Source organism: Ambystoma mexicanum, chromosome 6q, assembly GCF_040938575.1.
Source record: "Ambystoma mexicanum isolate Mex_15411 chromosome 6q, UKY_AmexF1_1, whole genome shotgun sequence".
NCBI classification, from domain to species: domain Eukaryota; kingdom Metazoa; phylum Chordata; class Amphibia; order Caudata; family Ambystomatidae; genus Ambystoma; species Ambystoma mexicanum.
Genome location: NC_090937.1, coordinates 266,633,294 through 266,777,472, shown reverse-complemented (window position 1 = coordinate 266,777,472; position 144,179 = coordinate 266,633,294).

Sequence of the window (144,179 nt, the reverse complement as noted above, 5' to 3'; positions counted from 1 at the left end):
TCCCACCTTAAAGCTGGGTCCCCAATCAGGTCTGTTGGGCCGGTTAGTCATACCCATATTCCATAATAAACATGCCCCTGTCCTGTTGGAATTTTCCTATAGTGTCATTAACTATCACCGTCAACCTTTCCATCACAAATATGTCCCACATATTTTTTCATACAATTAGCTTTAGTAGGTGTTACCACACTTTTCCATTTCTGAGCCACAGCCAACCTGCCTGCCCTCATCATTGCCTCCCACATTCGGGGGAGTCTACAAGTTCCCTCCTCCTCCCTAGGGACTCCTAACAATAACAGCTGCGGGTCCAATGCCAGCGAGGCCCCCACCACCTCCTTTATCCAGCTGAGAAGCTCTGACCAATATATCTGAATTTTAGGACATGACTACCACGTGTGATATAGGGAGGCATCCTTGCCACACCACCAAGGGCAAAGTGGGGAAGTTCTATTATACATTTTTGATAGTCTAAGCGGTGCACATCCCACCCATGCAGCATCATAAAGGTGAGCTCCATTGCTGCTGTAAAAGGACTACCATGGAACATGATGTCATATACTTTCTCCCACGTGTCCTCTGAAATGATCACTCCCGTTTACTTAGCCCAGTGCATCTTTGTCTCCCCTCCATGTCGGCTGTTACCAGCACCTTGTACAATTTTGAAAGAATCCCTTGTCTAGAAGCTGCATTATTTAGCACTTCTTCAAATGGTGTCAGGGGGCATGTCAACTTTCCCTCCCATCTAGGGTCCATCCACATACCTCTCAAGGTTAGGTATTCAAATATGCTCAGTGTCATTCTCCCCAGCATTGTGCTAACATCCCGGTAGCCTTTGAAAGTTCCCTCCTCAAATAACTGACTGCGCTCTCAAACCCTTCTTCTGACCACTGCTGAGAATACTTGAGTCCCTCCTACTAAGATCGAGTGGCAGCCTGTCCTTTGGTCCCCCTTTCTTCCACAAGTACGACAGCACTCCCAGGGTCAGTGTGCCTGTACCTTTTTGGGGACCTCTTTGGGAGGGGACCACAGATAGTCCCTAACCTTTTTTGGGTACGTGAACACATCCTCTATATAAGACCAATAAGTACCCAGGCCCTCCCTCATGTGTTCCAAGAGTACCCGCAGTTGGGCTGCTTCATAGTAGAGATCAATATCTGGGAACCCAAATCCCCCCTGGTCTCTAGGTAATGTCAGAGTAGCTTTTCGCACCGGTGGTTTCTTTCCTTGCCAGACAAATTAAGATACCGTAATATCAAGATCTTTAAAGAATGCCTCTGGAGCATTACCGGAATCGCTGCAAACATGTACAGTAAGCGCAGTAGCACATTTAATTTCACTGCAGTCATCGGCCGTACAAGGAGAGTGTCAGCTGGGTCCAACGGGTCAAGTCTGCTTTAATCATTGCCACCAATGGGGTGAAATTAACACAGGCTAGTGCCTTCAAATCACTACGCATCTGGATTCCCAGATACGTAATTCGTTCATTCTCCACTCTCATGCCACTGATGATCTTCCCTACCCACCCCCTGGTTGTATTGTGGTTCACCTCCATAAGCACTGGATTTATCCACTTTACCTTTAGCCCAGAGAAGGAGCCGAAGACCTCTATCTGCTTCAACAGTGCCGGGAGAGACTGTTGGACTTCAACCAGATATCCCAGAATATTGTCCACAAATACGGACAGTTTGAAGGACACCTCCTCACAACGGATTCCCCTAATCTTTGGGTTCTCCCTTATCGCTATCGCCAATGGTTCCATAGACAGCGCATATACAAGGGTTTAAAGGGGGCATCCCTGTCTCATGCCCCTGGTAAATTGAAGTGGTACAGTGAGTAATCCATTGACCTGTTCTCTAGTTGTCAGGGCACTGTACATTAATGAGACCCACCGACAAATGATTTGGCCAAACCTCATCTTTTGCAGTACTTTTCCAATATAACCCCACTCAACATGTTGAAAGGCCTTTTCCAAGTCAATCGACACCAGCCACGCATCCATACCTTGCTCTTGCACGTGATGAATCAAACTGATTTTTTTTCCATAGGCTGTTGAACCCCTGCCGGCCCTTGATAAATCCAACCTGATCTCCATGCATCAGAGACAGCAATACCCGTTCCAATCTATTCCATCGTCGTTTTGCCAATATTTTCACATCAGTATTAAGTAAGGAAAATCAGATTATAGGACTGGCATTGTGCCGGATCCTTTTCAGCTTTGGGAATCACTGCAATACTTGCTACCAACATGACTCTGGTAAATTCCCCCTTCAAGGACTGAATTAAACATTTTTGCAATGAACTGCGCCAGTGTTGATCTAAATGATTTATAGAAACGGACGGTAAAACTGCCATCATGTGGGAAGTGCATGCCGTCATTTGTTCAATCGTCTGGACCACTTCCAGCTCTGATACTGGGGCCTCCAGAATGTTGGACGAGTCTTGTGTGATAATCAGGAGGGGCAGGGATTCCAGAAATGAATCCACATGTGATCTGTCACCCTGATATTCTGCTGTATATAGTTTTGAAACTCCTTCCCTATCTGTTCCTCATTATAAGTATTATGCCCCTGTTCAAACCTTATGGCCTCAACCCTTCTCGCTTTTCCCTGTTCCCTCAGTCTCCAGGCCAGAATCCTATTTGCTTTTTCAACTTTTTCATGGTACTTCTGTTTAAGAAATATCAATTTCCTTTACGTCTGGTGGAGCAGGAGATCTTTCAGTTGGTCTTTATAGCCTCTAAGGGGTCCAAGGTCGTCAGATGATAAGGACGCACCAACTATCCTCCCTGTTTGCAGGGCCCCAATTTCCCCCTCAGCTCCACCTTCCGCTTATCTCGTTCCCTTTTCTTCTGTGCACCTATTCTCATGAGCTCACCACTAATAGTCACATTGAATGGTTCCCATACTTCCAGAATCCCCACTTCCCCATTGTCGCTGATTTGAAAATATTCCTGAATGTTGTTTAACAGTCCTTGGGCTACCTCCTTATCTTTTAGGAGGAGGTCGTTACATATCCATCTATCTCGGTGAGCCCGCCCTTGCCAATTCCTTATCACTGTTCTGTCCAAATCATGGTCAGACCATGGTATAGGCTCTGTCTTGGTTTCAGTGATGAGCCTCTTTATCCCCCTATCTACAAAAATGTTATCAAGTCTCAAATAGGAATCGTGGACTTGGAACTAATACGGGTACGGTGGTTCCTCCCCCTGTACCAGGCCAAATGTATCAGTTACCCACAGTTCTTCATTAATCTGTTGAAAGCGACAGGCTTGGACCACCTATGATCGGCAGGGGACAGAGTCCATCATTTTCCTACAGTCAGTTTCCGGGTCCAAAACCATGTTGAAGTCCCCTCCCAGTATCAAGGGACCTTCCACAAAGAGCTGGAGCCTGTGCTTCACTGAGTCCCAAAATAGGGTTTGGCCCTTATTCAGGCAGTAAATGGAACCCACTGTCAAACCACATCCCCTCACTTTCCCCCTTAAGAAAAGAAATTGCACCTATGGGTCTTGGACTTCCCCTTCTACCTTCAATCCCTGCTTACTAGCTTTTATAATAGCCACCCCCTTCTTTGTACTTGTGTCCGAGGCTTTATATAGCGCATCTACAGATCTCGCTTTCAACGCTGGCTCTCTCCCTTTGATCCAGTGGGTTTCTTCAATAAAAATCAGTTCTAACTTGAGTTAATTAAACTCACGTACTGTATGTGATCATTTAAAGGAGGAGTTTAAGCCCCGCATATTTAGGGATACCATCCCGATGACAACTGGTGACTCATTTTTCCCCTCCATAAATTCTGTGGATGTTCGATTCCCCCTGTTCACTTGGCTTCCTCATGTTTCTTGTAGTCCCACAACCTCTAGACACAATAAACTTCCATAGATTTTCATTGTGCCCCCACACCTAATAACAACCATATCCCCCTACCCCTTTTGTTAGCATTTGGCCTTTTGCCAGTGTACATAGCATCTCCGTACCGGACCACCAGTCTTCCTCCATCATCTATATATAGTCTTGCACTTCTATTTGTCCCGAGCCCCCCCTTCGCCCAAAAATAGAACCCTTACTAAAATCACAAACCAATGGTCAATATTCAAGTACCCAGGACCACACCGGATTCCCTTTGTGAGGTGGCCATACAGGGCTTGCTCGAGCTACCACGCCTGCTACGCACCCGCCACCTATAAGCCCCAACCAAAATAAGATCCACCTGGTGAACAGTCCATCGTTAAACCAGAGAACTTCCTACACCCCAAAATCAACTGACTTGCCTGTCCAATATATTGATGCTCCTGGTATTACTCCTGCTGAGGCGGGAGCACCCGCTCTTTGTGGTTGTGATTGCAGACTTGTTCTGGTGGAAGTTAGGGATGTAAAGAGGCTACTTACGTTTTTCATTGATGCCCAGGAAAGTGGGGGAGCACTAAGGGGTGTTCAAGTGGGAATGGTGGATGGTATGGAGGTTAAACCCAGACTTGAAAAGCCATCCTGCAATAATGTGGATTTTATCCCAATTAAGATGAACCTGATGATGAGGGGGACAGAGTACCCTCGTGTGAGTCGATATCCAAATAGATCTGAAAAGGAAAGCACTGCTGAGGTGTACCCAGCCCCAATCAGCCAGTCAGAGCTGACTCAAAACCAACAAAGGGAAGCTGCTCAGTTACCCAAGACGGCCCCATTTAGAGGCGCAGACCAGGCCCACGGAGCTAACATGCCTAATGAAATGCAAACATCTGGGGGCAGTCATGCAGCACAGAACTATGCAGAAAAAAACAGTGCCTGCCCAAAGGCCCACAGAGCATACTCTGGGCGGGGCCCACAGGGCTGTTATGTTTACCTGCACCAGGTTCTGAAACTATCCATGAACCAATACAAATCTAGGGAGGCTTTGATCAACAAAACACTATATTGACTTTGCACCGCACATGGTTGCTCATTTGTATCCCGGGAGACTATATTGAAATGTACAAGGATGTATCATGCGGGGGGAGGTGATGATGACTCTATTCGGGTAGAACTTCGGGGCAAGGATAGTGAATTGTATCATGGCTCTTACTATGAAAAGCCCCCCGTTAGCAAACAGTACAATTTTATTTCCCTCATCATTTTGACCCCAACGTTGCTGTTCCTGCTGTATGTAATATGGGCCCCATAGTATTGTTTTATCAGAGGCAGATGCAATACCTCTGTGGAAACGCACGATGTGGAACTGCTGCAGGTGCCCTGGGACTTTCTCAAATTTGGCCCCCAATGGAGGCTGGACATAAGGATCGCATTTTATTGCCCCTACTGTGTATTGATTTGTTTGTGTTGTATGTACTTTGATGGCACTATGGCTGTATAAAGTTATTGACTGATTTCTTTTCATCATTGCAGTTGGATTTAATGGAAGTGGAACATCTTTATCTTTAAATTGATTCCATTATTTCTATGTGATTAATACATTTACCTTCTTTGTAATCCTATTTGTTTCTTGTCGCAAAAGGGGCGGGAAGCTGTAAGGAATCAATGTTATTAAATTGGGGATACCAGATTCATAAAAAGAACATGATTACATAAAGGAAAATTGTGCATGCCTGGTTTGGGGTTGGTGGAATATTCCCGTGCATTAGATGTTGCCCAATTAAAACATCCTACAAAATGAAACAAACACTCTCTTGAAGTTGGGGCGGGGGGACAGTTCAAGAAAAATATTGTATCTACACTTTTTGGGTGCAAGTAAAATTATGTGGAAATACCTTTTGGTTTTCAGGTCTTTCTTAATCATAAAGTTTAGCACATGCTGTATTTACATAGTGATGCATGAGGTCAATTCCTCACTTTTCATAATGTCTGAACTGAGTAAAAGGCCCTTCACTGCTATTCCCACTGTCCCACTTTGTATTGGGTGAACATACTCCTGTGACGAAAAAAGGCTTCAAAGCCTGACCACTCCTGAGCCTAAGGTTTGCGCTGAAGGAATACTCAGATCACTAGAGCATTTCACACAAAACTACATGCTGGTCTTATAATGGAGATGCCCTCCTAGAATGTTGTTACCAAATGAATATTTCCAATGATTTAGCTAGCCTGCAATGCATCATTTTGCAAACTTAGCTTGAAGTAATTCACTCACAATGAAATCGCAAATTCCACTGCTCCATGTCTTATCACATGCAGGCCCCATCATGCTGCCATGCAAGTATGACACTCACCATGGTGACATGGCGATTCTTTTCCTACCAAGCGCCTCCACTAGTTAAAGACAGCATGAGTCTCTGGCATGGGATAGGTCCACCTGTAACACTACCCTCGACCCTAAGGTGTCCATCCTCTGACACCAAGAAGAGAGCCCACATCCAATCCCGTGTTTCTGCGGCATCTAATAACTCGGCCGAACTCTTTAAAATCTGCAAGGTGCTGGCCAATCCTGCTGCAGTCTCTACCTCTCCCGTCCCCTCCCAGGCTCTCTGCACGGCCCTGGCTTCTCATTTGGGATAAGAATTTGAATCATCTGATGTTCCGCCAAATGAAAGTGAATCGCACAAATATTATTTTTCAGTTAGTTGATTGTTTTTCATAAACTAATAAGGTTCTGTGATTGTGAATAAAGTTCCAAAGTTGACAATTGTCCTTTTGTAGTCTCTCTAAAGTTCTCTCTAAAGTTCTAATGGCTCAATAGTGTCCTTTAGTTATTTCACTTGTTGAGATGTTACTTCACATCATTGCTAGTGGATGCTGATCTTGAATTCCTTGTTTTTTAGTAGAGATTGCTCTAAATTATTGATGTTGATTCACATCAATTTGTTATCATTCTTTGTTGCTTTGGTTCCAAAATGGTGTCTTTTGCTGGTCCCTCGTGGGTGTTGTAGTACCTTTTTTAAAAATAATTTAATGTTACTTCACATCTATTATTTATCATTCTTTGTTGCAATATTCCAAAAAGATGTCTTTTACTGATTCCTCGACACGTGTTTCCCCAATTGTGTAATTGGTCCCTCAGGAAGGTATATCATACATGTAAATAAATGTTTTGGATGTTGGGCCCTTTAGGGTAAATGCAAAGAGAGACAGACATTAGCTCTACAATTAACAATTGTTAGGAGTTGTTTGCAGCAGTATTTCTAGGTGCTTCAATTTTTATGGTATTCATTAAGGGTTTCAATAGGCTGAACATTAGGATGTGACTAATTGCAATGAGTAACGATTTATGACAATATGTCTGGTTCTAATGGTGCCTTACTGGACACCCAAACAGTTCATTAGGCTTAAGGAAGACTAATTGCAATGAGTAACGATCTGTGATGCTAAGTCTAGTTTAATGAGTGCTTTAATGGACACCCGAACAAATCATTTGGATCTTTGTGACTTTTTTAAAGATACTGTATTGTAAGTATGCCTTGCACTCACTTTGGCCTTTGTTCTACAAGGTTGACTGTAGGTTGCAATGTCTCTTGGTTGTTCATGCAGGTTTCTCGAAATAATGAAAGCCGCTTAGTATGCTACATCGCCGCAATTTATCATTTTATTTTTTTTGTGACCTTTTAAAACAAACATGGCATTCTATTAGTGCTGTGGTAGTCTGTTGCGTACTAATCTGTAGGCTAAGAGTGAATATAATCCTAGATGCTTGTTTTACCTGAGAGATTTTAGATGAGTTTTTGAGTAATAATTCCTTAGTTTTCGTGTCACAAGGTTTTGGCGTGATAACTGCGTTGTTCTTTGATACAAATAACATCTAAGATGGCCATCTATTTATGTGTACCTGATGACGCGTAACATGCGTGTACTACGTTATGGCATCATCACATACAGTGCCATTATGGATCGGGATCCACTTTGCTGACAGAAGGAGACGTTATCTAGACTGTCAGAAGGGAAACATTATCTAGACTAATTTTATTAATTTGAAGTCAACTTGTTTTATTGGGTTTTAGCCAAAATGGTACTTGATTGATCAAGGTGATATAATGCACTATGTGACCAAAAGTAGCGGTAGGTTGCTACTAGGTGTGATTTCTTTTTGGCAGATTATGCCTAACAATTGCTAGGCATTCATGCAACAGCGCCACAATGCCTCTGGGCTGCATGTGCGCTATACAAATGCAAATAAATAAATTGCTAATTGTTGCTGTAAAGAGGTTAGCATAGGGGACAGCCGTTTCTGGTTATAATGCTGTAGAAATTATTTTAAAAAAAAATAATTTCTGTGTTTAATCCAGTATGGCAGCAATCCATTAAACAGATCCATTTAGCTTTGCATTGTCTGAGTTTTTGCTCCAAGTTGCCTCCTCTAGTGGGTTTGTAGACTTTTTGTATGCTGAAAAATCTCACCTGTTCAACTGTGTCTTGTTCATGTTGTGTAAAGAAATGGTATGCCAGAGGGTACCTGATGTCTCTATTTTTGAGAGTTCTCAGGTGTTTCGCTATTCTGGGTTTTAATTGTCTGATTGTACTTCCTACGTACAGTTTATGACAGGAACATATGATTCCATACACTATACATTTTTACTTGCAATTTATAAAATCTCAAATTTTATAATCTTTGCCATTTGGTAGTTTAAATGATGTTTTGCCATTTTCTCAGTAGGGGCACGTTGTGCATGATCCACATTTATGATGTCCATGCAGTCTTTCTGTGTTCCATAATTTGGTTTGTCCTCTTCATTTTTTCTGTATTTGAAAATGTGATGGACAAAGAATGTTTTTTCAGGTTATTGGCCTTCCTGTATGTCAAACTTGGTGTATCACTTAAAAATTCTTGAAGGTCATAATCTGCTTTGAAGATGGACCAGTGTTGTGTTAGAATTTTTCTCATCTTTTGTGTTTCTGAATTATAGGTGGTGAGGAATCTGGTTTCCTTTGATTCCTCCATTTTGGTTTTGATATTGTTTTGTAATAATTCTTGTCTTGTTCTAAATTTGTCTTTTGGTATGCTTTTTGAGCATTCCTTCATTGTAGCCTCCGATTTTGAATTTTTCTTGGGCTTGTAGTAAATGTTTTAGAAAAATTCCTTGGTTTGGGCACAATTTCTCTGAATCGTGAGGAATTCTCCAAATGGAATATTGTTGGTTATGTGCTGCGGATGATTACTGGATGCATGAAGGATGCTGTTGCCGGCTGTGGGTTTGACATAGAGGGTGAATTGTATTGTGTTGTTGTCGATAAATAGTTCTTTTCTGTACTTTCTTGCATTGTAAATTTCAAATTATAGGAGTTGTTGTTCAGGTGTATATGAAATGTTTTGAGTTGATTTTTGGTGCCATTCCAGATCACTAAAATATCATCAATGAACCTGCCCCAGTAAACGATACAGTTGTGTTCCGTGAATATGTTGCCAAGCATGGTATAACTCGAAATGGCCCATGTAGATGTTGGCCTAGGTGGGGCAAATTTGACGCCCATGGTAGTTCCTTGTTTTTGTCTGAAAAATGTCATCATTGAATGTAAAGATATTATTGAGCGTAAAATTAAGCATTTCTAATATCATGAAGTTCTGTTGATGGTTGGATATTGATCTTGTTTTTTAAAAAAAATGGTGAATGGTGTCAATTCCTTTAGTATGTTGAATACTGGTATAGAGTGTTGAAACGTCAAATGTGACTAATCTGAAGTCTGGTTCCAAATTTACTGCGGTTAATTGTTGAATCGCACATTTAGTGTCTTGTATAAAGGAGGACATTCCATTTGCTAACGGTTAAAGGGGTTGTGAGGAGGTCAAAGAGGCAATGGAGATAAAAGACAGCCCCATTCTAACTTTGAGACCCAGCACCCAAAATGTTACATCAGCAGGACAGAACAAAACTACATGTCCCATAAAGCACCACGGGAAATGGAGACCATTTGGGGGAAAAGATAAAATGAACAAAGGGAAGCGGCATAGATAAAGCCCTGTCATGCGGTACAGTGACAGATGCCCTCATAGCAGTACAGGTTGGGATGGACAAACAGTGTATGGAGCAGGGTAGAGCAGCAGTCCTGGCCGGAGACCACCGAGAAGTGGGAGGAATCCCCAGGTGATGTACACTGGGCGTACTAGGAGGCGTAAGGCTCGGCACCACTGAGATCCTTATCAAGAGGCAGACCCTCCGCCAGGAGAGGCTCGAAGAGCGGCAGCGCCGGGAACACTACCTAAGTGGATTCACTGACAAGGAAAGTCTGGCCGTAAACCATTTTCAAAGGACAGTGTTTCCGTGGGTTTACCCTCTCTGTTTGGTTTTTCGTTTTTTTAAAAACCCAATTTGGACAGCTGGCGAAGGAATGGAAAGCTAGTGTCCGGGGAAAGGAATTTATGTGACCTGATAATTTTGTTTTCAAAGAGGAGCCAAGCTTAAGAGGACATTAATGCGAACTCTGAATTGATTTACCCATGTTCCGAAAAAGCCAAGGCAGACAAAATGGAAGCTGTGATAAGGCACTCACAGAGGGGCGGCAGCAATTGCAACAACTTATACAAGTGCAAGGCCATCAGGAGCAGGCAGACAGACAAGCCGTCCAACAAGCCATACAAGCCATACAAGTATAAAGTGCGGCACAAGAGCAAGGACGGGAAGCTTTAAGAATATTGGGAGAAGCAGTGGCCACCACACAGACGCATCCTGCGATACCGTCCACGATATTACAGAAATACCAAGTAGGAGAAGACCCCAGTTTTTTATTTGTGAATTTTGAGAGAATAGCTAGAGCAGCTCAATGGCCACAGGACAGATTGGCCTTCTACCTCACACCCCTGCTCACAGGGCCAATGCAGGGGGCATACCAAGCTGCCAACCCCACGGGGGACACTCCTTATACCGAGATTAAAAAAACAGTGTTGGAAAGGCTCGGAATGGATGAAGAATCCTACAGACTCAAGTTTAGAGAAACCAGATTGAAACCTGGCGAAAGCCCAAGACAATTGTTCTACAGAGTGCAAGATTTGCCGGAAAAATGGCTACAAACGGGCACTGCCACAATAGGACAGATTAAGGATAAAGTAATGATGGAACAATTCATTGATGCCTTACCCGGACCCATACAGAGTTGGGTTAGGCAACATCACCATCTGTCCTTAACCGAGGCCATAGATGTGGCAACAGCATATCAGAAGGCAGGTAACATTCGGCCCATCCCAGCGACCCACTTGAGACCAAGTATGGAGACTCCCGCTTTACGCAGTGGGCCTTACAAGGGGCCAAACACCGAACCCAGGAACCGGCCAGAACCCCGACCTAATGGGATTGTTACAAACGAAGGAACGGCACCCCAATGTTTCGAATGTGGGGAATGAGGTCATATTGCTCGATTTTGCTCCCGAAAACCTAAACCTGAACCAATGGAAATCGGGACCTTACAAACTCAGGAATACAGAAGGAAATGGTTACCTTATGTGATAGAAGTCACAGTGGACGGACATTCCCGTCAAGCAATGATGGATAGCGGAAGTCGACAGACGGCCATACAGCCCCATGTTAGCGAGCAAGATCACAAACAGGTGATAACCATTGGCATCAAATGTGTGCATGGGGATGTGAAAGGGTATCCTACCAAAGACATTGTGTTGGGATTGCAGGGACAGGAGATACCAATCAAAGCAGCTATTATTCCTACCCTACCTGCCCCGGTACTGATAGGAACAGATCTACCGGAATTTGATAGATGGTTAAGAGAGGCTCCCTTTGCCCAAACTGATCTAGTGGGGCCCTGCAGTTGAGAAAAATTATCCAAAACCCAGAAAAGGATGAACCGAGGGAATCGGGGAAAAGTACAGAGACATTTCCATTATAGACTGGAAAGTAGGGGATCATATGCCGTCATTTCGAACAGAAACCGGGTTAGATGAAATGATGAAAAGAGCCAGAGAACAAGCCCTAGACGCTAGCAGGACAAACCCTACTACGCCTTACTTTAAAGAAAAACACGGATTAATATATCGAGTAACTCAAGGACCTGATACCATAGAAAAAGAGCAATTGTTGGTTCCCCAGTCCTACAGGAAAGGGCTGATACAGCTGGCACATGACCATACCGCAGGGGGACATTTAGCGGAGAACATGACGATAAAAAGGGTGTTGCAAAATTTCTGCAGGCCCGGAGTATACGCAGAGGTGTCAAAGTATTGCCAAGAATGTGGGATATGTCAGAAAACAAGCCCACATATACCGGCCCGAGCCCCGCTACAAAGGATGCCCTTGATCAAAGAACCCTTTCAGAGAATAGGGCTAGACATTGTGGGGCCTATGGAACCTACCAGCAGAGGATACCGGTTCATACTAGTGGAAGTGGACTATGCCACTAGGTACTCCGAAGCCTTTCCACTAAGAGGAATGTCTCCAAGACAAGTATGTGATGCCCTCTTGCCCTACTTTGCCAGAGTAGGGATTCCTTTGGAGATTGTGACCGACCAAGGACGTAATTTTATGTCAGTTGTCATGAAGGAGGTATGCAAGACCCTTGGAATCAACCATTTGAGAACCTCTGTGTACCATCCACAAACGGATGGGCTGGTGGAAAGATATAATAAAACCATCAAACAAATGATAAAAAGAGCCATCAGTCCCACTGGTCTGGGGTGGGAGCTAGTGTTGCCATGGGTGTTGATGGTTTTACGTGACACTCTGCAATCTTCAATGGGGTATTCCCCATTTGAATTATTATTTGGAAGACAACCAAAATCTATCTTGGGATTACTGAAAGATACCTGGGAAAACCAGGAGGAAACAAACCTCACTGAATATGTTAATGACTTAAGAGAGCACCTAGGAAAACTCTGAGATTATGCACAGGAAAACCTGGGTCGGGCTCAAGAAAGACAACAGGAATATTATGACAAAGGAAGCAACCGAGAACGCTTAAAGTAGGAGACAAGGTGTTGGTACTATTACCCACTCACACCAACAAAATACTCGCCCAATGGAAAGGCCCGTACAGCATCACAAAAATATTGGGCCCAGTTAACTATGAGGTAGAACAACCTGATGGGCAAAACAAACATCAGAACTATCACATTAATCTCCTCAAGTTATGGGAAGAAGGGGACTCAGCTGTACTGTGTACAACCCTGGCAGAGCTGTCGGTCCCAGAACAAATGGTCACAACCTCGGCTAGCGGCATACAAGATGTGGGATTGGGGGAACAATTGAGCAACGCCCAAAGAACTGAGTTATTTTCCATCTTAGAACCTGTGGCAAAAGTATTCTCGAGTACACCAGGAAGAACCCATATGGCTACCCACTGCATCCCCACAGAGGCAGGCAAGATTGTACGTCTCCGACCCTACAGAATACCTGAAGCAAAAAGGGGAGAGATAGCACAAGAAATAGATATTATGCTGAAACTAGATACCATTATTCCCTCCAAGAGCGCATGGTGTTCACCTGTGGTGCTAGTGCCCAAACCAGATGGTACCACACGGTTTTGTATGGATTTTAGACAATTAAACACCATTTCCCGATACAAAGCCTACCCGATGCCCAGAATTGATGAACTGGTAGAGAAGCTGGGAACAGCATCCTTCTTGAGCACTGATGCTTTGGATGCAAGGTACGTGAGATTGTGTTTAAGTTTGGATGATTGTGAGCCTTTAAAGTAAAGTTTCCTGAGATCATTAGTGACCATCTGTTGAAAAATGTCTATTGCATTTTCTGATGTGAAATAGGGGTTAAACTTGGATTTTGGTTTTAACTTCTGTGGTTTCCTGAATATTCATTAGGACTATTGTGTCTTCCACAATTTGAGTTGATTGTCCTGATGGTATAGATGAGGCCTCTGTTGTTGGTTTCCTGATTTTACTGATGAAATATTTTCAGTTTGAGACTTCCACAGAATTTGAAAAGGTCCAGGTCTTTTTTAGAAGAATACCAAAGATACAGATTGGCAAGGACATACCCAGTATTCAAAGTACTGCTTCCGAAACCAAAAACTATGCAACCTACATCAACAAATGGAACCCCACACAAAGAGGAAAGAGGGGTAAAGGGGGTGTTCAGAGACACAGCAAATACTCTAGGCATCTTCTTTAGGTCAAAAAGCAACAAACCCAGAAAGACTTAGTAGTCAATTTACCAAATACACAACTCCCCACAGCTCTAACCACAGCGCTTAACAAGGGCCTTTCATTCTGCTCCTCAAACCACATGGACCACTTCTGTGTCAACCTGGATCTTTTCAAATTCCCTAGAAGACTTCAACTGAAAAAAAATATTTCATCAGTAAAATCAAGAAACCAACAACAGAGGCCTCATCTATACCATCAGGACTATCAACTCAAATTGTGGAAGACACAATGGTCCTAATGAGCGTTCAGGAAACCACATACATCCACACCATACAAACATTTGCATCTGATCGAAACGTGGACTTAGGTTTAGCAGCAGAAACTACGTTAAAACCAAAATCCAAGCTTAACCCCCATTTCACATCAGAAAATTTAAACGACATTTTTCAACAGCTGGTCACTAATGATCTCAGGAAACTTTACTTTAAAGGCTCACAATCATCCAAAATTAAACACAATCTCGCGTACCTTGCATCCAAAGCATTATAAGACCTCAGAGACAATCAGGACAGAACAATTAAACAAGCCGACAAAGGAGGTAAAATTGTACTCCTTAATACCAAAGACTACATCACAATGGCAAATCTTCATCTTCAAGACACCAATTGCTATGAAACATTAGCCAAAAACCGACTGCCTCAGTTAACAGAAGAATGGCACAGTCTCAATATCCACTGGCTCAACCAAGGACTACTTACTGAAGATGAAAATAACTTCATGAAAACTCCATATCCAGTTCTTGCAACAGCTTACTTCATACCCAAGATTCATAAATCTTTTTGTCAACTTCCTCCAACAAGACTGATTATAAATGGGATTTGATCTCTCACCAAGCCCATTTCAGAATGTATAAATAGACACCTTCAACCGTTGGCAAATGGAATGTCCTCCTTCATACATGACACTAAACATGTGATTTAACAATTAACTGCAGTAAATTGGGAACCAGACTTCAGATTAGTCATATTTGACGTTATATCACTCTATACCAGTATTCTACATACTAAAGGAATTGACACCATACACCATTTTTTTAAACCAAGATCAATACCCTACCATCAACAGAAACTCATGATATTAGAAATGCTTAATTTTACGCTCAATAATATCTTTACATTCAATGATGAAATTTTCAGACAAAAACAAGGAACTGCCATGGGCGGCAAATTTGCCCCAAACTATGCCAACATATACATGGGCCATTTTGAGTTATACAATGCTTGGCAATATACTCTATTCACAGAGCACAACTGTATTGTTTACTGGGGCAGGTTCATTGAGGATATTTTAGTAATCTGGAATGGCACCAAAAATCAACTCAAAACATTTCATGAACACTTGAACAACAACTCCTATAATTTGAAACTTACAATGCAAGAAAGTACAGAAAAAACATCTTTACCACCTCCTCTTCAGATCTTATAGAATGTCTATGTTCTTTCACCTCATGAATCTTGACTGGGTGTGTCGGCTCTGCTCCGCATGATGTCACCAGGCTTCTTTTTCACTTTTCACTAATTTTCACACTTCCTCTGGAACTTTGTCCAAAAAGCCATTATTTCTTTGTGAATACATATAGGGTTTCGTCAATGGATACCTTGTTCCCAGGATTCTCTGTGGTACAGGCATTCTCACTGGCACTGCAACTGTCTCCATTTCTGGTACCCAACATATAGGCAACATGGGGGTGGAGATTTTGGTGGGGGCACTTGACTCCTCTACAGCAGTATGATGTTCTCAGCTGCAGACCTTGCACGTTGTGATAAGCCAGCCGACTTTGTGAGTTTATTTCCAGGCATATTGATGATGACAACCTCAAACATTAAGAAGAATTTGAGTCCCCTTAGAACCTCTGGTTCAGGAATTCAGAGGTGTTGGATGGTCTTACAGCGAATTTAAAGTTATAATGATGGAATTGCCCCATATAGATAGTGTCTCCATTTGAGAAATACTGATTTCCTAATAAATCATTACTTTTTTCAGAATAATGTAGGTTACATAGGAAGTAATGGGTAGCACACGCCTTTTCAGGGTTTTCTGTTGATCGGGCAATACCTACTGTTTAATCAATGGCATCAACATTTAACTCATATTAACAGCAAACACTGCCTTTAGAACCCTAGCACATATATATATCAATAATTGGGAAGAGGCTTTAGAGGTGATCCTCACCATATAAGACAAGGTTGATCTAAGGACACTCAGAGGTATTTAAGTATAACATGGATGCAGCCATTATTGACTCTTGGTGTGTGCTTCCAATAAAAACATATAGGTGCCTCCACCAATAGGGTAAGGCCAGTAGAGAATCTGCTAACACATCATGCATTATTTAAATGCCAGACCTTTCATTTCAGCAGTAAAACCGGCCTTGGGGCACATAGTTGGCTGTCAACTGCTTTGTCATGATAAAAATACAATACCATTTATAAAATATATTATCTGGGCAATTCTCTGGTGCACATGCATGCTAATTCCTCATGATAAACTTAAGAGCGAAGCAGGTTCTTGAATGGCATGAGTTCAAAATCTTGCACTTAGGATCAGCAGCATTGATATGGGACAATAACCTAAAACCTGGCATGACTGGGAGTCTGGAGCAACATGGAGACCTTGGTTCTAGCTACAACCGCACTTACTATCACATATTGCTTGAGTGGTACCGTAGCAACCAGCATACTCTATCAACCTCGTCTTGAAAAAGTGCCTCTCGGGCACGAAACATGCGTTGCCTTGCGGAGCATCAATTGCAAATTGCTAACCAGATAACTATCTGTGAAAAGTGATCTGTTTGAATAAGCAGCAACCCAGTCATCTTCTTTCCCGGCCTCCATGGGGGAAAGGGCTAGGGAGTTCGCCGCGGGTTGCCAGCACAAGCAGCAAAGCTCCAGTGAGGCTATGCCCCACAGCCTTCTTCTTTCCCGGCTTCCTCCTGCAGGGTGAAGCCTGTGGAGGAAAGGGTGCAGGAGTTTGGCATCCCGCAGGGAGTTTGGCAGGCACAGGAGGAGGCTGTTCTACCAGCCTAGAGTTAAATAATGGAAACGGAGCCAGGAGACGTGAGGCCCCAATAACCGCAGTATGATTACCAATTTAAATGACTATTCTTCATTATGTAACAACACCGATAAGGGGGAAGAGCAAGCAATCCACAAACACAAGATACTGACAGTCAAGCGTAATAGGTGGTGGCTCTAGACTCGGCTGCTACTCCCAGAGAGAAACACCCGCTGAGCCCTACAACAATTACAGGGGAGGCGTATTCCCCGATTAAAGAAATCAACCAATTTCTGAGTATGAATCACAAGACCCCCGGAGATCAAATTACGACCAGTTTAGCACATATGCCTGTATCAGATTTTGTCATACAGCTGAGGACCTTGAACCAGAACTATATCACTACCTGCACCACCACCTGCAACCCAAATTACATTTTTGAGAAGGGTGAGGGGCTGTCGCCCAGGAAAACCTGGATGAATGATCCAAAAGATCTAATGACCCTAAATGACAAAGACACCATGTCACCATCTATAAGGGGACTTAATCCAAGCTCAAATTTGTTGGACCTCCTGGATTTGGACCTGCACCTTATCCAGTCAAAACTGAGCAGGCTTCTTGTCCCGGAAGCTGTGGAGGTTAAACAGTGCCACATCAATGACATAGAGTCCACAACTAGTCACCCCTCGCCCCCTTAGACATGGTGAAAGTAGGAATCACCCTGAGAACACTTTGCCACAGGGTCTCAGTTACGCATGTATCACAATATATTCAGATTCACCCATCCAGCCCATTGATGTCCCAGTTGATGAGGGATCAAGTAAATCCTGCAGCTGCCATTGCCGAGCCGTCTTGTCAGATCTTTGAGAAGTAAAGAGATTACTCCTGATCCTTATTCAGGCACAGGAGAGAGGGGGAGCCTTGGGGGGGACTCTAATGGGAAAGGACAGAAGTATGGGGGCAGTCCACCAAATGGGGACACCACCTCACCCCAACCCAGACCTTCCTAAAAGTGTCATGAACCTGTGCAGAACGGGGATTGGAGCAGTCTGTACAAGTGGAGAACTTGCAGTGTTTAATGGGGCTATGACCACCCAGGCACCTTTGACCCCACATAAGGTGTAGGGCTCTGTGTTGGCCTTATCAACATCGATCTACAAGGCACAAAGTCCTAAAGAGTCTATACCCAGGGGAACAGCCCGGGTGTTCAGATCAAAATCATTGACTAATAGGCAACTTGCCAGCAGCGATCTTGTGTCACAAAGAGACTTTACCCATGTGACCTACCCCATGGCACAAAGACCTCATTTTGGGCAGAGACCAAGGAGAGGTAGGATGTATCTGCACCAAGTCCCCAAATTGGCCAGTAACCAACAAGAATCTAGTGAGGCACTGACTAACAAAAGCCTGCATTGGCTCTGCACTGTACGTGGCTAGTTTTTGTATCCCAACAAGACCAGTCTGTTCTCCATACACATTTAACCCATGAACACACTCCCACAGAGAGTAGACTCCAGAAAGGACAGCACAGGCAGCATCAACAGAGTGAATAGGGTTCTTTTTCTCTGTTTCTACTTAAACAGCAGTGATCTAAAACAATTCATGGATCACCAAGTGGGTGTGGAAGAAAAAATAATTATGAGTAGCTATGACAGACAAACCTTTGAGGACATTCTACTGTCGCAGTCTGGTCAACTTCACTGCTAGGATCAGGGTTCCGCAGTGAGAGATCCCAAGAGAGACACAAGTTTGCAGGCTTGTAAGAGGTCTTACATACACACACTGCACACTCTGTGTACTTGTAGAATAGGCCTCCTCAACTAACAAGCCACACAGGCCACAGCGGCGCCCATTAGCCATACCCAGAGGTTCATCTCCAGCTCAGAGCCAATGGGCAATTCATTGTGTGTAAGGACATTACTCTATGTACTTGTACATTGTTCCTGCCAGTGGATGGAGGAAGGTCTGATTCTGCAGGAGCTTCTGCACCGAAAGGGCATACCCACTGCTTCGAGCTATGGGATATTAATTTGAGGATGAGCACACAATGAATCTAGCGTGCATGCACCTGTATACCTAAGGGCATGAATAGGGTACTTCGAGGTGAACGGGGCATGGACAGAGCAAGCAATATGAGGTCATGGCAAACCTAAAGAACGCTGCAGAAATGGTGAAACGTGAGGTGAGCTAGTCCCTGCTCTCCTTTCATTGCAACTTTGTTTTTTTAATAGTGGGAAACTGTTGCCAAAATGCTGGTGCTTGATTATTTACATTTAAGCATATTTTTAGGGCAAGTCAAACACCAGCATAAAAAAGTAGACTGCTGACGCCCTGTCACTTTATATGGGGTGCAGTTTCAAGCCTGTGCGACAAATAATTGCTAGAACGTATCTCTGGGGCAGAAACAATCATAGACATGATGGTAAGGACACTGTTGTGCATAGGACCTGCCATAAAGACATTGGGAAAACACAATCAGACAAGGGAATAAGTCTAAAGACATTTTTCAGCATTCACCACAACTGGGGATGGGAGTAAAATGTAAAGAAACTTCTCCAACAGACAGAGAAATATACAAACTGAAATAACCCAAAAGATGCATAGCTTCATCAGTTCTACTCTTCTCCAATAGCGGACTTGCTGACCTGGCATCTGCTCTTTTCTAAAGAAGTAATTCTCTGGTCACGAGGGGACAGTATTAGTCACTATTATTAATATTACTTTAGATTATATTTATATTCAATAATTAGTTATCCTCCCCATCTCCTTGATGTTCACCTCCTCTAACCTCTTTTGTTCTCTTCCATCGTCCTGTTCACTCGCCTCCACCTGCTCCTTCAAGTCCTGCACATCCACCTCTTCCTGCACTTTTAACTCTTAACATCTTCCCTCCCACCTCTGCACAACTCGCGGCTCCGCAGCTACATCTCACACACACCCTTTCCTTTCCCTGGTTTAAAGACCTGCCTATCCCAACTCTATGGGCCTGCTTTAATCTAACGAGCATTACCAGTTCTTTCTGGGAACTGGTAGGTGGAAGAACAGCTAAACAATTCAGGTGTGTGAAATTGACATCCACTGCTTTGCTGGGCTCTGTGGACCAAGACTATAGATGGCATGTCCGCCATCTTGATGTATGGATTCCAAGAATGCACACATCCATGCGCAGGGCAGGAAAGCAGAGCTTTTGGTCAGTTTATCATATCGAGATTTGTCAGAGCGATTCCAGGAGGCGAGAATCGATCTTGAAGACGAGCCTCCCACTGAGACTAAAGAAAGATCATAGCTGTGGCAGTGGAGAGGTTTCCTCTCATTGACTTGGTATCCTATGCAGCAATATAGATAAGGTAGTGCAGCAGAATATGCTAAGTTGTTTAAAGTCATTGAAATGTTAACATTACAGTGCTAACCACACAAACTGGAAACTGCAGTGAGGCAATGATTGTTGAATTGTTTAAGGATGCAGATGCCAGCCTTGAACCATGAAGCTTAGTGGTCCTTTCCTAAGGTTAGAGACTTGCCTAAAATGGGCACAGCCTCCCCTGCGTGCAAAATGCAACTTCCATGCAGCCCTAGTCTAGCAACCTGTGCTTGCTAGGGCCTCGCTGTACAGCGTACACACGTTGATCACCAACACCCTCACTGACAGCTACACTCTGATAGCACATGTCCCCAGGGGTGGTAGGTCTGGAAAAGATCTGAGGCTACACTAATGTTGGGACTCCAGGATAGCTAGCCTTTTGATTGTAGCCCGTGAGCTTCTATCTGGGGCTACAACCAAAAGCCCCCACCACCCCCGCAAGCAACGCCTCTGCATGTGCCCATGATGAACCCACAATCCTACCCTTCATAAGATCGGGACAGGCGCTCAAGGCGGAAAAGCCGTGTTTGAGGCCATATCTCCGCTCCTCAGGGCTTTCGAGATCTGGGAGTTTAGGAATATAGATGAGACATCCTCCCCTTTTAAATCCGGCTTCTATTGGCCAATTGCTGAAGTGGCGAACGCAGGTGCTTTCCAATCAGCCAATCATTCTTCCATTATGCTCCAGCAGCATCAAAGTCACCCAATAGCCCTTGATTACCCAATCGCCCCACATCACTCAGTAGCCACGCACCATCAGCCAATGGACCCTCCAGGTCCCCATCAATCCAGTATAGTCTCCCTTGAGCTAGTCGCTGCACCATCAACCCACGCCTTATGCTAATTAGTCCTGTGTGGGGGTTGGGGGCACTAGTTGATAGTGGAGTAACTTCTGGCTAATTGGGTAGAATCCCCCTGAGCTAGTAGATGCCTATCCTGTTCAGCCATAAGCCCAAATGGCATGAACGTACAACCCAACATATAACAGCACAGCACAACACAATAAATAGGTCTCATTCCCATGTATGATGGAAGTTCATTGCTGCGCCATGTCCTTGATAACTAGCACATACTAAACACTTAAGCATTCAAGAGTGTGTTCCTGCTGCTTTATAGAAGGTTGCACAATATCCTTCTCGTCTCGGGAGGATAGCTCACGGGCAACGTGCTCGCCTTGGTCGCAAAACGACACAGAGCACCACAGGTTTGATCCCTGTTGAGTAAATTAGCTAATGCAGCATGCAGTGCCAAATAAAACAAAGACCAACCAACAAATATAATTGCGTTCAAAGGCATTTCATAAAAATTGTGGATTTTAAATGTTGCGTTAGTCTACTTTCTTAAAATTGCAAGCTCACCTGGAGCACATTACTGTGGGTGCAATGGAATAGCCTGAATGGCCAGAGCTTCCTTTCACCACTCCTCGGTTCGAGTGTAAGGGCCTGGTTCATGGAATTTTTTGCACGGTCCAAAGTGACTTTGCACTGCGGACAAAGTGTGCTGCCCGCAGGAGGCCGCAGAGCACAACGCCCGAGCTTGCTCGAGGCTTCGACGCTCAAAGCAGACTCATGCAGGCATTAGCGGCTACTCAATTCCTCTGACGATAGCTGCTTGTTTCTTTAACAAGGCAACGGATCATCCTACATGGAGTTGAAGCTGCTCAGCTTAACATGTTTGTATTGGCTTTTCAATTTTATTTACAAAAGCACAAAGGCGTTTCATTTAGAACCCTGTCGAGTCAGGATTTTAGCAGGGAACTCCATATGTCGGAACAACTTCAGCAATAAACAACATTTGACCGATGACAAATATTTGTGCAATATTGTATCTCTGTAAACGGTTTTATTTGTGCCTACGGTCCTGTGACCTGCCCTTAACAGGAACATATACTGACCATGAGTTTATCCACATTAAGACCGATCATTTTTTTATCCACCAAAAGGCTCTTCTTGATACTCATTTGAACTGATAGCCAAGGGGCTGTGAAAAACCTGCTCATCTTAACACGCATGGAACCCAGGATTTAAGCATAGAAAAGCAGAAATGTGCCCTGGCGCACAGAGCTGGCTTCAGGCATGGGCGACCAGGGCGGTTGCGCGGGGCGCCACATCATCCACCCTGCCACGCCAGCTAGGCGGAGTCTTTCCTTTCAAATTCCCCCCCTATCCCCAGAGCTGGTATGGTGAAAAAGCCATCTTAAAACAAAAAAATGCCCCGCTCTCGTGCTGGCGCCAGGCACTTTCCCTTTCAATAGAGAGCCGCTGCTACACCAGCAGTGTGCCAGCAGGGATCTGTGTGAAAAGACCAAATAAAAAAGCCCCAAAAGTCCGATTTCTTTTTTTTCTTCTCCAATTCATCCGCATATATATATATGGGGGGAGATCCCCCACAACCCCCACCTTACCCCTATACATTTTTTATTAACTTAACCCCCCCACACATATATATGTATGTGCGGACAAATGGGCCGGGCTTTTGCCCTCAGTCTTTTTGGAAGTTTCTGCTTTGAAACACTCATCTAATAAAGGAAGTCTCTGGCTGTTTCCGGCGCTCCTCAATATGTCCATATGAAATAGATGCAGGTCAGCGAAACTAAAGTCTATTACCCCTAGACTGTAAGGGACGTATTTGAATGTTTAGGCCTTAAAGGGTTTTTCGCGCTCTGCAGAGAAAAAGACTATGTTTCCAGTTAACAGGAAAAAATGTATGTATTTCAAATGGTAGCAACAGTACCTATAAAGTAAACGAATTTGCACTTTTTATGCATCGTTATATCCTGTGATGCAACAGTGTTTGCTTTGCTTGCAATTTATAATTTAAACCATTTCCTGTTTGGAATAAAATCAAGGCTAAGACTATAGAACTAACATTTGGCTTATCTTTATTTCTGCAAAAGATTTTGAAATTACCATTTGAAATACATACCTTTTTTCCTGTTAACTGGAAACATGTGCTTTGAAACACTATTCTAGCTGCTTAAGGGCCTTACAAATGGCCAATAAATAAATAATTCGATAAATAGTATGACTAAGACTGTATATTTAGAGGTTTTGACATTGTTGTTCTTATTTCCCCTGTTCCCATCCCGTTTGTCCTAGTGGCACTTTCAAACACAATTCTGTTGTTAAAGCACTTTACAAATGATAAATAAAATATTAATCCAAATATCGATGGTGGTGCAAACTGTCTTTTCAGATACAGAGGCTAATTTCGCTGGCAAGTAGGAATCTCGCTAAGACGCTGCTGATGGAAACAGGACAAATGTTTGTGTCAACTGATGTCCTAATTCTGTAATCCTTTCCAGTGATGTTCTGATGACACACAGCTTTCCTTCCAGCTTCTCTCTACTACCTCCTCTTCCACCTCTATCTTTCCTGGTTGTATTACCGCTATTTATGCTTGGTCCGCAGCCAATGATCTGTGTCTTGATGCCAGTAAAACAGAGATCCTTCTGATTGGGGACCCTGCACCATGTTTGCCTCCAGCACTCTGTCCGCCCTACTTGGATACTCTACCATCAAAATCTAGTGAGGCCACGTCCACTGTCTCTGTTTCCCTAAATAATTTGGCTAGTGACGGTGCTAGAGTGTAATCTAGTCTGGATGGGGGAAGGGTTTTATCTAATAGTGGGTCAGGGACCATATTAAAATAGCTGCCTATGAGCAGGTGTCCCTCTGTGAATGTCAAGATGGTTGGGGTTAGGTTCGCTAAGAATTTGTCTTGAGCGCTGTTTGGGCAATAAACCACTGCCAGAGTGATAGGCTACTCCACCAGTAGACCCTTCACTAAAAGATATCCACCCCCACCCGCTGTGTCCCGTCTAACTGTGATTCCTGCTAAGGGTACATTCTCGCTCAGTAGGATGGTCACCCCTCTCTTTTTCTGCCCGCATGTGGCAAAGAATGATTTCTTAAACCTTTTGAATCTGATGTGTTTTTCATCGGCCTGTAACAGGTGGGTCTCCTGGAGCAGTACCATGTCTCCCGCTAGTAAGTTGAGCTTATGCTCCACCGACCTACGTTTCCCCGGGAAGTTGAGGCGCTGGACATTCCATGTAATGATATTGAGTTTCCTCTCACTATCCAACCCCATGAGGTTCATTAGTGGGTTCAGTATTGCGTCTCTTCTTGCCTGTCCCAACGCGCGTTATCTGTATGTTGTTTCTCTGGTTGTATGGTATTGTGATGTCAATAGACGTCAGGTGTATTATTGCTTTTGTTTCCCTGTAGGAGAGTGACCCACAGTGTTCTCTCCCCCCTTGTTGATGTCTTCCCCTCTCCCTCCCCTCCCCCAACCCCTGACCCTGAAAAAAAGAGTCTACCCAACGGGGCAACTGATAGTGCTCCAACCTCGAGCGATATGGCCAACTGGGCACAACTTGTCAACGGCAGGACACGATGTCCACTTGTGTTTATAACCTGTTATGGAATGTGACAGCAGCTTCCCTTGGTCAGTTCCGAACCTGATATTGGGAGATTCCATGGATTCCCCTACAGCCTCTTGCCCCTCCCACCCCCCTGTATTGTGTCCCATTTGCTTGTGCTTTGCCCCCAGCAGTTGAGTGTTTTCAATCACCTATGTTGTTGGTCATTAGGGGGCTCCAGGGGGTGGTGGGGGGGGTGGAACACTGACCGTAGACATACATTTTGTTTTGTGGCAGTTCAATCAGGTTTGGGCTTTCTTCGCGGTGGTCCTCGGATTCTACGCCGTCTGCTGACTCTGGTCCATGATGCTAGCACTTGTTTATCGGGGGGCCCTCGAACGCTGCTTCCGACTCGGATTCCTCGCTTCTTCCTTCGATGCCCATGAATTTCTCTGCTTCCTTTAGGGAGTTGATCTGTTGTCGTGATCCTTCCCAAGAGAATTTCACTGATGTTGGGGAAACGCCAATGGTATGGTAGCTTTCTTTCCCTAAGCTAGTCCGTCAGTGGCTTGAGATTTTTCCTTTTTTGGAGGGTGGAGTTCGCCAGGTCTTGGTATAGGAGGATGTTAGAGTCTCTAAAGGAGATTTGCTGCATTGCTCTGGCCTCTTTCATGATTTCCTCTTTTACCCTAAAGAAGTGAACCCTGGCAAGGACGTCCGGGGGCGATGTAGTGGACTGCCTCGGGATTGTTCTATGCACCCGGTCTAGCTCCAACGGGGATTCATCTGGGAGTGTTATTATGTATCTGAATAAGTATCCTACGTATCCTCTCAGGTCCGCGTTGGGAATCGTGATAGGTATTCCACGGAGTCGCATATTATTCCTTCTTGATCTGTTTTCAGCGTCCTCCTGCTTCGTCTCTAGTGCCTCACATCGGGCTCCCAGGGCTGCCATTCTGTCGAGGCCTTTCTCCAGCTCGAATGTCTGTTCATATAGGGTATTCTCGATGTCTGTCGTCCGGTTCTCGACTGATTCGACCCGCTTGTCTAGGAGTTAATTTTTTTGTGTTACCTCTTCTGTTCCTTTTTGGATTTCTTTCATTATCACTGTGAGTAAGTCTCTCAGGTCCAATTTAGTGACTGATTGGGCTGGGTTGGTGTCTCTGAACCAGAACCAGGGATGGAGATTTTCTCCCCTGCTGGGTCGCCTTTCTTCAGTTTCTCAGGGATGTGCTGCCCATTAAGGTTTTTCGCCATCTTTTTCTGTGTTTCAGCGTTCCCCTTTCTGAATAAGTTATATATTTCTCCTGGCTTTAATAGAGAGTGGAGTTCGAGGACACTGCGTCTTTCACTGCTGTTGGTCCATCTAGCGTGTCATTGTGGGTGAGCTGTGGCTTATCTCTCTCTTTTCGAGACCCTAAAGGCAGACTCCAGGCCCTCCTGGGCTGCCGGGTCCTGCTTCCCCAGGTGAGTGGGGGGGGGTGGGATGTAGCTTGGCGGTTCCCCTGCATTCCGAATCTGTTATTGCTGGGGTCCTGTGCAGATGCCTTACTCCCACCAAGTCAGTTCTGATGCCAGTCGGGATAGACCCAGAATCAACTCCAAGCTCCCTCTTCTTCAGCCACTGACCCCCCCCCCCCTAGCCGTTAGGAAGAGCGGGGCCAAAGCACCAGGGTTGGCAAGGTGCAGCTGAGTCGCCGGAGCTCACCTCCCCCCTTAGAAGTTCTGCCTCCCCGGATTAGGCCGTTGGCGTGGGAAGACCCGTGGATTCTGTGGCATATGTGGTTCTGTGCACCGGAGATACGCAGTCACTGCGTGCAAGGCTCTGGGGTTCAACATGAGATCCTTGGGTTAGGCCCGTTACTTCCCATATGCTGCTGTTTTAGCGGTAGGGAAATGCAGAGGGATGTAGTTGGGGCCACACACTCACCGGAGCTTCAGTTGGGCATGTCCAGCATCCCCGAGTTGGGTGGTGGGTGCAGCCCTCGCAGAGCACTATTGTGGGCTTAGTTCTCCGGTCCAGGTCCTGTCATCCGTAGTGGGGTCCACCACGCGTCGGCATGTGGGCCCGTGTGACTGGTGGTAGTCTTTGCCCCGTTCCAGCAGCAGGGGGGGTGGGGGAGCGCAGCCATCCCACCGGAGACCGAGCCTCCGCTTCTCCGCTTTGCAGGGCCACCCGCTCTGGGGCTTAACACGCGTTTATGTGCGGCTCCAATTAGCTCTGACTAAGGACACCCCACCGGGGAACAAGCGGCTCCAGCTCTGCTTCTCCATACTGCAGGGAATCCTTGTGATTCGGTGTTTCCCCTCAGGTTGCTGTGTCGCTGTTATTCCAGATTGCTGTGTGCCGTGACAGTGTTGGGGACCAGTGGTTGATTCAATGCATTGGTGCTGCCCTCTCATGAGCGTTTCAGAACTCCAGCCCGGAGCGGCTGCAATTTTCTTCGAGGTTCTTCATCCACCTCAGAGCTTCCAAAGGTAAATCTACCTTCCCCACGTAGACTTGGATGGTGATTTTCCAGGCGAAGCACACTCCTTCCCTTCCTCATTCGATTCTCCGACTCTTGATGTTTAACGGGCCAGCAATCCGGCGTAAAGATGCTCATTGTCTGGACGCACCAGGAGCTTCTAGAGAGCCATGCCACTCGCGGCAGCTCCAAGCCACGCCCCCTATCCTTACTTATCTTATGTGTAGGTCTATGTCTAATCAACCCTATTCATTTACACAGTGGTGTATATGTTCATATTCTATGTGAATAAAGGGCATGTAAAGAGCAGATTATTTTCTAACTATTGGTTAAGTGTGGGTAATTGCCTCCCTGAGTCCAAGAACTTTTGGTTTGTGTGGTCTGGTAAGTGATTTTTAGGGTACCTACAGACAACAAAAGCAAAACAAGTGTTTGCGTATCCTACGTGGTAGGTTGGGGAAAACATGTCATAAGGAGAGGGATACCAAGTCTCACCCGTCGGTGCCCCACATCCACTCCCAGGGGACCCTCCATCCAGGTGATCCTCCCTCACTGGTCCACCCCAGGAACTGGATCCAATAACAATGGCTGTGTCCTGGCCACCTGGATGACAAACCCCCGGGGCTAGTCAGGGAGACACCTTCAGGTTTCTCACAGTAATCATATATGTACTCATGTACTTCACTAATGTACTATGCACTTTCTGTAACTAGCGCCGAGATGCCTCAGGGCTTTGTGCGCTGAAATAAATGCAAAAAAAAATGTAATTAAATAAATAAATAAAAACAAATGATCACTTGAAATCATAGTTAACATATTTATTTATTGTGTATATTTTAATAAAACATGTGTACTGAGATTTTCTTTTTTATTATCGATTTTACAGTTACATTGTCCCAATGTGCACATGTCATGGAATGATGCTTCCTGTGGACGGCTTTTTCAATCAGAATTGAAAACTACTAGTGAAAAACGCATCGTTAATTACAATTATCTGGGACGATTGCCTGACAACAATCTGTCCTTTTACTGTTGTAGTAACAAGGAGCAATATGGCAGCCTATTGGTTATGAAAACGTGCTGACGTGAAAGTGTTGAATTTCGAACTGAAACCACTCTGTCCTTCTCACTAAGGTATTGAAATGTACGTCGAATTAAAAAAAGTTATACAAACTTTACGAATACTGTGATTAATTGGTCTCCTCTTTTCAGAGTTTTACCAAAAATAAAAGTACTTGATTCCATTCCGATTTTCAGTTTTATTCTAAATGTACGTTTTTCAACCTTTTAGTGACAAGAACGAAAAGTCTTGCCTACTAGGGTGATGTGTCTGTTTATATTCTGGGTTCTGTGTTAAATAACGTTATAACGTTGGTGATGACAGGGTACGTTTGGTGATGCTGGCCACCAACGTAATTAAAATATGTGGAGCATTTCGTTATAACAAGTGATATCAGCCTGAGGGGCGGGTGATATGATTTAGTGCTGTGAGGGCACTTGAACTTAGGGCGATGGATCAACGATAAGATTTTCACTAGATGGCGGTGCCCAGGCAGCCGTTTTCGCCTGTATAAAAGTGAGGAAAACTAACGTAAGGGGCATAGGACCTTTTTGTTCAAATGTATCAATATACGATCGAAAAGACATGCCCGATTGATTGGGAGAATGCAATTTCTAAGTGAACTATCCCTTTAACCTCATTTGGTTGAAGAGAGCCAAATGACTTTGATGGGAGTACCAGTCAAAAATTGTAACCTGAATGGATAAAAAACAGCATTCCTTAAATTGTATGCAGTGTGGATATGCAATGCTTGAGTACAGTACTGTAATGATGTGTTTATGTTCTGTTCTAAACTGTCACCTATGATCCGTGATATGCTGGTCCCACATGTGAAATAATTTTATGTTTTGGACACCCAAAATCTCAGGATGAGTCAGGACAACAACCAAAATAATCCTCGTGGCAGGATTCGTTGAGCGGCAGGGCCTACATTGCGTCCAGACTCTTCCAATGTCTCTGGACCAACCAATGAACAAGGCCTATATGATTAAAGGCATCAATAGGTTTTGGTTGGCAGTTCTTTCAAAATACCTTTGCTGTACGACAAATACGCAAGATTAAAAAAAGACCTGCCACTGGTAATTGAAGGGAATGGAACAGTGGCAAATATGTGCTGTGAGTATTTTAATTCATGTTTTATGAAGCTGATTGTGTTATTTAGGCATGCAGCTTTGACTAAAAGAAACAAATATGTGATACCATCTTAGAATTCTGTGCATCATTCTCACCGTGGGGCTATTTTAAAGGTCGGGTTGGTGCGGCGGGATGATTCAGGGGGACCAGGGAATACTTTCGTCCAGGAAAGGTTTTCTTTGACCATCATGGTGGCATGCAGTGGTGTAAATGTAGGACAGGGAAAGATTGCTCTTCAAGTGGCAGGAGTTCAGTTCACTCTAAAATAGGTCTTTGTAGAAAAACATAGAGAGACAGACACAGTTGAAAGTAATGACACTTCTGGTTGCACAGTTATAGTGCATGGGACAGGGGCGGAGTCTTATGTTGTGTATAGATAAGTCCTTGGAAGTGAAGTCTTGGCACTAGAACAAACCAATGCACAGAATGTTAATTACATTGACTCTCTCAATGGGAGTGCAAAGGTGCATGATACAACAAACAGTACTGTTACACCTGTGAAGGCATCATGAAGTAGACACAGACATCTGAAATAGTTTGGGTTATAAACCTTTATTAAATCAAATGGAGGATTGTAAAACAGGCCTAACTTCCCCCATGCTAAGGTGGGATTTCCCAACCGAAAGGAAACTAAGGATAGTCTGTGTCAGGAAGTCCAAAGCGTCTGTCTTCTCCAAAAGCTATACTTGCCCTTACATCTAATTGTGTACAATGTTTAGAGATGTCAGCATCAAAATATCTAGCGTTCAAATAAAAGTTCAGCGCTTCTTCGAGCTCATGGTTTTCACTGGGTTCCCCTTCCCAAGGTTCAAGATTCTTCAAAATGCAAAAATGCCTTCCCCAAGCTTTCAAGTCTTTCAAACCAACACGATTCCTTGGGATAGTTCCCAGCTCTTCTGGTCCGGTTACCTTTCACCAATTTCATAAAGGTCAGTTCCTTACTTTCAAATAACACAAGATTGCCTTAGATTCAATTACAAGCTCTGGAAAGCTCAAGACTAATGCTATAAACGTTAAATAATAGAAACAAAAAATAACTTTTTAAATACTCAAATTGAAAAAGCATCAAATTAATCTGGAAAACTCTTTCAAATCGCTGGAAAAATGTAACGCACTCTCCACGCACCCTCAGCATCATATTGTGTCAAGGTGCAGGCAGCGTTCAAAGCCAAAATTGATAAGGCCAGGGTCAAGGTCTCAGTTGCTCAAACATCACTGAAACTAAGTGGATGCCCGCTCACATCCGCACAGGATCTTTGTGCCTCTGCGCAATTCTCCCCATTACCGATCTCTGTTGAGGAAATTACTTTCCTCTATGAAACCAACATCATGTGCAGAAAACCTCCCCCCTAAAGTCATCCTTGAACACAGAGCTGATTTTGCATCCCTTTTTACCCATATAGTAAACTCCTCATTCTGTGATAAGCATATCCCAACTTCCATCAAGGCAGTTACTGTGACCCCTTTCCCTAAAAAAACAGGCTGTCACCCCAGCGACCCCACAAACTTGAGGCCAATCACAAATTGCAACTTCCTCTTGAAGGTTCTGGATAACGTTGCAAATCTACAATCTTTTGTGGAAGCCAATAACATACTGCATTATGGTCAATCTGGCTTCAGGCCTGCCCACAGTACTAAAACCACACTGGTGGACTTGCAATCTCACATGCTGGGGATTATGGAGAAAGGCAAGACAGGCCTCTTGGTCCTTCTTGACCTTTCGGAAGCTTTTCATCTGCTAGATCATGAACGTTTTCTGAACACTTAACTTGATTGAAACCATGCAACTGCTTCTTGTGAGCAGTTTCCTGTCATTTCTTACACACCAAATATCCAGAATACATTGGGGGAATGCTTTCTCACCTCCAGCTCCCATTCAAAGTGGCATACCAAAGGGAGCCTGCTTATCGCTGGTGTTAATTAACATCTATATCCAACCCCTCTCCTCCATCCTGGAGAACTCAGGCTTATTATTTTACTGTAAGGAAAGCATGGTATCAAAATAAGACAGACACAAGTGATCACAGTTCAAGGGTGTTTATCAAACTGTAAAAATCTGTAAGATAAACTCCTAATCCAAACCTAAATCTAAGATGGGCTCAAGCTACGACCATCAAATAATAATACAGGCAAAGTGTAGTCTAGTCAAATAAAAAGGGCCTATACTAAAAAAAACCTATTGCCAATCCTTACCACTATGCTACAAAAATAGTGTGGGATAATGTTTACAAGAAAAGAAAGAAGTGTTCACAAAATGATAAGTCAGGATGTAATGGCTGTGGTCTCCCTTCACCACATTTTTAGCACAGGACAAGGCAGGACTCTTGAGCACTGCACACTCCTGGACTTTTCCAGCACAAGCTTACAGTTCCTTTTCTCTATGTCAAGGCTTTCTGTGACCAAGACTCTTCTAATGCAAAGTTTCTTGCTTCAGAGGGCCTGATATGCCAAAACCAACAAAACAAAAAGTTCCTTCTGGTAACCTTCACGTCGGGTGATTACTCTTCATCCTAGGATCCCCCTCAGCCGGGCTCTGATTCTTCTTTCAGCGTTAGCCTCTCTAAGCACCTGCCAATTTAAACAGAGGCTTCCGAAGAGCGATCACATCTTGCTGGATCACACTGTTATTCTATGGCAAGTGCGTGGTTCACAATATCGCAGTTCGCACGACGTTCCCCTCAGCTGGGCGCAAACGCCAGTTTCACAATTCCCTCAGTCGGGTTTCCACTTTCCACAGTTCACAATTTATAAACCTCATCAGAAAGCAGGGATTCCCTTCCCCTAGCTTTCTCTTGGCATCCCTCTGCCGGGTTCATATTTGCCATAGTTCACATTTCAACAAAAAGACATTCTAGACCCTTTAGGTTCTTCCCTTTACTTAAGTCTGGGTCTCAGCCCCGAGTCAGGCTTCCTCTAAAGCCCCCAGACTGGCTTTGCACAGTTCATTCATCACAATGTCCTAGGGTGTGTTTAGGGTTCACCCCAATTCGCAGGCATCCCTCAGTCGGGTTCAGGTCTGCTTCCAAAACGTGCCAAAGACTTTTGACTGTACAAGTGGCTTGGTTTGACCCTTGCATGACCACCTTGATGCCCCACGCCGGCCTCCCCTAAGGCATCTTGGTACTTGTTGTTTCTCCTGGTTCGGGAGAGGGGGCACCAGCCAGAGACCTTCGAATGAGCGCCCAAGTGGTGCTGGACCACTCTCTCTGGTGCCAGTTCCTCTCACAAAAGTTCACAAGGTCTCCCTCTACCGGGCTTGGACCCCTTCCACAAAGTTCACAGGGGTCTCCCTCTGCCGGGCTCAGACCCTTCTCACAACGTTCACAGGGGTCTCCCTCTTTTGGGCTCAGATCCTTCCCACAAAGTTCACAAGGGTCTCCCTCTGCTGGGGTCGGACCACTCTCACAAAGTATACAATCTTTAAAAGTATGTTTTTTGGACTCCCAGTCCCAGAATGCATATGTGATAATTTTGCTCCCACTTCACAGCTCCCCAAAATGGCATTCCATGTTTTGGGAGCTGTAGGAGCCACAAGGGGAATGTTCCAATGAGGTCAGGGTCTTACCTCCTGTCCCTCATGTACCTGAGTTCACCTGTCTGGCCCCAGGGGAGGTGTTCTGCTGCGGGTACCACCAGACAACCCAGACAACGCCCAGCTGCCCCTGGTCTTGCCTTCTTGAAGTACAGCACCCTCCTCCACACTGCAATCTCCTCTCAAATAACAAGACCAGTGTGTGGGCAGTTTTCTCCTACCCCAGGTTCTCCAGGGCTTCTGCAGCTCACTAGGGCTTACTCCTTCTCTCCGACACCTTCCAGTATCCCCGACTATCTCCAAGTGTGCTTTCCTGCTCTGCCTTTTATGCTGCCTCAGAGAGACAAGTGGAGTCGGGAGCGAGTAATTAAAGAGGAAGGCCTGATTTAGCCTTGCCTCATTAATGGGACAGTCTGCTGTAGAAAGGGGAGGGTCTGTTTTCTATGTCTGTGGTTCCCTGTTGGTAAAAAAGAACAGAGTGGAGGAACTATGGGGATTGTAGTTTTCACTAGTAAATTTAGGAAAATCTGGAAAAATACTGTTGAGAAAGGGAGGGTAGTCCTGTTGTTGTTCATGGTGAGTTATCTGTGAAAAAATGTCAGTTTCGGGAAGGGAGAGGTGTGGTTGAGTTTCTAGTCGCACTACTGGGTAGGATGGGGAAAAGGTGTCTTCTGGAAGGGTCTACCACATCTCACCATCGGGTGCCCCTATCCTAATCCCTGTGGACCCCTTACTCAGGTGATCCTCTCACACTCGTCCACCCCCAGGGTCTGGCTCCAAGGGAGATGGCTGTGCCCTGTCCACCTGAAAAAGGGATTCCCAGGGTTCAGAAAGTGAGACACCCTCAGGTTTCTCACATTACCAATTATGAGGATGATACACAACTGATTCTGGAACTCACTGGTGGTTTCTCCCAAGACTATTCAAAGCTCCTCCACCTATATAATCTGATTAAGTCTTGGATGTCCCAAAATTGAATGTGCCTTAATGGAGGAAAAATCGAGCTTCTAATTTTTGGCTCACCCCAGGCTAGATCCAACCTTAATGTAGAATGACATCTTTCTTATTAACAACAACATAATTCCAGTCAAGAGTAAGGCAAATGCATTGTGTCATCCTTGAATCCTCCCATAATGCCGATGAATACACCAATATGATTAGTAGAAATTACAATCATTGCCTTCGATTACTACGAAACATCAGGTCCCTCCTAAGAGAGGAAAATTGTGCCATCATCACCTGAGCTACTATCCTATCATGGCTGGATTATTGAAACTCCCTGTTACTAGGGTCCAACACCTCCTGTCTAAAAAAAAAATGCCAATGCATCCAGAATGATGCCATACAGATTATCAAGAACATTCCATGGACATAACACATATCGCAGCACAGGAAAGATCTCCACTGGCTGCCTGTACAAGATCGTATTAACGTCAAAACTTGCACTCTTGTCCATCGTTGTGTTTACAGCTCTTCCCCCTCCTACCTAAAATCTGCCATCTACCGTTACTCCCGAACTAGATCGCTCTACTCACCTGACCGTGCTCAAATCTTTTGTCCAGCATTTAAAGGTTCTAAGGTCTAGGAAGATCTTTTCCATTTTGTGCTGCCTAGCTCTGGAACTACCTTCCTCCTAAACTGAGACTGGAGGAAAAAGTGCCACCTTCCGGAAAGCGCTAAAAACATTTTTCTTCGGGGGTCCTCGAGCACTCCGTCTGTCATGCCGCTTTCCAGGAGAGGCCTGCTCTCATCCAGCAGTCCGTATATCTGCTTCCACAGCTGACTCAATTTTAGCCGTACTTCCTGCTTTTTAAGCTCTATCCAGCTTGATTCGTCCAAAAAGGACTAGACCGCTCAATGCTGGTTTGCTTTGTTCTTGGTTTCCTCCTCCTCGTCCCGGTACCTACATGGTGTGAGTGTGTGTGAAAGTCAATGGAGAGAGGATGTGTTTCTCTAGTTGGTCTCTTCCTCGTCCCAGTACCAAACTGGTGTCTGTTGCAGAATGTTTTAGGGGAATGATAGGGAAAGGATTGACAATAACCTATAAAGACTTGGGGGACAGAGAACTCATTGTGAAAGGGGAAAGGTGGATACAATGTCTCACCTAAGTGTGCCTCATCCCCACTCCCCAAGTCTCCTCCACCCAGGTGAGCCTCCTTCGCATATCCACCCCCAGGGTCTGGATCCAAGAGCAATGACCTTTCCCTGGCCACCTGGGAGGAGGATATTTTGAGGAAAGAAGTAAGGATGCCCTCAGATTCCTCTTACACCATATCAAAGTTTTTCAATGCAGATGGAAATTTTGATAACTGCAACGTTGATAAAATAAAACTTGTCTTGTCGTCGGAGGAGGTGGCAAGGCCACATAGTAGAGATTATTCTCCAGAAGGGAAACTGTTTTTTCTACACCAAATTATATTTGGGTAACTTCAACTGAGACAGCAAGACAGTATCAGTTTAAAAGGAGCATATTGTTATTTTTAGCAAGCGCAAATGCCACTTTTGGCTGCCTAGTCCAATTAAAATCAGCTTGGAGCATCGGATGTGGGAAGATCATAAAATATCCTTGATGAATTGCATCAAAACTATAGTTCTCAGCAGTCAGTCTGATGCTAATGAGTGGGGAAGTGGGGTTTAAGGAGATTATGGTGAGCGCCCAGCAGTGGGGGAAGGTGTTCACTGAGAAAGACAGCCTCCAAGAGAGGGGTGGGTTGAAGATCACCCTTACTTCTCATTCATCCCAGACTCTCAGGCGCTGTGCCCTAAATTCAGTTTTTACCTTAACACGGAAGAGTATACACATTGGCAGTGCATTTATGAATGGTTCTATGTCCTTTCAGTCTCAGGCATTTCAAAGCCTGCAATTTAAACGTGTATGAAATAACGAAAAAGTTAATCAAATTCTTTTCTTTTTGTGGGGTGGGGGATGGGGGGTGGAGTGCCCCCCACTCCTCCTCCTGCACCTATTTTTAACTATACCCGACCCCCAACCACTTTTCTGCCCTTCCCCGCCCCAAAAAAAATTGGATGAACTTTCACGTTATTTTGTACACGTTTAAATTGCAGGCTTTCAAATGCTTGTGATGAAAGGATGTCGTACCTTATGAACTTATCACAGACTTCAAAACAATTGCTTCAAGAACTCATACTGTATCTCTGAGCATACACTTAAGAACAGGTGCTAAAGCAACTTAGGCCTCAGCCAGTTCAACTTGACCGCTGACACCCTGCACAGCCAGGAGTTTTTTTTGTTTTTGTTATACTCCTCACAGTGCCAATACTGGCAGGTTATTGATGGGTAACTGACTGCCTTTGTGCACGAAAGTTCTTCTAAGTTGCATGCTTCGATGGTTGCGATATTAAATGTACTGTATACTGAATGCATTCCCCGAAGTCCCATTCCTATTTCCTATAACCTTCCAGCTCCCTGTTCAGGAAAAACTCAAGACATACCTGTTGAACTAACCCTATCCTGTATTTACCCATTGAACTTACCATGTCTTTAACCAGCGCCTACAAATGTAAAAAATAAATAATGGATGAGGTTGCACGTTTTGAGTGCATGAAAATAAAAACTTTTGATTTCGATCAAAACAAATTTGGTGAAATACTGTTTGACATGAGATCTGTAGGACCAGCACATTGACCTGAAAATAATAAGGAATACATTAAAAAAAAAACAAATAACAATAAGTCAAAGCAATATACAGTACACCTAAGAGTGGCTACATTAAATGGTGACAAAATAACTCTGATGGGGAGGATCAAAACCTGTTGGTCAGTTACTTTTGTGGTTTACCCAATCGATTTAAGGTTTCACCAGGATCAAACCCTGGTTCCTAATCGAATGCACAACCACCAGGCAGACACTGGACCGTGGGTCCACCAAAGGTGAGGGTGTGATGAGTGCCTGTACCTATTTTCTTGGTAAGGCATCTACGTAACACTCTCTCCTCCTCGCGGTGGGTCCGAGTGTGCAGTGGACAGTGCAAAAGGGTGCATTTACCCACGTTTAATGACGAGGAGCTATCTTCTAGCGCTTCCGAAGGTTGCGTCTGGCATGTGTTGGAAATAAATTAGGCCAAAATAGTGTCACAATGTGTTGGTGAGGTGGCGGTTTCAGATGATAAAAGGCGATAGGCACTATGATCACTTTCAAGAGCATTACGTGGTCGGTCAGACGGATGGGAGTTGAGTGTGTGCTTCGCTCTTGCATTCTCCGTCTAAGTGGAAATATCAGAGGTGTTTACCCTTCGTAAAAAGGAGATGCTCTAACCATGATCAAACGAAAAAAGTAATTAGCGGGTCTCTTGATTTGTAAAACTCAAAAAAGCGATACTTTAATTGTTTTTAACTGCTCTCTGCTTTCAAATAAGGGGGCTTACCGAAAATAAAGCATGCCTGGAAGGGACCAGTCCAGCCAAATGGCTGGGCTATGAGGAAAGCAAGCAACCTTAAGACATGTTTGGTCTCATAGGGCCTCATGAGGTGCAGCTTGAATCACTAGGCAAAATGAATAAATGATCGGTATCTGTGCATACCCCTTCCAGCTTAGAGACCAGCTATAAATACCAAAACGTGGTTGATGGAACCATGTGGGTATATCTTTGACAATTGGAATCATTCTGGGCAGCTTGCACTGTTTTGTTTTTAGACGGTCTGCGCGATGACATTAGGGAACCACTGTAGAGTCCTAGGGCCTGATTCATGGAATGAGGTGCAGAAATAGCACAAGGTCCACACACCGAGAAAGACCCTCTGCAAACCGTGGCATAGAAAAAATATTGCGCGCCAAGCGTATTCATGGATTTAAAGAAGCATTACTACCTGTTATGCAAGTAATAACAACGCCCACAACACCCCCCAAGCACAGCAAAAATCAAGCAAAAGAACTAACACGGCGCAAGCCTGCGCAACACCCCTGCCCACCATCCAGTACTCCCGTGAGAAGGCATGTCTCACCTCGCAAGCCCAGGCTGCACCTCAGCGAAATCGTGTGCCTCACCTCGCACGCCCATGTCGCACCCCAGAGAAAACACGTGCCCTCCCTCGCAAGCCCAGGCCACACCCCAGAGAAAACACATGCCCTCCTTCGCAAGCCCAAGCCGCACCCCAAGAAAACATGTGCCATCCCTCACAAGGCCAGGCTGCACCCCAGCGAAATCGTGCACCCCAACTCTCAAGCCCAGGCCGCACCCCAGAGAAAATGCGTGCCCTCCCTTGCAATCCCAGGCCGCACCCCAGAGAAAATGGGTGCCCTCCCTTGAAAGCCAAGCAACCCACTCCAGACTGGACACCCCCCCGGGCACCCATTCCATACTGGACACCTCTGTAGGCAAATCCACTGAAGACTGTACACCCCCTCCACCCTGAACACCCCCCAGGGATCCCACTCTAGACTGGACATCCCTTCCAGACTGCACCCCCCCCAGGTACCTCTCTCCAGACTGGACACCCCCTAGGCATCTGGCTCCAGACTGGACACCCCTCCAGGCAGCCCCCTCCAGGCTGGACACCCCCCCACGTAGCCCACTCCAGACTGGACAACCCCCAATCATTCCATGCAAGACTGGACACCCCCTCCAGACAGGACACCCCCAGGCAGCCCCCTCCAGACTGGAAACCACCCAGGCATCCCCCTCCGCACTGGACACCTGCTCCAGGTTGCATCCCCCCAGGCATCCCCCTTGAGACTGGTCACCCACCGAGGCATTCCATTCCAGACTCGATCCCCCCCACAGGCAGCCCCTTGCAGACTGCACCCCCACAGGCAGCCCCGTCCAGACTGGACAGCCCCCCAGGCATACCCCCCCAGACTGGACACCACCCCAGGCAGCCCCCTCCGGACTGGACACCCACCCAGACATTCTGCTCCAGACTGGACACCCCCTCCAGACAGTACACCCCCCAGGCAGCCCCCTCCAGACTGGGCACCCCCCAGACATCCCACTCAAGACTGGACACCCCCTCCAGACTGGACACTCCACAGGCATTCCATTCCAGACTCGAACCCCCCCAGGCAGCCCCCTCCAGACTGCACCCCCACAGGCAGCCCCGTCCAGACTGGACAGCCCCCCAGGCAGCCCCCTCCAGACTGGACACCAACCCAGGCAGCCCCTTCCGGACTGGACGACTGGACTCCCCCAGCCCCCCATGCATCCCACTCCAGACTGGACACCCCCCCAGACATCCCACTCAAGACTGGACACCCCCTCCAGACTGGACACTCCACAGGCATTCCATTCCAGACTCGAACCCCCCAGGCAGCCCCCTCCAGACTGCACCCCCACAGGCAGCCCCTTCCAGACTGGACAGCCCCCCAGGCAGCCCCCTCCAGACTGGACACCAACCCAGGCAGCCCCTTCCGGACTGGACGACTGGACTCCCCCAGGCCCCCATGCATCCCACTCCAGACTGGACACCCCCCCCCCAGGCATCACACTCAAGATTGAACACCCCCTCTAGAATGAACACCCCCCCCCCAGATACCCCTTCTAGACTGGTTACCCCCCAGGCATGCCACTATAGACTGGAACCCCCCTCGCCCCAGGCAACCCCCTCTAGACTGGACCCCCTCACCCCCAAGCAGCCCCCTGACAGTCTTCCACAATACCAGTGCAATTCATGTCTTCAGCTTGCCTGAACTCCGTGGTCTGCCAGCTACATGAAGTGCAACACCAATAAGTCAGCCGCAAACATGATCAACTGGAAGCACCAGTTGAAGCATCTGCTGAAAGACCCCTCAAGACCTCAACCAGCACACCCATACACATGTGACAAGTGAATTGAATGGCAAATGGCATGTGCATGTCGGCCATGGCACATTGCCAAGGCATCAAAGCACACTAACTGAATGTGTGCCCATGACAGAAGTAAACATACTAATAAAAATGAAAAATACACAAACAATGCCCATGTGTGTCACCACCTGAACATCGGTGACCTTGGTGAAAGGTGCATCAAATTACCTGGCAGGGAACAATAATATGAGAGGGCCATGCATAGGTGATGGAAGGGCAGTCAAAGAGTGCATGAGTCACAGAGGCCGGAGAATTGTGATGCCACTCCGAAAGAGCGAACATGGCTCACTACTGCATTGCAATGTGCTAGTTGGAGCAACACATGAGAGGAGGCAATGTGTGACTGCACATGCTGGTGGGCGTGTCTGCATGACATGGGTTTAACACAGCAATGAAGAACAAAAGTGCTATTAACGGGACCATGGAACACCCCCAAAGTGAGCCCACCTACCTCCATCCCAACCACACTGATGGCAAACACACAGTGATGCTGCACAGCTAAAAGTAAATGAAAACATACAGTGCATACACAGCTGCCTAATGGACCCAACCCCACATGCCAGGCACATGTGCATCCTTCCAGCCACAACCATCACAGCAACAACACACATGCAAGTACGCATGCCACAAGACACATGACTTGCTATGGTGAGATGCAGTGGCTGAAAAGTAAAGTATCAAAGCTGCACACACACAAATGAACTGACGTCTCTAAGAAGTCAAACTGTGAACTGCACCTCAGATGTATTCTTCCATTCCTCTCCTTCCCCGAGAAGCTCACTTTCTCTAGAGCTCTGGTTCTCTCTAGGCTGGACTACTCCAACAGCCTCTTTCTGAATTTGCCTGCTTCTACTCTCCGACCTCTGTAACTCATCCAGCACAGGACTGCGAGACTTGTCCTTGGCCTCAAGCCCAGGGATCATATCTCTCCAGCACTGAAATCTCTGCATTGGCTCCCAGTGGCTGTGAGGATTAAGTTCAAGACCCTTTGCATTGTCCACAAGGCCTTTTGGGGCCTTGGTCCTCAATACCTCCAGCTCGCTCTTCGTAAATACCTTCCTACTCGAGCTCTTTGCTCCTCCACGTCCATCTCTCTCCAGGTCAGACGCTTCTCCAAGCAAAGTGTTGGTGGCCGATCTGTTTCTCCGGCTGGGGCCTCCCTCTGGAACAGCCTCCCTGCCTCTCTGAAACTTGAGGAGAACCATCTCCAGTTCGGAAGCACCTCAAGACCTTCCTCTTTGCTTCTGCCTTCTCTCTTCCTCTACCCTGCTGATTCCTGTCTGATACTGCACGGGTAACCTGGCCACCCTCAGATTTCAGGCCCAGGTCCATGCCCGTCCAGTTGCACACCTGCACTGCCTCCCGGCAACCCTTGCACTTGGGTCTGGATCTGTAACCCTACATTACCCCTATCTGCACTTTTGGACACTGGCTGTCTGCACTTACCCATGTACCTGCCACCTGCTGTCCGCACTTCTTGTTATTGTTTTGATCCCATGTACAGCACCGCCCCCCTCCTCTTTCCCCTGGCACTTTTCTGCTCCCCCACCCCTGCACTTGCACGATCTGAATGTCACATGGCCTAGTAAGATTGTTGTCTCTGTCCTCCCTCTGTTCCCCCTCCCTTGCTGAGTCGCGCCTTGAAACACTCGTTTAAGGCGCATTATAAATACCATATCATATCATTTACAAAGGCAGTGGGCTAGTCCTCCTTCCAGTTCTTAATCAGCCTTCCCCCCCACAGGCTGGGTCCCACACCATGTCTCTTCCCCCCCCCAGCCTGGAGGGCTTGCAGGCCCTCCAGCATCTGCGTCTCTATCACCTCCACATTACTGCAAGTTGCCTCCAGGTTGGCAGCCCGCCTCCTTGCACGACGCAGCACAATCCCAGCCCTGGCCATCACCACTCCTGCTTCCTGTTCCAACTGCCTCTCTGCCACAATCTGCCTGAACACGGAAAACAATCTGTGCTTTAGGCGTGCCCCTTGCCTCACTCTTGCCACCTGCATCCTTTGGGTGGTCTGCTCTGTGAAAGATTGCCAGCTCCTTATTTTCCTGATCCAGTGCCCGGTGCCTGCTAAGTAGGTACACCCACTGAGCTGATGACGGGGCATACGGCACCTGCACTGCTCATGGGTGCCTGCTGTCCCTCCATTGCCTGGGGCCCTGTCGGTGCCTGGGTAGGCACGGCGGCCACCTCAGCTGCTGTGCCTTGGTCTCCCAACATGGGCAGAGATGTGATCTCCACCAGACGGGCGTTGGTGGTGGGACAGGTGCATAGGGGCCCCTGCTGGTACATGGGCTGGAAGGCACCCTGGAGGACGACTGGCGCACCGAGGGGGAAGTTGAGGAGATGATCGCATGAGGGAACATCCCATGGAGTACAACACGGAACAGATATGTTGCGAGCCATGGCACAAGGCGGTATAGCTCACTGTAATTATGTGCAAGTAGACTATGAATAGCCTGCAGATCATCACGAATGACAACTGTCTGCCTCGTCAATCTGGCCAGCAGGGGTAGCACATCATTCCAGATGTACACATCACATGGTAATATGGTGTCAGTCTGGGTGGACCGACCAGCCGACAATGGGGGATGGGTCTGGGTGGAGGCATCCCAGCCACATCGCTCCCCGAAGATGAGTTGTCATGGATGCGTGGCTGTGGCCTGCACCTCTGCCTGGTGGAGGCATCCCTGAGCCGCAGCACTGCTTCCATCCTCTTCATCAGATGCTACTGTGGAAAAGGAGACGCAGAACAGCAACATCAGTGTACTGCACCAAAGTCTGTGTGGCGGCATCAACATTCACAGGAACACCACTTGTCAAGGGAACAACCATAAACCACCACACACAAGGACATGCAATCCACATCCATGCAGACACCTGCCTGGCCTTCAGTCCACATGCTCACATCAAACTACATGCCACTGTCACAACCAATCGATTGTGTATGCCATACACACAGTCATTAATTGCATATACACATGAGCATCATGCATGCATGCACATAACATGGGCAACACTACCTCAACTGGCACACTTGCCATCCTGGAACGTTGCAGACACAAGTAACATTGCAAGACAGTACTACAACACACAATGCAAGTAAGAGCACATTTGAATTCAAGACATGTCTCAGTGCACACATGGAGAGCGATGTTGGGGGAATGCATGCAGACATCCGTCACAGAAGCATAATTGCTGAAAGCCTAAGGGGGTCACTGCCAACATACTGGCACATGCACAACACACATGCACCCTACAGCAGTGCACCACATAGCTACTCACCAGTCGACTCCAGACATTCCTGTAATTTGCAGACCTGTGTGTGCACCGCCGGGTGAAACCTCTCCAGGACCCGCATGTTGTTCCTCGACATCTGACACATGCACGCACGGTGCACCTCTGCGGTAGCACTGGCCTGGATGAATCGTAGTGCCTTGCCATGGGTCCTGAGTTTAAGATTCTCCCAGCGCTTGTGCACGGTCTTGAAAAAGTGGACTACCACCCCTTTCGTATTGATGGCATCCATGATTCCATCCCAGATCTGCTGACGTCCTTCCTTGCCATGTTGCATCACAGGGTAGAGAAGGGCATCATAATGCTCCAGGACCTTTGCTACCAGGATGTCATCTTTCCTGGCGCTGAAGTTGGCAGCATTCTGCCTCGCTGTCAAGGGGTTGCTGCTCTGGTCTGATGGTGATGGTGCAACATGGCAACCCCCAAGGCAGGTGTGAGTGGGCAAGGTGGTCCTGGAGCAGTGCTGTGGAGCGGTGGTGGTGGAAAAGCACAGCGGGAGTCCATTGTAGCAGCTGAGGTGGTCACAGGGCCAAAGACAGGAGCATATCCAATGGCTGGACAGCAGGCACGCCGAACGCAGTACAGGTGGGCAGCAGGCACACACACTGGACAGGGAGCAGCAGATGAAAAATTGCAGGCAGCACAGTGCAGGTGGAGGCACGTTAAATGGCATGGAGGCAGGAGCGAGGGTCTAGTCTTCCGTGTATATCAATGCTGGCAGACGTGAACAGAGTGACTGTGCGCGTAACAAATGCAGAAAGCGTGGACACGTGAAATCTGAGGAAAGGTCCTTACCTGACACGCGCTGCGCGCAGGCGTTCAGCACACCATATTCTGGGGTGCATTAGTACATGTAGAAGCAACTCCAAATGTGCGTGCAAAGGGTAGGAGACGGACAGGTGGAGTACTGCGTATTTTGAGGTGCCACGCAATCTATTAATGTCAGGGACTGTATGAACTTCTTATTTTGGTGGGGGATTTGCATGCATGCATACTCGCATCTACCTTTGAGGCTAATGGTGAGTCACGTACGCATCTTTCTCAACTCTGGGTGCCCTGTGTATCGCATACCTCTATTCTCACCTTTCGGGTGGTTTTCTGGGGTTTGCGTATGCATTTTTTGTGTTTCAGGGTGCCACTGTGTATCGCATACTGCTTTTTTCTTTTTCCGGAAGCTATGCTGGTCTCGCGTATGCTTCTTTCTGTTATTTTTTTGGGGTGCCTGTGCATTACACATGCCCTATTTTTCACACCTGGGGTACATTTGAGCCTTGCTGGACCACAGAACTATGTCTTCCATCACATAGACTGCCCCCTCACTCAAATTGCCCAGGACAATTGCTTGGTGTGTCTTCCATTTTTTTCCTCACACCTGGAACATGAGTGGAAAGGCCCCAAGAGGGAAAAGGGGCAGGCGTGGCCGGGGTCACGGATGTCCTGAGGAAGCAGCTGCCCTAGACCCAAGGTTCAGGGACATCCTGCAGAAGTAGCTGGCCTAGCACCAAGGGTTCAGGGACGTCCTGCGGAAGTAGCTCTCCCAGTCCCAAGCGTTCAGAGATGTCCTGCGAAAGCGGCTGTTCCAGCCACAAGGATTCAGGGACGTGCTGTGGAAGCAGCTGCCCCAGCCCAAAAGGGTAAGGGATGTGCTGTGGAAGCAGCTGCCCCAGCCCAAAGGGTAAGAGATGTGCTGCGGAAGCAGCAGCCCCAGCCCAAAAGGATAAGGGACATGCTGCTGAATCAGCTGCACCAGCCCCAGGCCACTTGTGGTTCAGCATCTGGACCCCAGAGTGGTCCCAGCCACACAGGGGTGGCAACCAAACCTTGTGGCAAGAAGGCAAAGCCTGCACAGCAGCAACAGGTTCAACCCCATGACACTGGCACATTGAGGAAGAAAAACTTCCATGGTGAAGAACTCAAGATCCTCATGGACTACTTTGCCATTCACCACCATGATATGTGACACCAACTGGGGAGCACACATACACCTGCTCATCGTATGGTGCATTGGCAGTATGTCACGGATGAGTACAGCATCTTAGGGTTTGAGAAGCACACTGCTGCACAGGTAGTAAAGCGCTGGAATGACCTCACCCACCACACCAAGTCCAAGCTGGGTGCCAACCTAGTCTCTCCTCTGGCAACTGTAGGGGGGGTCACCAGAGGAGGAGGAAGAGCTGACCAAGCATGAAGAGGCTATGAGCCAATTCATTCTACTGGAGCAGGTGCAAGGCATAGGAGGCCTGGAAAATGATGAGGACACGTCCGGTTAGTGACCAAGGTTGTGCATCCTGAGTATGTGTAGTGAAGTATCACCAAGATGTATAATTGTGGTGCACATCTGGCTGCATTTGAATGACTGCCTCGGGTGAACCATGTCATGGTGTATTGACTCCTGTTCTGTGTACACAAGAGTGGATACAACCCATGTGTTGCACATCAGTTGAACATGGCCGTGTGACTCATCCCCCACTAGCATAACCCCCACAATATCTGCAACATACTACTCTTGATAGCTGCATCCTTGATGTCAGTGATTCTGCTCTGCTAGACATGTGCTTGTGTCCGAAATACGAGTTACACTTCATGTCCTTCAGGGTAAAGATTCTCTTTTCACACATGTACGTAGGTTCTTCCATGCTACATAGACCATCCAAGATGAAAAACAATACGCCTTACGGCGTGCCCTGAGTGAGTGTACTTATGTGTAGACTGTGCAAATCCCTGCTGCCCCAATGGCAATGACTGCTGGGGAAAATCGTTGTGAGGCCTGGTCCCTGTTACCCTCCCACACTCAGCCCACACTCCATGGGTCCATGGCCCTCTCCCTCTTGTGGGTCACTGTACCTTGTTGTCATCTACAACTCCATTGACTTACTCTCTCCACTTCACAGACCTTGTCTATGTGGTACTCTTACAGCCATAAAACAGCTGGGACTATTTCCTTTTTCACACACGTATGGCATGTTTCCCATTGTGTACAGTCCCTGTACCAGGTCAACACTTGTGTGGCATGTGATGGATGTGGACTTGTATGTGGATATGTGTGTCCGCCTGCTGCCATGTGATGTAATTGCACGCCACAGAGCCACATGGCCATGCCCATTTCACTGGTATTAGTCAACAGTTAGCCGTGCCATAATGCGCTTCTTAATGACCCCGTTTGTTGGCGATGTGTCCACTGGCAGCATGGGCCTGAGCAGGGAATCTTGTTGCCAGCCTGCCTATGCCTTGATCAGAGAGCTTGTTGTGCAAAGTGGGTGGGTGCTGTATTTCTTATGGTGACATGCCCTGTAATTTGTTGCATGACAGCAATGTCATACACATGTTTACTGTAGACACGTTGCACATGACTCCACATGTCTTTTTCTGTCCATGTGCAGGTGAGGAGGTGTCGGATGGAGAGGAGGAAGAAGAGTCTGTGGCCTTCCAGACAACCAGTGGAGGATGTGGCTTGGCAGGCCATGAGAATCCACTGGTGCTACAGATCATTCTGAGCCGTGCTGCAGATAATTCTGACTCTTTGGACTCCAGTAGCTCTGATGGTGAACCGGATGTGCAGTCCTCAATGCTGGCAGAGGGGAGTGCACCAATGGGTGGAGTAGCACTAAACAATTCTTATCATTGAAAGATTCCTTATTTAAGGATCTTAAGTAGACAACCAATGTCCTATTCTAACTGTTTGCTAAGTGTAACAGTATTCATAATCCCGACATCTTTCATTCCTGTTTTATCCAGAAAATAATGTAGAGAACTTCATCAGGGGAAATTCCTGTGCCATAAATCATTGGTTTTCGATGTTCACCATGATAACACTCTGTTTGCAAGCTTGGTTATCTACTGAAGATCCTTAAATAAGGAATCTGTCAATTATAAGAATTGTTTAGTGCTAGACACATGGATGTTTGATTTTATCAAGTGCTAGCAGATTTGAGTGTCCTTTGTTTAGGACCATTGTTCCTTCCATTGGTGTTCTTAGTATAAATATATTTGAGAATGTTATACTCCTGTCAACTTTGCACCAGTCACTTTATTTTGATGAAGTATAAATAACATGATTGCATCCACCTCAAACTTTCTTCCTGCCTCACTGCTATTAAAAACTGGATGTCTTCACACTTTCTCTCCCTTAACAGTGACAAGACGGAGGTCTTATTCTTTCACGCCAACAAGCTTCTTCCCCCCTCTCCCTTCCTCTTATCCTCTTTCCAGTCTTCCCCTCTCAACCTCTGCCCGTAATCTTGGCCTCCACTCTAACCTCTCATTCTCTCACCACATCTCACTTACCTCTCGAGCCTGTCACTATCACCTCTTCAATGTTCGCAAAATCCATTCCTCTCTCACCTTCCATGCTACTAAACTCTTAATATCATCCCTTACCTTTTCCCGCCTATTTTACTTTTCTGCTCTCCTCTTTGGCCTTCCTGCCTCTCATCTTGCCCGCCTCAAATCCTTCTATCACTCTGCCATCCGTACTCTTTGCCTCCTCTCTCCTCACGACTCCATCTCCTCTTCGCTTTTTTCTCTTGGTTGGCTCACCTTTCACTCACAACTTAAATTCAACTTCCTCTGCTTCGTTTTTAAATCGCTTCATAACCTTGACCCACCCTACCTATCCTCCCTCCTCTTTCTACACCCCTTCTCGCCCCCTCTGTTCTGCTGACCTTTTCTTCCTTACTGTTCCTCCTTCTCCTTGTGCCCCTTCCCGCTTCCGTTCTTTTCAGCTCTTTGCCCCTATACACTGGAACTATCTACCTCTCCTTATCCGTTCCATTTCCTCTTACTCCTCTTTCCGCTCCTCCTTAAAATCTCACCTTCTTCATCCTCTCTCTTGACAGCCCCTTACTACTCCTTCCTACTCTTCTACTACTTTTATCTTGTTCCTAGTTCTCAGTAAATTGTTCTTTATACTGTTTTTGATTATTTGACTCATGTTCAGAACTCATGCTTCTATTGTATTCCTGTTGTTGTAATGCAAAGCGCTTTGGCTTAAAGCGCTATATAAAATTAATAAATACAAATAAATACACATTTTTTATATATGTTTTTTTAATGAATTTATTTAATAAAGAAACCACTTGTTTGTAAAATGATGTGAGGTTATAATGCAAATACTTACACTAGTATTATTGTGAACTTGTTGAACTATTTTTATATCAGATTGTGTTTTTCACCTTTTGGTTTCCACTTTTGAGTAAAGTCTGTCAGGTGGGGTCCTATGTGGACACAGACCATTGTAGGGAATAGAGGTGCAGGACTTTATTGTGGAGTAGTAAAGTTGTAATGAGGGCACAGTCCTAACCTTTAAACACCCTCAGTCCTTTCTAGTTGATTAGGTGTGTTTTTAACTTGGCCTTCCCTCTGTGTCACTCTCTCTCTCCCTCTCTTTTGTGGTACGCTACACTCACGGACAGATCACAATCTATGTCATGTCACTCTCTTGCACCTGGTGGTGCTTCTGCAGTGGGTGCGCTCTGCATATTTTTAGAATCAATTCTTGTGTTGTCATGGATGTGCATGTTCTTTCTGTTGTTACTATGCATGTCTTTGCATTTAGGGGATGCGTCTCCCGATGGGTTGCATCTTAAGCAAGGCAGGTGGGTACCCTGTGCAGGTAAGTGAAGGGCATTTGCAGACACTTGTGTGGTGTTTGGCTGGGAGTCTTGCACTGTGTGTGATCACTTGGGATTGACTTGTCTTGTGGGGAACTAGTACTACTTCATGGGTGCATGTTTCACAAGGTGTGGCTCTCGTGATTGGTCTGGGCATGGTGTTGTTTGTATGGATTGATGGGGCCACTGGTTTCATATTCAAAATTGTGAGGTTCCAAATGTGTGGGCCTTTCATGGGTGTTTGGGAGTAGGTGGCAGGGCTGGCTGTTGTGGCCTGTGACAGGTGTTGATGGTTGTGCTGGTGTGTGTCTCATTGCACTTTGACCATGTGCACTGAGTGGCACTTCACATCCCTTGCAATGTTTGTGGGGTAATGGTTCGACAGCATATTTGGCCTCTCTTGCTTAGGGTTCCCCAATTATGGTGTGCAGCCCTGGTTACAAGTCACAACCATGGGAACATTGATGCACATTTTTGGGATGTTATGTTGTGTACCAGCACATTATGTTTAGCGGTGTTGGTGTTTTCACACGCATTTCCCATGCATGCTGCACCATGGTGTTTACAGTTTCAAGTTGACTGCAGCTGGGTGCATGGTACTGTTGCGTTCAATTGAATGCAGAATTGGACCAATTGTATGCTGTCCCACTGAAGTCTGCATTCATCCTTTCACGTTTAGTTTGAATCCCACGTTTAGCATGCATTTATCCTTTTGTGCAGTCTCACATTTCTTTGTGTTGTCTGCCATGGCAGTTGCCTTGGTGGCCAGCCTTCCAGTTTGACAACGGACTCTGTAAATTGCTGCATCAAGCATGACATACTGACATACTGAACAGCCTTGTAACAGACTCTTCCAAAACAACCCTCCCACTCCACCCCTACCCTACCACTCACCCCTCCACTTCCTCCTTCTCCTCCTTTGCTCCTGTCTCCCCTGAAGAAGTCACCAGAGTTGTCAACTGCATGAAGGTCTCTTCCAAACAGGTTGCCCCATGCTGCTCCTGAACCATCAAGGACAACATCTCCTCTCTCGCCCCTGCTCTTGCTGATCTCTCCAACCACCCCTTGGCTACTGGTTCTTTCCCATCCTCCCTCAAACACGCCCTTGTGCGCCCCCCAGTGATAGAAGTGTACCAAAAAATTAGTAGCACTGTGACTCGGGCGGGACAGAGTAGGAAGGAAAGGAGCAATGTGCAAAACATGTTATAAGGGTTGTAGTCCTGCTGGTTGACAGCCAATTGAGTTGAAATAGATTTCAGTTTAGCTGTAACTAATATTCAGTGGTAAAGTGTAGAAGTATGCTTTGTCTTCAAACATAACAGTTCTGGAATGGTGAAAATGGTTTCAAAAAGTAGTGGAGCTGTTAACAGTAAAGAAATTAAAGTAGTGTAACACCGCTCCAGACTGTTCTCGCTCATTTGTACCCTGGCGCCCCATTTACATCAGCCCCTTCCTTGGGAAACTGCTAGAGAAGTTGTCACTCCCCCAACTCAATGCCCATACCGAACTTGTTGGCGGTCTACATGACCACCAGTCTGGATTCCAAGTTTCCAGAGGCACAAAAACTGCTCTCCTGAACACCCGTGAAGAACTACTCGCATCCCTCAATTCCAACACACCTGCTGTCCTCATCCTCCTTGATCTGGCTAGTGCATTTGACACAGTGAACAATTCCATCCTCATAAAAAAGCTCCATGATACCCTTGATATCTCGGAGCAGCCACTGGACTGGCTTACCTTGTTCCAAACCGACCGTTCCTCAAACATTCTGGGCACTTTCTCCTCCCCTACTTCCTCCTCCACCTGTGGAGTCCGCCAGGGCTCAATCTTTTCGCCCTGGCTCTTTGACATATACCTTTTCCCTGCTGACACGCCTCACTGCCTCATTCTCCCCCAACTTCCATTGCTACGTTGATAACACACAACTCTTCTTCAAACTTTCCTACTTACGCCCTTGCACCTTCTTTCATCCCTAACTGCCTATCCGCACACCCAGGCATGGTGCACTGCTAATGACCTCTGCCTGAGCGCCAGCAAAACAGAGATACTCCCTATTGGATTCCCTGCACCCTACTTCTTCCCTTCACTCTGGTCTTCCTCCATGGGTTCCCCCCTGCACCCTCCTCTGAAGCCAGGAGTCTTAGAGTCATCTTCGACTCCTCCCTTTCCTTCATCCCTCATATTGCGAACATTGTCAAGAAGTCTCACTTTCAGCTCTTCCATCTCAAAGGGACTACACCCTTCCGCACGTTCCCCCAGAGACTCAATGTTACCCGTGCTCTGGTTCTCTCCAGGCTAAACTACTGGAAGAGCCTCCTCCTTAATCTTCCTTAGTCCACCCTGTGACCCCGCCAGTTTACCCAGAATAGCACAGCAAGGTCTCAAGCCCAAGGGCTGCATCTCTCCTGCCCTACACAGCTTTCACTGGCACCCAGTCTCAGCATAGATTAAATTAAAATCCCTCAGTATCATCTACAAGGCCATCTGGTGCCGGGTACCACTCTTCAACATTTCCTGAACAAATACTACCTTTCTAGACTCCTGTGTTCCTCTGGCACCAACTCCCTGCATGTGAAGCAGCTTGCTAAACATAGAGCTGGTGGTGGATCACTTCCCTCGGCCGGCTCCCTTCTGTGGAATAGACTCCCACTCCTTCTCCCTCTGTGCCTTGAGCAGGACATCCTTAAATTCAGATATAGCCTCAAGAGCTTTCTCTTTTCCTCTTCCTTCTCCTCCTCTCTTCCCTGCTAATCATACAGTAGTGTGACTGATGTGCAGGGCCCTTATCTATCCTCAGGGCTCTGACCCCCAACATCCACAGGTTCGATCTCCAGGTCTGTGCGTAGAAACCTCTCGGTATTAAGTGCGTTATAAATAACCCATCATATCATATCGTATATCTCCTCCAAGCCGCTGTCTATATATTGCACTTGCTCAGCCTCTCCATGGGAGGTTGCGCTTAAGTTTTTCTTTTCAAAGTACTTATCTCTGAGCACTTCTCCATGATCACCTCAGCACCTTTCCCATTACCCCCCTTCCCCCTGCACTTGCACTTTCTCAACACTCACAGGGCATAGTAGGTTTGACTCCCCTCCCGGTTATTCTCATTATTTGTTTGTACTATTAATTATTTATCTCTGTTGCAATACATTTTCTACCTTCTCCTGTTTCCACCCTGTTGCCCTGTGGGTGCTTTGAAACAGTTTTGCTAATTGTATAAGTGCCAACAAGTGAACAATAAATAAATAAATAAATGGGCTGCCATGACAGTGTTCTTTGCACTGTGCCAATACTATGCAGGTGCTGGCATCCCTCGTCATGTCATTGGTAGTCTTCAAGGGGTGTCCCTGCTCGTTGTGGTCTCATTTATCTGCATGTATGATGTCTTATCATTTCCATGCAGCATGTTGACTAATGCATGCATTGTGTATGTGCCATAGTCTTGTGAATGGGGATGTGTGACTTGCACATTTGCTGCATGTCATTGAGGGGGACAGGCATTGCGGATGTTGTTGTTTGTCAGGGTGTGTGTTTTTTGTGTTTGATTTGCCTGCAGTGTGTTTCGAGTTTTTTATTGCGTGGATGTTTTAGCTGCACTCTTTCATTTTGTTCATTGTCTGCAGATCCTTCCATCAGGGATTGATGGCTATTTCATGCAATGAAATTTGACTGTCGACTGCATGCCAAGGGAACAGGTAAGATGTGCATTTATCTTGATCATTATGGAATGGCCACTTTAGTTGCTGCATGTCTGGATGTGGCAATTCTGGTGTTTGGCCCTCTGTCACAATTGTAAATTACCTCTTGTAAAACATTTATTTCTGATGGGGTTTATTGTGGTCATGTTGCGTAATTGAATAACCTGCTGTTTGATACTGCACTGCTTTTCTGCACACCACATGTGGGACATGTTTGTGCATATCATGCACATTCTAGGACATGTGGCTATATGTCATTGTGCTTGTATTTTGTGTCCAGGCTAATTTTTGGGCCATGTATGCCTTGCAGCTCAGTCATGATGTTTCTGGATTTATGTCTGCTTACACATTTAACAGGTGTGTTAGTTAGTGTTATGGGATGTGTTTGGTGCCAAAGGGGTGATTTCATGTAATGGTTGACATGGTGGTAGTGGTGTCCTCCCTCTTCAATGTTTCTTTTGGAAACATAAAAAATAAATGTCTTTTTAGTTCTAAGGGATGCACACAAATGTGCACTTCCAAGGGCACTTTCTCAGGGTGGTTTAGTGGGCACAGTGGATTGGCACATTGTCAACATTGAATGGCACCTGGGATTTGGCAGGATCGTGTGCACTCCACAGAAGGATTTTATGTGAAATAAAATTATTGCACAAGCTGGGTACGTGCAGACTCTCCATGTGCCCTTTGCCCAGCCATATGCAGGAGGTGTGCCTGTGGGTGTGGATGGGGTGCCACCACCATTTTCACCGGGATGCCACACCGTTTTTCAACATTGTGCAGAACACATGCTGCCACAATGATCCTGCAGACTACTCTGTGGTGCAAATAGCAACACACCACCAGAGTGGCCAATGGAGAGGAAACGCGACTTGAGCACTCCGAATGGGCACTCCACTATGCCCCGAGTTGCAATATGAGCAGTGTTGTACCATACCTCGGCAGGTGTGTTGGGGATTTTCGTATGGGCGGCATCATGTATGTGCTCAGAGGGTAGGCACTGTCCCCTGTAGTGGTGAGAATGGTTGTCATTGTCATTTGTTGACAGTGTCTATTGGTCTGTGCGCAACTTGCATGCATATGCATGGCCATTCATACTCACCAATGAGCCATGTGTTGCCATGCTTCCCAGCTTCCAGGGCCAGTTGTAGCAGCGACATCCTGAAGATATAACTATCATTGTAAGTGATTTCAACCCGGCACTCTATCTAAGTCAATGCCTAGCGTGTGATGCACAGTTGGAACCCTTTGTACCCTTATATCACGCCCATCTCTATGAATCCCCCCCGGTCTCACTGAACCAGAAAGCAGGCTGTTTTGCAAAGTTAAAAGATTTATTTTTATGAATTGAACAAGATATATATCACACTATTAATATTTATACAATGATCACCATTGGGGGATGTCACAACAATCAACAATCTCTTTAATTAGTAGGAGTATGGATAACAACATAATGCTGCATAGAATAATACTTGATATGGATAGGAAAACAATGCAATGTCACTTCCCCCCCACCCCCATACACTACTCAATCCCCCCTAATATGCAAGATGAAGAGATGGAAGGAGAAAACACAGGTTTCAGGAATAAACACTCACAAATACAGTTTCAATCCCAATTCCCCCCAGCAAGCATAGAGAGAAACAGGAATGATTTCAAAACAGTTCAAATGCTTTTGAATGTGGGTTGGAATGAATGGGAAAAACACTGAAAATGGTTTAATTCTCTAAATGGGATTCAAAACTAGTGGGAGCCGCTTTGGATAGTTTCAGGTAAACACTAGCGATGATGATTGAATAACTAGCAGAGTGAAAACTGAATTCTAAAGTCAGATGCAAAGAATGGCTGTTTTACACGTGATGAAATTGAGCCAAATGTAGATTTGCGGCAAACGTTTCAATGTGCGAGAAAAGCGATTGCGGCAAAACTAGAATTGTTTGAAAACTGAGGATGTTAGCTTCAATTCGACACTTAATTTTTGTTTCTAGCATGCATAGTTCAGAAGTTATGAAGGTTTCAGTAAAGGTCGATTTTTCCCAGAAAGAGTCAAGATTTTCAAATACAAGATGTGCTTTTGAATTACAAACAAGGATTTCCCTTAAATTTCGAAGGTTATGAACATGCAAGATACCCAACGGGACAGCCACCAGAACAGCGATGCCTCTGCTCTGAATTTTGCCCACCAAGACACTTGTCTTTCTTCAGCAAATATATTAGCACAAAGATTATATGATCACTACAATAAACAAAGGACTATATGGATGAGGAAAAGATTCAGGAAAAACAAGAGATTCTGCAATGCAGTTCTGGTTATGATAGAATGTTTTTGGGTTGGATTACTTAAGGATAAGAGATTGGCTATGGACAATTCTATGCTATAGATACTCACAACTATGGTTTGGAATAGGTCCATCAAAGATCTGGTCAAAGGTTTTGGACTGGAATTCTGCTAGCCCACCGGACAGGATTCAGGCGCTTGGTTCTGCACTCAGCATGGCACCTGGGACACTGCACAGCCTCTGAACAGGATCTGACAGGTTGGTTCTGGGATACAGCTATCAGGTTACAGCTCTGCTCTGCTGGGTTGGATCTCTGGGTTCTGGCAAGAGTTCTTGGCAAGAAGCAGAAACAGCACAGCACAGCCCAGCTGTTCAATTTTTGGTGTGCCACTTGGAAGTTTGGGGTTAATATCAGGTTTCAAGATTTTAAAGGCCAGCTGAGAAGGGTTCAGCTTTGGAATTGGGCATTCTGCTTTCAGAGTTCTGGAGTCTTGGATCTGGGTTCCTCCTGCAGAGCGCTTCGCCAGTAAGTCAGTTGATGGGTGAATCTGTGTGTCTCTCTAGGTCCTAAGCGGTCTCTATTTATGTATTTCCCAAAGGGGTGGGTAGGCTGAATTATACTAAGCACACCCTCTAGGAATCCTATTGCTTAGAGTCTTTCCCCTCTCATGATTTGAGAAGGAAATCTAGTGTCATAGTGATGCTGTATTTTACAACCCAGGGAGTACCTCCCCTTTGTTTCAGTACAGTAAATCTATTTTTCATACAAATCATATTTACAATATCACCAACTTGCTAATAATACATATTCACATTACAGATTTAGTATAGCACGTATCCGTCTGAGTCCCAAGTCAGTTAGAGCTTTGGTTCAAATTTGACAGTTTTTCGTGCTTTTGGGGGTACCCAGTGTCAGATCTGTCCACATTTTTCTCCGTACATGCGCATGACATCTGGCCATAATCCTGTAAACCTTCATATTCCTAGCATTATCAGAATTGCTACAACATCCAAATTTCGGTAGTCCTGTCTCTGAACATCGCACAGAATAGTTTCAAACGGTGAGCAGCATTTTCATATTCGCAACCTCTAATTTACAGATTTTTTACACATTTTTCACAGTTTTCTATGAGTCTTTTTCAAAAAGATATATCCTTGTAATCTAAGATACACAAATCTGTCTGGTCCCGCCTCCATGGTTTGCTGGGCCCAGAGCAGTCCCAGGCTCTCTTCCTGCTGGCAGTTGGTTTCTGTTGACACCCGAATTTGCATTTCCTTTCAGTCCAGGAAGCCTATTGTCTCTCTCCCTGATAAGCAGAGCAAAAGCCCCTCTTCCTTTCATTAGCATCTAAATGATAGTTCCTGGGCAGAGAGCAAAAGGAAGGCACCCTTTGTTGGAGCAAACTGTGGCATGTGCTTTTGAAGTCCTCTAGCTGGTAGCATTTCACTGTAAAACACTTTGTTTAAAATTGTCTTTTCTAAATAAACTTTACATTTTCAACAAATATACCTACACATCTCTTAATTCCTGTCTTTTTAAAACATAGAGATTGAATTGTAGCAAACTATATTGCTTTTGATGGCAAGTCTCTTCTTTTCCACAATTTGATTTTAAGACACAAGTTTTAAACTGCCAATATAAGTAATTGACAGCTCTGACACGGGCGAGCGGCGGTACTGGGCCCATATTCAGACATATTTTTCCAGGCAAGCATCTTTTTGAATGTGGATTTTCTTGTGACGAAATGTGCTTCTCCTGACATTGTGCTTAGGTGGATTCTTTAACTAAAGTGATGTTTAACACCCAACAAGGATATTGGATCTTTTCTTATGTTTGTGAACCATGATTTTGCACTTTCAACAGCCAAGGAAAAACGAATTTTAAAGCACTTCTGGGTTTTCCTGGCAATGCAGCCCTGCCTTTTCAGGTAATTCCATTTCACTCTGTGGGCAGCCCAATGACAGGTTTTGGTAGTATGGTCTCCGGTTCCACCACTGACACAGGCAAAATGGATTGGCGACCTTTTTTCAGGTTTCCCTGCACACTTCTCAGAGATTTTTAGCGCATAGAGCTTTTTGGCACTCATCCTGTTGTTTCTGATGAAAACAGCACACAGTGATGTTGCACGGCAGAGCCTAGTGGGTCTGAACATCCCACAAGCCCCCCCCTTGCGATTTGGCATTGATCGTCCATCAATGGGAAGTCGCAAGACTGGGATGATAAGTCTCTTTTCTTTTGATTCCAAAAATGGAAAAGTTCATCATCTTTTCTTCCATCAGGGGTAGAACAACCAGTTCTCCTCGCCCAGTCCTGATGTGAGTATGGAGCAATACCCCGGGCCCCTTGGATGTTTTCTTCCGGTCCCTGGGTGGTCCTCCTTTGTTTTGGTATTCATTGTTTCCAATTCTAGGATGACAAAGCAAAACATATTTGGAGACAATTCCCCACCACTATTGATGTAGTGGGGCGGACACATACATTGTGACAATCAGGACACATTTTTCTATTTGTAAGTTATTGACTATATATGGAATATTTTATAGTTGGAATTCTAGGGAGCTGGAGTGACCCCCTCTGGGGTTCCAGGAGACTCCTCCAGTTGCTGCAGTGTGTGCCTAGGATGGCAACACTTCAGTTGGTTAATATGGACCCACTTATCTTCCCCCTCTGCCAAACTGCCTTTGGAGATGCTGATTTTGTAGGCTACTGTTGAGATTTTGTCTACAATTTCAAAAGGTCCCCTCCAGCTAGGTAAAAATGTGTGCTGTTTGGCCTGGTTCCTTTGGAAATTGTAAAAGTAGACCCGGTCTCCTACATGGTATTCTTTTCTAGTAGTCTTTAAGTCATAGTGGGTCTTCATGCTGTCTGCAGATCGCTCTAGATTTTGCTGAGCATAGGCAAAAGCATGTTGAAGGTGTTTTCTTAGATTTTCAACATACTCATGGGTTGTGGAGGCATTGATCAATGTCTGCTCTCGGGTTCTGTAGAGCAGATGCTGGGGAAGCACCATCCTGCATCCAGTCATCAGCTCAAACGGTGACATTTTAGTTGCAGATGAAGGGGTAGATCTGATGGCCATTAGGACAAGAGGTAATCGGATATCCCAACTTGGCCCAGAATCTGCCACAAACTTTTTTAATATGCTCATAATGGTCTTGTTGTATCTCTCTACTACACCACTAGAGGCTGCCGGTAGGCAATGTGTAATTTCCTTTTGACCCCAAGTATCTCCCACATCTTTGTCATTACTTTGCTAGTAAAGTGGCTACCTCGGTCTGACTCGATCCTTTGGGGTAGTCCAAAACGCGAGATGATGTGGTTGATCATCAGGGCAGCTGCTGTTTCTGCCTTGCAATTTGGAACCGGGAGACATTCCATCCACTTAGTAAACAAGCATGTCACAGTCAAAATATACTTATTTCCCCTAGAGGAGCGAATCACGGGCCCAATATGATTGACTTGTAAATCTGACCAAGGCAGTGTCATCCCCCTCTTTTGGAGAGGCGCACGGTGTGTGAGAAATGTTGGCTGAAATTGTGCACACACAAGACACCCCTTCAAATATTGGTCGAGGTCCTGCCCCATGCGTGGCCAGTATGCAACCGCTCTTAAGATTTCAAGCGTTGTATGAAACCCCCTATGACCGGCTGTGGCCGCATCATGGGCGTGACTTAACATCAGGCTTCGGAATGAGGTAGGGACCATCCACTGATCATGTGCAGCTAGGGATCTCCTTACCAACAAACCGTCTTGGATTCTGAACATTTCTGTTTTGGACATTTCATCAACACTCTGAGGTCCTCTTTCCCAATGTAATCGGTATCCGTCTGGGGAAAGTTCTCAGGGTCCTCAATGTGTTGATAAAACTTACCAATTATTGGATCACCTTTTTGAGCCGTAATCAAATCAGCATCTGGGGTCTCCTTACTCCATTGTGCAGTTGCAAGTTAATTGTGAGCATTTGTCTGGGACCTAGTGATAGCAGTGACCTGGATTTCCCCCAACAGGGACTCGAACTCAAGTAGATCCCCTTGGATGGCTCCGGTTTTGGCCAGCTGATCAGCTAGGTCATTTCCAGTTTTGTCTGGTCCCTCTACTTTGGAATGACCCTTGATCTTTTTCCAGTAGATGGTCATCCCATTCAAGGTGACCAGATCATCAATATTTTGAATTAATTTCCCATGTTTCAAGGGTTTATTGTTAGTACATAGCATGCCTCTGGTTTTCCAGTTAACTAGGTGCTCCACAAACCCGTTCTGTACATAATCCGAATCTGTGATTATGACCAGTTCGTGGAGTTGATTTTGGATAGCAGTGAGGATGGCTTGATACACAGCCATCAACTCTGCCACTTGACTACTTCGGGGACCAATCTTGTACCCAGCGGAGGGTTCTGGGGTCTCATTCACCCATGCATTCCCCACGCCGGCCACAAGTTATTTTTCCCCGTTGTACTCAACATGGTAAGAGCATCCATCCACATGGACAGTGGGAATTCCCTCACACTCGTCTTCTTCAAAGACTTTGTGTGGGGAATTGAGGTATGCCTCCATGTTGTCCTTGATTTTTAAACTTTCATCCTCGAGACAGTTTTCTCTGTCACAATCATGCAAGTCAGCCAGACCTTGCGCGAAGGGACTCTTCTTGTTTTGGCCATATCTGACCTCCACAGGAAAGCCTTGCATTGACAGAATCCAGGAAGTAATTTGGAAATTACTTACACTTCCGGCCTGGATTCTGTCACTTTGGAGATATTGCAGAGGCTGGTGTGGAGTCTCCACTATGATGTGTTCCCCCTGGATAAACGGGCGGTAATTCTTCAATGCCCACACCGTTGCCAGGAGTGCCTTCCGACAATCGTTGAATTTTTCCTCCACAGAGGATAAAGTTTTACTCACATAGGAGATTACTTTATTGACCTTGTCATGTTTTTGATATAATACTGCAGTCAGGCATGTATTAGAGCACCCTGTCTCCAAGAAGAACTCCTTGTTTTTGACAGGGTAAGCTAGGCAAGGCACTTGTGAGAGGCTTCTTTTGAGTTGTCTTACTGCCTCGGCTTGTTCTGGACCCCACTCCTACTTGACCCCCCCCCCCTTTCAAAAGATGAATCAGGGTCTTGCGATTTCGGCGTAGTCCTCAATGAACCTTCTGCTGTAATTAGTCAGTCCAAGGAGATGTGGGGTCTTTCAATTTCTGGAGTACTTCCACTTTCTTTTCCTGGAGACAGAGACCCTGAGGAGTAATCTCACGCCCCAAGAAATTGACACTGGTTCTACACTACTCTGCCTTTTGAAAGGAAAGTTTTGCTCCGGCGGCCCTCAACTGTGTCAGAACATAACGGATCTCTGCTATGTGTCCCTGCACAGTCGAGCTTTTGCTGAGAACATCTACATAGGCCAGGTTACCCCTTTCACCCAGGTCAGGTCGGGCATGGCCTTATGTAGAAAATTGTTGAATTCATTGCCGGAGTTGATGTATCCGAAGGGAGTCCGGTCCATGTGTACTGCTGCCCCCCGAAGGTAAAGTCCAGCTTGTATTGGTCCTCCCTACTCACAGGTACAGTCCAGTACCCATTGGTCAGGTCTATTGTAGTGAATACCTGTGAACCCTGGATCGGGGCCAGTCCTTGGTCAATGTAGGGAAGAGGCCATCGGGAAGTATGGACCCGTTTGTTGAGCTCCCTAAGGTCAGCGCAGAGTCTCCACTGGCCGTTTGGCTTCAAAATCCCCAGCACCAGATTATTGAAGGTGCTGTGGACTGGACGGATTATCCCACAGTACTTAAGGTTCTTAATTATTTCATTAAGGGACTCCATTGATGCGAGAGGCAAGCGATATTGCTTCACAAACACTGGATTCATGCCAGGGTCCGTGGGAATGGATGTCGGTGCAACCACAATCATATGAGTCCACCGCAAAGAGATCTTGAAAATCCAAGAACACTTGTTTCAATTTTTGCTTCTGCTCCAGAGTCTCACAGGCATCAGCTAGGTTGACTCTCTTCAACCATCTGCATGAAGTCTGGAAAGACTTCTGGTTTTGCTATCTCAGCTGCCTCCTCCAGCTGGGTGGAGAAGTCCCTGGTCAGAGTGCTGATTTGGACTGGTGGCTTCAGTTGGGGAAGGCAGTCCTCGCGGACTTGGAAAATCACCTATTCCCTCCTGAAGTCACAGGTCACATCTTCCTTACCATAAGGGCAGGAAGTGTACACCAGGAAGTCCCCCCCCCCATGCCGGGTAAAGATCCTGTCTGGTGTTGTGTTGTCATCACTATCACTGTCAAAACAGTCATTGGGGATTGGTCCTAATAGTTAATTACCTAAATCTATGGAGAAATGTCGGTCATCAACCGCCATTCCAATAATGTGTCTGCGGCTAGAGTGATACTCTTTAAGTCGCTGTTATCACCTCTATTCAAATGGTGTCATGTTCTACATTGACTAGTGGTGTTGGGTTTACCCCCAGCCCTTGCTGTTGGAGAGAAGCATTTAGATGAATATAGGCATCAGGGTTTTTCAATTTCTGTCCTCTTATAACTTTCACTTCCAGGGAGAATTGTCGCGTCCTTTCTGGGATGGTGGCTTCCTCTCCAATCTGAATTTCAACTGCATAAGGCAGCAGTTGAGCTGACCTAAATGCTTTCTCTGGGTCATCAAAGCCCATGGGATTATCCGCTAATCGGGACCAAGCTTTGAAGTTTATTCGGTCCATGCTAATGGCAAAGCGATTGAGAATGTCACTGCTTAAGTAAAAGGTGGCAGTGACGTCTCGCACGACCTAACAATTACGGACTATGCTTGTGTTGCCTATGGAGATTTTGAGCATACACCTGCTTGGCAGGAGATGTTTGGAATTGGGTGTTTCCAGATCCATTTCCCATTTGTCTATCAGTTTAAATGTGGGAATGGCTGGATCTTTTGGGAGTTTGCGGAACATGGCTTCCCTTCATTTAACTGAATAGGGATGAACAACTGCTCTCCAATTTGCTGAATATCAGCCAGCCTTTGAACTGATTTCTCATCTTTCTGGACTATAGGAGTGGGAATGTCTGATTGTGAGTTTGTGAAGAATTTCAGAGTGTTTCCTTCCAGTGTGGAATGCCACCATAAACTGGAAGGAAGGTTGATTTTCAGAAATAGAGAGGACCCCCCCTAACCAGTTTGTTGTCCTACTGCTGTTACTGTCACGTCTGGGATTTGGTTGTTCTGGAAGTGAAATTCTACTTGGTCAGATTTTTGTTCAACCATGTAGCAGGTGCCGTTTAAACTAACATGGTTGACACTCTGTTTTAATTTTATGGGTTGGCTAGTCTGGGTCCAGAGGACCTTGTTTACTCAATCTATGAGGCGTGACCACCTTTGCAGGAGGTCATTCGCTAGTAAACAAGGGATGCCCTCTGGAGTTACAACTATGAGCGGGTGCTTCACCTTGTGTTGCCCAATTTTAATGTCCAAATCTACAGTCCCCTCGGCGGGAATTTCCTTCCCTTCAAAGTTCTGGAGTTGCCCAGGAAGAAGGGTGAGAGGAATTTGGTAATTCTCCCCTCTTCCTGAATTCAGTTTATCAAAGGCCTTTTTGGACAGAAGGGTAGCTTGGGATCCAGTGTCCACCAGTGCCAAAATTGAACCCTGCCCCTGCATTTGGACCGTGGCATAGAATCTTCCCTCCTTCTCCTCAAGGGGGCACAGATAATGTACATTTTTGGACAACTGGTGGGTTAGTTTTCTAGTTTTGGACACTGATAGGGAGGCGACTGTGGCAGCATTCTGTTTGGAGTCTAGGGAATCTGAAAAGAAAATGTGACAACTAGATATGGGAGAGGTTTTGGGTTCCCCTGGTTCTGGTGCTGGGCTGCCCCCCCCCTTTTTGGACTCAGTCACCAGGATGGGGTTGAACTAGGGGATATTCCTGCTGTTGGTTCTGGGGTTGGATGATGGGTGGCGCTAGCTCAGTCCCCACATCTACCCAGTCTGGATTCGGATCTTTCGGGACCCATTTTTCTTTGGGAGGAGTTCCCCCATCTCTGAAGGAGAAGATCCTTTTCCCAGGATCCTCTGAGGATCCCTCTCCTTCAAATTGGAAGATGTGTACCTCCTTCTCAAAATGGGTCTGTTGGGTTCTTTGTTTCTCCTACCCCCCTCTGCTCCTTGGGTGGCAGACTTTCAGGGGGTGAGGTTTTGGTTCTAGTTTCTGGGTTTCCATGGACTTTCTATAAGTGGGGAAGGAAGCTTCCTTCAAGGCTTTACAGCCCCCTTCCCCTTGTGCCTCCTCCCTGGGAACCGGTGGGTTGTCCGGGTTCTGCCCCCGTCCTTGCTCTGGAGCACCAGGTCCGGAGTTTGAGGCATTCTGCGCCGGCATGCTCATCTGAGGGTTCTGTTGAGCCCTCAGCATGCGACCCAGATCCTGTGCCATGTTTTGGACCTTGCGCTCTAGCTGTGAGACCCGCTCAGCCTGATACGGGGGTCTGTTGTCTCCCCTGGGCTGATCCCGGGAAGGGTAGCTATCCCTTCTCTGAAAATACCCCTGGTTTGGAAAATGGGGGTACCCCTCCACCGTTGGCCTCCCCTCTCCCGGATTGGGTTGTCTGGGCTCAGGAAAGTGGGGAAAGAAGGATGGCTTGTTTTGGGGTTGAAAGTTTTGTGGGTACCTGTGGAAGTTCTGTGCAGGATTTGGGGAATTTCTGCCCTCCTGGGGGGAAGTGAGGGGGGAAGTTTCCTGTGATACCTGCTGTTTGGTTGGATCCCCCCCTTGGGCTGGAGGAGTCCACACATTACCCAGTATGGATCTGTTCCCCTTGTAGCGGGGACCTATGTATTCAGGGGAGAGAGGGATCCCATGTGTGGGACTACCTCCTTGGCTCCCTGTTTGTGACTGGCCCGAGGCCCTTCTGGGCTTGGGATTGCTCTGATTTTGTGCAGGCGGGTTTTTGGGCCCCCCATCTCCAAATCTAAAATGGGGCAACCTTCACCTCTGCCACCTTAACAGCAGCAGGGGTGTTGGTTGGTTTGGGGCTTTTTGCATTATTTTAGTTTTCTATGGGCTGTTGCACCTCATAAATCATGTGGCCTGTTCAATGACCCAGTCTAGTGATCTTTTCTCATGAAATTCTCTCTCTAGCTGGGTCATGATGTACTTGGGGAGAGTGTGTAAAAAAGTATTGACCAATTCTTTGCTGTCAGTTCGCACCCTTCTGGTGGTCTGCGCAAAGGCACGCTTTAATTCCTGCACAGGTTCTTGTGGGGATGATCCTCCCCATATTGCAAGTTGTAGACTGCCTTGAGAGCCTCCTGAGGATTTCTGTGAACAGAAAAATGCTTCAAGATGGCCACCCTATAGGTGGACCACCCAGAATGATTTTGGTCCTCCGGCCCCGCAATGAAGCTGGAGTATTCTGGTGAGAAGGTCCATTTCACATATTGAATACAGCTCTGGCTGTCCTTCAAATGGAAAGTTTCCATCATCTCCTCAAAGAGCTCTAAGTGCTCCCAAACAGAATACTTAGCGTTCTTATGGTAGGGCGTGATGACGCTCCTTATCGCCTTGATTTGCTTTAAGGGGTCCTTAAGCAAGGCCCTTTTTGCCTTATTGGCCTTCTTGGTTCGGGTAACCCTGGTCCACTCCTCCTCTGATTCAGAGGCACTGATCCCAGAGGTGCCCATCTGGTCTTCTAGGCTCTCCCGGATTCTGCAAGCCTGGGAATGGCTGGCAGAATGTGGGGACCTAGTCTCCTGTGTCCTGGGGCGCTCATAGGAGTCTTCTGATTCCTCCTTGCTCACAGTATTTGATGAGTACCCCCTCCACCCCCACTGTCCTAGCTGGGCAGAGGTTTTCAGGATGCCCTTAGTGGGCCTATTCTCATGTAGTTCCCCCACTAAATTTCACAGTACTTGGGTACCCATACCCAGACGCCCACCCATCCATTCCTGGGAGGTGCTGGTCTATGAGCCCCATATTTCTGATTGGATTTAAATCTGTTATCCCCGTGGCCCTTGGCTCATGCGCGCCAGTGGACTTGGGGGTGGCAGAGTCCAGGGATTGAAAGAGGGGAAGGCCTCTGGTACTAGGGTTCCTGAGGTTATGCTCAGGTGTTTCCCTTTCCCAGCGAACCTCATCTCTGTCAGCGCCTGCTTCCTGTTGCCATGCAAGAATCTGAGATTTCTGTTCCTCTATCAAGGCCTTGCTAGTTTCTATCAGTCTCTCTTGCATGGCTACCTGTCTGTGGAGCTTGTCATTGTTCTCAAAGAGAGCCTCATTTTCTCTCTGTGCTTCCTGTGTTGTTTTAGAGTACTGGGCCAGTCTTTGCTGCAGGAGGGTTACCTCCTGAGTCCTGTCCATACTAGCCTGGTCCTTCCTTGATATAGCCTCCTCCACCCTCCTGGTGTGCTCTAACAATCTTTCATGCTCTTTTTGGAGGTCAGCCAGTCCCTGAAGGGCCAGGTGATTTTCATGTATTTTCTCTTTTAAATGACAGACTTCCTGGCTTAAGGTGTCCCTTTCCTGAGCAAGAGCCTGCCTCTGTGTAGCCAGGTTGTCCCTCTGTCTTTGGAGCACACCAGCTTTCTGGTGCTCTTCATCAAATCCTACCTGGGTATCCAGGTCTTTCAGTATTAACTTATTACTCTCTTCCTTCTCTCTATCTAGGTGGCTTTGCAGGGTGACTACCTGCTCTGCGCATGCCCTGTTGAAATGTATTTGTTGCTCCAGCTTTTTCTGGCTCTGCAGTAGAGAGTCCAAACTTTCTTGGTACTCCTTCTGCAAGGCCAGAATTCTGGTATCCTGTTCTGCCTTTTCCTGCTGCAGGATACCCATGTCCTCTTTTATTTTGATTATGTAGTGCCTGCTTTCATTTTCTGACTTCTGGCAACTCTGTAGCCTCTGCTCAGAAGAATCCAGATCAGTTTGGGCCTTTCCTAATGCCTGCAGTTGCCGGTTTGCCAGATCTTGGCACTCGACATATTTGTCCTGTATTGCTCCAATAAATAGGTATAGATATGCTGCTATTTTGGCAATCTTGTTTTGCTCTTCCTTTGCCTTAGGGGCCATATATAGTTCACTTAGGGCCATATGTAATGGACCCTGTTCTTGCCATATGTCAGACCCTGTTGCCTGCAACCACACATTCTTGTCCTGCTGTGTCTATTCATCCCTTACAAATAATGTATGCAATAGGTGCTCTTTACCCATATTCATCTCTACCAAAGTCGCCATTCTGGAAATATTAATTTCCTTCCTGACTTACAGAAGTTTTCTTTTATTTTTGCAAACAGACCAATTCCTTAGAGCGTTCCTATTGAGGGGTGCTTTTCACAGTGTAACACAGCGTGGTAGCCCAACAGGATTTATTTACCCTGTCAGTTAGCACACTGTATTAGACTGTCACAAGTGGTATATCTAATTCAGAAATGCCTTGACGAGCCCCCAATCATGTAAGTGATTTCAACCCGGCACTCCACCCAAGTCAATGCCTAGAGTGTGATGCACAGTTGGAACCCTTAATTATATATTTTTGTCTATAAGTTTTTATTTATGAATGATGTACCCTTATATCACGCCCCTCTCTACAAAAAAATACCCCCGGTCTCACTGACCCAGGAAGCAGGCTGTTTTGCAAAGTTAAAAGATGTATTTTTATGAATTGAACAAGATATATTTCACAATTTTATTAATTTGAACTATATATATATCACACTATTAATATTTATACAATGATCACCATTGGGGGATGTCACAACAATCAACTATCTCTTTAATCAGTAGGAGTATGGATAAGAAAATAATGCCACATAGAATAATACTTAATATGGATAGAAAAAAAATGCAGCACATAATAATACTTGATATGGATAGGAAATCAATGCAATGTCACTCCCCCCCCCTCCTGTACACTACTCAATCCCCCCTTAATATGCAAGATGAAGAGATGGAAGGAGAAAACACAGGTTTCAGAAATAAACACTCGCAAATACAGTTTCAATCCCAATTCCCCCCAGCAAGCATAGAGAGAAACAGGAATGATTTCAAAACAGTTCAAATGCTTTTGAATGTGGGTTGGAATGAATGGGAAAAACATTGAAACATTGATTTAATTCTCTAAATTGGATTCAAAACTAGTGGGAGCCACTTTGGATAGTTTCAGGTAAACACTAGCAATGATGATTGAATAACTAGCAGATTGAAAACTGAATTCTAAAGTGAAATGCAAAGAATAGCTGTTTTACACGTGATGAAATTGAGCCAAATGCAGATTCGCAGCAAACTTTTCAGCACCCGAGAAACGCGATTGCGTCAAAGCCGTAAGGATGCTGAGGATGTTAGCTTCAATTTGACACTTAAATTTCGTTTCTAGCATGCACGGCTCAGAAGTTATGAAGGTTTTAGTAAAGGTCGATTTTTCTCAGAAAGGGTCAAGATTTTCAAATGAAAGATACGCTTTTGAATTACAAACAAGGATTTTCCTTACATTAGGAAGGCTATGAAGATGCAAGATACCCAACGGGACAGCCACCAGAACAGCGGCGTCTCTGCTCTGACTTTTGCCCGCCAAGACACTTGTCTTTCTTCAGCAAATATATTAGCGCAAAGAAGATATTATCACTACAATTAACAAAGGACTATATGGATGAGGGAAAGATTCAGGAAAAACAAGAGATTCTACTATGCAGTTCTGGATATGATAGAATGGTTTTAGGTTGGATTACTTAAGGATAAGAGATTGGCTATGGACAATTCTATGCTATAGATACTCACAACTATGGTTTGGAATAGGCCCGTCAAAGATCTGGTCAAAGGTTTTGGACTGGAATTCTGCTAGCCCACCGGACAGGATTCATGCGCTTGGTTCCGCACTCAGCACCGCACTTGGGACACTGCACGGCCTCTGAACTGGATCTGACGGGTTGGTTCTGGGTTACAGCTATCAGGTTACAGCTCTGCTCTACTGTTTTGGATCTCTGGGTTCTGGCAAGAGTTCTTGGCAAGAAGCAGAAACAGCACCGACCGGCTGTTCAATTTTTGGTGCGCCCCTTGGAAGTCTGGGGTTAAAATCAGGTTTCAAGATTTTAAAGGGCAGCTGAGAAGGGTTCAGCTTTGGAATTGGGCCTTCTGCTTTCAGAGTTCAGGAGTCTTGGATCTGGGTTCCTCCTGCAGAGCGCTTCACCAGTAAGTCAGTTGATGGGTGAATCTGTGTGTCCCTCTAGGTCCTAAGCAGTCTCTATTTATGTATTTCCCAAAGGAGTGGGTAGCCTGAATTATACTAAGCACACCCTCTAGGGATCCTATTGCTTAGAGTCTTTCCCCTCTCCTGATTTGAGAAGGAAATCTAGTGTCATAGTGATGCTGTATTTTAAAACCCAGGGAGTAGCTCCCCTTTGTTTCAGTACAGTAAATCTATTTTTCATACAAATCATATTTACAATATCACCAACTTGCTAATAATACATATTCACATTACAGATTTAGTATAGCACATATCCGTCTGAGTCCCAAGTCAGTGAGAGCTTTGGTTCAAATTTGACCGTTTTTTGCGCTTTTGGTTGGGTACCCAGTGTCAGATCTGTCCACATTTTTCTCCGTACATGCGCATGACATCTGGTCATGATCCTGTAAACTTTCATATTCCTAGCATTATCACAATTGCTACAACATCCAAATTTCAGGAGTCCTGTGTCTGAACACCGCACAGAGTCCAGAATAGTTTCAAACGGTGAGCAGCATTTTCATATTAACAACCTCTAATTTACAGATTTTTACAAATTTTTCAGTTTTCTACGAGTCTTTTTCAAAAAGATATATTCTTGTAATCTAAGATACACAAATCTGTCTGGTCCCGCCTCCATGTTTTGCTGGGCCCAGAGCAGTCCAAGGCTCTCTTCATGCTGGCAGTTGGTTTCTGTTGACACACACATTTGCATTTCTTTTCAGTCCAGGAAGCCTATTGTCTCTCTCCCAGAGAAGCAGAGCAAAACCCCCTCCTCCTTTCATTAGCATCTAAATGATAGTTCCTGGGCAGAGAGCAAAAGGAAGGCATCCTTTGTTGGAGCAAACTCTGGAATGTGTGTTAGAAGTCCTCTGGCTGGTATAATTTCACTGTAAAACACTTTGTTTAAAATTGTCTTTTCTAAATAAACTTTACATTGTCAACAAATATACCCACAAATCTCTTAATTCCAGTCTTTTTAAAACATAGAGATTGAATTGTGGCAACCTATTTTTGCTTGATTTTAAGACACAAGTTTTAAATTGCCAGTATAAGTAATTGACAGCTCTGACACAGGCGAGCGGCGGTACTGCGCCCATATTATGACATATTTTTCCAGGCAAGCACCTTTATGAATGTGGATTTTCTTGTGATGAAAAGTGCTTCTCCTGACATTGTGCTTAGGTGGATTCTTTAACTAAAGTGATGTTGAACACCCAACAAGGATGTTGGATCTTTTCTGATGTTTGGGAACCGTGATTTTGCACTTTCAACAGCCAAGGAAAAATTGGATTTTAAAGCACTTCTGGGTTTTCCTGGCAATGCAGCCCTACCTTTTCAGGTAATTCCATTTCACTCTGTGGATAGCCCAATGACAGGTTTTGATAGTGTGGTCTCCGGTTCCACCACTGACACAGGCAAAATGGATTGGCGGCCTATTTTTTAGGTTTGCCTGCGCACTTCTCAGAGATTATTAGCGCATAGAGCTTTTTGATGGCCATCCTGTTGTTTCTGATGAAAACAGCACACAGAGATGTTGCAGGGCAGGGCCTGGTGGGTCAGAACATCCCACATCATGTGTGCGGCCAGGATAGTTGGCATACACTTCAGTAATGATGCCCTTGGCATCACACACAACCTGAACATTGAGAGTGTACCAATGTTTCCGGTTACGGTAGATGTGCTCTGTTGCTCTAGTTGGACGTAGAGCAACATGGGTGAATCAATGGCACCTAGCACTTTGGGAAGTGCGCCACCCCATAAAAATCCTGGACCACTGCTTGCCTTTCTGCCAGTGTTCTGGGTATATAGATATGCCGGCGGACAGAAGGACATGCAGTTATAACTGCCAACACCTGGTGTAAGCAGTGTGACTGCGTGGCCTGGGAGATGCCATCTACCATGGCAGTGGTCCACCCAAATGAGCCGGTGGCCAAAAAATGAAGAGCATTGAGCCCCTTTTGAAAGGGGCTCAGTGCTTGGAAGCACATGGTGGGTGATGTGAGGTCATCTTCCTACTGCGTGCCCAGGTTGAGGATGATATGGGGTGGCCTATACCTACCATAGACCTGGTTGTCAGGCATCCCAAAAACGGCTGGTACTTGGGTTGAAGATCCAGGCCCCGGCCATCCTCCTCCTCCTGCGGTGTCCTGGATAACTGCTGGAACAAATGGTGCATTCATCGTGGCACTATCCATATGTTTGTAGATTGATGTTAATGCCTGCTATCATGTGGCGTCGGTGTTTCTGGATTTGCGCATGCTTTTTCGTGCTCCGACCTTCCCTGTTTGAATCCATGAATACGTTTTGTTTGCACGCGCATGGCGGTGCGATTGTTTGACAGTGGTAAATCCCTCGTAACGCCCACATTTTCACTTGTTCTTCCTCATTCCACGTGTTCCACCCCCTTTTTAGGTGGCTGCGAGGCCCGGCTGGCCCTTCTCTTGGAGTCTCGTGCAAGGCATTCGTCGGGTCGCAGTGATGTTGTGGACCGGCACGATTTTGAGCACAAGTGCAATTTTTTCGTGCAGATTATTCCATGAATCGGACCCTTACTGTGCACTGTTCTCGGTGTCCAAGTCACAAAACGCATTACACAGAGCATATACAAGAGGGTCGAGGGAGGAGGGGGAAGAGGGGAGGAGGAGGGGGGGGAAGCGAGAGAGAGAGAGAGAGAGAGACAGACAGACAGACAGACAGACACCTCAGCCACGTACCTCCAGCCTTCCTGGGCTCCATGCTTCACCAGTGGAGGAACTTTTCTGAAAATGTGGGTTGGGGCCATGACATCTAGAGGAAAGGTGCCCTTGTCAAATGAATGCGAACAGAATGGTGTTCCACGAAATATGGGGGGACAAACACCCTTGTCCCCCCTAAAATTACAATCATGTGCTTCACCCTTTAGAAGAATAGAGGGTCAAGAATGAAAAACTATATATATTAGCAGTTCACTCCTCTGTATTGTTGCATGTTTCACACACCTTTGCAGTGGAATGCAGCACAGCCCGACCCACCCAGTCAGTGGACAGGAACCACAGGGAGCAAATATCATCAAGGTTTGCTGCCCAGCAGATCAGCAGGAAGGCAAACCACAATTCCACCAGTGTTGCCTGGCGAGAGTCTCATCATGTGCAAAGAGCAAGATGACCTGATTCCCAGAGCGTTTTCCTGTGGAATTGAGCCATTATAAAATGCTTCTGTGAATCCGGTCCTGTTTGAAGGATAACATATAAGGCTGCACAAACCATTTCCAGAAAATCAAATGTAAATCTGCAAATGATAACATTCTACAACAGGACCCAAGGAATAAATGAGGCGCAATAATCTTCAACACGAACAATGTCAAAACTCCAAAGGTACATATATGCTAAAGACATAATATCAGAGGATGAACGAATTGCCCAAGCAGCCCAAGAAGCCAATGCATGCTAGAAAGAAACAGGGGTGAAAAGCATGCTGAGCAAAGAAAGCAGTGTTCTGCAATGTGAGAGCCTAAAACAGGAAAAGAAAGACAATTAACAGATTAAGAGGCCCAAGTAAATGCAAAAATGCTCAGAAGAGCCCGCTTTTGTTGCAACGGGAAACTTAATATGGGCAATGATCGCAATTGTCAGGCAAGAGGCAAAGGGTGTGAAGCATATGGCCAATCGCGTCCTTTTGCCAAAGTGTGGCAGCAGCAGTGGCAGCGGGGGTGCACGCAGTGGAAGAAAAGGTGGCGGGGGAATCAACAGTCAAGGAATCAATGATGCTGTATTGGTGATTAACCATGGGGCAAGTAGAGGTTCCAAACCACACTGCATTGTGAGAGGACCTTGGAAACAAAGGTAGGCTGATGGCTCTGGCTTCTTGGATCTGTTCAAAATATTTGGTAATAATTTAGCAGACCCAACCTACAGACATTTCACCATCGAATTCTAGGGACACATAGCATCAGGAAAGGTGTGCTTAGCAATGCACACCCCAGCCATCCCGGGGTTTAACTAGAAAAAGACATCTTAAAATGAAGATGTAGCCCTGCATCAGAGAACTAGTGGTGTGCCTAGATAATCTGGGAGGACTCTGTAGAACAATACATGGGAGTGCTCTCAAGGGGAGTGGGTTTTGCAAAGAACCATAGAACCAGTTAAAGCCAACTGGCTATACCCAGTGGTCCATATTAAGAAAGGTTTTTCCGAAAACTGCAACTTTGCAAGGAGCTCTACAATTTATGCAGAGCGATTATTACAAATAGATATGTATCTTTGAGTTGGTATTGATGCTGAACCCTCCCACCATCTTTATCAAGCTCAATATGTAGAATACATATCTGCCCCACAGGTGGCACGGCTAATCCAAGTCACCGACCGCCTTCATCACTCGGTTTGGAGTCTACGGATACAGCTGCGTGCCCTTTTGCCTCTCATCAGCCGCTTCATTGTCTCTGAGAATGACTGACATATTGAGATTTACAGAAGTGTATCATACTTCCAGGGTGACATCCTGAAGTATACAGGGAAGATGAGCTGAGCGGCAATCAAGACTTCAAGAGAGTTTTGCACAAGTTACAAAGTGTGAAAATCGGGCTTAGGAAACAGCAGGGTAAATCAATGGCAGACACTGTGTAACACCGGGCTTATATCATCGATAATGAAGAAATAATGTTCATTTTGGACATCCTCAAGGTGATTACCTATGCCCCATTTCCAAACTCTGAGGGAGAACTCATATCCTTTTTGTGATTCTCTGAGTACTACACAAAGCTTGTTCTGAGCTTCACCAAGAAAACGGAACCCATTGTCCTTACATTGTGAACGCACCGTTTCTCAGACCAACATGTCTTGGACCATTTGATTTCCAAGTTGGACTCACTGTCACAGTCAGTGCCGGTGCTTACACAATATGTCTGACCTTGACCCAGGGAAAGTTGAGGGATGTAAATAACATTACCTATGCATCCAAAATGCTGTGTGCGCTGGAAAGGGACCATTCAGTGACAGAAAATGAAATGTAGGCCTGTGCACGGGTGGTTCTATAATTGAGAAGGTGTGTATGGATCTGCACATTCTGCCTACCGACTCACTACACACGCTTAGTGCACATGCTCAGCCACAGATGCACTACATCACTGATGCAAAAACTAGAAGTGGCTTCAAAACTGCAACTGTACATATTTCGAGTAAAACATATTATTTGTATTTGTATTTCATTGAATTTATATAGCACTTTAATCCAAAGTGCTTTACATGAGGAACAAGAAAATATACAACAAGCATAAAATGGTAATTGAATCACAACCAGAAAACAGTACAAGGAACAATTTACATTATTGCTGAGGTAAGGCGATAGTGGAGAGGGACAGAGGTGTGAGAGGGAATGGGAGGTATGAGTGGAGGTAGAAGCAGAAGTAAGAGGGGAGGCGAGAAGGTGTGAGGGAGAAGAATTGAAAAAATAAGACTAGAAAAGAGCGGGATGTAGGGTAAGAGGGAGTAGAGAGGAAGGAGAGGGTGATGAAGTACAGCGGTAAGAGAGGGAGTAAGAGGGGAGGGCTGAGGTAGTGTCAGAAATAGGAGAGGAAACAAAAGGTGTTAGGGAGGGGAATGGAAAAGATGAGATTTTAGAGAAGAGCGGATGGGGAGGGGGAGGTGGTTCCAGTGGAACGGAGCGAGGAGTTGGAAAGAGCGGAAGCGGGAGGGGGTGCAGGGATGTGGAGGAGAGAGTAGGAAAAGATCAGCAGAGCGGAGAGAACGAGAAAGTGAGAAGAGAGCATAGGTAGGGGGGGCAAGACCATAGAGGGATTTAAAGACTAGACAGAGGAACTTGAATTTGAGCTGGGAGTGAAATGAGAGCCAGCCTAGAGAGGTGAGAGAAGAGGAGATGGAGTCAAGAGGTGAAAGAAGGCAGAGGGAGCGGAAGGCGAGTGGTAGACAGATTTGAGTGGGAAGAGGTGAGAGGAGGGGAGTCCAAAGAAAAGGGAGGAACAGTAGAAAAGTCTGGAGAAGATGATGGAGGTAGGGAGGTATTCTTAGCTGGAATAATATTGTGGCTGCCCTTCAGGGACCAGGAACCCGCTATAATGCTGACGGATGTTTGTGTTGTCGCATCCTCGAAGATAGCATCAGTAAAGCAGCAGACAGGATGGGTTAACGTCAGTCAAATGACATGACTGTCGATGATGCACTACAGAAAGTTTGATACTATATGATATAAGGGTGGACCGATGCCCTAAAGCTACAAGCATACAAGCAATGGGTTCCTGTACTCTCTGAGACAGAGCATATGGTATTCAAAGACAACAAAGCCATCCCTCTCTTCACAGAGAGGCCCATCATCATGACCAGGGTGCTTGAAAGACATTTATAACTAAGTGTCACCAAACACAGAACAAGCAGGCATATTGGTGGCCTCAAATGTACAGTGAAGTAGAATGAATTGAAGAGTGAAGACTTGAATGAGTGTTGCTTATGTTTCACCAGGGGCAACATAGTACAAACTCTGCGGGATCACATACTGAGTATCTAGGGCCAAGAGGTGCTTCAGAACAGTGTAGGACTGGATTTGCTAGGCCCCTTGAATCAGGTTGGCACCAGGCAGTGGCATTGGAATAGAAATGGTAGATTACCTTTCTAAATGGCTCAAACTTGGCCTTGTTGGAGACCTGACCCCTAAAACAGTGATCAATGTTTTAGAGACCTAGTCAGAAGAGCTTTCTCAAAGAAGTTACACGGAACAGAGTTAGCTGGTGTCACATGAGATGGTAGGTGTCCTAAGGGAAAGTAGTATCAGCTAAGTTTAAGCTGCCCTATATCACCCAAAGGATAATGGGCAGGTGGAGATGATGAATAGATGTATCAAGGGAAGACTCCAGCTGGCAGCAGTATCCATCAAAACTCAAAGCTCACCTCACTAGTAGTGGTTCTAGTCCATAGGCAGACCTCCAATGTGATTGCTGGAGTGTCCATGTTTATGGCTGATGACTGGGACTAAGGCCATACAAGTTAGCTGATACCATAGAAGATACCAACGTGTCAGCAAAAGACATACTCGGCATGTGCAGAGAAAACAATTAAACAAAAGCACCTCTATGATTTCTATCATACACTGAATACTTTTCACAAACACCTGCGAGAAGTGCTGAAAGCCCACAGGCCGACAGGCAACATGATTATTGGAGTATCCATGTTTTAATTGAACAGAAGGGAGAAGAGCTATTCAAGTTAGCTGAAGTCAAAGAAGATACCAACCTGGCAGCATAAAACATACTTTTTTTTATTTTTTTTATTTGTTTATTTATAACGTTTTACACATAGATAATCAAACAATCAGAACAGTTAATACTCAGCAAAAATACACTGATGAACAGAATATTATGTATACATAATTTGGAATAAATCAGTAAATACTCAAAAAGTCATCCCTCACCTTTCCGTACAAACTCAATTTCCCTTGCCTCTTGAACACCATCCTTTCCATGGATGCAAGGGCAGGCATCCCCTCAACCCAATCATCAAGAGTAGGCGCATTCCGTGACTTCCAGACCCTCAGGACCAACCCTTTGCCCAGACAAGCTCCACGGAGTAAAAACTTTTTCTGTGACACAGAGAGATCCTCCAGCAATTCTCCACCTCCCAAAATCATTGTCACAAAATCCAAATCAACATTCAAATTCAAAACACGCAGACAGGCACCACAAACATCATGCCAAAAACCCTGTACACGCACACATTCCCACAGTAGATGTTCTAGACTTCCCAGTCCATTCCCACAACACCAGCAATCATCCGAATCCATCAATCCCCTCTTAAACATTCGTTCCGGGCTCCAAAACACTCTATTGAGGATCTTTATCTGTCTAGACCGTTCCACCAGATCAATTGCACAAAGTTTAATGTTCGAACACATAGCCAACCACATCTCGGGTGAAATCTCACACCCCAATCTCCTTCCCCATTCATCTCTCAAATCAGAATTCTCCATATAAGCAGACACAATACAATTGTATATCCTGCTAACAATCGAGCCACCACCTGGCTTCTCTAAGAAAGAGATTAACCATTGAGCTTCCTTGTTCCACCACATCACCTATGCATCTTTTTAATTTTCTGAAGTCTTCAGATCGGAAATTATCAATGTGAAATTTCGCTCGCAACTCACGCTCACCAATCCACTCACCATCCACCAACACATCATCAATCCAATGGACTCCACCTAGAAACCAATCAGGCCAGAATAAAGATTTACCTCCAACAGAAATCTGCGGGTTCAACCAAATGGAAGCATGAATAGTCTTAGAAGCGACCGATCCCAATAATTCATGAACCTGTCTCCACGTATCGCTCAGAAAGACTGTCAGAGATGATCTCTTACATAACTTGTTCGTTGCTGTGAGAATCGCCCTTGGGGGGAGTGGGCCCAACAAACTTGCCTCTGCAATTACCCAATTATCAGGCTGTTCCATCAGAAAGGGCACAATGAAATGACTTGAAAAAGCTAGATGATATGCCCTGAAATTCGGCACCCCCAAACCTCCCTTTTCCACTGGAAGCTGAAGTTTCCATAACTTTAACGGCGGCGGCTTGTCATCCCATAAAAACAACTGCAACAAACCATCAATTTTCTTCCAAAAATGATTGCCAATTTTCATCGGAAGCATACCTAGTACATAGTTAATTTTCGGGGCTGCATTCATTTTTATAGCATTCACTTTGCCCCATAGGGACAAGTGAAGTAAAGACCACCTCGAAATACTCATTTTCAATTCTCTACAAGTCTCAGTCATGTTTACCACAACCATCTCATCCACCAGTGGGGTCAGCCATATACCCAGATATTTTAATTTTCTGTCACACCACCGAAACCCAAATCCAGAAACCAAGTTCCTATAGCAACATCCAGAAACCGGTAAAACCTCACACTTAGTCCAGTTGACTTTAAATCCAGCCACCGCATGAAATCTGTCCAGAACATCCAACAAGGCCGGAAGGGACACCGTTAAATTCCGTAACAACAATAACAGATCATCTGCATAAAACCACAGCTTTTGATTGGCCCGATGAAAACTCAGACCCCGTATCCCTACATCACACCTCAATGCAATCGCCAATGGTTCCATGGCCAAAACAAATATCAGGGGGGATAAAGGGCATCCCTGCCTTGTACCCCTCTGCAGTACAAAAGAGTCTGATAACTGCCCATTAGTTCTGACAGCAGCAGTCGGACAAGCATAAAGCAAGGAAATCCATGAAATAAATTCCTCACCTAAATTCATAGCACGCAATACTGAAAAAAGATAGTTCCAATCAACGCGATCAAACGCTTTCTCCACGTCTAAGGAAAGCACCGCAACATCATCTTCCATATCCTGTCAACAACAATAGGTTCCTAATATTGCTAGATGTTCTCCGACCATGAACAAAGCCTGACTGATCGGTGTGCACTAACTTCACAAGACGATTCTGCAAACGAAGGGCCAATCATTTCGCAAGAATCTTATTATCAGTATTAATCAAACTGATCGGACGGTAGTTTGAAGTCAAGCAGCCATCCTTATACTTTTTTAGAAATACCGATATAATGGCATGACTAGTAGAAGCAGGAAGCAAACCTCCCACCCTGGATTCCATGAACATATCCCGCATAAGTTCTACCACCGAATCAGGTAAGATTTTATAAAATTCAGCAGGCAGACCATCCGGACCCGGAGACTTGCCCAAGTTCAACTTCCCAATCGCAGTTTTCATTTCATCCACAGTCAAAGCCTCACCCAGCATAGCTTTCTCCAAATCATTCGCTCTAGGTATCTCTAGTCCATTAAAAAAGGAATCATCCAATCCATTGACACCCAACTCACTTTGATGGAGCTTCGTATAATATTCCTTAAAAGTCTCATTAATCAGTTTCGGATCACAAGTCACCTGACCATTCTCATTTTTGATAGAAGTGATAGATCTTTCTGATTGTTGTTGTCTCAATCTATAGGCAAGCCAATGGTCGCAGTTTTCACCATATTCAAAATATGAACATTTCAATTTGAACAAATCCTTCTCAGACCTTGTCGGGGGGGAAATTCTGCCGGGGTCGGCCGGACCGTCCGCAGACCTCCGGGCAGGGAGGCCCCAACTCCTCCCGTATATCCCAAAAGAGATAGAGTATGAGACACACGCAAGAAGCAAGGTGACTCTGCTGTTTATTAGATAAACGGCAGGGATGGGTCAAGGAGCGTACGTGTCCGTCCTGCCACACACACAATCCTGGAGCTCGCAGGCCCTTTTTACCTTAGTATGACGCGCTACTTGCGTCACTTGGAAAGTTTTAGCAAAAACCTATCTCCACTCTGGATTGGTTACTCGAGTGGTAGGGTTAGTATAGCGCACATATAGAGAACGGTGTTATTGGCTGAGAGTTAGTCAGGTGGTATACCTGGGCTGTCCCTTCAATTTGATACATGAAAATTGTTACATGGAGACCTCTGAGGATTGGTTAATGTGAATGGCGTCAGTGATAAGAACCCCACGTTCTAATTGGTCCGCTCGCGAGCCTCCCAGTCTGGGACTATCGCTGTTCCCAGCTCGCGGTGCACCTGTCATTTGCAACAATGTTTTAATATGGGTAGGTGTAAACAATGTGAGGATTTATTCATATGTTGGGAGGTCGAATACTCCCACTGCTGCAGATGTCCAAATGAGTCTTTTAATTGTATCTGCCTGCGTCTCGAAACGTGGGGTTCAGGCGTCTCCTTCCTCCTGGGCTTGGCATTTGTCAGGTTTGGCTTTGTCACGTGAGGTGGGACCGTTTTTGAGGCAAAATTCAACACAATTAATATTGTTTTTCCTACTGTGTGCCTGGTTTATCTTGCAGGTGCGACCTTGGCATTGGCTTGCAGCGTGTGAGATTGCAACATCGTGCCCTTGGCGGTGTGCTTTTGCCGGGCTCATTTTGCAGGGTCAGCAACCGAGTTCTTGCTCATTCAATGTTCATGGAAGCTTTTGCCTGCGGCCTACTTGGGCCTGGTGCATAGGTGGGACCGTTTGATGCAGAGCGCTTTAGTTTACGGTATCATATTGCTTTGTACTCAGTATTGTGTCCACGTTATATTCTTCATTATGATACATGTCTTTTTAGAAGAAGCGTGAGCAAGCCTTTTTTAAATAAGTTCATGATGCGTCTTGCGTTTCTGCATTTTGAAAGCCTATGTGGAAAATAATAAAGATGTACGTCCGTGAGTATGTCTGTCGCCTACGTCATAGCACTGAGTATATTCTTCGTGTAGATTGGTGCGGGAGTGTCCGGTGTGTATATTTGCACAGGTGTGCTGACCGTTGGCTAAGTCGTCATGGCATCTCTAACGACGTGTAGGTTTAGTCGAGTTGGTCCGTGCCGCAGGTGTCGGCATGGACAGGGCGGGCTGTTGGGCAGGTAGATGGGCACATCCGTATGTTCCTGTACCAGGGTATTTGGTCGGTAGATAGGCAAACTCCTCTCGTGGCGGGTGTCTGGGCCGTGATCCTCTAGGCCAAGCGCGAGAGGGGAAGGGCGGGAGCCTGTTCTTCCATTCTCCCACTTCAGTCCCCCCTCTCGTCGACTTGTCGAGCACAAACATATCCTTTTCTTTATCTCCTCTTACTCTCCATATTTTAGTTATTCCTCCCAAATGTCCATAGTGGTTAACATGGTCTTCAAATGACCAATACATATATTCACAGGTTCCTCCAGGAGTGCAGTATACCCATTTCCCTATGTAGCTCCTTGGGTTTCTTGGGTTTTCGAGCTTCACAGATGGTGGGTCCAGGTGGTTGGTGATGATCTGGTTGCGCAACTTCTCCCTCTCTTTTATTATTGTACCTGTGTGTTGGCCGTCATCTGTTGGCATCAAGAGGTGTATACCAACCATTTCGATCATCTCGTCTGTGGTGCGTGCCTTCCGGGCCTTCCAAAATCTTATGATCAGTGCAGCTCCAGCCAAAATAGTGCATCCAACTATAATCTTCAGTCCATCTGACAGCCAGGATGGCATCCATGACCATAATATTGAAAACCAGCTCTCTTTTTCACACCTTTACTTTCATCCATCATTTTTGAGTGCATCTGGGCCAATTGTGACACAGCTTCCGTGAGGGTACCATTGTCAGCATCGTTAGCAGGAATGAATGTGCAGCATGATTGTCCTATCTTTGCGCAAACTCCTCCTTCCATTGCTGTGAGGAGGTCCAGTACATAGCTTTTCTGTAGTGCAACCATTCTTACTGCTCGCAATTCCTCTTTTATTGCATTGAATCCATTTACTGTAGAGTTGATTGTCATCATTAGTTCCCACCTAGTTATCTGGAGCCATTTTGCGTTTGCGTAAGCCTGCAGTCCAGGATGTATTATTGAGGAGAAGAACATAGCTGCTCTGCTGAATAGTCTGTGTTCCGGCGGTATTGAGGTCAGTGCTGTTTCCGACCTTCCCCACAGGTAATTTCCTGTCAGAGGTTCTCCTTGTCTTTTCCTTCTGTTGAGGACAGTGTCGTTGCCGTTGCGTCTGTTCTCTCATCCATTTCAAGGCTGTGCAGATCTCTTCTTCCTTTTGTTTCCTTCTTCCATCTTGGGGAAATTCGCCATGTTCACATGCTTCTGGGGTACCACTAGTGATGGTACATTAACGTGTACTATAGTGCATACACCATTCCACGAAGGGGGCAGTGTGTGATACGCCTTTTCTCCACAGGCCCAGTAATGGTCCACTACCACTGCTGTTCCTGCTCCCCCCTCTGGTAACTCCATCACGCTTTCACAGTTGGTGTTGTATCCTACATCCACCTCTCCTTTATGTTGGTAGCATACCTTAGGCGCAGCTAACGGCAATATTGTTATTGGGTCTTCATCCTTCTCTATCCACGTGAGCATGGGTACGTACTTGATCCAAGTCGTCCAACATCTGTGGTTGTGTGCATCGATAGTTGAAATAGTTTCTTTTGTTACCATGTTGCTGCCAACCACTCCTATCTCCCATTTGTTGTCCATGTACACCTTCCCCGTTATCGTCACCAGTGGCCTCTCCCAACATCCTGTTTTACCAGGAACTTCAGTGGCGAACCAATCACATGGTAAATACTGCAGTGTTACTTTCTTTGTTTCCCCTTTTTCAGGACCACTTGTTATGTATCTGAATGCTTCAGTATGTAAACTGCTCTTGTGGTAACTCAAATAAGTCTTGAGGAAGTTGTTTTCATATGGATATGTGTCTCGTGTTTTCCACACCAGTTGCACCACTGTCCCTTGAAATCTTCCTTTCGTTTGGAACAGTGCCAAGTATATTATGCATCGTGCTGTCTTCATCTATTTCTGTGGCAACGAATGTTCGAGAAGCGCTCATGGCGTATGGTATTAATGAGCAAACGTAGCAGCTGTCTTCTGTTGTCTGCTTACCGATTTTGGTCATGTGTTGGTACCACATGTTGTTAGAGACGTGTGCTGAATCTTGTACATAGTTGTCAATGCCTTTATTATCTGAGTATGTGCTGCGTTTAACTCTATTTTCCTGGTGTGGGGTTTTACTAGTACCACCTGACGTAACACCTGTTGCAGCTGGGGGTGGGGGTATGTTAGGTTTGGGTACAGCAATAATATCAATAGCATAGCTGTACTGCCATACAGAGGCAGCCAAGAACCCGGTGATCATTAAAATCCCTATCAATTTTATTACAAATGCTAATTTCAACAGCATTTTGCTCTTACCTTGCTGCAGTCCGGCAGCTTATTTTTGCGACGTTACAGTTGCCCGCCTGAAAATTTTTAATATGTTAGTTATTAAGGTTAGTTATTGTTATTAAGCTCTCCCTCAAGTAGTCATTCAGTGCCCAGGCGAAGAGCTGTTCCCACGCCAATCTAAGCGATCTATCTCTTAGGGCAGGCAAGTATGGTTGGAGGTGGGGCATTGAATGTTCTATGGCCAAGAGGAATGCTGTGTAGTAGACACGTACCCTCCTTCCTTTCAGGTACGTTGGCCGTTTTATTTCATATACAAATTGGTGTGACAATTCTTCCAGGTAATTATCGTCTGAGGGTACCATCTACTCCTGGGCAGTGAATTAGTTAGTTATCTACTTTCTTAACAGTACAATAATACGCTTTACCTGCATGTGCGAGAGAAAAGAAAGAGAACATTCAGGTGTTTACATGTGTATATGTGCAAAAACAATGTCCTTCAGTTCAGTTATTACTACAGTGGTAGGGGTCAATGGGCAGAGGGTTTGGGGCTCAGGCTGGCGGGAGTCTCTTTACCCTTTGATCGTGTAACCATGGGGTGGGCGGTATGGGGATCACCCCTTTCTTTTCTAATAGTTGTCTCTAGGGAATCTGGGGGGTGGCAGGGTATGGGGACACTTAGGCTGTTAGTTGTGGGAGAAGTCTCTTCCTCCGTTGGTGACGCTGCTGTTGTTCTTCCTGTGGCCCTGTCGGTGGTGCTGGGGCGGGTCTGGAGTTTGTAGATCTTTACGTCGTGTAGGTGGTTCCAAGCACGTTTGTCCTGTAACTTTACTGCTCTCGTTGATACCTCTTCTACCAGATGGGGGCCAGTGAATCGTGGACTGTTCCACTTTCTGTTGAAATTGCGAAGTAGTACGTGGTCACCTTTAGCAACTTTGCACAGTCTTTCCTTTTCCAATTCTTTATCCACGTCTTCTTGTTGGTCGCTGTTAGACCCGCCCCGCGTGCGCTCGAGCTGTTGAGACACAAACACTACACTAGTAATCAAAGAAGACACATATTGGTACATTTCATCACCAAGAACACTCGCAGTGCTCTCGTGGTCAGTAAATGCTCTTGATGTTGGCGTTAGGGGAAGGCGCATTTGACGTCCGGTAACCACCTCGTGAGGGGTGAGGTGGTGGTCGGACCCTGGTCTATTCCTTAGCTCAAATAGGGCTAATGGAAGGCAATATAACCAACTCTTCTTTGTTGTTTGCTGTATCTTTGCAATTGCCTCCTTTAATAGGCCATTCAGGCGTTCACATATACCGTTGGCTTGTGGGTGGTATGCACATGCAAATTTATGCTTGATGTTCAGCAAGGATGTAATGTGCTGGAACATTTCGTTTGCGAAATGTGGGCCATTGTCTGACCTTAACACCTCACACACTCCCCACCTAGGGAAGGCCTCCCTCTCTAAATGCATCTGGGTGTGAACAGGGCCCTGCTTCAATCCACCTCGAGAATGGGCATACTACTACAATCATATACCTATTTCCTTGACATACGTTGATCATATCAACATAGTCAATATGGAGATGTCGGAACGGTCCCTCTGGCCGGGGTATAGTACCTCTTATCACCTTCAGAGTGTGGCCGGCCGTAAACTGTTGGCATGTGAGACAGTTGCTGATAAAATTTGACACATGAGAATTTAACTCGGGGCAGAACCAATCTTCCCTAATTCGTGCTGCAATTACTTCCTTGCCTGTGTGGGCTGGGTAATGTAGTTGGCTCAGGGCGGTGTTTAAAAGTGCCAATGGTATTACAACCTTTCCAGTGTCACCCTGGCGCCATAGTGTGTCGGTTGGTGACATTGTGCATCCTCCTTTTACCCATATTTCTTTTTCGGCCATTGGTGCAGCCGCTTGTAGCTCCATAATCTGTGTGGCTGGGAGATGGGTGTACCCTTCTCTAATCAACATCTCCTTAGCCATTCCCCTCCCCCTCCCTCTCCCTCTCTGTGACTCTGGGGGGGGGGTTCCATATCTCACCAAAGTATGCAGCATACTTTGCATGTGCGTCTGCTGCTGCATTCCCTTTTGAGATGTGGTCTTCACCATTGGTGTGTGCGGTGCATTTTACTAAAGCTCATTCTTGGGGGTCATTTATTACTTCAATTAGTTCAGCCAATAGGAGGGCATGTTGCACTGGAGTGCCATCAGCTCTCCTAAACCCTCTTTTTCTCCATTTCGACAGCCCTGAGTGGACAGTGGATGTAACATACGCGCTGTCGGAGTATATGGTCACTCGTTTGTCAAAGCTTTCCTTCAACGCCAAGATCAGTGCAACTAATTCCGCTGCTTGAGCGGAGTAATGCTGTGGTAATAGTACACATTTCATGGCCACACACACCGGTACCTCCATCATTTTTACCACTGCTGCCCCAGTCCTCCTTATACCATCCCTTTGGTCGATAGTTGATGACCCATCAATGAACAGGAGCTCACCTCCCTCTAGTGCGTTTTCTTCAACCTTTCTAGTACATGAGTACATTTCAGTTATTTGCGTACAATCGTGGGCATAATCTCCCTCCTCAATTACTTCTGCTAGGAACCTTGCAGGGTTAACCGTGCTACATCTAACAATTGATAGTTCAGCTCTGGATAAGATGATCTCATAACCTGATGCCCTTTGCGTGGTTAGGGTGGACTTAGGTTTATTCAATATGGCAAATAGTGCATGTTCCACAAACAGTGTAGTTGGGCACCCCATAGTTATTGCTGATGCTTTCTCTACCGCAAAAGCAGCTGCGGCGAGACCTTGTTTGCAAGGGAAATGACCTAGCATCACAGGATCTAAGTGGCCGCTGTAGAATGCTACTGGCTTGTAGCCCATGCTTGTTTTTTGGGCCAACACTGCTTTCATTACTGCTGAGTCGCAATGTGAAAATATGAAAAATTGTCGCTCATAGTCTGGGGATGCCAGTACCGGAGCAGTTGATATCGCATCTTTCAACTCATCAAAAGCCTCTTTCATTTCCCTTGTCCACCTCAGCTTTTTCTCCCCTTTATTAGCTTCCTGTAATCAAATACCCATGCTCTACAGTAGTTGCACAGCCCCAGGAACTGCTGCAGTTCCCTCACTGTTTGTGGCACTGGTGTGTTTGAAATGGCCTGTGCTCTCTGTGGTGCAATCTTTCTTCCATGTTGGGATATGAGCTGACCAATGTAAAGTACCTGTTCTTGACAGTACTGTAGCTTTTCCATGTCTACCTTGTAACCTTTCTCAGCCAATATTGTCAACATCTTTAATGAGTCCTCTCTGCATGTTCTTTCGTTTGCACTGCAAATTATTATATCATCGACATACTGCAGCACTGTGCTTTCCACTTCAATGTTACCCTAATCCATCTGTATCACTCTGTTGAAAATTGAGGGTGATTCGCAATACCCTTGTGGCAATCTGGTGTGTTTCCACTTTGTGTTTCTGTAAGTGAAGCTTGTCAGATCTTGTGAGTCTGGGTGCAATGGTATTGAGAAGAATGCATTTTTAAGGTCGATCACTGTAAATCGTGATGCTTCTGCTGGAATGCCACACAATATTGTGGCCGGGTTTGCTGCTATGGGATACTCTGCTTCTACTATGTTGTTCAAGGGCCTGAGATCCTGTAGGAAGCGCCAAGAACCCCCTTTAACCTTGCGCACTGGGTATACAGCCGTGTTACATGGTGATTCTGAGGGGACCAATATGCCATTATTTATAAGGGCCGTTATGGTTTCATATATGCCCTCATCTGCCTCTTTTGATAGTGGGTACTGTTTCACTCTGGGGAGTATTGCACCTTTTTTCAATTTTATCCTTACTCCCCCCTATACTTTTTATGCACCCCACGTCATAGGGGCTAGTAGTCCACAGTGATGTGGGTACCTTTGTCATATCCTCCTTAAAGAAGGGGACTGGGGTGCATGCGGGTGCCTCAAGCGCCATTGCAATTTTCTGTGCTACTTGTTTGTACGCCACTCTTAGCCATATTTCCACACTCATCATAAACACCATTTCACCTTCCTCCTTTTCATCTGAGAACAGCTCCTCATCTGACACCTGGGTGAGTCTACATCCTTCCGCTAGTGCTATCACTGCCCTCCATGCCCTTCCTTCTCTGTCTTGGGCATGTACAGCAATGTAATCAGCTGTTGCTATAATGCTCTCAATGTCCACTGGAACCACCTTTCCTTCTGGCTCATTGACTGGTGTTTCTGGTCTGAACAGATAGGCTGCTGGCCTCCTCCACATTTTTCCCTCTATCCCTGGCATCCATGCAAATGCCATGTCTGTCCCGTACTGGAAGAGCTCGCCATCTACTGGCTCCGCCCTAATCGCTGTTTGTCCGCAGTATGCTCGCATAATCTTTCGTGCCGTGAGCATGTTAATCCCTGGAGTGGAGCAAATTATGCCGTCCTCAGTAAATGAGATTGTCATATTCAACCTGTTCATTATGTCTCTCCCCAGTATATTTACTGGTGAGGCACTATAATATAGAAGTGGGACATAGGTCATAATCTCCTATAGATAAGAGAATGTTATCAGTAAAAGGAACCAACCCTTTAGCCCCAGAGAATCCTTGGGTGTTCATGGCTTCGCCTGACATCTTAAAATTACCTTCCCTTATGCAAGACCGGGTCGCCCCGGTGTCAACAAGGAATGATAACCTTTTGTCACCTATCGTTACCTCTATGCGTGGTTCCTCCGCACTATTAGGTGTTACTGACAGGATGGGACACACCAAGGCCGTCTGTGGGCTGTCCTATTGAGGGTACAACGATTGACCATTTCCTGTGTAAGGGTTGTGTCCCAGGACCGTCACCCTACCCAGTTCTGTTTGTTGTACTTGGGGTTGTTGTGTTATCGCTACCTGTTGTTGTGGCAGTGAATGTGTCTGTGGCTGTTGTTGTGTTATTAGTTGTTGCTGTTCATTTCCCTGTTGCAACGTCTGCTGTTGCTGTATGCCCTGTTGTTCCTGTGTGGGCCTTGGTTGTCCCTGTTCACTCCATGATGGTGTTCCTGGTCTTACTCTACACGTGCGTGACATGTGCCCTAATAATCCACAACTCCAACACACCGGTGGTTCCCTACTCTGCCATGGAAAGCTCACTGTGTTGTCATGGTATACTGGTTGCCCTGTGGGATAGGAACTTCTAAGTCCTCCTACCTGCTGTTGGGTATTATATCCGTATCCTCTCCCTCTCATAATTCCTCCTCTCCCCCTGTTGTAATTATAATACCCAGCTCCTGGCATTGGGTATCCTCCTCCCATGTTGGTCTTGTATGGTTGTAGTGGCGGCACCTGTTGTGTTATAGTCTGTGAAGGTGGTATTTGGGAGGGATCTTGTGCAGCCACTACTTGTGGGGGGCTTTGGGTCATTGTTGTAGGCGTAGTTATTAGTGCCCCTTCCATTGTGTATTTAGTAAGCTTTTTCTGTACTAGTTTAGCCTCTTCCGTTTTCCTGTCCTCTTCCTTTTGTTTCATTTTTCCTTGCCATGTCCTGCAATGATGCACTATAGTCAGTTGTATTTCTGGCCATGCTTTTGCTTCCATTCCCACTACTTTCTTCAGTTGTTTCTGAACTCCTTCCGGGAGCCCTTGTACTAGTATATGATAAAATATTGCGGGTGTTTTGTCCCATTGTTCTCTAGTTTCCATGCGCCACTTCTCTTGGATTTCCTGGATATAATCAACAGGATCTTCGTTCTCACGCATCTTGCGGGAGGTAATTGCTCCTATGTCTGATGTGTCTCGGTACTGTACCCTCAGTGCCTGCCATAGTGCATGTCTGCAGTTTGCGAATGGTGCCCCATAATGCGATGTGTTGTTATTGTTACCCCAGGGAATCCCGCTCTCTTCCAAATGTCATCCGCTGCATCTCCTAATATCGATATTAGAAGGCCCTTCACATCTCCTACTGCCAGTTTCTGTCCTGCGGTGTGTTTTTCCATTTCATATATCCACTTACCCGCACCTCCACTTAATGATGGGAGCCTGCATTTTATATTTTCTTTGTCTGTATGCTTCCAAGGGACATACTGTGGCCTAACCCCTCCCCTCTCCAGAAGTGGCATTAAGTTATGTCTCGTTTTACCCTTTGTGTTCCATAAAATCGAGTCCTCACACCCTTCTTCTTCCTCCCTTTCTTCTACATCATCAATTTCATCCGTATTTCCCCTGCTCGTAACTCTTTCTTCTCCATCTTTTCCCCTTCTTCCATCATTTCCTGTATTTAATGTGGGCATGTTTATTCGCCTTTCCTGCCTGCGTCTAGGGAGGTTCCTAAGCCGACATGCATAGGGTGTTAGTTCGTCTGTGAAGGGTGCAAGTTTTATTGTGCGTAACGAGCGTGAGGTGGTTGAGCATGTAGTGTGCGATGGGAGAGGGCGTAATGGGGACGGTGTGGCCTCATGTGTCTGTCTTTCCGCTATTCCTTGCTCATCCTCCTCACTTCTCTCCAGCTCATCCTTTCTCCTACGGATCCATGGTGAGTCTGTGTTGGTCCGGGTGATGTATAGTTTATCTAGGCTTTCCCTTTCACTGTTTCTTCCTTCCTTCTCCACTCCTTCTTCTTCCTCACTACAAAAGTCAGTCATAAAGGGCACCCCCCACTCGGTCTTTTTCCCCTTTATTGTTACTGTTTGTAAGTCTATTAGGTCCAGTTCTCCTTTTTCTCCTTTATCAACCGCTCCCCTTTGCGCTGATGTTGTTGCTACTTCTGTGTCTTTATATACATCCCCCCATACTTCACTCTCTCTCTTCTCCTATCTTCTCTTTCTCCTTCATTTCTCTCCTCCATCTCCCTACCATTTTCCTCCCTTTTCCTTTTTAATTCCTCCATTACTTCACTACTCATCTGTTCCAATATTCTTTCCTCCTCTTTCTTCCTTTTCCATTTCACCCTTTCCCTTTCCAATATGCTCTCTATCACCCTTCCTTCTTCGTATTTCTTAGTCGTTTCTGATAGTAATCTCCTCTTCCACATTGCCATTTCTTTTTCTTTCTCTTCTTCTTCCCTTTTCTTTTCTCGCAGCACTGCTCTTGATACCCTTTCTGTTGCTGCTTTTACCCTTTCAGCTTCTCTCCTTTGCTCCTCAGTTCGTTCCCTTACTTTTTCCAATTCGTTCTTACCTTCTTTCCTTTTCCTCGCTCTCTCTCTTTCCTCCCTCTCGAGCTGTTTGATGAATTCATTCTGCTCATCCCTTAATTCTGCTAGTCGTTCCTCCAAATTCTCTTCCTTATGCCGTAACAGCTCTTCCCCTCTCATTCCACTCTCCCTGGTATTATCCTCGTCTGTTTTCCTTACTACCTCCTTCTCTTCGCCTGTTAATGAACCTCGTAATTTTAATAGTATCTGTGCAGCTACCCACTCATCATTTCCTATTTCCACAGTTTGTTCTTCTCCAGTCCTCCCCTCCCCTACTGGCATCTTCCTATGAGCCACATTTGGTGGATGTATGCCAGGTTCGAGTACCCCTCAGCCGCCCTTAACTGACCTCTTTCTATTTCTCCCAACTCCCTTAAAGGGTACAACCCCCCTCCCTCTGTTTTCACTCCCTTGGCTAGGGGTATATCGTTGCTCGGTTCCTTTTTTATTTCATTTGATGTATTATTCTTTTCTCCTCCCTCTTGTCCGTTCCCTGTGTTCTTTCGGTCTTCACTCCCCTTTTTCCCATCCTCTCCTTCCTCCTTAATCTCTTTTTCTTCCGGTATTTCCCCCACAGTGAACATTCCATTTGGTCCTGGTCGGGACCCTTGGAACATCCTCCATAAGTTAAACACCTCCACGTGGTTTGCCAACTTCTTCCCTTTGTATGTATTATGCAGATGGTTTAGTAGTGAATGTTGGGCATATGGATCGAAGCTACCATTAGGCGGCCACGGTGTTATCATTTTGTTGTCCGTCCCCTGGGTCCATTCTATGCTATACTTAATCAGTTTCTCCCTATGGGGTGACAGTGTTGTACATATGTGTTGTAGTGGGGTAGTGAGGGTGTTCCCCCACCCTCCCGATCCTGTCCCGTATGACATAGTAGCGCTCCACTTGTTACCCTTCCCCAATTTGGTAGCGGTTATCTCACTAGCAGTTTACAATATGCAGCCTTATATCGTTACCTGGCCCCGTAAGTTTGGGGACTTGCGATAGTCCGCTAAGGGAAATTATAAAAATATAGTATTTACATTTGTATATTTTCTTCTGACTTTCTTCCTTTACACGATACCCTTACGGCCCCCTGCGGCCGAGGCGCACGTAGCCCCCTGCGGCTGCGTACCCCTTATGACGTTCTTATACAGTCGTCCTATTTTCACTTGCTCCTCCTCCTTCTTTTACACTTGCCGTGGCCGGCGTTCTCCGTGCGCAGCCACATCCGCCGTTTCACCTTTCCCCGATCAACTCATTACCGTTTATCTCCGTTTCCACTCCCTTACCACGGTTCTCTTCCCCACCACTCTCAGAAAGAAAGATGTCTTGTGCTCGGGATATCCTATGGAAGCCCTACTGGTGACGTCACCGATCTCTTCGAGCTACTGGTAAGTTCTTCATATATTCTTTAAGTTCAAAATACACTTGCAATCTACCCCCGTTAACCTCACAGCTGTCTTCCTGTCACTCCTGGAACAAGGTAATCAATAATATAATCGGACTGCGCACGCTGCGTCGCCTCGCGTGTGATACGCCCCTCGACAGGAGGGCTTAACCAGCCAATTATCTTCCGTATTAGGCAACTAACCAGCTACCGCCTACAGGGAAACGTCATCTAACTATCGAGTTTCTTGCTCGAACAATAGGGATCCTCATCTGCTCATTGATCAATAAATGCCAAATCGCAGGAAACCACACACACACACACACACCCTTACACGTAGTCGCGACCTAGGCCAATCAGTGTCTACGAGCGGCCGCACGTGATGTTTTCGTGCTCCGTCCCCCCTTCGCGTAACGTAGCCGACTGCTCTCACACTCGTTCGGCTACCATTCATTACATTGCCAACACTAAATTGTCAAACCTTCGCCGCGCACCTGTGCAACACCTCCCACCTCCCGTATTTAATTCCTCCCCCCTCCCTCACAATTTCACATTGCTTGTTGTGCGTGGCATGCTCACCAAGTTCTCTTGATGCGGGGCCGCTCGACTGCGTGCACCGCTCCAAGCGGCTCGCCACCTCCCCTCGTCTGGACCACGTCTGGACACTCGCCAACCGCGGGCGGGATACTTCTCAACCGGCTCCCGAGGGCCAATATCCGGATTGCGCTGTCCGGTCTTCTCGCAGCTCCACGATGGTCCTGTAGTCCTCAGAAGGGGGCGACGGCAGAGGGGGCCGCGCCGCCGGGCCTCCTCGCAACGCGATTACCTGGAAAAAAGTAAAAATAAAAAAGCAGATCTTAAACAGATCTCAGCAGTGCCTCCAACTTGTCGGGGGGGAAATTCTGCCGGGGTCGGCCGGACCGTCCGCAGACCTCCGGGCAGGGAGGCCCCAACTCCTCCCGTATAACCCAAAAGAGATAGAGTATGAAACACACGCAAGAAGCAAGGTGACTCTGCTGTTTATTAGACAAACGGCAGGGATGGGTCAAGGAGCGTACGCGTCCGTCCTGACACACACACAATCGTGGAGCTCGCAGGCCCTTTTTACCTTAGTATGACGCGCTACTTGCGTCACTTGGAAAGTTTTAGCAAAAACCTATCTCCACTCTGGATTGGTTACTCGAGTGGTAGGGTTAGTATAGCGCACATTTAGAGAATGGTGTTATTGGCTGAGAGTTAGTCAGGTGGTACACCTGGGCTGTCCCTTCAATTTGATAAATGAAAATTGTTACATGTAGACCTCTGAGGATTGGTTAATGTGAATGGCGTCAGTGATAAGAACCCACGTTCTAATTGGTCCGCTCGCGAGCCTCCCAGTCTGGGACTATCGCTGTTCCCAGCTCGCGGTGCACCTGTCATTTGCAACAATGTTTTAATATGGGTAGGTGTAAACAATGTGAGGATTTATTCATATGTTGGGAGGTCGAATACTCCCACTGCTGCAGATGTCCAAATGAGTCTTTTAATTGTATCTGCCTGTGTCTCGAAATGTGGGGTTCAGGCGTCTCCTTCCTCCTGGGCTTGGCATCTTGTCAGGTTTGGCTTTGTCACGTGAGGTGGGACTGTGTTTGAGGCAAAATTCAACACAATTAATATTGTTTTTCCTACTGTGTGCCTGGTTTATCTTGCAGGTGCGACCTTGGCGTTGGCTTGCAGCGTGTGAGATTGCAACATCGTGCCCTTGGCGGTGTGCTTTCGCCGGGCTCATTTTGCAGGGTCAGCAACCCAGTTCTTGCTCATTCAATGTTCATGGAAGCTTTTGCCTGTGGCCTACTTGGGCCTGGTGCATAGGTGGGACCGTTTGATGCAGAGCGCTTTAGGTTACGGTATCATATTGCTTTGTCCTCAGTATCGTGTCCCCGTTATATTCTTCATTATGGTACATGGCTTTTTAGAAGAAGCGTGAGCAAGCTTTTTTTATATAAGTTCATGATGCGTCTTGCGTTTCTGCATTTTGAAAGCCTATGTGGAAAATAATAAAGATGTACGTCCGTGAGTATGTCTGTCGCCTACGTCATAGCACTGAGTATATTCTTCGTGTAGATTGGTGCGGGAGTGTCCGGTGTGTATATTTGCACAGGTGTGCTGACCGTTGGCTAAGTCGTCATGGCATCTCTAACGACGTGTAGGTTTAGTCGAGTTGGTCCGTGCCGCAGGTGTCGGCATGGACAGGGCGGGCTGTTGGGCAGGTAGATGGGCACATCCGTATGGTCCTGTACCAGGGTATTTGGTCGTCCGGTAGATAGGCAAACTCCTCTCATGGCGGGTGTCTGGGCCGTGATCCTCTAGGCCAAGCGCGAGAGGGGAAGGGCGGGAGCCTGTTCTTCCATTCTCCCACTTCAACATTATTTTCAAAGTCTCATTCAATTATCTCTGTAGCTCCCTCAATCTTCTCTTTTTCTCCATGTTCACAGCGGAAACAAATTAAGCAAAGTACCTCTATGATGTCAGGCAAACAGTGAACACGTTTAACATATGCTTTCATGATTGGGTAAAAGTGATATTGAGTAGTTAATGCTTTCCATTTCTCCATTTCCTTCGTTCACACTTGGAGAGCACTTAAAAAAAATATATATATCCCTCAGGAAGTGCCTACTGCTGCAGACTGTGTGGGGGGCGGGAGGGTTAACAGAACACCCTCTCTCCTTACGCACATGGGACCATTGAGGTGTATATAAGGCTGCAGCCTCTTGGGCAAAGTGTCTGCACATAAGGTGGCAAGACCCAGTCAACTGATACCAAGGAAGGCTGACCAAAACACTGTAATCAGAACTGCTTGCCACCATGTTCTGTCTCCTTCCATATGCAACCACTGTCCACAACACATAAACCCGGTTAAGCCTAGCCCAATATACCCAAAAGAAGCTGCATAGCACCGGCAGTCTCATCACATGTGAATACAGGTATATGCTCTGACATACCTGCTAGAGGCTGGTAATATGTCGGAGCCTCAATCATTTTCATGCTATTAATGGCATAAAGCGCATGGAAAGTAAACATGAGTTCACCGTTTCCCCATTCTGTTGTAATGTGCTTAAGGTTATGGTGAGAAATGCAAGTGTAATTATTTCGATACAACTCATTTCGGATGTTGTGTGCCTTATCACGACTCCCAAATAGAGGAGCGGCGTTCATGATGATTGCTCACTGCAAGGTTGTGCACTTAATCTACTATGCACTCGTGCGCAAAATATATGTGCCTGGGACATGAGAAATGTTCCCTCTGTGGTCAGCAGTCTGTGAAGAATAAAGGCATGTTAATTCATGGGTTTAAATGGCAATCTTCCTCCTCCTCTAAATCCTTTCTGTACTTTCTACAAAGATCTCGAATATGAGCGACACATGCATTTTTTGAGGTGTAGTGTGCTTGGCCATGTCGACCTCATTTTCTAGGCCTCTGGTAACCACGGTCTACCAAATGGGTGACCCTGGTCAGACATGTCTTTCACTTTAATTGGGATGGGCTGGTTGCATCTAGGACTCCCCATGAATCCGAGCAATTACCATTTACAGTTTATTGTTCACATGCACGCCTCAAACTCCCTTTGGCTTCCTCCCACCTGCCTTCCTCTTCCTCTCCTTTCTATTTCATCTACCTTCCCCTATTTTCATCTTACTCCAGCGAACTGAGGCCAGGCGGTCCCAGGGTTTGGCCACTGTGTGTTCAAGGACTCCGATTGTGATGGGCGATTTCTGGTTGCTTTGATGGTGATTCGGCAGCGTGTAAAGGCGCAGGGTCGGACTGGGCCAAGAAATGGGCTGGACACCCAAAAAAAAGTGGCCCATCCCTCGCCTCAAAAAAGTGCCCCACCCATCATCTCAAAAAAGTGGCCCTCAAACCATCATCCGTGAATCGTCAATTCACTACTTTACAGAAAATGGCTGGCACTACCAACATATAAGAGGCTATACTTGGCATTTTATGGCAGCACATGGGAAAGTGGGGCAGTGTTTAGCATATCATTACTATAGATGGTGTTGAGGGTGGGGGGCACAGAATTCATAAAACTGTGCCAGAGCAGCCCCTAGACAGAGGTTCTGGCATAGATCTAGAAGACAAACATGAGCCAATTTACCAAAAGAAGCCTGGCACAAAGCGCTCTTCCCACCTAGACCTGGCGTCCAGCCTACCCCACCCCAACAACAAAAAGTGTATGCCTGGTCTCTTATCTCACCACCCCACAACCCCTACTTGATGTCCTATCTCTCCTTCTCTCACTACACAAAATGTACACCAGGCCTCCTGCCTCTCCCGTTGACATGGCAACCCAAGCTTCCATGCCACTGACACACACTGATAACCTAAACTTACGGCTTGCTATCAAGGATTGAGAGGGAACATGTACAGAAGCAAGTGGCAATAAACATTATTTGAAGAACGATTTTTGTATACAAATATTTTTTTTAAAATACATCTGTGAAAAAGATGTTCGGGCATGTGAAAAAAATGCATTTAAAATGCCCTAGTGGTGCAGTATAGATGTCGCGCCAACATGTAATTGAGATTTAATTGGTATTCAATTCAGTCACATGTTTCTCTGCTCCACTAGAAAAACAAGCACAATTTATTGTTTGTAATGGCACTCAAACAGTTAGTTATCTTTTAACCAGTTGATTATATGTATAACTACAGTGCAAATTCCCAAATGAATTGTTGCTAGCCTAATCGCTGTGCCAGCTACCCAGAATGAAAAGGATGGCCCGTACAGCCCCCAATAGGCAACAGCTACTAGAGACAACAAACACCACAATATACACAGCTTCATTCTGCACACCTGACATGACCAAGCAAAGGTGCTGCCACTTAACTGCAACGCCGTCCACCAAAAATAGACAGGCAGAGTGAAATGGGCCTGGGCATGTTGATGGCCAATTGATGGAACAAGGGGAGCCGAGACTCTGACCCACCACTAGTCTAGAACAAATCAGGCGGTATGTCGCAGCCCTTAAACAAAAGCGGGCGAATTAAAAAGGTTTCAGGTTTAAACCTCGGAATTTGCCAGAAAGGTAAAACAGGCAGTATTGCACGTTTAAACGCATCATCAAACTTGTTATCAGGTCATACGAGTTTTCTTAATTCTGACTGATCTGCTTGAGGTGGTAGAAGAGAGAACGGTGTGCCTGGAATGGATTCGACCTTACTGCCCCTATCTTGAAGTTTGAACTCTCTGTCCGACCACACTTCTTTTCATGGTCACGACACTCACCACATTGCTCTCCCTGCTCACACATTTTTTTCCACATCGTTCCCACTCCATCACTTTCCCATAGCGCTTTGAAGCAACGCTTGTAGGCAATATTAAGGTATTTAAAAGCAAACTACACCTGTACGTTCGTCAACTAGTCCAATCCCTTATTCCAGTGACTGCTTCACCTCCTCTCACAGGTCACAGACACAGCCTCACACGAAGTGCGACACGACCGCTTTACACTTTGTTCTGGACCAGACCTGTTTACACAAGTTCCTGCCAGTGTCCCCAGTGCTGTGTGCCCCGCCCGCTTCTTTCCTCTAATTTGCATGCTAAAATTACTGTTGGAGCCCCGGATCATAGGATTGCCTGGTGATGAGCTAGCCACATACAGCGCAGTCTGCGAACGCTCATAGCAGAGTTTTGATTTGCAGCTGTAGTGATAGTGTTTCTGCGTGGGGGCAAATAAAGCATCAATAAACGGGCAAGGACTGAGTGTCATAGTCATCTTTCTTATGTTAAGCTTCGTGATAGGAATCAGGATAGCAGCATCTCCAACCCCCACGTGTTGAAAGACTGGATGAGGATCCCATGCTCAAGCACATTTGATATCTGCAAACTCTGCATGGAGGGGGCCCCAGCAAAACATGCCAGAGGACGAGAAAGATCCTGCTTTTATATGTGCATACAGTGATTCGTTCTTACAGGGTCACATTTGCTGGCAGACTACTAGGTGCATGGAGGCACCGAGGGCAAAGGTGATGTCCGAGGATCACACATCGCTGGTGATGTAGGGGAAGCTGGGATTGGAAGGAACCCAGCACTTTTGGCTCTAAATTTCACATCTCCTTAGCCACGTTATGGCATAAAAAAGCAAGTGCCCGAGCAAATAAAAATAAACCCAGTGATCACCCAACACACAATGTAGCTATATACTGCTGCTGTTAACAACTGACATTACTTTCTTATCTTATGTAGTTGTAGGCCAGAGACAGCGTTTGGCACATATCAATTTAGGGTAGGAGAATTGCTGCTTTGAGGGTGCAAACTTTGGCCGTGGATCTTTCCATGCCTGCAGTCATAATTTTGCTTTACAAGACTAGCATCTATAGATTAATAACTGTGCAGACTAGGGACACAGAGACAGTGTGTAATAACAAAAAATACAACAGAAGCTTAAACAAATTCCAAATATGACAGTGGCCCCCTGCCTGTGGAAGCATAGGGCATGGACCATCTCCTACATAATATGGGTACACAGCTGGATGCAGTGTCCATGGAGCCCTGTTAACCAACTGCATGCAGAACAGTGTGCACAGGTCCCTAACTAGAAGCCCCACTCGACTGAACCATGCCAAGTTGCAAGGCTTCTGCCTAGTTACCCGAATCTCACCAGAGTAAACACGGCTGCTTATCAGGCCCGGCTTTCACACTGCAGGTAAACGCCATTAATTGGCCCCCTTCACTTCTGCATCCTCCTCTTATGTGGTGAATGTCCCTGCCACCCCCGTAGTTACCATGCCAAACCCCCAATCTACTACCCTAGTCTTATGCCAAGGAGACTTCTGCAACCCATGGGTTCCCGCCAGGCCCCGTTACCTCCAGTGACTTCGAAGCACCCCGCTTGCTCCCACACAATATAGCCAACATTTCCTAACAAGCTGGGTGGCGCAGCCGGCCACCTGCAAAGGCCAGTGGCTAGAGCCATTTATTCCTGTCTCTGCCAGTCTCAGCTGGCGAAGCTGTGGAATGCTAGCACCCTTGCAAGTCCAGCAACAAGATGCGCCCTGACACCCACTTGCATAAAAGGTAAGTCACGCCCGTGCCTCAGATGTATGCACTGGCTTTGCTATGTATGCCTTTTGTCTTTTCCTCCCATCTCGTCTATAGGCTGGGGTGCCTGCCCTTCTCCTCCACAGCAGCACACTGCGTCCTTCACTGCTCCAACCTACGATAAAGGCCACTCTGCCCCACCTATGTTCCCACTTCCCATCCCATGCCCACACATGGCGTATTTACATCCCCCCACCAGTGCAGCACCCACCCATCGCCTAGAGCGTTGCTATTCAGCCGTGGAGGGCATTGGGAGCAGAGCAGCTCACCTAGCATTCAGTGCAGTCGGGCGTGGGGCACCAGACCCACCCAGACCCATTTCAAACACAGTGGTTGGCATTAGCGGCGCTCCACTTCCCTCGGGGATCGGTCGGTCGGATGGCTGGCTCAGGCGTCTCTCCCGGCGTCGCCGTTGACCGTCTCCGCCTGCTGCTGTGAACGGCAACGAACGCACCCAGGTGGCAGGGTGAGGTCACTCAATGCTGGGGGGGCCGCGGCACTGGGCTGGCTGACGCAGTGCCAGTGGTGGCAGTGCAAGTTGCCTCTGGCTCTGCCTGTGCCCTCTGGTTGTGTTCCACAGTGCCACTGCTGCTGCCTGCAGACAGACCGTGCCGGACCGGTGCCAATGCCCAGCCTGAGGCGGCAGGCCCACACACTGCTCAGCAAGCAGCAAAAGTCAAGAACTTTGGTTTTCAGGCAGAGGTCGGGGGGGCGCTGGCACTGCCTGCTGCGGACGGTGTGCGGTGAGGATAGTCTGCTGGACCGGCTTGGCTGCTGGGCTGGGAGGCTGGGCTTGCCTGCTGCTGCTTAACTCTGTGTCGACTCGAGTGGTGGTGGTGGGCTGGCAGGCTGGCTTTGCTGGCTGTGGCTACTGTGCTGCTGGCTCGAGTCGTCGTCGTGGGCCTGGCCAAAAAAATGATGATGCCAGTCAGCGGTCCCCACCTAATATCCTCTCTGGGGCTCTCTCACTTGAGTGAGTCACGTCACTACGTGTCCAATTTGGCAGCATGGAGTCTGTGTCGCCGGCGGCTCTCCTCATCAGCCGCATCCAGCCCCAGTTGCTTTCAACTTTGCAAAGTGCAACAAATTCGTTGTACTTCCTGCAAAGTTGAAAACAACTGTCGGTTACTTCAAGGTGCCGCCCAGTGTCTATTGTGCCCAGGGGGCCTCAGCCGCGCCCGGTCCCAGCCCTGCAGGCAGGAGGAGGCAGCCAGCCTCTCCCCCTGCAGAAGGTGTTATAATATTGACACATCAGAGCGGGCCGGGCGCGGGAGAGGCGAGCAGAGTGCACCGGCCCTCCTGGAGTGATGATGGCTGCCCTTCGTGATGCTGCATGAATCTGATCATGCAATTCATGCATAATGCTGCAGGCAGCTGCATGCATTCGTTGTAAATCATCAAAGCAACTTAGGTAACTAACAACGTGTGCTGTTATGTTACCTTGCTTTGATATGCTGCACTGCACAGCTAGCCCACAGCCCTGAGCTGGTGAGCCCTGCCCGCCCGCGGGCGGCCCCAGCCTCCTCTGTAGACAGACACAGTGTACAAGCGAGGTGGCAGGTGCTCAGTGTCTGAAAGTGAAACTAGTCACTCTCTGCAATGTCACAATGAAAATAAAAACGCCCAGCCAGTTTGCACCAACGGCCATAGTTGTTAAGCCCACCCCTGCCCAGGGTGGTGGGAACGGAGAGGGGCCCACGGCGGCAGATGAGGAAGTACATTGGGAATGGCTGGCTGGGCTAATTAAGCAGAGGAACCAACAGAGCTCCTAGCTCATGCCTCTTATTTCCCAGTGGGAACACCAGAGGTCACCAACATCAGTATCCCCAGGGCGGCCTCTTTGATTACGTCAATTGTTTTTGTTTATTTGCACTAAAAGAAACATGGCTGTTCGAGCCTTTGGTGCTGGATGGGTGGACCATTATTCAGAACATGGTGGTCTAAGGACGAAGGGCAGACCGAAGGGTGGCTTGCTCATGGGAGCAAAAAAAACATTCTCCCTTATACAAATCCAAAATGATACCCCTATCATCTTGGTGGGTAAGTGAAGGCGCCCATTGCACGACACAATATCCAAAACTCTGAATAATGGACACACCCCAGTAGGGAATTAGACCAGGAGATAGATTGAAGTAGAAGAAAGTTTCTCTAAGATAAATTGTGCATGCAGAAAAATCTGCTACCCAGAGAGCGCTCTACCAAACATTACAAGGGCAGCACATTATAAGAGAGAAAATTGTCATTGATGACATCATGTTACAAGTACACAATTCTACAATACAATTGGGTTGAATCGTCAGTACAATATGGAAGTGTAGGCGCTGACCACGTAGGATTGGGTGTTGCTTGGGTGTCACTCCCGCAGTACGTGGGTCAGCTGGGCTCATCTTCGTGAGGTGAAGGTCAGCACAGCAAAAATGACACTTTCCCTGACTAATATACAATAACAGGATCTGAGAGCATGGTACAAATGACAATCACAAAGTCTGATAGGAATGTGGGTGCTTCCCAATGTTCATAGACAAGTTATAGGTATGCATTCCACCCTCTGCACCTTGGTACCCATAAACCTAGAGACCCCGACCCTGCTGCCCATCTTGGAGGTTTTGATCTACCTAATACCTCATGATACGAATAGACAAGTGTTGGGATTAGAAAGACTATATGAGTCTGGGGTCAGGGCTCTCGGGGGGGGTGGGGGGGTGTCTTCGATTGGCCACTATGGGAGGTCAGATGTGTATCTGTATCAAAGAGCAGAGGGGAATGGGCCTGGTGGACTACAGCTTGGCAGGGTGGGGGTCAGAAGGGGCATGAGCAGGTTAGTGCAGATGGATGGGCAATCAGGCAAGGGCCTGTTATGGTCTCACAAGACGCAGTGAGCTCATCTGTTCTGAGATGGCACTAAAGTGTGCAACAATGAATGGATGAACTTCCGTGAGAACAGGGTTTGTGCGGAGCTAGCAGGAGGCAGTTTGGTGGAGGCCTGGGCTGGCAGTGTGAGGCACAGGGCAGATGGAGAGACAGGGTTTTAAAGATCATTTTCAGGCCTAGTAAAAGATGGCGTCTGGTGGGTTCCCTAAAATGGAGTCTTTGCCTTCAATAAGGCTTGGTTACATGCTTTCCTTGTTAGTAATTAGTAGGTGATTAACACAGATTACAGTTGGGCGGGAAGGGGCAACGTCCCCCCCCCCCTTCAGCACAAGTGAGATCTGTGCATGCAGGAGTGGTGAGAGGGACGGGAAAGACCACCTCTCCCCCAACGCAAGATAACATATTTAGATGGAACAGGCCCTCATAACTTGACATTGATAAATGTCTATGACCTGCCTTACACTGCATAGCACAGTGCCATTCTTCTGAATTTGGAGAATTGTCTGAATCTTACTGATCCGTCATCAGCCATAATATTTTGCGGTGCCCTGAACGCCAGAATCCCACAGAATTGTAGCACAGACACTCTGGCCAATAGTACTCCCACCAGGGGTCCAGTTCCTTAGTCTCAGCTAGACTGCTCATGCCCCAGACGAATTAACTGGGCAACATTGCTCTACTCAAGGGGTTTTGTTATGGTTAATGGAGCCCGCCTGTCAGACTGTCCTCCTCACTTTACTCGTTTCTCACAAAAAAGCTCCAGCATAATTGATTGTTTTTGAAGCAAACATGTCTTCGCTAATAACCGATCTTTGCCTAGGCAAATGCACGGAGAGAGATCTGCCAATTGTTGTGACCCTTATGATTGCGGAAGGAGCATCAGCCGAGCATGCCAATGGAATGTTCAGAGTGAATAAAACACTTAACCGTTTGTTGTGGACCTCGACTAAAATAGAGGCTGCAACCACAGTTGCAACAAGGGCACTTGGAGACTTTATTCCTCATGCTTCTTCTTCCAGGGCCACCCTGATGTAGCCATCATCAGCGAGAGCATCTTCCCTGTCAAAATTGGAAAAAATCATAAAGTGATCCACCCTCTCACTGTCCACAAAAATGGCTTTGAAAGAAAGCATCGGGGACAAAAAGAGAGAGGCACACAAAGAACTGCGTATACTTGTTCTAACTGTCCCAGATCCAGTGGAATTTACTCTAGGTCACAGGTTGGTGAGGGCCAAGTATACCAAGTGGCTTTGCAGGCATCAATACCTTAAAGAGTGTGCACTGTGGAAGAATTTGGTTCTCGCCTCACAATCGCATGACACGCGCTCCTTTTGGTCAATAATGAATGAAAATGACTTTACGTGTTTAGACATGAATGGTTTTTCAGAAAGCGTATGGGTTGATCACGGATCATAAACTCTGGGAGGTACCAGCTGGGTACCTCTGTTTCCCCTATTTGACTGACAGGAATTTACCAATACCAAGGAGGAAGTTGGCAAATTGATCAGATCCAGTAAATCATCATGTGCTCTGGTCCTGATGGGTTGTGCAAACTGTTACTAAAAGAAAACATCCCATTGTGGACCGAGGTTCTCCACCACTTGTTTACATGCATAGCAGTCACACAAACACTGCCAAGCTCCTGGCTCGACAGCATTTTAGTACCCATTCACAGAAAAGCCTCCCATACAGACACTCGTAATTACCGCCTCTTAGCTATGCTGGACGTTCCTGCAAAGGTTTTTGCCTCTGTTCTTCTAGACGACTTCACCAACTCAGCTGACGCTACACACATTATTCCTTGGAATGAAACCGGCTACAGAAAAGGCTGCAACCCCACCATAAATGTCCTTGCACTTTCTACTATCATCCAACAGTCTTGGCTAATTTGCAAGAGACTGCTCTACATTGCCATTGTAGACTGTAGTGCAGCCTTTGACACAGTGGACCATGCTAGACTGTGGCTAAAACTGATCAGCTGGGGGATTCCATCAGGGCTAATAAGAATTGTGTAGAGGAGGAGCCAAGTACCTCTACCGGACCTTCCACCCCTATTCAGCCTATATGTTGGTAACCGGAAATTGCGACATGCGCAATACCAGTCAGGATGCCTATACCGCGAAAAGTCCTTGAAACAATGTATCCATTGAAAAAACCCTTTATGTATCCACAGAAAAATGATGATCTTCTGAAGGAAATTTCCAGAAGAAGTGTGAAAATGAATGAAAGAGAAGACTGATGATGTCACTTGAAGTAGAGAGGACGCACCCAGAAGAAATGCAAATGAAGCAAGAATATTGATCGTATAGAAGCTGATGACTAAGTAGTGAAATAAGCAACATTTTGAGAGCGAAATGAAGATTGCACATATGGAGAAGCACTGAAGAACATGCAAAACCATTTTACAATTTTACAGACACAGTAAAGCAAGCAGCCAAACTTGAACTTTAACTTTAATTTATTTATAATGCGCAATCCATGGACCCGTGGGCATTAGGGCACGGACAAAAACATAGAAAGACAGGTCCTGAATGAACAGCATTGCTAGACCGGGATGATCCAGAGAAGAAATCAGGCAAACATCAGTGTTTTTAACTTTTTTCTTAAAGGAGTCTAAGGTGCTCTGACATCTGAGATCCACAGGTAGGTTGTTCCATGCCTTTGGAGCTGCAATGTAGAAGGCTCCCTGTTCAACCTTCACGGTCCTACATAGGTAGCATCAGTAATTACGCATGATTGGATTTAAGGGTTCTCCTATGAACTTTATCAGAGTTAAGATCCTGAAGGTAGCTGGGTATTAGGCCTTGTCTTCATTTAAAAGTAATGACTAATAAACGAAAGAGTAGTCAGGCTTCAACAAGGAGCCAAAGGAGCGCTCGCCTGGCAGCTGAGACATGATCTCTTCGGTATATACCCAAAACCGCTCTCACTTCCCTGTTTTGAATAACCTGCAGCCTGTTGCAGTCGGTGTTACTGATCCCAGCAAGGATGCTACAACAGTAGTCAATTTTAGACCCGACAATAGCTCTAGCAATTGTCTCTGCATTGGTTTGACTATTGGTCTAAAGTGTGCTAGAATCTTAATGTAATATGCTGATGCAGACACAATGCTTCCCACGTGAGCTTTCACGGTGAGCTGTTGATCAAGGATCACACCCAGAGTTTTAACCTTCCTCAGTGGGGTTATTTTAACATCCTCTAACTGAAAGCTCTCTTAAGATGGACTAAGCTTTATTAGTATGGATTGAGTGCCAACAATCAGCAACTCTGTTTTACTCCTGTTCAGTGCCAGATTATTGTGCCCCATCCAATCCTCAATGATATCATATATCCTATTCATGTCTGCTTCATCACGTGCATGTATTCCTTCAAGACGGATGACACATTGTGTGTCATCTGCGTAATTTGTGAAAACGATCCCCTCCTGGTCTAGAAGAGTGAAAAAGGGGGCTGTGAATATATTGTAGAGACAAGGGGACATTCATGCATCCTGCGGCACACCAAATTTGACTGTAACTGGTGTAGCAGCTACATCTTCATAGGAAACTCTACTCTTCCTATTTTCCGAAAATGAGGCTATCCCACAAGAGGCAGATGCAGAGAAATGTGCCACTTCTTCCAACCTGGTGACCAAAATTGAGTGGTCGACCAAGTTGAAAGCGGCTGATGGATCCAGCAACAGCAACATGGAAAGCTTGCATTTATCCATCCATTCCAAAAGTCTGGCTTTTAGGTCAAGCAATGCAGTCTCCATACGTAGCCCTGTCTAAACCTGGATTGGCGGGAGTTAAGGATAAGATATTTGTTCAGGTGCTCAACAATTTGCCCATACGCAACACAGTGCGAGATTTTAAGCAGGAATCGTATGTTGGTGATGGGCCTGTAATTAAGCGCCTCCTCAACGGCCAGCTCGGGTTTTATTAGGATAGGGGTACTCCATGCCTTTTTTACGTCTAACGGCACCCGACCCTCCGAAGGGGAAGCATTCACAAACTTGCAGATAGCTTACACTAAGCTTGGAGGGCAAGTTTTACTTAAGATGGCCGGAGAAGGGTCCCCCTTACTAAGTAATCATAAGGCTGGCTACGTAATGAATAGATTGTGGCGATGCACTTTAGCAAACTGGGACCCTGTGAATGAAAAGGCTGGGAGAATGGTGCAGCAGAATAAAGATAGCTGACAGTGAAGGAAGATTTGAGAAAGGCTTGCCTGGCCCAGTGTCAAGAGTTGTGGCTGCCGAGAGCCTTGCCATGTACTCAAGAAGATACAATAACATGAGAAGCAAGCTGATCTCTTGTTGGAGGTGGAACAAAAGTCACTGAGAGCACCATCATTTAATAGTATTTAATACAACAAAGAGCTCAAAAACGTGGCAAGCTACATCAAGACCAGAAGATAAGGCCATGTCACACTCCCTTCTATTCTCAGGCATAGTGAGGCTCTGCAAGACCGAGTTCATTGAATGATAGACCGCAGGAGTGATGATGAATGTTGGGCTAATTGGGTGGGGAGGCATGATCAGGCTGAGCCCTCCAGCACCTGGGGTGCTAGCTTGCATGCTGCTAGCAAGTGGAATATTCCAGAAAGGTACAAGCGTGCCAACCAATTGTAGAGGGCCACGTATTAAGGAGCCCTATAGTTTGAGAAGCCAATAGTATGTTGTGTATTAGACTGACATAGAAGATGACTTGCACTTAGGATGGGCTTAATCGTCCACCTGATCTTAGAGACCCAATCACGTCTCTATATCCCATAGAAAGTATATGTATATGTTCCCCGTTGACCAACCACATTCCCCAGTAGGTTTTCTTATTTGTCACATAGTATGACATCACATAAAATGAATATTTAGTATAAAAGCACTGTTTTTATGAAATATAATGAGATAATTCTGTGCAGCGTCCGTTGATGTCCGTTGTACTCCCTGTTATAAAGTCTTGTTATTAAAACAGCTTTGACTTTTGCCAACTTCCTGAGTCAGTCTGATTATTGATGTATGAGTAAGATCTGCATCCCCATCCATCTCAGATACTGTTACCTTGTCTTAAAGGACCCATTCCATGGGTTCATTGGTAATTATGCTCCATGACAAAACGAGGGTTAAAGTGCAATTAGAAAACAATGGGATTACCTCGAGCTGGATCAATACTCACCTTGCAATACTCACCTTGGGCTCAATCAGGGCTGCATCCTAACTCCAACAATTTACAATTTGTACCATGCTGATATGGGGGAGGCACTGGCTGCCCCCAAATGTATTCCACCCAAATTGGGGACTGTCACGCTGCAATGGATGGGTTATGCTGACAACATTGTCCTGCTTGTCCTCACTCCGGGAGGTCTTCAAACCACACTCGACAATCTTGTCATCTACTCTTCGGCCAATTCTCTAAAGGTGAACATCTCCAAAAATCAAGATTGTTTTTTGACCATTCACGAAAAAGAGCAGTGCGTTTCGGCTAGAATCTGTTTGGAGCACCCATAGAAGTGGTCATGGAGTGTACATATCTTGGCATTACTCTCAACTCAAAGCTCACAAGCATTTCTCATTTACACATCCTAGAGTTCCATATGGCTCAAACAATGGCCTGTATTTTTCTATTTGCCCAAAAGGGTTGAGGGTTCTCAGTGGGATTATTGGCCAAATTATACACTGCCAAAATTCTTGCTATGCTGATTTATGCGTCAGAAAACTGGGCGCCTGGCCCCTTGGATATAATCCGCAGACTTGAAAGATCTATTTTGAAAAGATTATTTATATTGCCTCACTATGCCTCACCAGAAACACTCTATTTGGCGCTTGATCTCTTCCCAATTAGAGAGTGCATAATGCTCAACTGCTCTATGACCTACTGGAGGATGGCTCATGCCCTGAGTAACACTTTAACAGGAATTCTGTTTGAAGTTTAGAACACCAAGAATTAAACGAACTGCCTAAATTTGGTCAGGGAGAATCCCAGAGCGATCCGTTCATAACGAATGTCAGCACTCATAAAAACAGGCTGCAGGCAACACTGCAGTCTGTTGTTCCGGAGAAGCTAATTGTCATTCTCACTGCCAAATCCAATTCCGAAGAATGTATCTCCTATTTTGTCGACAGACCACTTATTCCTTCCTACCTCCGAAGTTCCATAGGTAATCACCTTGTGTGGGATTAGATGCGCCTGAAATTCAACGCAGTCAAAAATCTCGAGGTCACCGGAAGATGGGCTAAGGTCCCCAGGCATCTCCATTTTTGTCGCCTCTGTGGGGAGTTGACACTTGAAACAGCTCGACATTTGCTCTGTGGATGCATGGCAACTGCTGATTTGCACAGATTATCGTTATGAACCATTGGCCTTGATTCCTCCATCTCGGAAGAACTCCTCAGGGAAAGCTTTGTGAACGGTTGCAGCGATGGCTGCATAATTTACTTTACCCTTTTGTGGCGAAAGATTATTGAGATTTTCCAACTCTTAACCAAGTGAATCGCCCTCATTACAAGTCAGGCGTTAAGGGCTTAACGGCGCCATCGGCGCCGTTAACCCTTAACGGCGCCATCGGCGCCGTTAACCCTTAACGCCTGATTCACATTTTAACGCCTGCTTTTTGCAGGCGTTAAAATGCAAGGCGCTAAACCGCCTTGGTGCTAATTTACAGTGCCGTAATTAGCGCCTTTCCCCATTCCCATTATGCCCTATGGGGCAAAAATGGGAATGGGGAAGGGGCCATTGGTGAATGGGGAATTACCGCCCCACTCACCTTGTAATGGGGCGGTAATTCCGCCATCCACCATGGCGTTAACGTAAATTACGCCTTGGCGGTAAAGTTGAAAACTTACCGCCAAGGTTGTAATGAGGGCCAATGTGCTCTTTTTTCCTATTGTGGGGCACTGGCCATTCAGTGCGTTATTCCAATTGTCTGTTTTCTCTGTGCCTGAGAGAAAGATGTTTTGTTTCTTCTTTTTTAGTAATGTAAAAAAGTTATTAATTTGACTGTACATACTGACAACATTTTTTTTTGAAAGAATGATTGTTGGGTAGACTCAACAATAGACTCAGATTAATTGGGCACATGTTGTATGACATGCCTGAATGTTGTCTGGTGCATGGACCTGTTGTGGCCATTGAACAATGTGTGGCCTATCTGGCCATACCTACTTTATTTCATATTTCTGCTACATATGACCTATTCCACTATACCATTCATCTGAAGGGTGCTCTACAACTATTCTTGAAGTAGAATCTATCTTGCCATTCAGGGGTGATATATATTTTCGAGTGATGGCGCAATCCCACCTTATCAGGACATTACAATCCTTCTCTATGTAGCCCACCCACCTCAAATATAATGGTGAATGATAACAAACTCGTAGTCTTTGAACTTAATATTAATTGGACTCAATCACTCTGTGTCCCCTTGCCCCCTCTTCTACCTTACCTCTTACTACATGCCTACCCCATGCACACATCTAAACACATCCAATTATTGGCAATGTACTTCTGTCAGTTGGTTTGGCTAACCCAGTCCTCGCCCTGATACAAGGATTCTTTCTTACAAAATAAAGTGGGGAACACCTCTACCTCACTAGGGCCTGCTTGAGCACTTGATTGAGTCTATGGAGGATAGCTCCGGGGCAACACACTTGTCTTGGAAGCAAGATGACGCTGAGCATCACGGGTTCGATCTGGGTCGCGCTTAGAAACCTCTGGGTATTAAGCGCGTTATAAATACACCCTTACAATTACAATTAGTCCATCACGAAACCACACACTGACTGCATCTAGTGTCAAGCACCATGTGGTCTAAATATGCCATTCACGGTAAAGGCCTGCATTAAATCTGGCTATATATTACGATGATGTTCTCTCATGATGGCCCTCATTATGATACTGGTGCTAAACCATGGCGCTATTAGCATCATGATTGGTGCCGGTATCGTAACGAGTCCGCCAATGTTCAATGGGGAATTACCACCCCATTCCAAGGTTGGCGGGGCGGTAATTCCCCATTGAACATTGGCCCTTCCCCATTCCCATTTTTGCCCCATAGGGCTCAATGGGACTGGGGAAGGCGCTAAGTACGGCACTGCAAATTGCGGTACCGCACTTATCACCAAGGTCCCTTTGCGGGTCCCTACTTTAACGGCTGGTCTAGACCAGCCGTTCAGGTCGGGTCCCACAAAGGGACCTCGTAGTAAGGCGCTAATGGGTTAACGGCGCCGCAGCCTTTTACGGCGCTGTTAACCCATTAGCGCCAGGGTCGTAATGAGGCCCGATGACTGATAACCATTCCGAGTTAGAAAAATGAATCCCTATGACCATAACCACTTTCCCGTTCCCTCATACTGAGTGCTTTCCCCCACTCAGTTGTTTCATCCATTAAGTAATCGCCCTTTTCCCTTCTCCTCACTCCGCCAACCCTACTTCTTTTCTATCCACAGACCAAGGTGTGGTGACACCCTGGCATCATCACAATACGGCACATCTTGGACAAGGTCAGGAGCCATAAAAGCAGTACACAGGTGATGGGCACAGTATAAACGCTGGATAACAAAAAATAACAATAACAAAGACGAGGAGACGGTATCCAAATACAGACGGTCACTCAAAGTGCTCTTGGCAGGAAGGACGTTTGTACTCCCTGATGACAGGAAAGTCATGAATGTGGAAAGAGTATCTCTTTAAGAAAGGAGAACAAACAGATCTGGTACAGCATGACAGAAATCGGCAAGTGAAAAGTCTTCTTCAGTGGGAGAGAGGAAAGCCCTGGAAAGAGGAGGGATGAAGGAGTGAGGACATCGACGTTGGTGAGCAGAGCCACCCTCCACTGGTGCTGCTCTTTGGAAACACTGGAGTTAGTGAACAAGGTAGTCCTACAGCAGGATCTTGCCCGAGTCCTTCAGAGGGGGACTCTGAGGTGGTCAGGAAGAGGAAGAAGAATGCCAGTGAGGTTCAGAGTCTAGGAACAATAGGAACCAAACTCTGGCTTCTCATTGGCTGTGCGAAGGGGAAGTATGTGGCGCCCTGGCATGAGCCACGCCCTGCTTCTGGATCACAGAAGGGGCTGGCACAAAGAATTGTGTACGATCCAGGACAACAGTGCGCATGTGCCCTAACCGCACAAAAGGGCATCAGAGTTGGTGCAGGTCCCGCCTCCTGGTCTCCATATATTAGGCACACAGGTCTCCTGTTTAACAAATGTCTCCTGGTTAGAGTGGCATGTGTCACACATCTTTACAACCAATCAATGTACAAATCAGCCTTTGCGCGGACTCGAACATGTATACAAATGTGGGGAATATAAATTGCTCACCACTTATTTTTGCACTGCTTTGATAAATGAACACTTCCACGGATCCCTGCAGTGTTTTCATGGATCTTAGATTGAGCCTTTACTGTTTGTTTTAACCCTTTAAGTGCCAAGGACGAGTATGCTCGTCCTTTTTGCATACACTTGCATTATAGCCTGTTTAAGAGCAAATTACAAGTACTCCCATTTTCCACTGCTGAAGTATATTTCCCACGAACCATTGGATCACTATTTTGCTGTTTTATAATGTGTCTCTCTCTTATCGATTAGTAGTAACACTAATACAGTGATTAGGTAAGTGTGAAAAAAATGGACTGAACTTGAAATGCAAGTAAGTGAGCTCGATCTTGCATAATCCAGTAAGCGAGTTCCTGGCACATGTTCCAGGAACTCGCTTACTGGATTATGCAAGATTCGAGCTCACTTACTTGCATTGCAAATGGAGACCAGGAGGCGGGACATGTGCCATTTACGCTGAGCATAACGTGTCGCATAGACTCGTCATATCTGTTTTCCAGACCTCCCATTTTATTTGCACGCGTTTTTATTGTGAACACCCCGCGCAAGACGTCCATTATTGCGCTGCTCTGAGAACAGGAAAGGGGCGAGCTGGTGTCAGAGGCCTACACTGTAATCACGTGCCGTTTACGAGCGGGGTTGACGATGAAAGCGAAGGCTGAGACAAGCTCCACGGAGAATGCGGAATTGCTGCACCAACCACATTCTCACGGGGGACTATTAACATTACAATGAACTGCTAAATGACTGCCTTGCCACCTGGGCCCTGCCACTGCCTGCAGGGACTCAGGTACAGCAATAGGCTTAGCGTGTAACGTGATAACGTCCCTTTTGACGTCTGCAACTTCAGCGTGGGATACAATACATGCGCCGTTCTGTCGTGTTTATTTCTATACAACGTGCATGGAAGTAGGCAGCAGTCTTTAATGAATATCGCATAGGCGTAGCAAGTATCTACTGTGAGAATTCACCACAGCAACCTGGTGCAGACCGAAGATGCAAATAGTTTGCATTCATTCCATAATATAAAAGCTGCCCAGTCTACTTTTGTGGGAGCAGACCTCGACGCATCACAGTTGATGAAGTTTGTCCTGTCCCACTGGCCATCTGTGAATGCTGATGGAATGTTGACACATGAGTGTGACTAACAGCTAAGGGGAATGTTGTTGGGAGCCTGAGCTGGAGTGCAGGAGGATGGCCAGATGGTAGGGTGACCAGATTTTTCACACAAAAAACCCGGACAGGCCATAGACATAAAAGTAGGACTAAAATACAGTCTTACCTATATGTCTATGGGCGCGGGGGCTCGGCAGGGGTGTGCTCACATGCTTTTCACGCCCCCATTCGGGCAGTTAGAGTTGCACCGGGACCCCATTTCGGGATTTCAAAATCAGGTCCCGGCACAAACAGTGACCGTGGGCACCCACCATTGCAAACCCCAGACGGGGTTTGCAAAATAAAAAAACTATCGGGACCCCAGAACGGAGGGTGATTTCCCCGGACTGTCCCAGGAAAACCGGGACCAGAGAGGGGTTTCTACACTGTATGTACTTCCGAGTATGTGGAACCTATTAACCATTGTGTACATGTTCAATAAAGCTTACTTGGACTTTCTAACCAAGAGGCTCCCAACAAGTCTCTGTGTCGACTCCACCATCAAGCTTTTCGTTTTGGCTACTACAAGCCCACACTACATGATAACCATGCCCCCCGTACCCGCCACACACAAACACACAAAAACATATAGTAATTGTGAGGCCCGTTAACAATGAGTTCTTCTAATTCTCACCTGTGGCATCTCTCTGACCCCACCGGTTTTCTCTGATTTCTCACCATCTCCTCAAGTGCTATTCATAGCTGGCAAATGTCCCCCATGGAAAGCATGACACCCTGAGACAGTGCTGGCTTTTCACATTGTATGTTGGGATTTGTTGGCCCATAGTTACTGTTGCATTTCTGTTGTGTTCCTGTTGCAGGCACCAGGCTCCTTCCCTGTGAAGACCCACACGGGCAGGTACGACAGCGTAGATTCTTTATTCTGTAGAATTGAAAAGCTAACACCTTTCCTATGCTACCATGTACTTAGTGATCACTAGTGTATGTCTCTATACGACCATCCATGCATTGGTATTGGGTCTTATACACAGTGCCAGAGTCCTGGGGCATAAAGATGCTTATTTTGTGGAGGGTGACATCTTGGTGGAAGATCTAGAACAAGTAGGTTTTTAGTGCAGATCTGAATTTAAGCTATTTGGCCTCCTGGTGAAGATGGGGAAGGGAGTTCCATGCTCTGGCTGGGGTTACAGCTAAGGAGTGCCCTGCACACATAGACGAGTTATGTCTAGGTATGGCCAAGAGTTTCAGTGTGCTAGATTGCAGGGTGGAATTGGATGGAGGTGTGGTAAAGACTGAATTTAGCTAAGGTGGGAGCATCCCACGAAATCTACAATGTGCAAAGGTGAGTATCTTGAAGGTAGTACAGTCCTTAATTTGGAGCCAGTGACGTTCACGAAAGAGAGTTGTCGCATGATCTCATCTTGAACCACCTGTGCTGACTTTCGCATTTATGTTCTCTAGAGTGTAGAGGCATTATATTTGTTTTTGTGTGTGATGCTGTGAAGAGTCCATTGCAATAGCCTATCTTTGCCCCAACAATGGTCCTGGCTATGTTGGCAAGGTGTTGTTGGTCATGGAATGGCTTAATTTCCCGAAAGAGTCTGGTGTAATACGCACAAGATGATGTAATTTGGTTGATCTGGGCCGTGCATGTCATCTGAGGTTCGAAATAGAATCCAAGATGTTTTGCTTTGGGAAGTAAGATGACTGGGATGTTACTGATGTTGAAAATAGAGGATGAGGATAGTTTGGAACATTACTGTTTAGTTCCCACCAGAATAAGCTTGGTTTCTCAGTCAGCCATTATGGTCAATCCAATCTTGAATGGTGTCAAGGATGTTTGAAAGTTTGGCGTTATTGGTTTGATTGTTCATTTATAGTTTCATGTAGAGTTGAGAGCCATCAAAATAGCAGTGGAACCTAATACCAAGACTCTCCAGCAGGTCATGAAGTGGCTTGGTGTAGATGTTATAAAAGAGTGGGGACAGGAGGGAGTCTTGGGGGATCCCGTAGTTGGCGGGAAAGGGGCAGGAAAGGGGGGCTGATGGGGAAAAGGGGGCTAGATGGGAAGGGTCCTACATGGAATTGTGTCAAATAATTTCTTAGAAATAATGCAAACCAAATCAGGGCATGTTCCGACACTCCAGCCACATCCTGTCGGTGGTTTTGTGGTCTAGCATATCAAACGCTGCCAGTAATTCCAACATGGTAAGCAGGGTTCATGTTCCTTGGTCTATGTTCCATGAAAGCCCAAAAGGGCTGTTTCTGTTCCTTGGAAGGATGAAAACCAGATTGGTTCATGCCTACAAGCTTGAATTTGTCTACATGTGCTTGTAGCTCTTTACTGACTATATATTTGAGGATTTTTAACAGAAAGGGGGTGTTGGCAATATGCCTGCAGTTGGCTGGTTGATCAGGGTCTAAGGTGTTTTTTTTTTTTTAGGATGGCTGTGACCCTTTACAGTTTTAAACTGTCAGGGATGAGCCGAGTCCGGAAGGCGGAATTTACAAAATCATTGATGTATGGGGCCAAAGTGTGGGTATTTTCAATGACCAGGGATGAAGGCCAGGGGTTATTAGGGCAAGAGCTCATGTTCATTCCATTCACAATGTCAAGAAGGTCCTGGACTGTGGTGTCTAGTAGCTCAAAGGTTGAGGTGTCTGGCTTCGGCTGAGCTTTGCATGGTGATTGGTGGGGGGTGAAGTTACCGGTGACAGATGTCATAGAAGAACTGATTTAGTTTATCTGCTGTCTCCTGGGATTGCAGGATCTCAGGGGGTGGGGGTTTATTCTCTAGCTCTCTAAGGGATTTAAACATTTCTCTGGGGGAATTGGTTGCTGCTAGTATTTTACTTGTGAATGCTTCTTTTTGAGCTTTTCCAATTGCAAATCTGCATTTTTTCATTCAATATGAATCTCCTTTTTATGGGTGTTATCGTCCGATTTGACCCATTTCATTGTGAGCTTGTGAACCTTGATTTGGTGCGATTTCACATCAGGAGTAAACCATGCTAGTCTAGTGGATGGTTGATGTGTTTTCTTTGAAGTGGTGCTAGGAGGTTGATGACTTCAGTGAGGGTGGTATAGTTCTTCACCAAGGTGTTGTAGTGACCGAGTTATGTTTCTCCAGTAGGACCCAGGCAACCCAGTGTTAGTGTTTTTTGTTCCTAAACAAGATTATCTTGGGGCTAAATTGCCTTACTGTTTGTTGTGTGGGAATGTGAACAAAAGTATGTTGTGGTTGGTCCTGTCGACATGATTGTTGGATAAGTTGATGGAGGTGAAGTTTGCGTAAATGATCCAATCCAAGGTGTGGCCCTTATCATGGGTGAGACCAGTGTGGAGGGGGTGAGATTTAAGCCCAGTAGTTGGGCGCAAAAAGAGGTGACGAGACAGTCTATGGCTTCTAGGTTTAGGTCTCCCCAGACAATAAGTTTGTGTGTGTGGGTAAGGAGTCCTGAAAGTAACTCAGATACTTGTGTTAAGAACAAGGGTTTGTTTGAGTCAGGCAGGCGATATAGGGTTGCTAGTAAGCTGGAAGAGTTAGAATCGGGATGTATTTTTGTTACTAGACATACAAAGGAGTCATGCTAAAATGTTTGCTGGTTGTGGGGGTTTAGTTAGTTCAGTAGGGCCAGTCCTCCGCATCTGCAGTGGGGCAGTCTGGTCTGATGAGGGAAAACTCTAAAGCAGTTGGTAAAAGACTATTGGGGCCGGATGAATCATCCAACCAGGTTTCTGAGATGGCACTAACATAAATGTTGTTCTCGGTAATGTGCAGGGCAATGTCCTTGGATGTGCTTTTGCCAAACAGGTGTTCATAACCACAAGGTGGAGGTACTGGGGGACAGTTGGATTTGTGCATGATGTCCTATCTGTGGGCACACTGGCCAGTGTGGATGGAATTGGCACGCAAAGGGTAATAGAAGTGGTTGAGCAGGAGAGGCAGGTGTTAGCAATGAGAGGTTTGGCATGAATGTGTGTTTTAAGCAGGGTCACTTTTATTTCCCCACACAAAGGGTAAGACAGAGCGTGCAAGAGCAATAATTGGTGATGGGATAAAAGCAGAAGGGAGGCATAGCAGAGAAGGTAAGGTTAAGAGGGGAGTACATCTTGGTTGAATCAGACAGTGTCTCCGACCTCCTGACCTCTAAATGGCTTAGAATGGGCATCGAATAAGTCTTTGCAAACGTGCTTCATGTCTACGAAGGCCTTTTGAGCTTAACAGTCATGTCTAGATGCTGTGCAAGTGGTGCACCGAGCAGGCCTCCTTAGAGTTAGCGTCCTACCCTTGGTCGGTATGACACAGCTAAGCAGGAGAGGCAGTTCTCGGTGAAATGGTAGTCAGCCTCACTTAGATGAGTTAAAGACCCACAATGTCATCCAATGTGTGTTGTGCTATGAAGACACAATCATCTTAGAAACTGAATGCACTAAAGTTTAAATGTTCAAATTTCACCACTGAATTGGTGATTTATGAGCATTTACGAGCAGTACATGAAAAACAGAAAAGCTATTTTCCTGTTTAATTTACATGTTAATTGTAGTATAAATGAGGGGCAAATGTTATAATTAATAAAGTATTTATTGTTACACTTGGGTATTAAGAATATAGATATATAAAAGGGGATATGAGAGGAGTCTCTGAAGGAAGGTGCTTCAGTCTCTCCAACTGTCTCTTCTGTGTTCTCCTCTCCACCTCCACATTCTCCTTCCAGAATCCCTGCAGATTCCACACTAATGTAGCAGCAGATGTTACCATGCTACACATCCCTCTTCTTTCCAGACCAATCTTTACTCTCCATAGTCTGTTAAGTACATTGGTCTCTGGTACTTCCTTCCAAACCTTGACAATGACGTTTTCATCACAGTTGGTACATATATGGGAGTTACTGGTAAGGAAACTTTCTGTTTCTCTGTACTTTCACCTACATCACTTTTGTCCACACACTCACCACCAACTTTACCATCCACCACCATAACTCTTTCCATATTCCATACTCTACCATCACTTGTTCTTACAGCATGTTTGAATAGTTCTATAACTTGGATCGGATCAGACCACCTAATCCCTCTCACTCTAAGGGCTTCCGGAAGCTTCACTCTCACAAAACAACCTACTTCCAGTTCCTCGTTAACCCTAAATCTTTTCTTGTCATGCCATATTTTATTTCTATTTTGTTTCTGTCTAATCATATCTACAGCATTATCCGTTACCACTCCCATATTGATCACTTCACCCATCCATCCAGGACATAACTTGGTAGTCGCTTTTCTTCCTCTGCTCAATTCAAATGGTGAAATACCTGTGGAACTGTGTGGGGTAAACCTGTGTGCCATAATAACATTTCTGACTGACTCTTTCCAGTTCATACCACTGGCCCATGCCCATCTTATGGCATTTTTGAGAATCCTGTTGTATCTTTCTACTACTCCATTGGTTTTTGGGTGATACACCACACTGGTTATATGCTTAATTGATTTTTGTTTTAAATAGTCTTCCATCTCTCTCGAAACAAATTGAGGACCGTTGTCAGAAAGGATAACTCCAGGATATCCTTCCCGACCACATACCTCTTCCATGAAATTGATGATGTTTTTAGTTGTCACGCTAGGCATCATTTTCACCTCTGCCCACCTTGTACGAATATCAGTCATAACTACAGAAAACGTCTGACTGCCTTCACTCCATATAGGACCCATTATATCAATCCCAACTTTCATCCACGGTCTGCTCGGCACATCAGTCATAACCATCGGATACTCACTGCCCACACAACCTTTATCGGACTTATTACAAAGAATACAGTTTCTTATGATCCTCTCGATTTCCGCATCACATCCCGGCCACTAGTACGTATTTCTTATCCTGCACTTGGTCTTGGAAATGCCTTGGTGGCCGTCCCAGCTCAATAATTATCTTCCTTACATTCACAGGTGGAATTAATCTGTCCCCTCTAAACAAATATCCACCTTGTACACTCAGCTCATCTCTGACACTCCACAGTCCTTGCACATCTGCTTCCTTGATTTTATTGAGAGGAACATGTCTGTTTATATTTTTTATCATAAACTGTAATTTTACGTCCTTATTCATGCCTTCCAACCATTCTTCTTTAGCAATAGCTGTATCTTGTAGGATACATATCATTTCTTGTTGGTTTTCTTCACTTTCATTTTCTTCTTGAGCATTCGTGAGCCTAGATAAACAATCTGCAGCATAGTTCCTCACTCCTGGAATATACTTGACCACTACATTGAACTCCTGCATTCTATGAACCCATCTCCGTTTCCTTGCAGATACTTTGTCCAGACCTTTGTTCGTGAATAATTCCACAAGCGGTTTGTGATCTGTGTTTATCTCAAATTGTGTTCCCCAGACAAAACTCCGAAATGTGTCCACTGCCCATACAACGGCTAAAGCCTCCTTCTCGATTGTTGCATACGACTTTTCTGCTCCTTTTAGCAGCCGTGAAGCAAACGCAATTACCTTCTCCTCTCCATTATGTAGTTGCGCCAACACTGCACCCAGACCCACATTACTGGCGTCTGTTGTGATTACCGTTCGCTGTCCCCTTACAAAGTTCTTCAGCACCGGTGCAGTTGTCAGAGCACTCTTTATGTAATTGAATTCCTTCTCGCAATTTTCATTCCATTCATATTTGACATTCATCCTAGTGAGATCCCTCAATACAGCCGTGTGATCAGCAAACCTTCTAACGTACTTAGAATAATATTCAGCCATTCCCAAGAATGTTCTCAATACTTCTTTGTTGCTAGGCGTCGCCATATTATTGATCGCAAACATCAAATCCGGCTTGGGTGTAGTCCCTTGCTCTGATAAAACATGTCCTAAGTATTCAATTTGTTTCCTATGGTTCTTAGATTTCTCTTTACTCAATGTCATTCCCATTTTATATAACTTCCTTAATGCTCCATCCAGAATTTTATCATGCTCTGATTGATCTTTGGCAAATATAAGAATATCATCTTGAAAAAAAACAATGCCCTCATCACCATCAAAAATGTGGTGCATGGTCTTCTGAAACACCGAAGCTGCTGATATAAGACCAAACGGCATCCTCTTATATTGATACAAACCCTCTGGGGTTATAAACGCTGTCAGCTGCCTTGAGTCTTCGTGCAGATTAATCTGGTGATATACTGAAGTAAGATCTAAGGTCGAAAACACTTTTGCTGACCCCATCGTTGATAGCAGCTCTTGAATGTTGGGAAGTGCATGTCTCTCAGGGATGATGCACTTGTTCAGTTCTCTAAGGTCTATACACACTCTTACTTTTCCAGAGCTTTTCCTCACCACTACTAACGGTGATACCCACTCTGAAGCATCAATCTTTTCGATTTATATCTTGTTCTTCCAGTTTCCTCAATTCACTTTTGACCTCATCTCTCATTGCTAAAGGCACATTCCTCAGCTTCTGTGCGACTGGCTTACAATTCCTTTTGAGCTGTATTCTGTGCATAATCCCTTTTGCACAGCCTATTTCATCCTTGAACACTTCCTTCTTCACTTCTTCTGTAGACATCTCATTGGATTCAATCACATAGATGGACTCCTCAGCACTGGCATCCAATCTAACCTTGAGCCATGCTTGATGCGTCCAGCTAAGTAAAGGCGTTGTTCCTTTTCTTGATACATAGACTTTCCCTTTGGTAGTTCTATCCTTGAAGGCTAATTTCGCTTCAAACCATCCAATAATATCTATTTTCACGCCACCATAAGCACTTGGATTAATGTCTGATTCATTAAGCCATCTTGGACCAATTCTTCTCCATATATTTTCAGGCAGCAACGTATATTTCGCTCCTGAATCCGTCATCATCCTCACTGGAGCATCATTTATCTTAATGATGGTTTTTGGGCTCTCCAGTTCCGTTCCATTCTCATCATCGCTAACAGCAAAGATACATTCTTCCTCTTCATATTCCTCTGGACCTCCAATCCAATTCATGCTTCCTTTATCAACCCTATAACATTTGGCCATATGGCCTCTTCCATTGCAGTTTTTGCATATAATGTGGATAGCCGGACACTCGGGACTGTTAGCCCAGTGCATGGGACTATCGCACCTAAAGCATGTCCTAATCCTTCCTCTGCCTCTCTGGCTCATTTGAGGGCATCTATTACTCATGAAGCGTCCTCTGTTGTATCCTCCATAACCACGTGCAACTCGTCTACTTTTTACATCATTACTGTATCTGTAAGTGCTTTGCATCTTGGGCTCCTCCTTCCGTTTCACTACAGCATTTTGGTTGTTCTCATTGTCAACTTTTGTCATTTGAATTGCATTGATAGGATTTCTGGCTTCAGAGTAGTATTCTTCACCCTATCCTCAAGCGTCTTGACACAATTCTCCATATGTTCAACCTCTTTGGCTATACGCAGTACTACATCCAAATCAGGATCGTCTTCAGCCCAAAGTCTCTCTCTAATTTTAGCACTATTACACTCCAGCATGAATTGATCTGAGTCTTTCATCTAATTGTGGCCCAAATTTGCAATTCTTTGCTAACTTTCTCAGGACAGTTATAAATTCTTCCACGCTCTCTCCACTTTCTTGCAACCTCTTACCAAACTTATACTTTTCCAAGATTGTACTCAATTTCTTTTCATAGTGTTTATTCAATTTGGCAACACATTTTTCATATTCATTCATATCCCCTTCATCATCAGGTAAATTTGGCAAATCCTCATACTTTTCCTGTCCTGCTGGCCCCAAACAGTGAAGTAACAGTGATTTTTTTTCTCTCCACACTGTAATTTGTTCCACAAACCACTGAAGCATAATGCTGAAATGACTTCCAACCACCTTTTCCATGGTAGGTTTGGTTCTCCAGCTTCGAGTAAAAACATGGCCGGTGGTGGAACTGTGTGCATTGTCATGTTTCTGGCCACCAGTTGATCACCTGCCCCTCTGTTGTCTATGATTGCTGTAGACACCCTCATGTAGACACTGGACAGTTCCTCTTTAATGAGAACAAAATAATATGTATTGCTTGTGCAATCTCTGTCTTGGTATGAGAATAATGTAATTTCTTTTATTTTTTTTACAGGTACTGTGACGAGTAGGAGCAGATCACTCGATTTCATTAGCTTCCTTTACCCTTATTATTATTTTTTTTATATAAATGAGCACAGCGTGCAACAGCAAGCACAGAGATTATTGCCAACTTTCATTGTATGGCGCGTAAAAGAACCCTTTATTATAATTTACTTTTCTTTTTTTTTTTTAATATTTTTTTTTAATGCAATAATATTCTCCTTAAAATCTTGCACACGTACGTCGAGTTCTCGTCCAATCCGTGTCAGTTCCTTTACTTCGACTATAAGCCACCTCACTTTGCCACTGCGATCGCCGCAGTAACTGCTTCTTTAATCCAATCCAATATGGCCACACGCACGGACGTTGCGGGTGCTTTTTGAAATGTTTTATTATGAAGTAATCCGCTTCCCTTCACACATTGAGCTCGCGGTCAGCTCCGATTTGTTTACATTCGATGCGCGGCTCACGAGCAGCGCTTGCATTGTATATGGGAACAGTGAGTCACATTTAAATGTATATTCATATGAGGCAAAAGTTTTCCGTTCTTGTAAATCACACGCTTGCTACGTTCTCTTTGAAAAGGCACAAAAAGGTTCTTTCCACTCGCCTTCAGTCCTCCGTTCAGCTGATCAGGCGGCTGCTGTCCAAACTGGCAATAGATTAACTTCCTCGTCGCCAATTGTTGTATAAATGAGGGGCCAATGTTATAATTAATAAAGTATTTATTGTTACACTTAGGTATTAAGCATATAGATATATACAAGGGGATATGAGAGGAGTCTCTGAAGGAAAATGCTTCAGTCTCTCCAACTGTCTCTTCTGTGTTCTCCTCTCCACCTCCACATTCTCCTTCCAGAATCCCTGCAGATTCCACACTAATGTAGCAGCAGATGATACCATGCTACATTAACTATATGTTTAATATGCAGCAAAAAAAGTTGTATTTCAGTGAAAACAAGCATTTGTCGAAAGAATTTGAGAAAACATGTAAAATATCTCGGTAAAGAGTATTTTGATCGTTATACACAGCGTTCAGATGAGCTAAATCAGGCAGTTTACCAAGTGAAAACAAAGTGAAACCTATCAACAGGTAGTATGTCTAACTTTTATTGGTATTGTCACCCTGGGTGACGTGGGCTTTGTAGTTCCCTGCGTTGCAGGGACACCCACTGTCCCTGTGCACGTTGTTCCCTGGCACCAGAATATCCCCCATATCACTGGACCAGTGGTGGAAGTGGACAAATGGAGCCAGTGGTATTCTGGATGCATGCAAAAAAGAGGGAGTGGGATGACAAGACATGTGGGGGAGTATTGGGGAGGGACAGGGTGAGCAGGTTGGGTGGTGCTTGACCTTTGTTTTGAAATGTCTAATGGCTCGTTTTGTATTGTGGCCAGACTAGACATTGCCTGGACTAATTAACTAATGGCACTAGTTTCGTCCCCCACATAAATGTAAAAACAATATAATCATACATCGAAATCTTCCACTGGTGCATGCAAATTAAACAAGATACACTTCTCTTTACAATACACTTCTCTGTAGAATACGTTTGTTAGTCGTATCTGTGAATCATCATTTAACACTAAAACACACAATTACAAACGAACAAATTTTGATTGGCAACACAATTTGAACTGTGTAGGATCTAAACATCGTCAGTAGATAAAAAGGTACCCAGTAATGTTATCCCCATATATATGGTCTCCATACATAATGTCGCCGGGAAAAGGTTGTGGCGACATTATATATGCTGACCATGTATATGGGGTCAAGGGGACCGGGGGTACCCCCGTGCCCTCCCACAATCCCCTTGGAGAAATAAAAAGGTTTTGGGGGTTGCAGAAGTGTACCCCTCATATTCACTGTAATAATGCTCCTGCAAAAAACTGCAATTCTTTGGTGGCTTTTTTGCCAGGCAACATTTTTCCAGGGACTTTATCACACAGAACAGATAAAAATGAAATTTCCCTACCTGAATAGTACAGGGAGTTAATCCATCTATGGCAGGTGCCTCTTTAATGTCCCTTTTTAAATTACTGTGTTCCTTTCTCTTAATGAATACATTTGTTTGTAAATAACACTAATGGAGCAAAGCAGAAATGCAATACCTTGAAAAAGCCCGTACACATAACTTAAGATCGATACACTTTCAAAATTGCCAGTAATCATCTGACTGCAGTCACTTTAATCGAATCCAAGCTTTGGCAAAGACAACTGTTTTGGATTTTGTGTAGGTATGTGAGAAGCATTTGCCAGGAACTACCATTATGGTACTGCTGCCATAAGATGCATCAGCTGGAAAATGGTGTGATTATCTAGGCATGTGAGGCTCTGGCATATGCCTATCTAATACCTATACATAAGCCAAAACTGTTAGCATTTCAATGTTTGTTGAGACAGGACCCTGGTGTAAGGAACAGATATAAATCAGGTGAAGACCCACTTGATTAAGACACTTCTGTTACACCTGTAGCACATTTGCAGCTGCAATCCAGCCAATAACTCCCAGCAGACTACTTAGAAATAACACTGAAAAGCCAAGGTTTGATGCTACTGTTCGAAAGTGCAAGCTTAAAAGCATCCTCGGAGGATGTGTTTTGGGCAGGAACAATCAGGTAGTGGGTGTGACTATAGGGATCAGCATGGGCATGGGCATTCAATGAGTTGGTGAATGGTGAATAAATTAACAGCTCCTCAAACTGTGTGTCCCACCTGACATGTCATCTTCCACCTAGATTTAATCTAGTGCAATACTTTCGGATGATACACACCACCTAATACCCAAAACAAAAAATGGACTGAAGTAAAACTAGGGTAAAATCAAAGCTCTGTGGATAGTTGCTCCTCTGGTTGCTGCCCCACTTTTCCTTGGCTGTTCTGGTGAGTTAGCCTTCTCAGTTCTACGGCTCACTGGTGACTCGCTGTCAAAAACAAAAGGAAGCGAAACACTTGATTTTCTGTGCTCTTGCTGTTTAAAATGCAATTTGAAAGCCTTAAATTCCCACTCTGGAATGATATGTCCATGCAATCAAGTGAGAACATGGAAAAAAATGTGTCCTATAAAAGACACAACAACATAGCATAATGGGACATAGCAAAGCGTTTCACTCATTCTGCTGTGGGGCAATACTCTACGTTGCCCAAGCAACAACTGTGACTATCAGTAACAGGAGAAATTAATGTTGGCTATGCCGCAGTTAGTGTACAAAGATTATAAAATAGTGGACTGACTGGCTGCTGAGAGTACATTTCTGACTATCAAACAAAGTGATGAAGGCCTGTGGGAGGGCCAGTTGTAGGTGACTGTTTTAGGGGCCTTAGTAAAGGAGCAAAATGGAACACCATTTTGTTCCTACTGATTTAACCTGTCCCTTTACAAGTTTGTCTTTTGTTTTCAAATAATGTGAACTTAATCACTTATAAGGACTTTTGCAGTTAAATCAGAGTGAGATTAAAATATTTGACCAGGATTACAGATCTTGGATAAACAGAGAAGCAGGGACTTTAACCCACTATGCAAATTTGACCACATACCTTCCGAGCTTTACTTGGTACCGATATTTAAGTTGTGGATTTTAAGGCCTACAATAATATCTACAATAATATTGTCTCATAGAGTTTACTTATAAAATGCACAATCTGCATAGTACAGCCACATGGCAACTTGTAAATCCTTATAGCAACACGTTAAGCCAAAAGAATCTCGTCGTAGCTTTATTTGCCACATCCAGAATGATACACTATGGGCCTCATTACGACCCAGGCGGAGGACCATGGTGCTATTAGCACCATGGTCCATGCTGGTGTCCGCCATGGCGGAATGGGGAATTACCACCCCATTCCAAGGTTGGTGGGGTTGTAATTCCCCATGCACCATTGGCCCTTCCCCATTCCCATTTTTGCCCCATAGGGCTCAATGGGAATGTGGAAGGCGCTAATAACGGTACCGCAAATTGCGGTACCGTTATTAGCACCAAAGTCCCTTTGCGGGTCCCTACTTTAACAGCTGGAAAAAACAGCCGTTCAGGTCGGGTCCCGCAAAGGGACCTCGTAATCAGGCGTTAAGGGTTTAACAGCGTCGATACCTTTTACGGCGCCGTTAAACCCTTAACGCCAGGGTCATAATGAGGCCCTATAAGTCCCACAATGCAAGATAATGCATGTCTGAAAAATCTAAACATTCTGTACTTTCATTGCTTTAAGACATGAAATAAAAGAAGATGCACAATACATTTGGTGAGATGTGTCAGTTAAATACGTTTATTTTTGGAAATTAATACTTCTATAAATCCTACATGTTAAAAAAATACAATTCCATTAGGTTAAAAATTCCAACTACAATCTCTAAAAAAGGCATAAATCAATGTACATAGACTTAAACAGTGTGTGCAGAACCAAAAAATGTCTTTCTTAAATAAAAGCCTGTCTTAAATATGACAATAAAGCCCAGGCCACCGAGGTGAATTAGTCATAAGAAGGTAGTACAGAGCTGGACAGCATTGAGTAAAATTCAGCTCTTAAAATCAAAAGAATTGTTATTTTCCTTATGTGCAAATACGCAGGGCAAACCATGATAAAATGCATCAAATCTTCATTTGGCTATTTACATAATGGGCAATTAATATTGTTTCCTTGGTCAGTCCATTTAGTTGTGATAGCTTTAAGCGGAAGAGCATTAAAACATGCTCTTGTTATTAGCGACTTGTCATAAACCTTATGACTCCAGGTTAAATACTGCAAAGTTTCTGGAGCAGCAAAAACAACTTAACTTTGATTGGCACTGATCAAGAGTTCCCTAGATTCCACAGCTTCTTTAATATTTAAAATCGGGAGGATAGATGAGGGGCAACATGCTTGCCTTGGAAGCAAGACCACACGGAGCAACACAGGTTCGATCCCCGGGTCTGCACTTAGAAACCTCTGGGTAGTAAGCGTGTTATAAATATCATATCATATAGAGGAGGAGAGAAGTCCTTTATAATAAGATGGTACTGTTTTATCCATCAGCCATGGTGTTACAAAAAGTGCTTGTGCATTACAGTAATGTATGTAAAATATGGCCTACGTAAAGCACTTTAGATTAAAGCACTATATAAGGAAACAATTATTATTATTAATTTTAGAAAAGCTCTTTCCGATATATTGTAACCATGGAACCTTTGCCATTCCTCTTTAATAGCTCCAAAATTATATTTTGTGTCAAAGTTGCCCTAGAATTAGACCAAATCTGTAGCCAATGTAGAGGTGGATCCAGACAAAGTTCGTCTTCAAGATAACCTAGACACAACTCAGCATGAGTCACATAGTTAGGGGTAGACTTTGGTAGACACAGGAGTTTCTTAAGGAAGTCATTTTTCATTATTTGCAGCTCTCCAGTATTACAGAAGCCCCAGAGTGAAACCATATTTTATCGTTGCTTTGGTTTGTAACTGGTTCACCTTAAGAATCAGATTCAGCGGTTGACATATGTGCACATGGTTATAAAATGGGAGATTCCGCCCAATTGTATTTCAAGACCAGAGGCAAGCATTATGCTTTAACTCTTTGATGGCACTCTCCACAGCTGCTTCTTTACATCTCAACTTTTCTGTATTTTTCTGTTGTAAAACAGTAAACAACCAATTTAAACAAAACGTCTACCACAAGGGACTACAAATTCCCAGAAGTCAAATGTGTCCCTGTAGTTTTGCGTCCTTCTTTAAGAACCAATCCTAGTCCAGAACACGGAGAGGCATATTTGAGTAAGAGACCTTCGCTTCTGCGTGCAGTGACGCGTATGACGTGGTGGGTGCAACAAAGCCCTTCGGGGTTCGTGCACGAGCATTAGCGACGTCTGGGAAGAAAAGTACTTTCCCTTTCTGCACGCACCAGCGCATTAGTAATTGGAAGCTGCAGTCCACAGGTGATAACGCTCGTAGTGACAATTGTGAGCATGAGGCAGGTGATAGCTCTCTCGGTGAGCAGTCTGCTACGTTAAGGCAACAGCAAAAGGCACAAGAAGCACCGACACATAATAGACATCGCTGATATTATCTCCACTGCATGTTATTGTGCATTAAGATGGAGCCTGAAAGCTGAACTCTGGAATACAGTTAGGAGGAAGAGTCAGAATTGAACAGAGATCTGTCCTTGAGCTTCCAAAGTGTTAGGGGACTCTCTAGCCATAGCAGTTTCACAGGGTGTGCTGCCCATCCACACGCTGGAAACACTATTAGCTGAAAAAGGCATTGCTCTGAGAAAGTAAAAGAGAGCGCTCCGCCCTGGTGAGGGTACCTCATCTAAGCACCCCAAGAAAGGGCATGTATCAAAGGGGGATGGCAAGACCGGGAAGAGCCCCCCCACCCCCCTTGCACCCCCTTGGTTCAAAAGGAAGGGGTTCAACAGACATCCCAGGAGGTAGCCAACCCCTTTGCCAAGTTAGAGAGTGCCTGTTTGGGGAGAACGGCAGTGCCGAACCTCTTACCCCCACCCCAGGGGTGAAAAATACAGGGAACGCCAATTAAGGCGATGTAACCTCCGATGCTGATGAGGAAGAGGGATGTTATTTTCAATATACTGACAACGAGGTGGACTATAGCAGCAAAAAGGCCAGTGGGCCCAAGCAGAAAGCGCAGTTGCCCAAGGATACACTGGAGTAAGGGGACGACATGGGGGACATGTTTGACCCTGAGAACATAAGACACCCGAAATTGACAGAGTGGCTTCCCTCGCCAAGAGTGGGCCAATATATGGCTCAGCTTATTAGAAAGCCACTGGAGAAAGACGTGCGTTTTAGGAGTGCCAGAGGCCATAACTTTCCGGCAAAGTTAAAGATACACCAGAGCTCGATGCCAAGATGGTTGCTTTTCTCACCAAAGTGGCTAAAGATGTCAGAAGGGGTGTAGACCATGCCTGGAACAGTTGACTGGATGAAGTCCTCACCATGGCGGGACCCCTGGCAAAGATAATGGAATTAGCAGAGAGAGCTGAAGATACTTGAGAACCAGTGGACACTCACCCTAGCCAGCCGGGCTGGAGCGGTCTACTTCCGATACACATCCTGGGTGCCAGGATGTCTGATGTTCTGGGATGACTGGGACCACCGTGGCTTCCCGGCAAAGTTAAGGATACACCAGAGCTCGATGCCAAGATGGTCGCTTTTCTCACCAAAGTGGCTAAAGATGTCAGAAGGGGTGTAGACCGTGCCTGGAACAGTTGACTGGATGAAGTCCTCACCATGGCGGGACCCCTGGCAAAGATAATGGACTTAGCAGAGAGAGCTGAAGATACTTGAGAACCAGTGGACACTCTCACCCTAGCCAGCTGGGCTGGAGCTGTCTACTTCCAATACACATCCTGGGTGCCAGGATGTCTGATGTGCTGGGATGACTGGGACCACCGTGGTCTGTGATTGGTCTACTTCTGGTATGGCTGTATGTGAGCAGATCTCCTATTTGTTTCTCTTCATTTTGGCGGGAAATAGATATTGGATAAGAGAAGGCATCTTAAACCCATTCCAGGTCGATCTTCTGAGTTCACACCAAACTTAGTAAAGGAGCCAAGTATCCTGACGGGAGCAGACCTGTGGAACTGCTGGTGACCCGCTGGAAGATTTGGCACCTTAATCCTGCTGTTGTTCCGTTGGACCCATGTTTCTGATCGAACCTATAAGGCCTACAAGGGCGCTTTAAACCATTGGAATAGTGGGACCAACTATTCTCGGCACCTCCAACTTAACCTGTAAACAAACCTCTTTAGAAGTGTTCCTGTACTGCCCAGTGAACTGACTAGCTTATACAGGTCCTTTGCCCTGGAACCGCCGCCGTCCGGAGTTTGGACTTGAGTCTTTGAAGAACGTAAGCTCTGGGTATAAGGCATTCTCCCGCTGAGTTTCATATACCTAGCATTCCTAGGTCTGGAATTATGAGAGTACGCCTGAACCCGAGCTTACGCGGTCACAGTGTCGCACAGCTCTGGTGATGAACTTCGTGGGTGCCATGCTGCTGTGCTCTCCAGTGCCCTCAGACTTGCTGCAGTGGAACTGGCCTGATCCCTTTACCAGGAGCGGAGAAATGACTGCTGCCCCGCCACAGAATCATTCCTGGAATGCAGCCTCGACTGCCGAAGTTTGGTCCTGAGTGCGCCAAGGGTTGGTGAGTACTTGCAACCCCTACCAGTGGCCCTTGGCGCATCCATCCCTTTTATTATCGTGTCCCCTGAGGGCCGCTCTTCTTTAACGAGGTAGCCTGTGCTACTGAGCTATTCACAACCCTTATATCCTGTTCTGCCCTCTTGACGAGATCCTCTGGGAATAGTGGGAACTTATTCTTCACTGCCTCACACCCCTTCCTGAGTCACTGCAGCCCCTTGAAGAGACCCAGTTTTGACTTATACCGCACGATTTTGTGCACCAGCACCGAAAGTACTTTTGAGCTCAAGGCTCCACTCATCTTAGGGACTGGACTGCATCTTAGCTATGGTGTGAATTGTGAAGGACTACCACAGAGATATTTGCACTGTATAACCCATTTCTTTTACAGGTTGTGGGACTGTACTGAGTAATATCCCTGTTGGCCATTGGTTACTGTATGTTTGCTAGATTAGTGTTGTGTTGGTTTTGTTATTACTGCTGAAGAATTACTTTGCGTTTGACTTAAAAGGTCTTAAATAAATGTATATATATATTTTTGATGTACACCTGACTAAGAGTAATTAGTGGTTTTGTTTACTGTGTATGCTCATTGTGGGCTTTCGATCACTCTAACCCCTCCTGAGACCTAGTCTTCCAATGCTACCTTGATTGGTCTGGCTTGTCCAGAAGGTTACCCTGTTCTAAGTGTCTAGGCTGGCCTCCTGAACCTCTGCCCACCAAGTCAGAGTTCAGAAATCCATTTTAACAAATTGGTGTACAGCAGTGGGATAGGATTGAAGGTACCCAGTGTTACGCACTGCCAGATTACACTTACCCAGGACACATAGTGACCTTAGTAGTAACACAACAGTAAAGGCTAACAACCTCTTAAAACATGGAAGCAATAACCAGCATAACATGGAATGCTTCCAAGTCAGAAACACTGAGATTGATATGTACAGAGAGAGGCTTATCTGCTCAAGCTTCAAAGAGTGAACTGATCCATAGGATCATGGATTGGCAAGAGGAGCAACTCGATGCCATTACCTCAGATGAGAGTGCAGAAGATGGTGGGGCTGCTCTCATTGACAGCTCTAGTAGAGCTGTCGTTGCACTCATCGCTGGAGTCCATGAAGACAGGGATGATGTAGAGCCCCACGTTGTATCTGTTAGCACTGATGCTAAAGCCATGCTTGAATTCAAGAAGTAAGAACTGCAGTTTAAGCAGAGGGAGTTTGAGTTCAACATGGCAAAGCCGAGTGTTGAGCAGGCAGAAAAACAAAAGGACAGGGATCACCAGTTGGAGCTGGCCAAGATTCAAGCTACAACTGGCTCCTCCAACGAATCTGGAAATGCGTCTGGGTCCTTCTCTCATCCAAGATTTTCTAAAAATCTGCTTAGTATGTATGATGAGAAGAATGCCATTATGGACTGGCTGACTGCATTTGAGCATGACTGTGAGGTCCAAGAGGTTGTGGATGCTGATAAGATTTCATGGCTGCTCAGTCGACTACCCCATTCTGGCTGCAGTGCCATTATGGAAATGTCTAAGACTGATAGAGTATATTTTGCAAAATTGAAGCAAACCCTCTTCTTAAAGTTTGGGAAGTCTCCTGCTCAATACTTAAAAAGATTTTGATAGTACAAAAATAAAGAAGATAACACTTGGGTGTCCTATGTTACTGATTCCTTGAAAAACGTGACTGGCTGGGTTGAAGGCTATAAAGTCACCATATTTGAGGGTATGATATGTTTAGTCATGCTTGAACATATTTTGGCATCTTGTTCCCCTGAGCTTAAGCAGCACTTGGCTGATTCAAATGAGATAGATCCTAAGAAGTTGGCTAGTGCAGCAAATGTGTGGGTGTCACACAGTGTCCCATAAGGACAAGACTACTCCTGGTAAGCAGGCAGAGGGGAAAAAGAACACATATAAGGAGGGTGGGGGATCTGATAAAACTTCCTCCCAAAAGAACCACAAAAAGAAAAACAAGGGTAAGTCCCAAGATAATGTTTAGAGTAGTGGGAGTTATACTCCCAGCCAGAACTCTGCTTATAGTAAGCCTCCCTATGTCCCAAGACCCAGTTGATCTTGTGTGGAGTGTGGAGCAAATGACCATGTGAAGGGGAACCCCAGATGTAAGGTCAGCATTTTGTGGGTACACTCTGCGAGTCTGGCCTTCCTTTCACGATTCCAGTACGGGCGCAGGGCAAATGGGTCAGGATTAGGGTTATTTCTCCTCATGACAGTGTAGGGAGAAGGTGGACGTGTAAGGTGGCTGTCTGGCATAAGCTTACATGGAGTATGGCCTCAACCCACACCAACAGGGCCGCCAGGGAAGAACCCACTGTGTCTCAAGATCTCAAGATTGCACCTGACAGATACAAGGATCTCACATCCCTGGTGGTTTATTGCTGACAGGGTGCGGCCCAAGGCTATAAAACCACACCCCGGGCCACACCCTGTGCTTAGCGTGTCGTCTGCTACTTACCAGAGCAGTGTCACGCGTACCACTCCTGCTTCGCCACATGAGGACAGCTTCCACGCAAGTTTGCAGAATACTTACCCGCATCGGGGAGCCTCATCCCACCGCAAGGCTTCCGCTTCCAGCTCTGCCCAGATTCTTACCTTGATCATCCTAGACTTGTAGCCGCTCATCCTGGAACTTCATTTGTCAACCCGAGTTTTATTCTTCGTCTGAAGTCCACAGCTATCGCAGTTACTGAGAACCTGAAATCCAAGAAAGACAATAGTAAGAGGCTGCAATACCAGTTAATCCCATTTCCAGAACCGCATGTAAATATGTGACTCACCTGTACGCAAGGTAGTGGCACCGCTTGTTTCCCTGCTCCGATTCCGGCAAAGACATCCAGACTGTTTACTCCTAAAAGAAAGGGAGAAAGAGACTATTAAAACGCAACGCATCAATACAGACAAGGACATAGTGCAATAAACCACGCTTCACATCGAAAACTTCCAAGAACTGGAGTTATGTTTTTTACAAGGACGCACCTGCTCATTTCTAGTATCCAGTGTGTTGTAGCCAGCCTTGACCACGCATTTTCAGTGAAGCAACTGGAGTCGGATACTTACATGAGCTCTTCAATCTTCTTCTTCAGATTACTACACTGAGCAACAGTCAATACGCACCAGCCAGCCAGTTTACCTAAAGACGGGTAGGGGGCTAGAATGGAGGTGAGGGAAAAGCAGCATGTACCCAATACTGAACCCTTGTACTTACCTTTAGGTCATCTAGAACCCCAGAACACCACTTTCCAGGAGTTCCAAGTCCATCCAGGTCCCTCCCAACCTCACGGTCCTCTGGAGCTTAATCCCCAGCAGACCACTGGGGAAAGGAGTGGCTGGGATAATCGTCAGTGTAAATTTATTACAAGGGGGCAACGCTTCAGAACAGTCCGGACCAGGCACTCCTGCAGGGCACCAAAGGTAAGCGTTACAGGACGCTAAACCCACGTCACAAGCCCTGCCTGAGTGTCATGGAATCAGGGGTAGATCAGTTAGCAGCCCCTTTGGGAGATTTGCGAGCAGGGGTGACGCAGCTGGTTCGGAAATGAATGCTATTAGAAAAGAAGTGGTAGTCAATAGGGAAAGGACCGAAGACTTGGCCAAACATTTATTGGTAGCTCATGCTGGTCCGTTCTTCTGCCTGACTCCTCTGATAGGGCAGTAGCTGGGCCACCTCATATCCAAGTGACAACTCCAACTGCAGTTCCCCTGGCTCCTCCCGAATGATTTTTTGGGGACCCACCGAGGTATGCTATTTTTATGAACCAGTGTAGGTTACACTTTTTGTACCTGCCAGGGGCCTTTCCTACGGTCCAAACCAAGGTGGCTTTCGTATTGTCATATTTGGGTGGGCATGCAGCCAATTGGTCAGTGCCTTTAGTAAATCGAGACAACCCTATCCTACATAATTTTGGTGAATTTCAACATGAGCTTGACAAACTATTTCCTTCGCAGAAGTAGTCGAGGGCAAGCCTTTGATGGGAAGCTGCTAGCTTTGTGGCAGGGACCACAGGATCTATTGGTATATGTTGCAGCATTTAATCGACTCATTGTTGAAACGAATTGGCCAGAAGAAAAAAAAAACACCCTTTTCTATCGGGGTCTTCGTGGATGTTTTAGCGCAAGTAGTCAACCCACCTGAGGGTTGCTTGGAATACATAGACCTAGTGATACAGTTGAATCACTGATTAAAAGAAAGACAGATCGCTCATCGTCTGAAGGGTGACCCGTGTACGTACGCCCAAGCGAAGTACAACCCCATTCCCATAAAAATACTCTAGAGCCCCTGCAGTTGGGTAGTGGGAGAGGACCGCGCTCCAAGGAAGAAAAAGAGAGACGTCAACAACAGTTGTGTTTATATTGTGGCAAAGCTGGCAATTTCCTGAAAGACTGTACTAGCAAGCCAAGTAAATGAACTTTAGGAGTGACTGAAGCGCTTGCAGTGAATTCAGAGCATCCTAAGCCACCGTTGGAAAAATCCAGAACTCGGCAAGAGTAGGGATCAGCTTGTCGAGAGAAGGGAAATCAACCATTGTCTCACACCTTACCTTACCGGTAATCCTCATTAAGCCAGGGCAACCTCAAAGGATGTATGCCACGGAAGCCTATATTTATTGCGGAGCAATCAGCAATTACATAGTCATAAAGAAAGCTCAGCAGATTGGCATACCGGGGTAACGAAGAGGCAAGGTGGACAACATTGTCTCGTGGATGGATCACAATTGTCATCTGGGCCTGTAACTCCGAAGAAGTGGAACTACTGTGCCGAGACAGTCACCAAGAGCATATAACTTTTGATCTGATTAATTCTCAGCATTTCCAGCTTATTGTCGAGACTTGCCGCGTAGTGAAGTGTATTGAGCCTCTGTCCACAAATCACCCACAGGGAGAGAGAGATAAACACTCCCTGTGCGAGCTTTGAGGCCACAGGTGGTTTGTTGGTTGTAGAATCAGGTGGCGCCGAGGACTCCAGAGGCTGTTGGAAGGAAGTCGGGGTTAATACAGGCAAAAACAGTGCTTTAGTAAAGAGGAAAGAAAGGATACTTTCTTACCTATGTTCAATGGAAGGGAGCCTGAGGAATTGGTGCAAGGGAGCGCCGATGATTCAATCCGGCAAGTACCTGGAGGTGGGTACGAGCTGACCACCAGTAATCCGTAATGGTTTCCAAGACTGCACAGAAGGAAGGTCTTGAACCTTCAAAGGGTCGAAATCCAGGTTGTAGCAAGTGAACAGACAGGGAAAATCCAAAGCAGTCCGTTAAGCGTAAAAGGGTCCAAAGTACCAGTATCCGTGCAGAGTATCGGCAACCGTATCCAAGGAGCAAGAGTTAATCAAATCCGTGAGAGTAAGCCTGAGGTCGAAATCCGATGAGGTCAAAAACGAGAGTCAAGAACGCCGAACAGTGTTGGAGAACAGCTGTGAAGCGGCGAGTGTTTCAAAGCTCCCGGCTTTTATGCGAGCCGCCTCCCGATCACGTGAGCGGAGCTCCGTGCACGTGATCGGGAAGCTGATGTGCAACCAGGAAGCGATCGCGATCGGCTGTTCCAGCCCGATCGCAATCTCCATGGCAGTTGCCATTGGAGACGAGGAAACAGACCACACGGTCTTCTTCGTGTGATCCGCAACCATCGGTGATGGCGACTCCCCTGCACCCTAGGTGATGGGACATGAGGAGGGTTGGGCGGTGAACCGGGGAGCCTGACAGTATTTTGTATCGGAGTGTCATGCAGGGTGTTGTGTGGGTGTGTGACTGACCTATCGTGCATAACAGAGCCCCCCCTCAATGGCCCACGACCGCGTGGGCAGGTGGGATGGTCCAAATGAAAACGGGAGACAAGCCTCGGAGCATGGACGTCACTCGCGGGGACCCAACACCGCTCCTCCGGACCATAACCCGCCCAGTCCACCAGATACTGGAGACAACCACGAACCATACGAGAACCCAGTATACCCGACACCTCATATTCCACAGAGTCACCCACAGACACAGGGCCAGGTGTAGACCTAAGGCGAGTAGGAGCAGGACAAGGCTTTAGCAGAGATGTGTGGAATACAGGGTGAAGGCGCCAGGAGGCGGGAACTGAAAGGCGATAAGCCACCGGGTTGATCACAGCAGATATCCTGTACGGACCCACAAAACGGGGTAGCAATTTGCGACAACCGGGCAGCCGGAGGTGACGAGAGGAAAGCCACACCCTGTCCCCCACAACATAGGAAGGTGCAACGGCCCTCCGCCGATCAGCCGCAGATTTAGCAGAGGCTTGGGACTCACGAAGGTGAGCGAGAGTCCGGGCATGAACGGCCGATAGGTCACGTGCATAGGAAACAGCAGCAGGGTTAATGGAATGTGTAAGGTCTGGAACAGGTAAGGTGCGGGGGTGTTGGCCATATAAGACAAAAAAGGGAGAAAAGCCAGTAGAAGAATGCAGAGCATTATTATACGAGAATTCAGCGAGATGAAGTACACTCAGCCAGGACTGTTGGTGCTGTAGAATGAGGCAACGTAAATATTGCTCCATGGCCTGGTTCACCCTCTCCGTCTGGCCGTCTGTCTCTGGGTGATATGCGGAGGAAAAACGGGAATCAATGCCCAAGAGGCCTGTGAGCGCCCGCCAGAACCGAGAAGTGAACTGGGGTCCCCTGTCCGAGATTATGATAGTGGGTAACCCGAAAAGACAGAAGATTGATCTAAAGAAAAGGTCGGCCAGAGCCGGTGCTGATGGGATGCCAGAACAGGGAACAAAACGGGCCATTTTAGAGAAAGAATCGACCACTACCCAAATGGTGTCGAAGCCCTTGGTTCGAGGTAGGTCTGTCACAAAATCCATCGACACTGTGTGCCAGGGCCTAGGAGGTATAGGCAAGGGAAGTAAGAGCCCCACCGGACGTCCCCGGCGATGTTTACATTGGGCACACACGGCGCACGTTTTGACATACCCTTCAACATCGCGCTTCATGGAGGGCCACCAACACCATCGCCTGAGGAGGTCCAGCGTGCGCTTCTGTCCAGGATGACCATTAATGGCACTGTCGTGGGACCATTCTAGTGCAAGATTACGAGTGTCGGATGTCGGTAACCATAATTTGTTTTGTATGAACGGTAGCCCATCATGTAACACCGGATCCCACTCAGAGGTCTGTTCGGGATGTAACGAAACCCATGCGCGAATGGACTCTAGAAGCGGTAAAGGAGGAGTACAGAGGCAAATGACATGCTGATCTAATAGTTTTTCAGGAAAAACAGGCAAGGATACCCCACCAGGAGAACGTGATAGAGCGTCCGCCTTCCCGTGGGACAGACCCGACCGGTGTTTAATCTGGAAGTCAAAGGCTGCAAAGAATAAATGCCACCGCACCTGCCGACTATTGACACACTTGAGTGAGGCTAAATCTTGAAGGTTACGATGGTCCGTGTATACCGTGACCGCATGTCTTGCTCCCAACAGGTGATGCCGCCAGACCTGAAAGGCATCCTTGATGGCCAACAATTCCTTCTCCGTGACCGTATAGTGCGTTTCTGTAGGGGTAAACTTTCGAGAGTGAAACGCCACCGGGTGTAGCCGACCGGAACAAGGACAATGTTGGGATAATACCGCTCCAAGAGCAAAGGAGGATGCATCCGCCTCTACAATGAAGGGGAGTTCCGGGTCGGGATGCTTCAGTACAGGAGCGGTAGTAAATGCAGCTTTTAGCGCATCAAAAGCCTTTTGGTGTTGTTCCAACCAGATAAAAGGCAACTTGGGGCTGGTCAAGGCAGTAAGAGGCGATACAAGAGACGAGAAATCCTGGATAAAGCGCCTGTAAAAATTCGAAAACCCAAGGAATGATTGTAATGCCTTAACGTTACAGGGTTTTGGCCAGTCCAAAACTGCACGAACCTTGGATTGATTCATTGCTAAACCCCCAGGGGTAATGTGGAATCCCAAGAACTCCACACTTCCAGTATGGAACTGACATTTTTCTGGTTTTGCATAGAGTGAAAAACGGCGAAGCCGAGATAATACCTCGCGGACATGTAGTACATGTTCTTTCAGGTCCTGTGAAAATATTAGGATGTCGTCGAGATATACCGCTACACAGATGTCCAACAAATCATGAAAAATCTCATTCATGAAACGCTGAAACGTGGCAGGGGCGTTACAAAGCCCGAAGGGCATGACTACGTACTCAAACAGTCCGTAACGAGTGCAGAAAGCCGTTTTCCACTCGTCTCCGGGGCGAATTCTGATTAAATTATAGGCTCCGCGGAGATCGAGTTTCGTGAAGATGTTGGCGTGACTCAATCTGTCCAACAATGGTGTAATCAGGGGAATAGGATACCGGTTCTTTATGGTGATAGCATTCAAGCGTCGGTAGTCCACACAAGGACGTAAGTCGCCCTCCTTTTTGGGGACAAAAAAAATAGGGCTAGCTGCCGGAGAGGTGGAAGGACGTATATGGCCAACCTTTAGAGCCACTTGAATGTATTCTTTCAATGCCTGTTCCTCTGAGGGGGACAGGGAGTAAATACGTCCTGAGGGAATGCTGGAATCAGGGATGAAATCAATAGGGCAATCGTAAGAACGGTGTGGTGGTAGTACCTCCGAAGAACCCTTGTCAAAGACCTCATGAAAGTCCTTATATTCCATAGGGATATTTGTCGCCACCACCCCCACTACGTGAGACTCCAAGGACGTGGACACTTCCTCGTGTAGGGTAAGTTGTGCGACGGCCCCCAAGGCACGTGAAGGAGATTCGGTGTCGTCAGGTGCGGTGAGGCAAAAATTCTGGCAGATTTCCGATTCAAAGTGAACCTGCCCAGACTTCCAGTCGATTAAAGGGTTGTGTTGATGTAACCATGGGAGCCCTAGTATAATCCCGAATTGGGGCATCGTAATCAAATCAAAGGATATGACTTCCTGATGTGTTTTCTGTATAGTCAGGGAGATCGGGGCAGTTTGTTGTCGAATTGGGCCAGAAATCAGTGCTGTACCATCCACCGCCTGTACTGGTTCCGGACGTTGTTTGGTAATCAGGGGCAGATTCAATGATCCGGCCAGGTTTATATCGACATAATTGCCAGTGGCACCAGAATCGATATAGATCGAAACAACATGAACGATGTCGGGTGTGGGTTTTAACGTAGCCTTTACCATCACCGGCCTGATCCTGCCAAATGTGGGGAACCTGTCCGAGGGAGTTGAAGGATTGCTCGATCCGGCCCCCGGATCTAGGGTCGAGCATTCCGAAAAACCGTATTTTTTAACTTGGGGCGTCTGGGACAGGACTTTATGAAATGCCCACTCAGGCCACAATAGAAGCAGGCATGGTCGGTTCTTCTGCGGTCCCTTTCTAGTTGTGTGATCGGGCTACGAATACCGCCTATTTGCATAGGTTCACCACCGGTATCTGAGGAGGGGGAGGATAAACTAGGAGTAGGGAACCCTGTTTCGAACCTGCGTTCGGAACGCCTCGCATCGATCTGTAGGGCGAGATCCACTAAGTCAGTATGAGATGTGGGCAAAGAAGGAACAACGGACATAGCATCCTTCATGGTACTATTAAGCCCCCGGTAAAACACAACCGCCCTTTTGGGTTCAGGCCAAGATGTTTCAGCAGCCAATTGGTTAAATCGGGCAATGTACTCTATGAGTGACCCCTTTCCTTGAGTTAGATCCAACAATTCAAGATCCCGGGATTGGGCTTTGTGACGGGTGTCGAATACATGAGACATTTCTGTGACCAATAACTCGAAATCATATAGGACAGGGCTGTTGTTTTCCAGTAGGGGATTGGCCCATGCTGCCGCAGTGCCGGCCAGATGGGACAAGGTGAAGGCTGCCTTTGTGGTGGAATTGGGAAAGGCCTGAGGTCTACAAAGAAAATGTAGCTTGCATTGATTCACAAAAGTGCGGAACTTTCTGGGGTCTCCGTGGAATCTTTCTGGAGCTGCCAAGGGAAAAGGCGTAGGCATGAGTACAGGAATTTGTGGCGCTACAGGGGGAGTAATAGGTTGGACAACCGGGGGTTGGGCAGCGGCTTCCCCAAACTCTACATCAGCGAGTAATGGGTGTTGTACACTTTGGAGTAAATCTAACCTCTGATGTATAGCCGCGTTGGCGGCTGTCATGTCTGCCCTCAAAACTGTGAGTGCCTGTATCAATGCAGCCACGGGGTCCTCGGCTACAGGCTCCATACTCAACACAACGCGTGGCTTCACAGTCTGTCGAGACTTGCCGCGTAGTGAAGTGTATTGAGCCTCTGTCCACAAATCACCCACAGGGAGAGAGAGATAAACACTCCCTGTGCGAGCTTTGAGGCCACAGGTGGTTTGTTGGTTGTAGAATCAGGTGGCGCCGAGGACTCCAGAGGCTGTTGGAAGGAAGTCGGGGTTAATACAGGCAAAAACAGTGCTTTAGTAAAGAGGAAAGAAAGGATACTTTCTTACCTATGTTCAATGGAAGGGAGCCTGAGGAATTGGTGCAAGGGAGCGCCGATGATTCAATCCGGCAAGTACCTGGAGGTGGGTACGAGCTGACCACCAGTAATCCGTAATGGTTTCCAAGACTGCACAGAAGGAAGGTCTTGAACCTTCAAAGGGTCGAAATCCAGGTTGTAGCAAGTGAACAGACAGGGAAAATCCAAAGCAGTCCGTTAAGCGTAAAAGGGTCCAAAGTACCAGTATCCGTGCAGAGTATCGGCAACCGTATCCAAGGAGCAAGAGTTAATCAAATCCGTGAGAGTAAGCCTGAGGTCGAAATCCGATGAGGTCAAAAACGAGAGTCAAGAACGCCGAACAGTGTTGGAGAACAGCTGTGAAGCGGCGAGTGTTTCAAAGCTCCCGGCTTTTATGCGAGCCGCCTCCCGATCACGTGAGCGGAGCTCCGTGCACGTGATCGGGAAGCTGATGTGCAACCAGGAAGCGATCGCGATCGGCTGTTCCAGCCCGATCGCAATCTCCATGGCAGTTGCCATTGGAGATGAGGAAACAGACCACACGGTCTTCTTCGTGTGATCCGCAACTATCGGTGATGGCGACTCCCCTGCACCCTAGGTGATGGGACATGAGGAGGGTTGGGCGGTGAACCGGGGAGCCTGACAGTATTTTGTATCGGAGTGTCATGCAGGGTGTTGTGTGGGTGTGTGACTGACCTATCGTGCATAACACTTATACTCGACATGCCCTGGTTGGAGTACCACAATCCTGTCATTAACTGGAAAACACATGCAGTGATCTTACCATCAGAGTGCCTAGGTACTTGTTACCCTTGCATGCCTGCAGTGACCAAAGAACCAGTTTATCGAGCCCTAAAACTGGGAGCCGCGGCATCACCTAGTGTGGCCGGACAACTACCCACCATATACAAAGAATTTGAAGACATGTTCCAAAAAGAACAAGCTAATATGCTCCCTCCATATAGGCCATATGACTGCCAAATCGACTTGATACCTGGATCACAAGTTCCATGCAGTCGCATTTATGTGCTTACAGAAAAATAAAACCAGCACTTGTAGGAGTATCTGGATCAATTCCTAGCAAATGGATTTATTCAACCTTCCAAATCCTCAGCTTCCGAAGCTCTCTTTTTCATACCAAAGAAGGAAGGGGACCTCAGAACTTGCATCGATTATAGAAGACTTAATAAAATCACTGTGAAGAACAGGCATCCTCTGCCTTTAATTCCACTGTTGTTAGACCAAGTAAAGAATACAAAAATATACACCCAATTGAACCTACATGGGGCATACCATTAAGTTCACATAAAGGAAGGTGATGAGTGTGTAGACCACTTTTCGCACCAGGTTCAGGCTATTTGAATATACTCTAATGCTCTTTGGCTTGTGCAATGCACCGATGGCCATCCAGTTCTTTATGACGTGTGTCCTGTGAGAGCTTTTGGATGTTTGCACCATGGTCTATATTGACAATATATTGATGTATTCAGCCACGGAAGAAGAACATGTGCATCACGTTAGAGCGGTCTTAGAGAAACTCTGCAAACACCACTTGAATGCAAAATTGGAGAAATGTTATTGTCACGTAACCACGGTAGAGTTTCTAGGCTTCATACTAACCCCACAAGGCACTCAAATGGATAACCAGAAAGTGAAGGTGATCCTAAACTGGCCCTCACCTACGTCTGTCAAAACAGTGCAAAGCTTTTTAGGATTTGCTAACTTTTACAGGCGATTTATACCCAATTTCTCAGATATCGCACATTTTATCACTTTATTACTTAGAAAGCAGAAGACTTTTGTGTGGACCGCAGAAGCGGAGCAAGCATTTAAACAACTCAAGATGCAGTTCACCTCAGCGCCAATTTTGAAACACCCGGATCCAGAGCTTCCATTCATAGTTGAAACTGATGTTTCCAGTGTCACTATGGGAGCTGTACTATCGCAAAGAGACCCGACAACCAACCAATTGCATCCCATGGTGTTTTGGTCCAAAATAATGTCACCAGCAGAACTGAACTATGCCATAACCGACCAAGAACTGCTTGCCGTTAAAGCTGCTTTCAAAGAATGGCGTCATCACATGTTAGGCGCACGACATGCAATTACTGTTTACACTGAACACCGTAATCTGCAATATTTACAAACAGCACAAGGACAATCTCAACGCCAGCTCAGATGGGCCCAATTCTTTTCGGAATATGACTTCATCATAACATTCCGTCTGGGAGCCAGAAACGGAAAGGCAGATGCCCTATCTCGCATTGGATGGAGCTTAGAAGGAAAAGATGCCTATGCAGCTCCACAACCCGTGGCCATAATGCCAGGGCGTAAATTACTGGGTTTGACAAGTTCCATGCTACCTCCATTAGACCAGTTATGCACCAAAATCAAGCAATCATTAAAGCTAGAACAGTTGCAGGTTTGTGTTTCCCAAGATTCTCAAAGAACCATAGACGATGGCCTACCTTACTATCGCGGGCGTCTGTCTATGCCGGAGCTGGCAACGGATGTAATTCAATATGTTAAAACCTGTGATGTGTGTGCCCGCAACAAAGCTTCCAAAACGAAACCATCAGGTTTACTTCGCCCATTGTCCTTACCACCTGCCCCATGGCATACAATATCCCTGGACTTCATTACTGAATTCCCTCCCTGTAACGGGTATAGTACCATCTTGGTAGTCGTGGACCTCCTGACCAAAATGGTGCACTTCATTGCGCTAAAAGGCCTACCAAATGCGGGGATCCTTGCTCAAACTTTCTTAACAAACATTGTGCGATTACATGGATTCCCATCAGTAATCTTTTCGGACCGAGAAAGTCAATTTATATCCACATTTTGGAAAAGTTGTTGTGATAATGTTCAAATCGAAATCCGACTGTCCACCAGCCATCACCCACAAACGGACGAGAGAACCAAACAATCTCTTGAGCAATATCTGCGTTGCATGTTCACTCAGGTGAACAGTTGGGTCAACCTTTTTTGGGCAGCGGAAAATGAATACAACAGTATCCACAGCTCTGCCGGTTTCTCACCCTTCTACTTTCTCTATGGAAGAGACCCACGTACCACGGTCTCTCTCCACCTACAGCTTTAGAAATGCCAGCAGTTAGGTCCTTGCATACCAGTATCTGAGAAACCTTAAGGAAAGCCATCAGAACCTTGCACGACACCAAGACCGCCCAGAAAACCTTTGCAGATAAAAGACAAAAAGACGCACCAATATACAAAGTAGGCGAAAAGGTCTGGCTCTCAACTAAACATATTCAGTTAAAGGGTCCCAAAAGGTTTCACCCTAAATGTATTGGTCCCTATCCAGTGACATCACTCATTAACCCTGTTGCACTTAAACATGGATTGCCCCCAACCACAAAGATTCACCCTGTCTTCCACTTATCATTACTTAAACCAGTACATCCCGGCACACGAAAATCCATCTCTAATCCTCCTCCAGTAGAAGTCCTAGATGGGGGAAAAAGAATACGAAGTAAGGGACATCTTAGATTACAAAATTATTAGACAAAAGTTACATTACCTGGGTGATTGGAAAGGGTACAGTATACTAGACAGGACATGGGAACCAGTAGAAAACACACACGCCCCCTGTTTATTAGCCCGATATCACTACAATCATCCCACCAGACCAAGACCTGGATTGCCTCTCCTTGGGGGGGGGCTTTGGAGGGGAGTGCTGTCATTATTCCAGCATACGTGCAGGGCAAATGGTTCAGGAGTAGGGTATTTCCCCTCATGACAGTGTAGGGAGAAGGTGGACGTGCAAGGTGGCTGGCTGGCATAAGTGTACATGGAGTAGGGCCTCAACCCACATCAACATGGCCACCAAGGAAGAACCAACTGTGGAACTCAAGATGGCACCTGACAGATACAAGGATCTGACATCCCTGGTGGTCTAATGCTGACAGGGCGCGGCCCAAGGCTATAAAACTACATCATCGTAGACTTATAGCCGTTCATCCCAGAACTTCATTTGTCAACCCGAGTTTTATTTTTCGTCTGAAGTCCACAGCTACCGCAGTTCCTGGGAACCTGAAATCCAAGAAAGACAATAGTAAGAGACTGCAATACCAGTTAATCCCATTTCCAGAACCCCATGTAACTTTGACTCACATGTACGCAAGTTAGCGGCACCGCTTGTTTCTCTGCTCCGATTCTGGCAAAGACATCCGACGATTTACTCCTAAAAGGGAGAAAGAGACTATTAAAACCCAATTCATAAATACAATCAAGGACATAGTGCAATAAACCATTCTTCACATCGAAAACGTCCAAGACCTGGAGACATGTTTCCTACAAGGACTCACCTGCTCATTTCTAGTTTCCATTTTGTCGCAGCTGGCCTGGACCACGCATTTGCAGTGAAGTAACTGGAGTCGGATACTGACCTGAGATCTTCGATCTTCTTCAGATTGCTACGGTGATCAACAGTCGCTACGCACCAGTCAGCCAGACAGTTTATCTAAAGATGGGTGGGGGGCTAGAAGGGCGGTGAGGGAAAAGCAGAACTTAACCAATACTGAACCCTTGTACTTACCTTTAGGTCATCCAGACCCCCAGAACACCACTTTCCAGAAGTTCCAAGTCCATCCAGGTCCCTCCCAACCTCACGGTCCTCTGGAGGTTAATCCCCAGCAGACCACTGGGGAAAGGAGTGTCTGGATAATCTTCAGTGTAAAGTCATTCCAGGGGAGCAACACTTTGGGACAGTCCGGACCAGGCACTCCTGAGGGCACCAGAGGTAAGTGTTACACTTCCCCTCCTATGAAGAGGAAGAGATCACAGGGGCATCCTTCTCCTCAGACTCCTTCCCCATTGGGATAGAATCTTGGGTAGTCCTCATTTCCCTGGGAGCCTAAAGTCTCAGAGGCTTATGCTAGCATTCCAGGCAATACCAAGCACTACTTTAAGGACAGTGTGCTAATCAATGGAGCAGATACTCCTGCCTTTAGAATTAGTGGGGCCAGCAGAACTGTGGTAGATTACACTTTGGTAAACCCAGAGGAGCTTGCCAGAGTTCCCCTGATGCCCACCAAAGTAGCTGATGCCCCCTCTCAAGTTCCCAGTAATGCCTGTCAATCTTGCAATGGTCAGGATTCCAGTGAGCATTCAAGGCAAGTCCCAGAGAAGGTCCTGCTAGGGAATGATCTCAGAGACTGAGGTCTTGTGAGTGACACAGCAGAGAGACCATGCACCAGGTCACAAACATGGGCTGCCTTAGCCAAGAACAAGGCAAAGCCCAAGCCAAAGGGCAAACACAAGGCTAACTGAGTCAAGAAAGACAAAAGAGGGAAATAAAACATTCCCCCTAACTCCACTACCACTGAGTTGGAGGTAGTTGGCCAAACAACTGAACCTGATGAGGAAGAGGTGTTGCCTGAAATTCTTAATCCACCTGACCATCCTGAACTTCAAAGTTTATTGATAGAGGGTGGTCCTGATAGGGTTGAGTTTAGTAAGGGCCAACGTAGTCCCCATCTTTGGAAGACCCAATGAGACAGGCCTGCTCCCAGCCTGAGGTTGAACCTTCTGGGAAGCACAGGAGTTATTGGGATGGTGGGCTCCTCCACAGTGAGCCTACAGAAGGAGACCGTAGGGGGTTGGTGGTTCCCCTTCATGTAAGACCCTTCCTCTTGCAGCTGGCTCATGAAGTCCCCCTTGCTGGTCACATTGGCATCAAGAGAACCAAGTAAAGGTTAGCCATGTACTTCTACTAGCCCAAGATGGGGGTCCAGGTAAAAAGTCACTGCAGGAGTTGTGCCACCTGCCAGTTATCTAGAAAAAGTGGCACAAAAATCCAAGCTCCATTTGTACCACTCCCAGTGGTGGGAGTACCATTTGAAAGGGTAGGGCTTGACATAATTGGTCCCCTTGACCCTCAGACATCCTCAGACAATAGGTTTATCCTGGTGCTGGTCGACCATGCAACCAAGTATCCTGAGGCCATCCAATTAAAGACTGTAACTGGCAAGTCAGTTGCAAAAGCTTTGCTTGGTATATTCACTAAGGTTGGCATCCCTAAAGAAGTTTTTTTCTGATGGGGCAGCAACATTATGTCCAAGTACATGCACGCCATGTGGAAGGAGTGTGGGGTTACTTACAAGTTTTCCT